General features: G+C 39.5%; 2 protein-coding genes across 5 annotated transcripts; one reads left to right on the top strand and one right to left on the bottom strand.

Annotated features, from left to right (window-relative positions):
* Nucleotides 1-6,650: 6,650 nt before the first annotated feature.
* znf827 (zinc finger protein 827) lies at nucleotides 6,651-79,079 on the bottom strand. 4 transcript variants are annotated; one of them, XM_041983157.1, is made up of 15 exons: nucleotides 78,965-79,079; nucleotides 50,683-51,948; nucleotides 48,582-48,754; nucleotides 47,769-48,264; nucleotides 39,526-39,801; nucleotides 28,600-28,836; nucleotides 25,757-25,811; nucleotides 25,504-25,604; nucleotides 20,915-21,052; nucleotides 19,570-19,741; nucleotides 18,527-18,693; nucleotides 15,993-16,202; nucleotides 14,676-14,853; nucleotides 11,610-11,660; nucleotides 11,171-11,294 (listed from the first exon to the last, which is right to left on the bottom strand). In XM_041983157.1, exons 1-14 carry the CDS (start codon nucleotides 79,005-79,007, stop codon nucleotides 11,612-11,614), a joined length of 3,561 nt encoding a protein of 1,186 aa, XP_041839091.1. In that variant the 5' UTR covers nucleotides 79,008-79,079; the 3' UTR covers nucleotides 11,171-11,294; nucleotides 11,610-11,611. The 4 variants fall into 4 exon arrangements, with proteins under 4 accessions (XP_041839093.1, XP_041839091.1, XP_041839090.1 ...); XM_041983156.1 differs by having other exon boundaries at nucleotides 39,526-39,804; XM_041983159.1 differs by lacking the exon at nucleotides 11,610-11,660 and having other exon boundaries at nucleotides 6,651-11,294; nucleotides 39,526-39,804.
* Nucleotides 79,080-92,083: 13,004 nt separating this feature from the next.
* Nucleotides 92,084-96,564, top strand: lsm6 (LSM6 homolog, U6 small nuclear RNA and mRNA degradation associated). Its single transcript, XM_041984238.1, has 4 exons — nucleotides 92,084-92,164; nucleotides 92,580-92,685; nucleotides 92,791-92,904; nucleotides 96,391-96,564. Exons 2-4 carry the CDS (start codon nucleotides 92,592-92,594, stop codon nucleotides 96,423-96,425), a joined length of 243 nt encoding a protein of 80 aa, XP_041840172.1. The 5' UTR covers nucleotides 92,084-92,164; nucleotides 92,580-92,591; the 3' UTR covers nucleotides 96,426-96,564.
* The last annotated feature ends 47,615 nt before the right edge of the window (nucleotides 96,565-144,179 follow it).

A 144,179-nucleotide genomic window follows, 5' to 3' on the forward strand; every position in this document is an offset into this window, starting at 1 on the left:
TGTATTTGAGGCAGCAGTCAGCAGGGGGGTATGATCTGTCCCCCCTGTAGATTCGGGCTGCCCTAAGTCTAGATATGCCAGGCCCAGAGACTTGTGGGTAATCCCTCCTCCCATTCCACCTCCTGCAGTGCTTCCTGAATCAGATTGCTGCTGACCCCCGCTGAGTGACGTCTCACCCAAGAGAGTGGGGAACAGTCGCAGCGGGGAAGCGGACAGGCAGTGATTCTATGCCCCTGGGCTGGGCACCAAACATGCATGTAAATACATGTCCCACCATGTGTGTCCAGCTTTTAGTAGATGACACGCCTTTGTTTTTTTTGTTTGTTTGTTTTTTTTCCTTGCACAAGCTTGAACATGACATTTTCTTGCCCTTCTCATAAAACTGCATGTGCTCCCAGTGACTTGGGCAAAGTTGTACAACTTCCACAAACTGTTAAAAGACTGAATAAACATGAAAATTCATATTCACCACTTCATCTCCGAGTCTTAATTTCTCCAAAGATGAATAGATGTACGAATCAACAAGCTGTGTCGGCGGGGGCTTAGTTGTGCACTGTTTTAGCCCTGATTTCAACCCAAACCAAATCGATTCCAGAGGTCATTTTCCTCCCCTCATTTTCTCTTTCCTGTGCACCAGTGGTCCTGCTCTGCAGCCTGCTATGAAGGTTATCTATGGCAGGACTTTGTATTTATTTTTTCTGTTGGAGCAAAAAGGGAAAAATATAAATAAATCTGCCTCCACTCAGCAAAACCTTAGTTCTTTCATGGGCCCAAAGCCTCGATGGTGGAGGAATGAGCAAGTGAAGATGAGGTGTGTTGTAGGTACAGATGCTGAGTGAGGCATGCTTTGAGTTTACAGTGAAATGAAACACATAGGAGGTGGCGAAAAAAAAAAAGAACCTATTGAGGTGATAGCTAGATGCACAGTTTATGATGCTGTAAAGGCAAAAAAAAAAAAATAAAATATGAAGAGTGAGATACATGTGAGCAAAATTAAGATAGAGAGCGAGAGAGAGGCCAGGCAGCTGGGAGCTCCCACAGACACACACTTCTGTCTAAGCCTCTTTCCTCTCAGGGCAGGGTTGCAGCAGGTCACGGCGGGATTACACTTTTGGCAAACAAGAGGGAGCTTCTCTCTCACAAAGCAGTGCACGACTCCCCCATGACTCTCAGCAGCTGTAATAAAGCCAAGGCAGCCTGAACCTACAAACAAAAAGCTAACACGCTATTGATCGACAGCGGCCAACTTTGGCGAGGTGGTGTCGAAAGGTCGGCGTTGTGCAGACAGCTCGGCTTGGGGTGAAGGGCTATTATTGGGATGAGGGAAAACTCTGGCGTTCGGTCTCATCTCAGAAATTCCTCACTTACTTAGCAATTTCACCGAACTGTCAGCACAGGAGGAAAGTTATTGTTATTCCACAAATGAATAAAAATAGCCCCAATGTGCAGTACTAATATTCCTATAAAAAATACAAATTAGGTTTTTCTATCCTTTCAATCAATAGCCATCCCCTGCAGTGCCTCCATGTCTCTTTACTTCCTAATCAACACTTCCACTCACAGGGAGGTCAGCTGAGCAGGCGCATGGTGCCCCGAGCGGTGCTTTGAACTTAATTAAGCAGCATTAAACACAGCCAAAAAGATTCATTATTACACAGGCAAGATGAGCAGCTAGATGAGAACATGGCTTCACAACCGAAGAGATTCAGCTCCAGTTGGCTGTTGAACCCACATGGGTCAACATCGAGGGCGCAGTTGTGGAGGTCCCACAAGGACTACAAAATCCTTTAGATTTGATACAGGTTCCTCCCAACACTCTGTCTTCTTTTGCTGTTAAAACATCATACCAACTACAGAACTCTGCAAAAGACAATGGGTTTAAACTGAAAATATTTATTAACTTAATGCAACAATAAAAAGACAAAAGAAAGGTAAAGATGTAGGGATGCATGTGCCTGCAGTGAGCCACTGGGGTGCTGAGAGGCAGGGCCTGTTAAAGGAGAGCTCCAGACCAAGGTGTTCTATAGCTCGAGGCCTAACGGTGATAAATGAGTCCCTTAATGTCGGCAAACACTTTATCTCTGCTTCATCTGTTTTCATTAGGCTGGGCCAACCTTTGGCTGGGCGAGAACGTGCTGTAACTTTCATTACTACAACACAGAAAGCAGAGGCAGAAAGACCTCCCATCGGTCTAATAAAAACTCCAGCTTAGACACCATGACAGATCCCATTTCTTCTTATTATAATTGCATACTGTTGTTATAAATTAGAAAATGCCACATCTCTCAAAGTTGATCAGTGCTTTTCCTTAACTCATGTCGCTCTGTTGTTGCTAGATGAAATCTGCTCTTTCTGCTTTTAGTGGCTTAAAACAACATTGGTCAATGTTGGTCACTTCTTTTATTTTTATTATTTCTCTCTGACAGGATTATTAAACAGGCACTTAAAGGTCTTTGGATTCCTTATTAGATGGTGATGGAGGAATCTGAGTCTGGTTTATTGTTGCTGGCAAAACACCTGCAGCACATGATCTATTTAGCTGCTCGGGAGCTTTTAGTCAAACCTCACAGGTTTCATTAGCATACATAAAAATATGAATGACACCAAACCGTTAAAAAAAAACACTCTACAACACACCGATGGTTGCTTCTCTGGAAGGTTATGTACATGCAAATGTGTGGTACTTGAAATAATACTTAAATAATTGAAAGTGTTTAAAATAGTTTTAACATCATCAGCTAAATGTAAAAGAAAATGTCAAACACAGGTTAGCATGCTAAGTAGTTCAGTTTAGCTTTATTTGAAAAGTGCCAATTGAAAATAAAGTCATCTCAAGGATTCTTTACAGACACAGTCCAATTCAGTCCAGTTCATTACAGTCCATTATTTTCATGGCCCATCTCCTGTTGGTCCCTCATCTCCTGCACCTCTGATTGTCTGCCCTGCCCTCATGTATTTCACCTGTATCTCGCCAGCTTCCCTCGTGTGTGTGTGTGTGTGTGTGTGTGTAAGTTACCGTCTTACCTTTTGTCTTTGCTTGATTGTCTTGTTGCCTTGCCTTCAGCCTTCCAGCATTAATCTAAACCTTCTTCCCCCATGTTTTTTAGACCTCCTTTGGATCAGTATTAAAAAAGTTGAACAACCTGATCTGAGTCTGCATTTTGAGTCCTTTCGAACTGTGTCTATTATAATCCAGTAAAAACTAATTTGTTTCATGACCCATATCCAATTTATAATCACTGTGTTCATACAGTATAAACCAATTTATACAAAAAACAAATCATAGCTAAGAATTGATTTCATGAAGTCTTTTCTTTGATTTGATTCAATTCAATCCCCCGTCTTAAGCTTGCATGTGGCAGCGACAGACAGTGGAGAGGGAAAACTCCCTTTTAACATGAAGGGAAACCTGCAGCACAAGACTCAGGATATGTGTTAGGGTCCTTTCCACCCTCTATAGATCATGTGCCCTGACCCATAGAGGGTGGAAAGTACAGGAAATAATGGTCAACAACACCGTAAGTCTAAGGCACGTATACATGCTGAGAAAGACAAATAGATGCACAAGTTAGTGTTCTATATTGATATATTGAGAATAAAAAAATTCTTTGGTCCCAGTAACACGTTCAAACCTCTGTAACAGAATGTTGAGATGGTATCAAATGCATCTCTGAGATCCAACAAAACAAGTAGAAACACAAGTGATCTGAGGCCATGCAATGCTGTTAGACACAATTAGCTCCAGCAGACAATGTGTCTGCTCTCGTAGCCACAATGAAGCCTTCTTCTAGCCCCTCTAATGTCATCCCTACCAAATTCCTTATTAACATTGTTGACAACAGAAAGGTTGTCTTAACACCTCATTCATTACTGGTGTGTTCCCCAGTTTTTTACAACATGCTGTTGTGGAACCAAAGCTTTAAAAAACCAGTTTGAATCCATGATCATACACAATTTTAGACCAATATATAAACTACCATTTACGGGAAAGCTTCTTAAAAAGACAGTCTCCGTCCAACTAACATCCTACTTTGAAGAAAAACGGCATCCGTGATAAGTCCTAATCTGGTTTTTATAAATTCCACTGAAACAGCATTACTCAACGTTTCTAGTGACATGTCAGCAGACTCTGGCAAATACAGTCCTGGTGTTGTTAGACCTCTCCTCAGCTTTTGACACAGTCTACCACAAGATCCTGGTAAACAGACTAAAGGATCTTTTTGGAATGTCTGGCTTCTAAATGGGTTCCCTTCATATTTATCTGATAGAAGTTGCAGTGTGCTTGCAGTTCCTCAGGGCTCCATTCTGGGGCCTATTTTTATTTTGTTATATATGCTTCCCTTAAGTCAGATAATAAAACAATTCAGTAATGTCTCTTATCTTTATACTTATGATATAAAACTGTCCCACCCATTCATAAAACTGAAACTTGAATTATTGTACGGGACGATGCCATCCCCGACATTAACCAGAAACTGGGGGATTTAGGAGCCTCACGTAAACCCAGTCTAAGAAACCTGTAATTTTTGATGAAGAACTTTCTCTAGAGCAGCACTCAAGACCTTTAATAAGAAATTGCTTTTTCCATTTGAGGAACATCTCAAAACTCAAAACATTGGTGTCAACAAGTGAACTAGAAATAAAACTTCATGCTTTTATCTTATCGTGATTAGACTACTGCAATAGTCTGTTCACCGGTCTTAATAAGAAGGAGGTAGCCTCTCTCCAGGTGGTCCAGAACTCTGCAGCGAGACTTCTGACTCACTCAAACAGAAGTGCTCATATAACCCGTTTTATACTCACTTCACTGGTTACCATTAGAGCTCTTCATGGTCAGGTTCCTTTTCATATTGCTTCAGACGTATACTTCCTGTCATAGTCTGAGGTCATCCAGTCAGGATCTTTTAATGATCCCTCACACTCGCTTTAGGACTTGAGGGGACTGATCTTTCCAAGCAGCCGCACCTGCACTGTAGAATAACTTAGTATCTAAAAAAAGTCCATCAAAGGCGTTTTTTGAAAGTAATAAATAAAAAGACAATTCACACTGATCTGACTGTATTTACTAATAAAATATTGTAATGCAGTTTGCCTTAAACTCTGTGTTTAAATACGAAAATAAAGATAATATCCAGTTCAAATTTGCAGGGATGTGCACACACATTAAGTATGAAAATCTGAGCAGATAAGCAAAGCTGAACATTTGTGTTACATTTTGTTGACACGTGTTAAAGGTTTTTACAGCAGGGATTTTGGATCTCTGTTTATTACTTCATCAAGGAGAAAATAGTCCTCTTGAGGAATAAAACTGATGCAGAAAGCTTAGTTTACAGCATGTTTGTGCCACTGAGGTGAACATTTCTGGCAGAGAGCTTGGAGAAGAAGAAAACAGTTAAGAAAACCAATGTTAAAGATATGGACTGTAAAATTTCATTATCTAGCTGTAAAACTATATTCTCCATGGGTACAAATTTTTAACTACTAGACATCACCAAACTTCACCAGCTAAATTATTTATTTTTTTATAAAGTAAACTTATATTACAAGTTTAGTGAAATTCTGTTTCAATGCAGAAATATTTTTGATATTCTTATCAAATCATTTAATGCTATAGATTTTGAGTTTAAATGATCTTGTATTATGATTCTCAAGGTAAAGTAATTCACTTCGGGGATACTTCTCTACTTTATTGCCTTGCCAACCTGTTTCATCCATTAATTCTATATTCCCTTTCTACCCTGTTCAGGGTCACAAAGCTGGAGTCCAGACAGGTCAGGGCCGACACACATAATTTAGAATTACCAGTTTACCCAACCCGTTTTGGGGAATAAACTCCAAACCGAAAAGCTCTTCCCAGAATTCAAATCGGCAACCTTCTTAGTGCTAGTTCACTTGTAATTTTTATCTTATCATAGAAAACATTGTTGATAATGATTCAGGACTGCAACTCGTAATTTTCATTATGCCCTAATGGCATCTTTAAATAGTTAGAAGCAATGACATGTGGTAATTTTCTATTTTGTTAAAAAGAAAATTTGGTTTATTAACTGTTATACTGAACAGGTCCTTCTTTTGCCAGTAAAACAGAGCTCATCTGTGGAAGGACTCATCGGGACCTCTGATGGTTTGCATTGGGAGCGTAAGCCTCTGTGGATTAAAGCACATCTCACAGAAACTAGATTTGAATAAGATCTGTAAAATCTGGAGACCACATCAACAGTTTTTGGAGAAAGGAATGACTCATTAGTCTGCTGGTAGAGGCTACTGCCATTAGAAATGATGTTTGTCAATGGTTGTACTTGGTTAGCAGGAATGTTTAGGTCACCTGTGCAAGTTGTCATCCACATAAGTGTCAGGACCCAATGTTTACCAGCAACCATGGCTCCCAACCAGCTTCTCCAATCATGAATCCTGGTGCCACGTCATTTTCCTATTTCAACACATTAACTTCAATTACAGAAGTTCAGTGGCTGCATAATACATCCCACCCACTGCCAGGTACTGTAAAGTCAATATATTTCACTTCATCTGTCAGTGGCAATAATCTCATGGCTGATCAGTGTATGTTAGCAGCTAAGGAAATTAGAAATGTTGGTTTAAGTATTAGGAAAATATTACACCACCCAAAAAAAAGACCAGAGAACAGATAATTGACATAATATCTGATGTAAGCTTTACTTTCAAATCCTGTTACATTTAGATCTGGCAAGTTGAACATAAAATAATGCCAAAGAAAACAAATACAAAACCAAAAAAAGTACAAATGGTCTATTTACCAGTTATCATCACAACCCTGTACAGCCTTAACAATGGAGTAATAAAAAAAAAGCTTTTTACAGCACAAACCTATCTTTACCAAGTGCCAAAAGTTAAGATAGTTGAGCCTTTTTCTAATCATAAAATACAGCCAAACATAAAGCTAACTGATTGTAGACAGTGCAGTGTGATGCTTTCTAAATGCTAACCAAAGGAGTTAGTTTAAAACACAAATAAGTGCTAAAGGACCAGAGAGGACAATGTCATGCATACTCTCAAGTGCTGTAAAGGTAGTCAAGCTTAAAGGTCACTGTGCTGCGTACAATAGGGCAAAAAAAAAAAACAAAAAACAAAAAGGATAAGTGCTTGAAAATTCTGGTTTTCTAAAGATTGAGTCCTGTTACCTTTTTAAAACATTACACTCAAACAAAGGGGGGCAAAAAGAAGTGCAGCTATTCATGAATATGCTGTAATAAAAAGGCAGACATTTAAAAAAAGGTGTCGAGAGGACACATTCTTTTGATCTCATTATCTTTTTTTTCTGTTGGACCCTGACAATTAGTTTGACTCATTCTCAGGAGTCTCAGGTGGTTTCCTTCCACCAAGTGGCACTAGAGTATAAAAGATAACGTAGATAGTACAGGAGAAGAGTGTGTGCATGTGTTGGGAGAAATGCTCCTTTCTCTCCAGAGATGCTAGATGACAGAGAGCAAAAAAAAAAAAAAAAAAAAAGATTAAATAAACAGCTGTGTTGAGAAGGGGAAGACAATCCAACGCAGGACGTGACGGATTCAATCCTAACATCACATCCTGTGGCGAGTCACAATTTGGTCTTAACAATTTATGATCTCTGTCCAATCCATGTTTTTCTGACATGACTTGACTACAACATAAGCAACAATAGATAATAATGCATCAATAAAATAGACACTTGGAAAAAAAATAAGGACAATAAAAAAAAAAAATCCCATCACAAATGAGGGATTTTGGCTTGAAGACCACTTAGGAACACAAGCGCAATTACAAGTAAAGCTCTTCTTAAAAGAAAAAGAAAAAAAAACTTGTACTACACCTCCTTATCTTGCAAAACTTCTTTTGGAGACTTTACAGATAAATACATATTCTCATAATTGAAAAGTGCAGCACTGTGCAAAATTGGCTAAAACAATTTAGCCTGGGACCTTTAGTTCCCAGGGGGGAGCTTGACCTCTACTGTCTAATTCATGCAATTTGTGTTCAATTACTTTCTCCGATTTCACAGAGGCAGACCCTTTTGCACCACCAGAAATGACCAGAAACTGTGGGGTGTTGATTGAGTCATTTCCAGCAACATATGCCTACTTCACATTACGGTAACTTATTGGATCTAAGTTTGCACTTAAAAACAAACAAACAAAAAAAAAAAAAATAAAAAAAAAAGAAAACAAAAGATTTAAGTGCTTTTGGCTTGAAGAGTAACTACATAAGTGCAATTAAAACTCAAAAGCTCCAGAACAGAAGTAATTGTGAAGGAGGGGAGCAAAAAAGCAGTACCAAGTCTGCCAGCCTACCAAAAGCCAGAGCCATCGACCACGGTGCTGTACATGGCATGGCTTTGTTTAATCACTGCGCCTACAGGAGCATTTTCTCACAATAGGTTCTCTGTGAATGTTAGTAGAAAATGTTTAATATGATGTAAAAGGCTCAGTAAAAAAAAAAAAAAAAAAAAAGAAAGAAAAAAAAATGACAAATAACAACAAATGAAAGACAAAAACAAAAAGACAGAAAGGCCACCAAACACAAACTTTCCTGTCTTTAACAGCACAGAAGACGTCCCTGTTCACACTTCTGTATCGCATCTTTTTCATGTACATAAACAAAAATACATTCATTCAAGTCATTTTGGAACAGTTTTTTTTTTTTTTTTTGTACACAAAAATTACAAAAAGCTCCAAAAAGCACCATTGAATCGGCCTGTGGTGACCTTGGCTGTGGGTAGCTTTCTTACCCAGAGCAGGTCACCTCCACAAAACAGTTATCTCATATATCTCTTCTAAGTATGAGTGCATGATACATAGTTCTGCATATAATGTTGTGCTGATGTCAACCTGGTCTCATAGATAATGAATAAATGTTTTATTGTAGTCTTGCTCTGGTTTGTTGTAGCAGGGCCCCCCGAACCACTGGGATACTAAGTCTTTTTTTAACAGGCTGTGAGTGGGGAAAGAAAAAAAAAATGAAGCATACAAATCTGAACAAATGCTTGTTGTGCTGTGATGAAGCTGAATGCAGCATCATCTGCTTTGCTGCTGTAGTGATGGTAAGTGGACAAAAGAATTTGTTATTTTGGTGAGTTACATTGTTTTTACACATGCAAAGAAAACATGTGCATGTGTGTGTAAATAAACATTACTTAAATGTCCTAATGATGAAACACAGTTACAGTGAATAAGTTTTCTTATCTGTTGATAAGCTGATCAGCAATGTGTTTTTTTCTTTTATTTGGTAGATGAAAACAACGGAACTGTTGTTGTTCTGTTTTGTGTTTTATTTTTCCCTGGAAAAAAAAATGTTGGGGACCCCTGCTCTACAACACTGAGTACAAATGTATCAGTAACATTTTGCATTTATATTCAAATGATTTCACATCTCACTTGATAGGTCAGATTGAAATATTTACATTGTCACAGCTTATTTTCTGAGTTTGCAAATAAAATCAGAATGATCTACTAATCCATTAAAGTTACACTGATTCTGAGACAGAAGTGAAATCAGTCAGCAGAAATGCAGAACATGTTTTCCCCATTTTACAAATAAAAAATAAAAAAAAAAGGAAACAAAACATAACTCAAAAAGACAGGAGAAGAAGGGGCTACAAAACTATGTACAAGATTGATAAGTAAGTGCGTGGTCTGAGGCGTTGCTTTGGAAACGTGCTTTTTTTTTTCAATGAAAAGCATTCCGTTTCATTGGTTCTGTCCACATTGCACCGCTAACACTTCAGGATATTTCGAATTCAGCTTCCTAATGACGTCAAAGCTAGCTGAAACACAGAAACAGGCATGCTATTTCAATGCATAATAGCAAGGGACAAAAATGCACTAAAATATAGCACTTGCAAGGTTTGTTTTGACTTTTTCAACTTTTTATCTTGTCAAACAAATAAAGAAAATATCTATAAAACTGAGATGCGTTAGTTTTACCAGATAAAGCGACTGGGTCCAGGTCATTCAGATGCTTAAAAACCAAAGAGAAGGTAATAGTGTGTAGTACTTGAAGTAGTAATAATTCAATTGATAGAACTGATAAGAAAAGCAGCTTTTTGATATAAATGCATTTTAGCATGTACAGCGTTTTTTTCTTTTATAAATGTCTTCTTTTTCTTCTTTTTCTTTTTAATATGTTTGTCTGGTCCAGCTTATTTTGCTGGTCTGATTGGAAAAGACGTTGCTCCCACTGCAGTGGTCAAGTGTCATTTACACCACCGTCCGAGGAGTGAGTGGAAAGAGCGGGAGATGGGAAGCTGGAAGAAAAGAGATGGGTGAGGTCAGACAGTTTTGGCCCTCTCCATCAGTCCAAGGTAGGCCAGGAAGGAGTGTTTGTGGGAGGAAGGTGAGGAGGGTGAGGAGGAAGAGAAGGCGGGGGATACAGAGTTGGAGAAAAAGAGCAGAGAAGACGTGGCTGTCCACCATCTGGAGTGGAATGTGAAGCGACTGTTGTGGGTGTACAGGGTGGTGAGGGGGATCAGGTGGGCCCGGTCGCAGTTCCTGTACTGCTCGAACATGTGGCGGGAGGAGGACGGGAAGAGGGAGGGGCTGCCACTGCTGCAGTGTCTGGTAGTGTCTGTGCCGTTGGTGCCAGCAGCGTTGTTCACAGGGCTGGTGGGGTCAAGCTGGCGGGACTTGCCCAGTGTGAGTGACAGAGCGACCGACTGGAGCGCCTGAGATGCTGTTAGACTCATGAGGGGGCTGTTACTCCCACTCCCCCCACTGCTACCGCCTCCGCTGAACAGGAAGCTCTCCTGGCTCTTCTGCAATGAAGAACATCCAGGTGATGCTCCTTTTAGTGGCTGCTCCTCCCCTCCTGCCTCCTCGTCTTCTTCCTCCTCCTCTTCTCCTCCTTCTAAGCCTCCATCCAGGCCCCCCGCTCCTCCACTCTGGTGTTTCTTGAGGTGGCGGCTGAAGACAAAGGGGTGTGTGGTGGTGAAAGGGCACTCTTGGCAACCGAAAGTCTGGCGCGGTGCGTGCTTCAGCTTCTTGTGCAGGTTGAGGTTGTCCTTGCGCTTGCAGCTATAAGAACAGCGGTCACAGTGGAAGGGCCGCTCGCCTGTGTGCACACGCACATGCTCGATCAGCTTGTTGGCCGTTTTGGACAGATAGCCACACTGCTCACACTTGTAGTGGTTGCCCAGGCGGTGCCCCCGCATGTGGGCCTCCAGCGAGGCCTGGTCGGGCCACAGTCCCTGGCAGATGCGGCAGCGGTACTCCATCTTACAGTGCGTCTTCAGGTGGCACTCCATGGCCGCTGGACGATTGGTGGAGTAGATGCAAAAAGGGCACCTGGTTAATGCGACACAAGGGAAAGAAGGAGGGAGGACACAACACACAAAAAACAGAAGACAGTTGAAAGGAAAGTACGTTCACAACCATGTACCACAGCTTGACATTCATTTACACAACATGATGAAGAGGAGGACAGATAAAGGAAAACGGTGTATCAGGTACAGTTGTGTGTGCTCATGGTGGTATGTGTGGCAGTTTAATGGTGGAAAAATTGAGGTGACAAGGTATGTGTGTGTCGGGGAGGGTGGCAGGCTGGAGTAAAGTTTGGAGCAGTAGGACATGAAGGGAAATGAAGGAATGAGTGGCACTTACATTTAAATAGCACCTTTCATCTGCTCTGGGCCCCAAAGCGCTTCACAAACCCTGCAGAACAGAATCACCTCAGAAAAACCTCAAAATGGACAAGGCCCTCTCTCCCTCACTAAACGCTCCTACACAGAGAAACTCTTCACTTGTGTGCAAACACATGTACACATCTGTCTACACCTGTTTATGTTCTACCTGATTTTAACAGTGAAGATAAACAAGGTAAACTAGAGCTGGGCAATATGGGAAACATAGCTCAGTATTTTCAGATAGAATGGCAGGGCATGGTATATATATATATATATATTTTTTTTTTATTTTTTTTTATTTTTATTGTTATAGCTTTTATAATACCTGCTATGGAACTCTAAAGATTTACCATCAACTAGTGCCAGCAGTTTTTCTTCTCCCTTGCTAAACCCTGGTGTCATATTCTATTTAATTATAACGTAATACCTACAAGTTTTTATTCATCATATTGCAATTTCTTCTAGTAGAGAATGTAATGAATATGTTATAGAGGCTGAAATAACACATATAAATAGTATATATGTAACCAGCAAGCACTATTTTTACAAAATGCATCATTTGACTAAATCAGTACCTTTAGATAAAGTCCGTGTTGTGATTCTGGTCACATGTTAAATTACTGTGAGAGTGTTAATTAACATGAGCAGCTCACAGCCAGGCTGCTGACAGACAGAGACGAGGAAAAGTGAGTGTGTGCTTGCAGGACTGCTTGGGTAACACAGAATTTAATCACAGTTTGTCCAACACGTTGCTACATTTAACACTAGTTGCTTTATTTTAAAGGAAAAAAAAAGACAAGAATTGCATAGTTTGCTAAGCGTGTCTGTAGCTCACCTACTTGCTGACAATACAGAGGGAAAGACAGGGCTATGATGTAAGGAAAAATACACACTAATAAGGCTTTACAGAGTACAGACAACGTCAGACAGGGTAATGTCTGATTTTATATTTGTCTGAAAACATAAGTTAAACATTTGGTATAATGCCCAGCCCTAGTGTAAGCCTAGTACAATTTAACATTTGACCTCAAAAGAGCACATTTCCCCTGTATTTCCTCCACAGAATAAAACAAATCTACAACATCCACTACTTGATTCATTCTCTTTTAAAGCTTTGTAAGCTTTACAATATCCATCTACCTTCAAAAACATTAACACCAGACAGAAGAAACATTTTAAAAACTCCTTTACATATATTCTCTCACACTGCAGCTAAATGTGTGAGGATCTGTGAGCTATGGAGGGGCTTCTTGTGTGGACGTGCTACATGATCTGCAGGTTTTTTTTTTTTTTTATGACAAAAGTCAGAGTAACTTTGTTGGCAGCTTCTGACTGTCATTCAGTGAAAATGCTACCACTCCCAGACATTTAGACACGTTGAGAACATGCTAAATCCACTGATGGCTACACAGAAAAAAAAAATATGTGAAACAGATTTTTGTTCATGACATGATGAGGCGATACTAAATGATTTTCAATGGTTCTGCACATGCAACGACTGGAGTTATGCAAACGTGTAAAAACAAAAACGTGACTTGTGTTGCTTACAGTGAAATCTCCACAAAACCTTGACAGTTTTTACTACTGACTTTTCTAAAAATCTCCCACACGGTCCCACGAGGAGACACTTTTAAAAATATTTCTAAAGGTGTGTTTCAGTAAATTTTATGAATAGATTAAAACCAAAGCACCAAATGTAGTGTGTGGTGTGTAGAGGTCAGTAGATGGAGTCTGTGTTGGCTCGAAAAGCCTGAAATGGGACAAAAAAAATGTGTCACAGTACAAAGAAAGCTCCTTTGGGACAGGAGTATGGAGATGGAGAGGGAGGCATGTGAAGAGCTAGGCTGATATTTGCAATATAAGGCTGTCTTATCAGAATATATTCAAATGAAACGTATATCCAGTTTTAATGTATTTGTATTAAAAAAGGTTAGAACATTGTGTGCGTGTATTAACTCTGATAGCAAGCAAAGCAATAGTTTTAGCAAATATGCATTTAAATGGACCCTTCTGCTAGTTTGCCGAAGTGAGTGATCACGTTTGTGTTTACAGAGTGTGTTCACTTGTTTGATTGTCTTCCAGGGGTGTGCCGACAGATTTTATATAATCAACAGAATAGTACACTATTATGCGTGTCTGTATTTAGAAAAGAAAAAAAAAGGAGTTTTTTGGATTGCAGATTCCCTCTGATATTTTTCTTTGGCATGAATGTTAGCTGTGGGCAGAGGAACAACAGACCCCGAGGGGAAGCCCATTTCCATCTCCTTTTCACTCTCCCTTCTGTTCAGAACAGCCACTGCAGACCGAAAGACCACTGCCTAATAAGTTATACTTGCCAAGAGAAGCTGTCGAGCAGCAAAACTACAGCTTGTATCATTTAATTTGCTGGCAGTAGATAATGAAGATAAAATTGAGGTTAACCAATTAAAGCCACATGGCTAAAATAATCTTCAAATTGACCTTGCATCTGTGTATTTCTGTCCAACAAGTCAAAGTTTACAGGTGTCATCTGTGTGTCTGTTACGATCTGTTCTTATTTCTTTGTGATCAGTTCTGTTTATAAATTTTTTTTTTTAATGGTAGAGAGGAGGACTCTAGGGAAGAGAGGAAGACATTAAATGTGGGTGCAGTCTTTCTCTGCAGGGAATGCTGTATTCAAGTTCAGTTCTAGTTAGAAATAATTACAGGAGTGGCAATCAGCAGGCTTAATGTATGTACATTCATACAATATTATTTATGTTTAAGCTATTCCACATCCAACTTTCTTCTTACAAAAAAAAGTGCCTGTCAAATAACTGAAACCTTTGTGAGACGGTTGAATCTGGCCAGCAGTCTCGCAGTCATCATCACTGTTTATTATAACATGCTCTTTAAGCATGTTGTTAGGTGCAAGCTTTACTGAAGTAGCTAAACTGACGTAACGTTAACATAATCCAGCTAGCACACCCCTGATGTGTCTATGAATGTGTGCAGTGAATTGGAAGGGTGAGTGAGGGGAGGACTGGTGTAGTTAGGAACCTCTGTCTGTACTTGCTTTCCTTACTTGAGCCCTCCAGAGGGGACGGTGTGACACTTCTTGTGCTCCAGCAGCTGCTCGGGTGTCTTGAGAAACTTGTGGCATACGTCGCACTCGAACATTCGCGTGATGAGGTGGATCTGGAGGTGCCGTTCGTACATGCTGCGTGTCTTGCATACAAAATTGCAGAAGACACACTCAAAGCCTGGACGGAGTGGAAAGAGGAGAACACGCGTTAAGACTAGACTCATCAGTCTTTGGATGGGGTCTTAAGCGGTTCGAGACTTGTGCTGGACTGGAATCTCAGAAGTAGTAGTCCACCTGCTACCAGTAAGAGAGATTAGGGTCTGAGATGTCCTGATGTGTGTCCATAATAGGAATCAAGCTCTAATGACACAGGATCCTGCAAATCCCACAATAAATCCTGATATTTTAAGGTCCTCCTGATTGATAAATATCTACACTGCCAATAAATCTCCCTCCAGTTTCTAACAAATACTTTTATACATTTGTAATCTTCAAGCTCAACAGATAATCCCAATAATCTCAAACGTCAGTCAATCCCTCCAGACCCTGAAAAAACATGATAGAATTTTACTAACAGGCTGAAAAGTACTCCTGGTGACTGGTAAAGTACTTCTTGTGTAAATGTCAGAGTGCCACTTGAAGTTACTTTATAGGAGACGTATGACTGAGAACAGCCTAGATTAGGCCAAATGCTAACACAAGTAAATCAGTGTAGCTAACACAATGCTGTCGCTACTGAACTTGTCTAAAGACTAATACAGCTGTCCAGGATTTCTGTGCATATGAATTATGAAGGATAAAATAATTTAGGTGGTGATGCCTAATCTTCGTAGCCAGTAAACACCTTCCTGGTTACAGTGTTTGGTCTTTGAAGTGCTCCAAAGGAAACACACTTCTGTCTAAATTATAGTTTAGGGGGAAGTGTATTCTCAATCAGCTGCGAACTGTATGAACACTGTATTTTCTGTCAAAGTTTCCCATCTCAGTGAGACATCTGTGCATTCAGTTTTTTTTGTGCTTTCCCAATTGGCCTTACGATAAAAAGGTTTTATGTACTCTTAAAATCTTAACTGAAAAAGTCTTGACAAATGTTTCCGGGTTAATGCAATTTAAATCCGACCAAAATGTATCCACAAAGTCACTGTTATGTGGATTAGATGGGAATGGGAATATGGAAAAGCGTTAAAATGTTTCTAACTTTGACTGTGGTTTATGTAATCATACATATTTGAGACTGTAAAAATATTTAAGATTTGAAGCCAAAATTTTATGGACTTTAAAATGATTAAATATATCTGGTTGGCAACAGTTCCTTGCCTTTGTCTTGCTTGTCCTCAGTTCCTGATCCTGAGTGACTTCCGGAGCTGGCCTGACTGCCTGCGGAGGAGGGCGGAGCGAGCAGGCTCTTGAGTTCTTCGTTACCGTGGGTATAGTCTCCGCCCTCAGAGCTGTTGAGCGAATCACTGAGGGCTGAGAGGGATGATGAGGTGCTCTTGGTCTCGCTGAGGGGGCTTCTTGAGTTCAGACCTGAACACAAAAAGACAGAAAGTAAGAAATTATAATAAGTACGATCAAAAAGTTGTAATAGACTTTGTGCGAGAATTAATTCTGAAGGAACTCCTGCAGAGGGATACTTCTGCACAAACTGTGAACTGTGCATCATGCATGAAATCAGTTTCAGACACCCCCATCCAATGTATCTACATTCATACACTCTGACAAACACACAAGCAGAATATAAAAAAAAAAAAAGAAAAGAAAAAGCAGCCTTGGCTGAAGCCCTGCTGCCAATCCAATCAAGATGCAGTGTGCTTTTATTGATTCCCTTCTCTAAGTCCACAATTCACTGAGAAGAGAGAGGGAATTAGGAGGGGAGGGGGCATAAGGGAGCACTGAGGAGCACGGGTCATGGCCGAAGGAGCTAAGATGGCGGGAGCATCTCAGGGCACAGCTCAACAAAGAGCATTCGCTCAGGAGGGAGAAACCCTCCATGAGTCCTGAAATGGTTGACCTATCTTTTCAATAGAGGCACACACAAACTATTTTAAACCATACAGAGACGCACACATACACATTCTAAGACAGAGAAACCATCCTGTAAAAGGAAGATGAATAACTACCTTCAATCTAACTGAAATATACCAGGGCTGCTCACAGCATGCTCTTTGCACAAACCTCCCTGCTCCTTTGCTGCAGTGTTTATCATCTTCTTGCCTTTTCTTAGAACTATCCCAAACTCTAACCCCAGAGTTTGGGTTTCACAGTGGGTCAGCTTTAAACTGGGACACCTGCTGAACTCTGCCATCATTTGCCTGGGTGTGTCCTATGGGGCCCTGCAGGTAGTCTTTCATAGTCTGTCAGGCCTCCATCATAAATGGAACTGGAACCATCTCTGTAAGCAGCTTTGCCACCTCACTGAACAGGACTGGAGCCTGACAGACTCTTAAAACCTAAACACCGAAGGCAGGATGTGTGTTAGTGAAGTTTAAGGTGACTTAAACCCACGTTCTTTTGGATTTCTATGTTTGGGGCGGTATCCATCTTGTGTGAGACAGAGATAAATGCCACACCAGGCTGAGAGACGCAAAAGATGGCCACAGTGGCATCGTAAACCCAGCTTGTCTCTAAAGGACCCAAGAGCTATTGATTTTTTTCCCCCCTCAGGCACGATAAGGCCCAACCTTCTCAGATAAACAAGGCCACCGTGGCCTATGAAAGACCCTTTGGCTGTCTAGGCCAAACAAACTCACCCACCCACACATATACACACACATAAGAGGTAACTAACATGCGTGAGGTTTGGTGGGAGAGCGAAACATCAACAATAAACTATACAAAGCTGTTTTAGACAAAATCACTCATATCGACCAGCAGAGTTTCAGACCAGCAGCTCAAAAAGTCCAAAGATGGTCGAAGCTAGTTTGTGAAATCTAGCTCTGCGGCTCGTCTTTCCTCGTGTCCTCTGAACTGATCTCTGGGTGTGTGCTTTTTCTTTAAACAGTCCATGCTGATTTGCTGTGGATTTTATTTCTAATGGCGTCAAAATAACAAAAATCAAACTATAAATATTTAGAAAGTGACATTTCAGATTCTGTTGATGACTTTGAAGCTATTTATCTGATCAACAGCAACTTAACAGGCAATTTTTGTCTTAATGTGGCAGGATCTAAACAATTAGTCAAAAAAGTTCTCTGTGAAAAGCAGATGAAATGTCTGAATTTTTTAAAGTGCTCAAATAGTATTTACAAACCGATTACACAGAGGAGGAAATACAGACCATAATATTTCCTGCTTTAGTGCACAAAAATGGCTATGATCCCTAAAACCCTTAAAGCTGCAAGTCAGCTGTTTAACCTCACCGCTGTTTAATTTAAACCTGGTGTGTTTTAGTGCAAAATGAAAACAACACAAAATGTGTTACTGTCCAAACTCTGCATTTCTATTCTGAGTCAAAGACAAGAACCACAACCTGCACGCTACCACCCACTCTTACATGTGCGAGTAATTTTCAAAACAGCTCCATAAATCATCTTGAAAAGTTGAATCGTACACTTTTCGACCATTCAGCTTCAGGAACAAAGGAAATGAAAATGCTCCACAAGAGCTGAAATTATGAGGCGATTAACTGATTCTGAGAATCAAAGAAAACAATGATTTGAGACATTTTTGCAGTGTTTAAAAATATCTGCTGTCACTTTCTCTGATGCATGCAATAGCATGAGATTTTGTATATTTTCTTTAGGTTTTGCACAACAAACAAATGAACAAACAAAATAAATAAATAAACTAAGGTGGTAATATGAAGTTGTAGGCATGTTGGAGGGTTTTTACCAAAAACAAGCTACCAGTACCTGCATGTCCGGTACTGATGTGGCTCTTCATGTCGGTTTCCTCCATGCAGACATAGTCACAGACGCTGCAGCACAGTGAGAACATCCACTGCTCCTTGTCCACATGAAGCGACATGTGGCTGACAAACTGGGCATTCAGCTCCGTCTGGAAACCGCACACATGGCAGCTGGAGAACAGAGAGGAAAAGGAAGGAGGATGGTGCGTATGAGAGGAGGGAGACAGTCAGCTTTGGTGTTATGCCTGCACAAACTGGCAAAAATATGCTCTTTGTACATCCCTTTAAATATGCCTAAAATCATTCAAAACAGCAGTCTGTCTTGATTCTCAAATGGTGATATTAACTTATTTTTTGTGTAAGACAATTATAATATTTTGGGATAACAGAGAGATAAGAGTGACAACAGTCTGAGTCAAAGATGTGAAACTACAACAAGAACTGGATTCACTGGGCTTTACATAAAAGCTGGAGGTAAGAGGAGGCAGATTTAGTCAAAACTTTAAAAACTTGACTAATGACAGATCTAAAACTCACAAAAGGGTCTTATCATCAAGAGATTTGCTACACAAATTGTGGAGGCTAGAAGTCATGAAATTTAAGATGCATCCTCTCAGTTAAATCACAAACATTTCTACATTTTTGATTTTTAAGCATTAAGCAAATGAGACAAAGTGCCAAACTAATTAGTAATTTTGTTTCCTGAGAAAACTCTGACTTGCCTTTCCCCCTGCTTTCACTTTTTAATCTAACTTCCTGTTTGCTCAAGATCAAAGGACAGATTTGAAAGAGGCATCTATCTTATCTATTATCTGCACTTTTAGCAACAAGGTCACCATCAGTGTTTAGAAAAATGATAAACTATTCCTTTGAGGACATAATAATGACTCACACAATGAAAACAGAAACTCATGAAATGTGTCAGGTTTTAAATATGAAATCAGGCTACAAATATGTATCAATCAAAAAAAAAAAAGAAAGAAGAAAATATTGGCTTGTGACATGTTGAGTTGGTGTAAGTAGCTGTGTCTGGTTTGTAATGACTACCTGTAGTAGTAGGGGCAGTTCTTGCGCTCAGTAGAGTCGGCTGTAACAGCGCTGACGATCTGTTCAGCGTCTGTGTTGACCAGCTTGACAGAGTGGATGGTCAGGTGCTGATTGAGGTTAGCCCTGCACTTGGCTGCGTAAGGACACAAGTGACACTTGTATTTCCTCTCCTCTGCAACACGACACACACAGACACAAGACCCTGGTTACTGTAAACGTTATCTCAGATGATGTTCCGTTAGTTTGTGCTCAGTCTCAGAGCCTTGAAAACAAGTTTAAACCTAATTATATCCTGTCCAACCCCACCTCACCCTCATCTGACCCTCAACTGTAAATCAGATCACCAGAAGAGGGGGGAATAAAAAAAAAAAAAACACCTTGGTTTGTCTCACACAAAATCCACTTTTCTGGGAAGCACATAGATATTTTTGTAGATGCCACTAGATTGCGAAAACATGAACACAGTAACGTAATATCTCTAGTTTTTAAACACTATAGCACATTTCTTTTTCATCCAAAAACAAATTAACATAGCAACACATCTAATCCCTCTAGCCCCCTCCTCAAGCACACACACGCTAACACGCACACCATTTGCCCCAAGGACATGAAGCCAGGCAACCTTTATGTCGCTGGGGAAACCAAAAAGACCATCACACTGACATATGCCCCTGCTTCTGCTCTCTGTGGTGTGGCCAAGCTGTTCACAGCCAACACTCTCAGATGGTGTTTGTGTGTGTGTGTGTGTGTGCGTGTGTGCATGCAAAATGTGAGAGCATGTCCAATTGTGTGGGGGCATTTTGTACACAAGTCTCCATTTGTGTGCTGAGTGATTTGGTCTGCTATCCCAAGAAGGCTGCATTAATTTCTCTCCAAAGTTAAGTTGCTTTAAATAAAATCTTGCAGGCAGTGTAGGTGTCATATTTTTAACTAACAAGGACTGCAAGTAGGATAGTGGAAGATGGTGATGAGGTTGAATGGATCAATGGGGAGTGAAGAGAGGCCAAGTTTGAAAACACAGTGTAATCAGATCACCAGGGAGTGAGGAAGTCTCCCATGTCTTTGAGCTAAGAGAGAAAGTGAGAAAGTGAAAGAGCGAACCAATCGTAGCAGCATCGGAATTACAAGCATGTGTGTGAAGCATCCTTCTAGCGCGGTAATTAGTTGGGTAGTTTTCCCAGTGGGATTAATCATGGTAGTAATCTCTTTAAAGGAAGGGTAATCTAGTCTGGTCAACCTTATTTACTTCCTGTGGGCAGCACAAATGCAAACGTGCAGATGCAACACACACTAAGGGATGCAAGTGGACAATGCTTACTTGCAGCAGTGGTGTGTGGTTATTTACCTGTGTGTAGAGAGAGATGTCTAGAAAGTGTCTGCTGTCTACCGAACACCTTGCCACAGATGGGACAGGGAAAAAGCTGCTCGTGTAATCTCCACTGGGCGATCCCATTCCCTGGGTTGCCATCATCCTTCTCTGAATCTGAAACACGCAAAGACAGAGATAACTGTAGCCATCCGTCACTGCCATCACAACCAGCTACAAAACATCTGAATAAGATCCAAACGCTGTCTAGGATTTACACTGCTGTAAGTCAACCTTAATTCAGTATAGACCGGTGTTGAACTGTAAACAGATATCAAGGTAAGATGTGGTTAAACCACACCCTGGATCAGTTATTTATGAGATTTAACACTAGTTATGTAGCTGAAAAGATTAATCCTGTTTTGTCAATCCAGATGTTCTTAAAATATGTCAGCATTTAAAAATCTAGCTCTGATCTGATTGAGAGATAGATAAGACCCATACCACTCTTTACTTTACTAGCAGTCAGTTATCTAAGCATAAAGATTAGAAACAATAGCAGCTCACTGGTGATATCAGGGAGAAACTGCAACAGAAGAGTTAAAAAAACTAACTCTAGCTCCCCATGAGTGGATAGAGGATGATCAATATATAAATTAGCAAACAGATGTTGAGGAGATATGCTGCAATAAGTCAGATCAGTGTGACAACCAACCTCAAAATGTTTATTTTGTGTTAATAAGGAGACTCCTTAAGTAACAATTTGATCATTTATACCAGTACCAGGAATTCCTTTTATTGATTCCTAAATGAGAATGAGTTTTTATTGAGGACTTAAAATACTGCTTCTATTTTTCGGTGCCTGATAGCACAAATCTTACGGAGTCCATGCAATGGCATTCACAGCCATTAGGCACATGTGACCCTATTGGTTCATTTGAATAGTGCACATAAAACATTTTCTAAACCACTATTATAATTTCATCCATCATAATCTTTCTTTAAAGGTGCCCAGAGAAAATTGAGAATAAAACAATACACAAACTATAAATGGTGAAGCACAAAGTAAAATAAATATTAGAATATGTATATTAGAAAAAGTAGGAACAATTTTATTACTGAAAGGCTGCTTCTTCGAGATGACCAGCATGTGTAAAGTATAGCATAGCATTCACTGAATGTACTGTTGTAAATCATGGTACGCATCAGTTTAAGTATTACACGCTGAGGAAGTAGAAAGTAACACAGCTGGTGAATGAAAAAAGAAAAGCTTAATTCTTTTTGGCTTCAGTGAAGCAGCTTAACAACTGTTCCTCTGGAGGCTCATTTGATTAGCCTGAAACTCGTATGCCACCTTTTGACAGATGCCCCTTATCTAACCTATGGGTCGGACGTAGTATAAATACATTCTTGTCAACAGCAAGCAGCAGTTCTTCCCTGTGAAGCCCACAGCACAAAGAAAACTGCTTGTTTTAACCTGGAAATGCAGAATTTGCAGATGCTTCAATAAACTCTGAAGAATCAAAGTTGTAGCTTTGAGTTAAAGCTCATCCTATGAATAAAGCACAACGGGTATTTTTTCTATTGTGTTGTACAACTTGTTTAGACAAAGACAAGATTTCAATTTAGTTTTCATTTTGTTCAGGCTGTGGACGCTGGCTTTGATCCACACCTGTAAGACATTATAGAAAGGAAGACGTGTTCTTTAAATTACTTCAATTCACATTCTGGCTGACTGATGAGGTGTTTGTTGGGGTCTGAATACATTAATAAGGAAAAGCAAATAATATTTTCTGACATTTGGGGGCAGCTTTTGTGGAAAAGAACAGATGGTGGTGTGTGAAGACATTCAGCTGCTGTTGCACTGACTCACACAACCTTGAGCACTTTTCGTGTATCTGTCTCACATACTGAATCGCCTCTGTGCCCTCTAAAAGCAAATGAACAAATTTGTGTTGTGCATCTTTGTTACATTATTTTAATTTTTGTCACACCATCACTTGCAGTGTTTGCTCTGAAAATATGGGAGATTTTTTTCTTTAAATTGTTAATTTTGGAAAAGGTAGTCTCCTTACATGTAATTTATTCATAGTAAAGTGCAACATATAGTTAGCAGCATGATGCATTCAGGTTACAAAAAACTGAAATTAAATAAAACAGAATTTTTTCTTTTAAATCTGTATTTTTTTTTTTTATTTTTCTTTTTTAGATTTGAACTTTGAACCCTATTTGAATTAAGCAATTTCAACGTATTTTCAGTGCATTGTGACCAATGTAGTAAACTTCATTCTCATGAACAAAGACAAAAAAAAAAACAAACAAAATCTTCAGTAAGCAATTTTTCTAATCGGTTTTACATAGCAACGGTGGGGCCAGAGACGAAGCCTTAAGGGGAGCATGGGCCACCTCTAAAATCTAACTAGTGTCATAAAAATATATTTTATCTGTTTAGACCATTTACAGTTTATGAAGAGCATGTAAAAGTAAAATAAAACCACCAGATGTTGACGAGTGTACAAAGTAAAATGGCCAATAATGCTGAAGAAACAGACAAAATGGCAGATTTGGTTCAAATGAAGCTTTTCTTGTTATTAATAAAGTTTAAGTGTTTGTGCAACAGTGATTAAGGATAAACTTTAGTAAATAACTATTAATTTAAAACACCATTGACTATTTGCTTTTACAAATTTTGATTTACTTCTTACTAAAGATAACCACTTTAGTTATAATAATTAGCTTGTGTCCTATAATTGAAAAAAAACTCATTTACAAGTGGCACCTTTTTCTAGCTTTGACCAACATGTTGATGCCAATACAGCAGTTGGAAACACTTGCTAGCAATCTGCTGTATGCAAGCAATACAAAGTGTGTGTTTGTGGTTCCTCAACCAGAAACAGGTTTAAACATTTGCCACAATAAAAGAACATTTTTACACACTTTAGTTTCTACAACTTGGAACTGGTCTGGCTCAGTGGCACCGATATCAACTACTGCTTTCCTCTAAATTCACTGCACAGGTTATTCTGCAAATCCGTGACTATCTTAGAGGGTTTGTGACTGAGTCTTATTAGAAAAAAAGGAATTAACTGCTCTACTCACAAGTAGGACTTGAAGGTGGCTTAGTCATACGAGGTGATGAGAAGTCAGACAGTTGGGGCCTGAAGTCGTGACCCAGCAAACATACTTATGGTTAAGCCAATTAGGGTGTGTGGCCTTGAAGTGGTTAACGGTTTAATTAGTGCTTTTAGAGCAGAGGAGAACAACACAAACAAGACTGGAAGGACAAGACGGTGAACTCCTGAAGTCACACTGGAATCAAACAAACTCCTACCCAGTTCCTCTTTTCCAGGTTAAAGGGTCATATACTTTTTTTAAGCTTCATTGTGTATAAATACAGGTAGAACTGTAAGGCAATTATGACACAGCAGTAGCTGTAACACATATACAAGCAACCTATTTTTTGCTTCTAGGCGTAGGCAGTTTAGGTAACTATGTGATTCATTTATTAATCCTAACTTGTACCAGCTAATTGGAAATATTTGACCATTGTGTCTTTTGGAGCACAATAAATGTGACAGGTCTGCCTCCCTGCAGCTCTGAACCAATGTTTAGATCCAGACCAATAAAAGACAAAGAGAAGAAGACGGAGATGCTAAAACATGGATCAAAAGCAGAAAAGCACAAGTGAAAGAGAGAAAGAAGTAAAACAGAACACAAGTGAAAAAGAGAAAACAGTAGAGGCTGAATGTGAAGCTTTAACACACAAGGGAAAGGCCTGGGCGAATTAACTTTCAGGACACTCTTGACACCCAGAAGCCAATCAGATTTTCATTAACTGGCAGAGGGACAGGCAAAGCTGGCACAAGATAATTAACCTCTGAATCTCTCACTGTCAAAGAAACATGAAGGGAAGTTCTGCGATGCCAGGGACAAGAGGGAGACAGGGATGCCCGGGGCAGAGCCTTTAGGTCGGGGAAATTCGTGAGATTTCAGAAAGACCAGATGAAACGCTAAACACAAAGCGGGTAGAGCGTTAACCTGAGTATGCATGTTGTTTGTACAAAGAAACTCTGCAGGAACATGAACAGATGCAGTGCAAATATATGGATACTGAACATGATCAGTTATTTCATTACAGAAAAGATTTTTTTTATCCTATTTTTGTTCCAGTAGAAAAAGATAAAGATTTAGACACTGGTCTGTAGAGACAACAATCATGACTTGACAGCTAATTGTATCCATGTTTTCAACCTCTTTTTTTTCTTTATATTTACATTAGTTTAAAAATTTATGTTTCAGTTTTTTAATCCTACTGAAATGTATAACTGATTCATAATTTTTTCTTAGCATCATCCGTGCATTATGTAGCGCACGTTGAGGGACCAGTTTGAGTTCTTCAACTTGCTCCTTCAAAAATATATAAAATATACACAATTTACTGCCTACTGTGATCACAAGAAAAAGAAAAACATTTACACAAAAAACAGGAACTAAAAACAACTGAGAAAACTATTTTATATATACCATTTATCAAAATAAATACAATTTCTCCAACAGCTGCTTGCCTATAATGCTGCCATTTCTCAAGCTATAATTCTTTACTGTACATGTGTGTGAACACATCTCACCATGAAATGCTACCCTGGTAGAGGAGGTGGCCTCTGCGGGGGAAGAGCTCTTGGAGTGCGAGTTAAAGGGTGATTGTCTAAAGCACTCGTCCAGGAATGGACTGAAACAGAGACATGGTGATGTTACCAACACTTAAACGGCCACTAAATCACACACATTTTTAGGCTGTAGCTAAACCATGCAGTCCATTACTGATCGTGATTATAAGATGAAAAATTGTATCATTATATATTTTAAGAGTTCCTAACTTACCTGTTTATTCCAACCATGTTACTGTCTTTGTGGTTGTGGGCTTTGCTGACTTTTTCTGGAAAAAACAACAACATCCTCATCAACTTGGGGATCATTATAGTATTCACACGTTTCACATTGTTTCATTAACTATTTTTAAACTAACACATAATGACAACTTGAACAGCTTTATAGCATGTAAGCACTCAACAGCTGCTAGAGGCTGTGGGAGTCCAAGAGGATAGTCAGTTTCGCTTCAGATTTTCCCTCTCAAACTATTTTTTTTTTCTTTTTTTCCTCCACAGAACTTTCATGCTCATTCTCAGGTCATGCCAACAGATATTTACACCAGTTTGAGTGTCATTTGTTTTCCGAGCCTTCTAATGGTCAACAGATAATGAGAAAATGCGTTGCATGGATAGACCAGCCATAAGCAGTGTGGTGGAGTCCAGCAAGCTTTCCCAATGACACTTATTTGAAAGCATTCAGTCTCCTACTCAAATGGCACATGTGTTCTGGTCTGTTGACACACTCTTGTTAGTTAAAAGGAGGGTGATCAAATGTTTAACATTCTGAATAAACACTTCTTCTAACTATGGGCTCAGCTGTGCAGAAACTGAATTCCTACAACTATTGTGTTAATAATGTTTATAAGCTTGAAAAAGTTCAGTTTCTGAATTCACTTGACTGTATTACATTGTGCACAACTACCAGGTGCTCACTGTGTAAAACTATTTCTAAGTTTTGTGCACCAATGAAGTCAGCTGAAAACCTTTTATCAGGATAAAATTTGTTCATGCGAATGTTTCATGGCATTACCTTCAGTCTATTATGAAGTGTAGCAACAGATCTGCTATAAGAATTATTTTTCTAGTGTACACCAGCGGCTGTGATACGGCTGAAAGACAATTTTTCATCCAGTTGGAAGTTTGTTCTACATCCCCTCCATTTGTCCTTGGTTTGAACACTGTACCCCAAATTGTCTCCTATATGCTCATCAGTCTGTGTATGTCTGTGATACAGAAAACCAGCTGTGTGTGTACAATAAAAACGACTGTTTGAACAGGTGAATGAGAAACACATTGTAAAGTGCTTTATAGAATCTTGCTATTAGCCAAGGTTAAAAGATGCTGTATACAGTCAGTGGGTCATTTACCATTTAATTTTTACATCAGTAAACTGACTGTAACTGCTTACACCGTTTGTCTCCAGACTTCTTAACTTGTAAAACTCTGAAAAGGTCAGTTTTTTTTTTTTTTTTTTTTGGCAGACTCAGCAAGGAGTTGTTAAGATAAATGGCAGCAATGACACTCATGTGACTGATTAATCTATCAACTACTGAGCTAAATCAGACACTTAAGCCTAGTATTATCTTTCACAAAAATCCAATAATTTCTCCACATTAGAGGAAGTGCTCTGTATGAGATTATGAGGAGAGCCTCAACTACACGATGTTGCAGGAAACCAAGTTTCAAGTTTACATGACATAAAAGCAATAATTTACAATCAAACATGTCAATTTGTGCTGTTTTCCAAAAAGTGGTGGTCTTTTTTAGGTAACAGCTAATTTACAGTTTTGGCAAATAATAGTGAAAGATTTCTAAGCATTAGGTTAATAGAAAATGGTCTGATCAGCCACTTCCTGTGCAAACATCATGGGTTCTTAGTGTTCAGTAGTAAAGAGCATAATACAAAGTGACTGAGAATGGAGCCATATGTGTGAATTTCAAGGCGATGTACTGAAGTGAATTTCAAAGCTGCAATCATCTCAGTGTTCAGAGCGACCTTGCAGCTGATGTGTCTCAGAGGTCCTACTGCTCTGGGTAATTCATATTGATTGCTCATTGTGTGACAGCAGCCCACTCTGTTCCAGTTCCCCTCACATTCAAACCAACTTCTCAAAGGGTGGTTTTTGAGGCTGCCAGGCCAGCGATGCCCTGGCCTCCCTGGGTGGGCATGCTATGTACCCTCACTGCCCCCTCTACCCTCCTTACCCTTTGCACCCCCACTACAAGGCAGTGCCACCCTCGTACCCAAAAACACCCTACTCTGTCACACTGCTCGCCAAGGACAGAGGTCTCTTTCCACGTTGCCATGGAGATGCTGCACAGGAGAAATGTAAAGAGAGGGAGGGAGGGGAAGCGAAGGGGGAGAGCATGTGCAGCCAAGTGTGCTTGAGCCGGCATGTCTGAAAACGAGTCAAGGGAGAGAAGAGAGAATGAGAGAAAGGAGGAGAGGGAGGAGGGAAGATGGGGGCATTTGTGCAGACACCACTCCCCATGGGGCCTTGTGTGAGTGTGTAAAGGTGTGTGTGAAAGACAGTGTGGGAAAGAAAAATTGTCAATGTGTGAATTTGTGAATATGTGTGAGAGCAAGAAGATGTAGGGGGAAAAAAAAAACAAAAAACAAAAGAAGAAATTTGACACAAGCTTGTTTGTCTATATGACATTTAAGCAAAGCAAATCAGACGCTGGACAAGAATACATCCTGGCCACACACTTTCAAATACTTATCTACCTTTTTCTCTGGGGACGATGGATACACCTCAAAGCTCTGTCTTAATCTAACAGTACAAACAGAGGCCTGCTGCCTCAGTGTCACTTTCATGGCCATGCAGGTAAAAAACAGGATGTCAATATATAGCATATATCCTTGACTTTAACATAGAGCCACTGGAGGATGGAAATGGAAATATCTTTGTTTTATAGCCAAGTATCAAAAAGTGGCCAAGCTTTACAGTGTAGTGCAGCAGGGAGAATAAAAAACACAATATGTTTTTATGTTGCGTGTGTGTTTGCAGCAGGTTTGCTATAACCCCGTCAACAACGAGCGGAAGCCTTTGCATGCATCTTGAGAGAACATACCTGACAATTTGAACAGTAGTTCAGATGCCATTTTGACCGATATGTCTTGGGAGAAGAGATCTTTCTGGGGGCATGCCAACGTTTCAGAGAGGTTACTCATTGGCTCGCTCTTCTCACTCGCCCCTAAAGTGCTGAAAGCCAGCAGGTGAGAGGCAGGTGGGGTTAGTTCTGCAGGGGGTGGATCCACCTCCATGGGCTCTGCCTTTACCTTCACCTTCTGGGCATCTTTGTTGTTCTCTAGAAAAGAAAGCAATTTCTTTTTAGAGTTAGTCTAAAAATTAAGCATTGTTTAAACACAGCCTCATAAAACCTTCAGGTGTTTCTTAAAAATTTTAGACCATTTTCAGTCCACTAAAAGCGTTTCTCAGTCTCTGAAGAAATGGCAAACCTCAGATAAACATCTGGAAAGTTAATAGAAATCATGTGACTGCATTGTATATTGTATATAGCTACTTTTTGATTGAATTACACATTACATACAGAAATCCCATCATTTCTACTCAATACATTTATTTGATGGGTGAAATTATCAACAACAAATCTGTGGAAATTAAGCCAGTGTTACCTGGATTTTTTGTGGCTTCTTGACCATCAAATAATTAGCGGTGTTGGTTTATGCCCCCCAGCTGTTTATGATTTTCTATTGTAACCCTTCAATCAGAATGATTTTCCCTTTTTATCCTCTCAGGTGGTTTTAATTAATTAACAGTTTGAGGCTCAACAGGCCAATTAACCAGTATTGCGCAAAAAGCAAAGATTAGAGGACAATTCAGAAAAATAATGATAATGTATATATCATATTCTGCTGTTTCTCTTTGTATTACTGCATTAATAATCTCATCCATGTTCATCTATGTTTACTGGTGGCATTTCTTCTGGTCACTGCTGACTGACACTAAAGCAATGTATGTGGACCATAATTTGCTTTTTGCTGGACCAAACTGAGTAAATTTCTTCTAGGCCTTGGTGATCAAAAGGAAGCTTATTATAAGTAACTTTATTCTGAGATAGTGCCAGTCCTTTACATCTGCTGGCTTCGCTACTACTTGTGTGTGTGACATACTGTCACCAACACTGAATTGTAACTTAAATGGTTCATTATGTTTATTATTCTGCGCCTGATATCAGACATTAAAATGAGACTGAAATTGTAACTAATTGGAGATTTTTGAGAAAAATCTCCAAAACACACAAAACACAACTGTGACTTTGGCTACATTAACCTGTGAAAATAATAACATAGACAGAAACTTCATTCAAATGTGCAGCTCACAGTCATAAGAGCAACTGTATGAGTTACTTTGCCAGTTATTAAACAATGCAGATTGAAAGGAGTCAGTGAAAGAAAGTGTGCCTGCTCTGAAGGCCTGTCCTCTGAAGGCCTGTTTTTTTCCCAAAAAGAACATCACCTAATCCCCCTTAGTTAGATTTACTTTAATGCTTACCACAGCCTCAGTCAGACTAAACCAGAGAGCCTGACCGATGTTAAATTTGCCAACAACTGGAGATGAGTATAAAAGATAAGGTCAAAAGCTTCCTAACAAACATCAATGAATTTACAAACATAGCAGTTGTTTCCTAAAGAAAAATGTTATCTTTCATTTAATGTCTAGGTTTTAATGATGTACAAAAATCGATTCTCAAATACTAATTAATACAAAAATTTAGTATCTGGTTAGATATTAATAAGCACGGGTATCAATAATTAAATGCCACTATGGCGTCTGCTGGTTCACGGAAAAGACCAGCCGCTCTACCCATTTTCAACAGGCACTGCAGTGGGCAGCCCCGCCCCTACAGCAGCTGCCCGGTGGACCCATTGTTTACAGTATTGCCAACTTAGCAACTTTGATGCTACATTTAGCGAGTTTTCAGACCTCTCTAGCGACTCTAAAAACTAAAACAAAAGCAACTAGCGACAAATCTACTGACTTTTTCTGGTGTTATTGAAAACATTTGGAGACAGACGTGAGAGCAGAGTACGTATCGTTTACTCTTCTCAGAGCAGCGGTGCTACTGTTGTCCCTCTCCCGTCCAACAGCACTCACAAGAGGCTTGGCTTGGTCCTGCGCAGCAGTCCCAGCTCCCAGCTGCAGTCAGAGCAGGAGATGTTCCCCTCTACTCCATGACCAAACTCAAAAGAAATCGCACGACGTTGCCACTGACTCATCCAGCCCTGGCTTACAGTCAGATATTAATGCCTATTAGACGAAAACATTTAAAGTTAACCTTTTAAATATATATATATATATATATATTAATTAATCTAGTTAAAAAAAAAAAGAGTTCGTTCTACTGTTGACTTGAGCTGTTCTCAAGTATTGTGAGTTGGAAAATACACTTGTTAATAAGTACACTAACTAGAGGTTAAAGTTTTCTGGTTTTGTGTTTTTTGCACTACAATGAGCAAACAGTCTGAAAATAAAACTATCTTTGCGCGAGCTAACAAGAGCTTTAAAATAATTTATTTTACAATGTTTATGCTGTGAAATTTCTTATTAATTTATTGTATTTTGTGCTGTGTTGTTTTTGTGGTGTTCTGACACAGATTTAAAAAATCTTTGGATTTTGAAATTTAATTATTCAAACAATTATTCTTTAGTTTCTGCTGCCTACAATGTGTTTTAGTCAAAAAGAAGAGGCTGCAAAATTTACTTCAGTGTTCAGTAAACCCATGAAGTAGGAAAGTTTGGACTGGGCTGTTATTATATAATTGATCTGATGTATAAAAACGTCTTTCCTAAGATTTGTGATCAATAAACTTGTGATGAAAAACTATTGATATGAATAAAATGTCTATTTTTTAACAATACGTTTTGCTCAAAGAAATCAATATACCCTAGTCATTCACATGCACAAGTCAAATATTACATACACACTTGAAAATGTTGCAATGAAATGCAAAATATAAAGATCCAAATATGCCAAAAACTCGAGCATTGCCTCTAAAGCTGAGCTGAGCCAGTTAGCAACTAACTGTGTGGTTATTAGGGCAAGAGGGCACTGGGAGGTCATGCTGCTGCTCGGAGGAGGCTCCAGCAGCTTATGTGGGTTCACTGAGAGTAACAGGAAAGGCAGTAAAACATTGACTGTTAACTACGGGGGTAATTCAGTGTTTTATTCAAATGAAAAGTGACATTTTTTATTCTGTCTAGCACACAAACAATTATCTAAGAGGTGGGAACAGCCATTAGCTTACTTTTCTAACAAGTTCAAACAGTGTTCAAGCTAAAAATAGTAAACAGGGATACGGCAGCTGTTAGGAATGTCCCAAGCTCATCTGCACAGTCAAACACAGACTCTGCTCTATTTATTGATATTAAACAAAAACTCCAGCTTGCATTGAAAATATCTAAACAATTAAAAGGAAACAGTGAAGCAAGGTTTATTATCTTGATATCAGAAATTGGTTCTGTGATAGTCTTGATGGATAACTTTACCAGATTAAATGCAGATCTACTGTAAGTATTCTCTGTAGAGCTGCATAATATGAAGCCAATAAACTGGATGAAAGGGTACCAAAAAAAAACTGAACAGTACATTTTTAGCTGATCCCTGAACACAGTGATGGCAGGAGGCAGTGTCTCAGTGTGTTGACAAACAGGAGCAAGACAAAGCAGTGGGGTTGATACAGAGTGGCTGACATTGCGACTCAGCACGATTATGGGATATATGAATTTGGCAGGGCATCCGGAGCAGTGGGAGGGGTAGGGGGAGGTTAGAGAAGCAAGAGAAAAAGGAGGGAAGGGAAAGATACAAGACAGAAACCCTGTGTTACCCTCTCCCCTTTAATTCTGTACCAGTCTACTCAACACAGCTAACTAGAGACAAAAAACTGAACCCGTTTGGATGGAGGGGCATCTACCTAATCATTGTGTTTGTGTAAACTACTCTACTTATGTGGATAATTAAAGCACAGCCACCCCATTCGCCTCCTCTCTGAGAGACAGGTGTCCAGTTATTGCTAGTAACCAGCATGGGGGAGGACTGTGACAACCATCAGCCCCTCTAATCCCTAAATCAGGTGGCTTGAGTTGGCCGAGTAACCTAGGAGAGGCTGATGGAGAAGTAGAGTGAGAAGAGGGCGGAGGGGTGAGGGATGGGGGATGGAGGGGGGTGCACTCCACTACAAGGGTCAACCAAGGGACACATGAGCTTCCATCACTGGATCACTGCTCTAACAACGGAGGCGGTGAGGACCGCTGTGCTGCGAAAGCACACACAAACACATCCACGTACCTAAAGGATTTTATATGTACTAGAGCTTCTCCTGCTAGAATAAACATGTTTACACCCTAAAGAGCCATTACAGAGGGATCAAATTACACAGAGAGAAAACATTTGATCGTAAGCACGCCAAAAGCATCACATCACAGTGGACCAGATAAAAACTCTACCTGTCACAAAATAAAAAATGAAAATATGGCCTCACTCCCACGCTGATAATAGCAATGGCTTTTTGGCTGGGGTCATGACCTAATGTTCTGAAGCCATAAAAAGCAGCCCTCACTCTGTTCGTGTTGGTATGAGAAAAAGAGAGTGTATGTGTGTGTCCCGTGTGTCTATGTGTGTTTGTGTCATCCCCTCTAGTGTAGAAGCCTTCTCTGTGATACACTAGCTGCCATTAGGCCACTGAATCAGCTTTTCAAATATACCTCAGCGTAGACGTGCATGCAAAAACTATTTGCCTCAGCTCAAAAATGTCATAGCTTTCTCTTAGTGTCAGTGTTGCTCCAATTTCTCTTTAAATCACTCCAAAATGTCAGTAAAACATAAATCTAAGTCTAATCATTTTCTTTTACATGACAATGATAAGCAGGAGCCATTTCTTTGGTAATATTCAAGTAATTAAACCAGGAAAACTGATTCTCACAGTATTATTGCATTACTATTAACCTAACATGTCTTTCCACAAAATGCAAGATATTCTTCTGTGCAGAGTTTGTCTGAGCATTTGGTTTTCAACAAACAGGTTTGGACAGCTCAATCTAAAGTAATGAGCAGCACTACGGTGTTGTTCAGCATACTTCAACAGTTTCCAATTTCCACGTTAATAATTAAAAAGGAGAACAAAGTTACCAAAAAAAAAAAAAACCTTCACCTGTGGGTTATTTTATTCCATTAAAATGATTATTTTCTAAATGTTACAGCAGATTTCCTGAGGTGTAAGGTGCAAGACTGCATACACTGGTGCTGATTTTTCCCGCTCTGGCAGATGCTTAAAATAAGCAGTGAGCTGATAGTTTTAGTTTGGTTAAGTTCAAGTATGTCTCTGTTTAAACAAATCCATGTGGTCTCCTTTCTGAGGAGCAGGTCTGGACTAATTTGGTTGAAACTTCCTCAAATGTGGCCTTTAGCCACATAAAAGGTTATAAATGAAAGCTCATATCAGTTCTGTTGGGACTCTAATGGCAACCAAGTCACACTTTCCTGATGTGCCTGAATTTGCTTTGATCATAAAGAGGCACTGTCTATCTTTCCCCCTTATACAGCACTACTTACAATTTGAGTTAGGCTGAAAGTGACGGGGTTTATGTGATGTTCTGTTTTTAGTGATCAACTTTGACCTCAGGTGTCGACTTGAATCTTTGTGAACCTGACAGACTGTTTTGCTGAGAATATACACTCAGCAAAGATTTGTAATTACACTTAGATAAAAACAGTCACATACAATTAGGGATTTAATGCAAGTGAAGTCAAGCGTTTGTGCCACTTTGATGCAACGAAAGCATAGGAACAAATTCCTGGACCAACAGGCTGTGAGGAAGATGGAGGGCGAGGCAAAGTGGAAGGGTGAAGGAAAAGGAAAAAAAAAAGAGTGCCAGAAAAAGAACACCCGAGGGTAAGACAGGAAAGAAGACAGCAGAATGAGATGGAAGAGCTGGGGGAGGACAGTAGGATGAGAGTTGGCTAGAGCCTAAATGACAACTCCATCCCCCATTCCCCTCCCACTATCCTCTTCTCCTCTCCCTGCTCTGTTATTCCACATCTCTCTCCATCCCTGCCCCCATCCGTTGCTCTCTCAATCTCTCTATTCTCCTGCTCTCTAGTCGACCTGCTCAGACAGGGGTGAAGAGTTCAGGCGCTTCAAAGGCTGCAGTGTAGAGACTGCATGTCATGTGGGAGCCACAGCAGCCTTGCCTGCAGACTTCACAGACAGCTGCTGCTACAATTGATCCTCGACCAGCTAGCGCTTAGTACTTAAGCCTTCCAATGTTTGCAAACGGTAGCTACATCTGACTCTAGAGCAGTGTGCTTGATAAACAGCCCATAAGGAGCCAGATACTGCCCTTATGAGGCGGCCATAAGCAAGAAAACATTCAACACAAGCCAAAGCTAATCTCAGTCTACTAAAGCTTTATTGTATGAGGTCAAGATAAAAGGTGGGGATTGATTGGCTGAATAATTCTGCCAATCACTCCTGCACATAAAACTAAACGATGGACAAAAAAAAGCATTGCACAAGCCAAAACTGCTTTTTTTGGTAAGAAAATGGACAGAATTTTCTGTAAATAAGAAAATAGGAAGTGACGAAGAGCCAGCGAGACAGAAGGTGCAGTGGGCGGGAGTAAAAGAGGTCAGCGCACGGTCACTCTGAGGGGTCATGGTGAGGACACTGTCAGAGCAGTGCAGAGCTTAATATGAGGTAATGCCACACATTGACACCAATGCTGTGAATCAGAATGGTGAACTGCTTAGACCGTATGATGGGATAAGCCTAAATGTTTTCGTAACCTTTCAATATGACTTTAAATGATGAGAATCAGATTTACTTTCAAACTAAAAGAAAAAGCCCATAAATATTTATTATACATACATATTTCTTATTAAAAATATATTTTAATATAATTTAAAAATATTCATGTTGAGTGCTCTGTTTGCTTTGCGGTTCCCTCTAAATCCTGCTTGTGCTTTTCTCCTTACCATAAAACAAAAAAACCAAAATACTACAACAAAGGTTCCTCTTTTTCTTAAACTATTTGTCATTTTAATTGGAAATATTAAGATATTTTCTTTGGCAATTTGGATTTGTTGACAAAGGACACTAGTATAATGTTTTTTTTCTCATATTTAGATTAGATTTTTTTGTTCTGGGCACAATGGTACACTCTTTACAATCAAAATAGTTTATAGCAAAATGAATGTGCCTTTTTTATTTGAGTAAATATTTTGGTTATTGGATTTGAAAATAGAAAAGATAACCCTTTACAAGATCATTTACTTGTCAGTGTGGTAGAAATACACACTGATTAAAAAAGAAATCATACTAATGGGAAAGAAGCAATATATTTAATAAACAAATATGAACTCTAAAAAGAAATGTTAATGAACTAGCCTACTTAAAGCCAAGGATCCAGTAATGGTATAAAGAACAGCTGCTGGGGGTTATGAAAGCAGGCCCTTTCAGCTGGCTACATCCTGAGGGCAGTAGGACAGATAAAGAGCATATTCTGTATATAATGTCTCTGTTAGACCTTAGGTATTATACATAATGATCCATATTGGCCATCTAGAGGAACTAGTGTACAAAAACACCTTTTCCTCTGTTTCAGTGAAAAAAACTAGAAGCCCTATATTCGATCAAACTCTGTCTTTTGATCAAATATTTTTTGAGTTATGTTGCCAACAGAGAGACAAACCAACACCACCAAAAACATGACTTCCACCTTGGCAAAGGGAATAAGTACTTCCCATTAAGAAAATGTAACAGTTTATTTAGTTTGAAACAATGACTAATGATAGAGATTTGATATGATTGGCATTTTTGTTACTGAAATGAACAGAATAAAACAGAAAAAGAAACATTACTAACTCCTTAAGATCAACAAGTTTTTTTTTTAGGATTTCACTGTGAGGTGTCATCACACTACAAGGCCTTATGAAAAATTCCTAATACCTTTGCGTCTTTGGATTTAAATAAAAATGCTTGAGATAAATCGCTTTGCAGTAAAAGAAGTTACATGGGCTCAAATTAGACTGGTATATATTTTGAGTTCATGAATGAATGTTCACAAATGAATCCAGAGGGTGTAACTGTTAAATAAATATGGGTACCCTTTGGAATAATAACCTGTGTTGGGGTTTTGCATGTAGAAAAGCTTTGAATTATTGGACAAAAAGAGTATGAAGTTACACAAAGACACTAAGAAGACAGTTCTTTTGTGTGTACTTGTTCAGAGATACAAAGCAGAAAACTGTGTAAAACTCAAAAAGTCGGTGTGTGACTGTGAAGATACAAGTGTGAATTTTGAGCTTGTGTTTACTCCTCAAACTGATTGTACTGTGACAACACATTCATGTGTCAAACTGTTCATTAAGAGGGCAGGTACTTTTGTTGCCTTGCACTTCTCTGGAGGTGCTGAAAGTGTGGTATATTTTATAGATAGACAATGTTGCCAGTACATCTGTGGGACACACACAGTGTCATTTTCAATTGAAAAAACAAAACAAAACAAAAAAAAAAACAATTATTTGTTGTCATCACTACAGTTGGAGATCTTTCTGCTTCATAGTGGTCAAAACTGCTCCATGTAACTTGAATTGGCAATGTAACAGGCCCTGTAGAGGGGAGCTAAGTGAGTACAAAGTGTGATTTCACACCTATGGAGAGGGTGGCTGGATGGTGAGTGGGTGGCACGGCTGTTACCCACACGATACCAGTCTGCCAGGGCACCACCTAGGGCCTTGCAACCCCTCCCCCCCCCCCCCTCATCCTCCTTCCTGTGACGCCATGTTCCCCTTGCCCTGCAACACTAGTGCCCATCTGCTAGGACACGTTAGCCGCTGGCGCCAGGGACTATTTAGCCTGGCGTAATTAGCCCCCAGACACCAGCAGCCTGGTTTTAAACAGATGTGGGGGAGGTAGCACTAGCAAGGCGACTAAACACCACCAACAAATGTTTGATAAGGAAGAGAAGGAGGGGGGAGAAAAGAAGAAGCGACCTAGTTAAAGGCATGATGCAACTCATGTTACAGCACAATGGACAGTAATGATGACAACCCCACTTGCTCCGACTGTTCAACGCTCTGGTCGAGGCAGAGTGAGCAAGAGAAATTTAATTAGGCCGTATCCATTCACTGTACTGACAAAAAAGAATGAGGGAATAAACACTTGAACAGACAGATATGAATGTTTTGAAAAAAGGAAGATGCTTAGTCTGAACTCCCACTGTGTTTTCAGTATTCAAGAATCCTAACTGCAGCTGACCTTTAACAAAGGACAGAGAGGTTATGGTGTAGGTGCCCTTGAACCTCATGACTGTAATCACACGACTATAACGGCAGTGACCTTTCCCTGGTTTCTCCTCTCCTCCTCACCATCTTTCCCCCTCCCTTCCCCCCAGGGTCATTTAAGGGTCCAGACTCTTGTCAAGGCTGTCACTCTAGACAGCCCTCTCCATCTACCGCCCCCACTGTTGCCATGGCAATGGATGGCACTGAGCTCCGAGGATTGTGTGAGGGGGCAGAGGGAGCCGGTGGATGTATGAATGCTGCGGCATCTTTCCCTAACCTAGGTCAACCTGGCAAAGCTGGTCTAAGTAGTGGGAGGGGATAAATGCTAGCCACGCTGCTTGAAGACAAAATAAACCATCAGGATAACGTCAGATTGGAAAGACTTTGGAAAGCACTGTTAAGGAATTATACACTGCTACCATAATTTTATCTATATAATTGTTTACACTCATAGGCCAACATCTTACATGCAGGTTGTCCTGTCATTTCTGCTTTCTTTAAGCATGCACACACACAGAGAAACGTGACCTGGGGGCAGTCAGTGCAGCAGCACACATGTAGTACCACAGAGCTACCAGCCAGCATGAGTCACTGTGAACACCAGTCGACCCAGAGAGAACAATGGCAACCGGTGTGCGAGGTGTCTGTCAAGCATGCACACACTGGCACAGGATGAAGAGCCGCGGATGGAGCAACGCCCTACTGCACCACCACCATACTGTCATTTGTTTTGAGTTTTAATAACACTATGCATGCATAATTGCCCACATATATAACAATGTACATATTTAACAAATAGGTCAGCAATTTATCTGTATTTATAAAGCAGAGGTCATTTCAAACGTATTATTGCATAAAGATTACACAGTATACAATACAATAGTGTTGCAATTATCAATAAATCAATTAATTACAGAAAGAACCAATTCTGCTTTTTTAGAGCTAAAATTTACAGCCAAGTAGGTGCATACTGAAATTCAGTGCATTTCAATCTTGACTGCCTGAGATTTGCTCTCTAACAGCCCACAGTGAATAAACACCAGTCCATGATGCACTTGAACCAGACCTGGCATTCAGTTGTGCTTTTTTGATGGAGCACCTTTGTTACAACTTAATTTCCAAAAAACCCAAAGTACAGAGTGAGTTAAAAACTACAACAACATTTGTTCAGTGCCAAGTGCAATGGCCCTGGTATTATCCTACAAAGTAAGGAGCTAAGTTTAATTCCCTGGTTGGTAACATTTTTGATGAGTGGTTGGGATATCACACGCATAGGAATGTCTTTGAAAATGTCTGGCATAGAACAACAAGAAAGTCAGCGTTAAGTGCACCGGTACATTTTGCTCACTTTTGAGAGGCCCACTGTTTTAGCCTGGTGAGGTGTTCAACAACAGAATAATATATTTAACATGACCTTTGCCTTTAAAGCTGGTAAGGAACTAAACACTAATGCAGCAAACGTCAATATCAATTCTCCTCTCAAAATACGTAAAATGGTATTTCTTTAAATATTCAAATATGCTGGCTTGAGTTATTAAACCCAAAATTGGAAAATATAGTGGATGTATCCAATGCATGCTCAATTCTGAGACAAAGATGTGAGGTTTTGCAAAAATTAGGAAAAATTGCTGAAATGTGCTTGTTGTTATACAGGCTAATCTAAAAATAATAAAGTTTTAATGCACACCCTACCTGATAGCTTAATCAGCAGCTCAGAGGCCACCTTAACGTTGATATCTTGGCTAAGCAAGCTGTTCTTAGCCATGGGGCTTCCTTCCCTTGGTTTCAGTGACCCTGGGCGCTCTGTGGCTGCTGCAGCCCCTGCTGGCCCGTCCTGGCAGAAAGTGGCAGGGAAGCTTGGCTGAACCTGGCTCTGGGACTGCGAGGATGGTCTAGGGCTCAGTGCCTCCTCCACCTTGGGCTCTTCCTTCAGGTGGAATGGAGACTTGAGTGTTTCCCTCTGGTTGGCTGCTGCAGGCATAAAAAAAAAAAAGAACAAAGGTATAAGAATGATCAAAAGACACCAGTGATGCCAAAGTGAGGATTGTTGAGTATGTGAGTTGAACTCTGAAATTATATATAAAAATAGTACCCATTCCATTGTCTCAAAGGCATGGAGGTTAATGGTCAGTTTTTACATCCTTGCAGCAACAACAGATACCACAGTTGTTGAAGGGCTAACACCGAGAGCGCAACATTATAATTCCTTTATGTCTAGGCAGTATCTGCAAAAAAAAAAAAAAAGCCCCAAATTTTCCATTCCCTTATTTATCCTTCACACCACCCTTATCCATCCCTGTAACTTCTTTGAACTTTATTTGCTGTTACATTCTGCTCCAAGTCTAGTTTCCTTCTCTCGTATTACTTCAGAACTCATCTGAATCCCCTTCAGATATAGGGACGTGAAATAATTCCAGCAGTTCTGTAGAGTGGGATAGCAATCAGCTGAACCCTGATCTGTCATCCCTACAGTGTGTAGCCTTGGTTTGGTAGTAAACTGTCACATGGATCGCTCTGCTCTAAAGTAATCTTTAAGAGAAACTGGGCCACATCTAATCCGTCTTAGATGAATAATTAATAATTAGACATGGAGCAACTTCTGATAGCCGCCGAGAAAAGAACAGCAGGCTTAGCGCTTCTTTTTGTGTCCCTCAGTTTGTTCAACTATTCTGCATTAAGTGAAGGTTTACATGGATTATAACTCGCAGTGTTGTTTAAAATATGAAATGGCTTTGAAATGATGAAATAAACATGTCAAATTTGTTTGTTAAAGGTGTCTAGGGATCTGTTCGATTCAGTGCTGTGGGAACTATGGGAACCAGAGGGAAGGTTAAAGGAGACTCATTTACACTGATGATTAAGTACAGGTACACCATACCATTTATCAAAATCAAGAGTGCCTGTCAATGCACACTGGTTTGTAAATTTACACTAAACAGCTCTAAGTACAAAATTGATGCTACCAAAGCCATTTTCTGTGGTAAAAATTTTGATTTTTCTTTTGACATATTCATTGACCTTATTTGATGTCTGTACAAGACAAAACCAATTAACTTGTAGTGTTTGTAGAACATCATGTTAGGTTTCTGCAATGGTATCCCAATAATTTTATATTAAATTATTACATAGACTATATAGATGTTTTAGTATTTGCAACTGTGGTGTTGTGATTTGGGACTACAGTGGTCCCTCATTAATCGCGGGAGTTAGGTTCTAAAAATAACCCGCAACAGGCAAAATCCGCGAAGTAGTCAGCTTTATTTTTTACAATTATTATAGATTTTTTTAAGGCTGAAAAACCCCTCACTACACATTTTCACACTTTTCTCTCTTGTTTAAAAACCTTCAAAGTTCAAACCTTCGTAGAAAAATAAGTCAAGTATTATAGAATGAAACCGCAGAACACAATGCGCTGTAAAAAAAAAAAAAAAAAACATGCAAAATTGCACTAAAAAAATCCATGAAACAGCGAGGCCATGAAAGGTGAACCACATTATATTGAGGGACCACAGTAAATCAAATTTTAGCCAGCAAGCAGGACATTGTTTAAAAGAAAGGCCATCACATATGATCAAGGTAACTACATGTTTCACAGACTATTTTCTTTTCTTTTTTGTTTTTGAATAATTGGCTTCTAAAAACATCCACAGCTTAACTATTTTATGTCAGAAAATACATTTGTTATAAGTTAGTGAAAAAGAAATGTCAGTCCAATCTAGAGAAGATAATTACATTGTAGTTGAGCTCATCTAAGGAGTTTTGCAGATATTACAAGTACAGTGGTCCCTCGCCATATCGCGGTTCCTCTTCTGCGGTCTTTTTTTTTTTTGCATGCAGCACTGCATATTTAAGTACATGTAAATCTTATTTCAACCATTCTATGTCCAAATTTTACTGTAGGAATCAGCCGACTGTGTTTTGTTTCTTGATTGGGTTGGTAAACATCAACGTGCTGTGTTTTGTGTCTTGATTGGCAGCAGAAAAGCTGTAATATATTTTACGGGGTGAGTAATTATTAAGATATTCATGTTGTTAAATATATGTAAGTTTTTGAGAGTCTATAAAGTGTGTGACAATGTTGAAAATGTTCATTGTAGTTTGGGAAAGGTCTATAAACCCTCCAAGGAGGCCTAGTTACACCTTAACATGTATTTGAATTGTGAAAAATGAATAAGGTCTTCATTTTGAGGATTTTATTTATCGCGGGTTGTTTTCACAACGTAAGCCCGAGGGATGAGGGACCACCGTAGTTGTAAATGAAAAAAGAAAAAAAAAAAAAAAGTACAATTTTACTTTTACAATATCTATTCTCTTCTAATGTTTGATTGTGCTAATGCTGAGTATGGCACCAAATATTCTGCAAATCTTTTGACACAACCTACACACTATGAAATAACCTAGAAAGTGTGCTCAATCTATCCCAGACACACAAACACCCACATGCCCAGGGCATGGATACAACAGAAGCCATCACTCTTGGGCAGACCGATGTCCAGTCTCCTCTGGCCCCTGCAGAGATCTGCTCTGCTCCTCACCTTACCATCACACCTAACATCTTTAACCGGCACAGGCCTGCCGGCCCCTGCCCGCACCATCAATCTGTGCCGGCTCGGGCCCTTCTGATTAATGATGATCTATACCGAAGGGCTCAGTGACAGGGGATGCAGGGCAGAAAAAGGGGACAGGTGCTGGTGTTCTGACCACTCATGTGATGCCACGATGCCACAGTGCCACACCATGGCAGGCTGGGGCTGTAGTTCAAGAGGGTGAAAAGAAAGGCTGAGTGGGGAGGGAGAGGAGGGGTAGTGACCTTCAAGTTCGGGGGCAGTGGCGCAGGGTCGCACACGGCACCAGCTGGAAATGTCACACTGTCAGATGTCAGCGGGCAGGCTAAGTATAACCTGGTCAGCACCTGAAAGGACGTCCTCTAATTAGAAGCGTGTTGGGCCATGTCGGATCAGACAGGGACAACACACTTGGTTGCTGACTTACAAACACAGAAATGCACATTTTATAAAGCAGAGACCCACATTTCTGTTTATTCATGGGGATCTTTGCTATGTGTTGTTTAATGCAACAGTTTGCATGCTGTGATGTATTCATTGATCAGCACATTAGCCAATGACAAATATATACGCAACATAAACTTTCTCAAATCCTTCTCCTTTGTGGTCTAATGAAAACAAAAGCAACATGCAATCTCAAAGTCACACCACTTTACTGACCTTTTAGATTGTTGCTATAAATAGAATGTATTTCCACTCAGAATCTATGGCAACTAATTATTTAGTATCCAGATTCAACAGGCAAGATTTTCTTGTCTTTTTTTTATTCATTTGTGCTTATAGCTGAAGTGCAAAAATCAAAAATCACAATACCCAAAAGAAGGGCTATTGTGGCAAAATTTAGTCAGTGACACCCAAACATACACTTTGGCCTTTTGTCTGTCACAGTTTCACAATCCCAATAGCACCATGACCATCCAGCCCCTGGCAGAGGATTTTGTGAAGTGAGTACAGATCTGCAGAGGAGATAGGCATCTCTGGGTGACTGAGCTTCTGTTCTGTGGAGCCTTCTGGCAGTATGGTTATGCACTAACCAAGGCCAGTGTTCGCTTTCTGTGCATGATATTGTAAGGCTACTTCTAACTCAGAATGGACAATGCTATCAGTTTTTCTCCATGTTATCACAACTATCTGACACCTGCCACCAACGCCACATCTATAGCTATTCTCTTGCTTGTTTCTCTCCCCCTTGCTGCGTTTTTCTCTTGCGCCTCATCCGTCTCACTGCCAGGCGCTTGTCCACTCCACCTCACCTCTCGCTCCGTGGCCAGGGCTGCCGTCAAATAACTTCATTAGCTTTCCACCTCTGTCACGCCGGCCTGCTCCCCCTCTGACAATTGGTTACCGTTTTCTCCCGGAGCAGAAAAAAAAAAAAAAAAAAAAGAATAACAAAAAAAGAAAAAAAGTAAAGGGCTACGTGGGGCATGTTGAGAACCCAACAATAGTTGACAGTGTGCTAGACACTGGACAGTGATACTGATGGCTGCAGTGGGGATGTATGGACCAGAGGTCATGCACAAAAGGCCTGCATGTTACTGCTCAGACAGAGCTGGAAAGCAAGAGACACATCAGATTAAATCTAGATGTTCGCAAAGAGCAAAAAAAAAAAATAAATAAATAAATATAAAAAAAATCTGAAATATTTTCTGTCTAAAAAGCCTTTTAAAGCATTTTTACTCTAAGAGCTACTGTGGATGACCCCATTTTGTTTTCATTAGTGTGACCACAAAAGTTCTGTCTACAGTTCAGGTAACATCTATAATGAAATACTGAGATAAAAATTTTAACCATAATTTTACTCCAGGTTTTATATTTCCAGAATAAAAATATGCCTTTGAATCACATTATAATGGCAAATCACCACATGCAAGATACTCTCCCTGGAAAAAGAGATAAATAAGAAGTGCAGAAGCATCATGACAGATGCAACACCTCCCACAACCCCCTGCATAGCAATTATTCACACCCAGCCAGGGTCAAGCTCGTTGTGCCTGTGTCACCGCAGCAGGGGTGGGGGTAGTGTTTAGAGGGTGTGCTGTGCCCACTGTCATTATTAACTCAGGGTCCACTGGGCACAGGGTAGGGGCTGTGCATTTCAAAGTGCCTTGGTGGCTTTCATCTCTGAATCAAAATGTGGATCACACTGTATAGCTAACAGTTGTGTCAGCATGCAAGGATAAAAATCAAAGGGTATCAAGTAAAACATTCAATGGAAAGCAGGGTAACCCCCAAAATTTATATGCTTATTATGTCAGAGGTCAGCAAGAGTTCACTGTCTTTTTATGCCTGGGGAACTCAATGCAACTCCCCCTTTGCCTCCTCTGTCTCACTCAGTTGCTGTCACTTTATCTTTTCTTTTTTTTTTTTTAAATTCCCCCTGCAGCCTTTTAAACACCTCACCAGCCCATTCTCATAGGCCTTGCGGGACTGAGGCACTGACACAGCAGTGCAGTGTAAAAGCAGGAGGGATGAGCTGCTCGTGTACACACTCAATCTGGGTTGGCAGGGAGGTCAAAAGAAATAGAGTCCAGAGGTCCCAAGAGGTGCTTCCTCACCTCTGCCTGCCTGGCCGCTGCATGACATGGGTAAGCCTCAAAGATCTAAGCCTGGTACTTTTCTTTTTCATAACCGTCTTTCTGTGACCCCCCCCCCTCCCAAAAAAAACAAAGAAAGAACTTTGTGATCAAAGCAGCAGTATTCATTAAAACCCATCATCATGCATCCAAGTTGAACATCCTCTCATCCTGTCTTTTTACATGCCCCCTCATTCTCCTTGAATGATGTCCTGACTAAAATGTCCGCCACTTGACACTGGACTGACATTCCAAGGAGCCATCTTGGCTCCTTTGGGAGTTGCCTAGGCTTCATTGTGCAGTCTGGGAGTGACGTGCAACTGGCACCCATGGGGCATCCATGTGGAGCCAGGGCATGTGAGATTGTAGGGGAGTTAACTAAACCAAGCCCAGTCCCTGTGCATCCTGGAGCGGGTCACAGGATGGCGCTCAGGGCGCTAATCATTTCAAATTATGAATTCCTTTTTAATTATGAATTATGCATACATTTTTAATTAATCTAATGTTCTCAGGGTTTTTCCCTCCCATCCTTGCACAAGATCTCAATCTAATTACACAGCATTAAGTGGGAGAGTGGCAGTTGTAGCCTCGACCCTGGCGCTCGACCTCAGTTAACCTTTTTCCATCAATCTTGCTAGCATCTCCAGGCTCATCCTTTGATATTTTGCAACATGGTAAAATGCATCTAAACGTAGCACGGACCTTGTATACCTGACAGCAGCATATTTGTGCAGCTTATTTAGCTCATTAAAAGGTAGGTTTTAATAAACATTGCAACTTCGCAAATGGCTAAAAGTACTGCATCACTTTTGCAACTTCCTTTTTAATGAGAAAAGACATAAAAAATTAATATAGAACATGGACATCATGAATATTTCTATCTATTTAGAATACAACCCTTAATTCCATGTGTATTAAGACTGTTTTGTTTATCCCCACAGGGAATTTGAACTAAGTCAGTAAAAGCTCTTTCAAACACAAAAAGGATTGAAAGCAGAAAGATGCCAAGAGATTACACTTTTTTCTTGACTCCTCTGACAAGTGGTAGGATGGGGGTGAGGAAAATTATTACCTCTCCAACTATTGTTCAGGTGCCCTTGAGCAAATCATTTAGTCCCCAACTGCTTTTGTGGAGATAACCAGAGGCCATATTTAAACACTGTGCCAAAGAAGCAAATAAATAAATACAGTATTATGTTAACAATATTATGTAATGTAATATTATTCACCTATTCTAATAACAACTTTTAAGCAAACATATTTAAATTACACTTAAATGTCACTTCTATGCTACTATAAAACTACTAATAGTGCTTGAAATGATGTACACAGTGAGTTGTACTTCACCTGATGAAAACTCTTCACTCCAGCACCTCTACAACATACGCTAACATCATGTGAGAATGAGGCTGCTGTAAGTTGACTTAGATGTGCTAGATCCAACAAAATTCAGCATGAACTGGGCTTCAACCATTAACTTTTGTAGATGGATTCCATTAGCCAGATCTCCCAGTATTACATCAGCTTGGCAGAGCTGGAATACTTCAGGTCCTGTCTAGATTATGTTTTCCAGGTCAATTTAATGTATATATTGTAATTACAACAATTGTTATGTTCAAAGTTTTTACATTTAGATGCCACAAAGCTCAATACAGTGCTGAATGCAAGTGCTCATATTAGTCCTTTTTAAAATTATGTAATATTTATTTGGCTTAGCAACAATCTTGTGGTTATTAAACAGAAGGAAATTAAGGTATTCATTTTCTGTATGTAAAAAATATTTTTTGAAAAGCTACTTGTAGGTGAAACAAATCTATTAAGTGAAGAATGTTTTTTATCTTCTTTCAATCAATTCAAAAGCAGGTGGTCAGGTGGAGTCCTAACTAGCTTGAGGTCATGCAGTGCTTCTTAGAGAAGTATTCAATGAAACTGTGTACAGATTAAGCCATCCAAGATGTCCTCAATATGCACATCAGTTAAGCAGCTCAGTGACAAACATCTAAGTGTATTCATGCATGACACATACAATGTGATTTGGTCTGTAGTGTGTTAGCTACTTCTATTCACTTCCTTTTTAAAAAAAATAATTCATGTATATTCACAACATGACTGAGCTGAGTCCCAGAATTCTAAGTTTCTATTATTCTAAAAACTCCAGTAAAAACAGCTCAAAGCCTTGACCTGAAACGATAAACATGAAAAGTGTTTACACTTCTAATGAATGTTATTTCTGGTGACAGTGAAGTATCAAAACAACACTTGAGGCAAAGGGGAGACAGCATCTTGTTGGAGATCAACACAAATGCCTTCATATTCAGGTCTGGAATAACTGAAATACCTTTGATGAATTAATAGAGTTAGAAAGCCATGTTCAGAAAACGATATAACTTTGTACAGACTACAAAGTTGTTTCTACGCATTTGTCGCATCTATAATACCAGGTTGCAATTTGTCACATATTTAAATCAGAAGTTATTAAATGCAATAAGACACACTAAAGCAGAAGACTGTGATAGTCTGACTGATCTCAAAATGGACCAACTCAACTAGAGCCTAAACTCACTAATCACTGGATTGATCAAAAGTAAACCACAAACAAAGGTTCCTTTTAAATGTCAATTTTCCTCATTTACTTAATATTTGATGCAAGTAAAATATGATGTTCAAAAAAGTAAAGAAATGTTAAAAAGTGGTTATTGCTCTATGAACTTGTGATGGGCATGTGCTTGCTATCACTTGACATTCCTATGAAATTAAAATAGCATTTCTAAATAAAATTTCATAAAGTATATCTAACCTGAAAGCTTCATCAGCAGATCAGTGGCCGTTTTGGTAGTGATATCAGGGCTGAAGATGGAGGCTGTGGTTGGACCGCTCGGACTTGATCTCACCCCAACTCCAACCCCGACACCGGGTAGGTCCAGGGAGTTGGCACTGCTGCTGGCACGGTCCCTGCAGATACTAAACGGGGAGAGCACAGACAAGTCTCTTTCCTGGGGTTCCTCCTTGATGTGGACATGATTGGAGGAAGCCTCGACCGGAGGGGACGTCTGCTGCTGAGTGTCTGAATGCAGTGGAGACGCGTCTGTTGCTCTCAGGTCTGTGGACCCGCTGTCCCCTAACACGGAGCCCTCGCCCTCTGTGTCGGTGGTTAGCTCCTCTTTCACCTTGAAGTCTGTGCGAGGGAAGTGCTGGTGGCACCGCATGTGAAGCTTTAAGCTGAAATGTCGGGAGGAGGTAAAGGGACAAAGTTCGCACTGAAATGTCTCACCCCGGTCCTGGTGTTGATGTACCTGGAAAAAGAGGGCAGGTACAAGTGTCAAAAACCCACCCTTCTCTCTGGCACTACAGAACACAAGCATTTTGTTTTCTTGTTGCTTCTTTTTATTTTTTTATTTCTGTTAAATCTATCATCAAGATTCTGCAACAAATATGCAGCATCATTCAATTAGGGATGAATGTGTAAGAAATGTAACCAAAGCATGCATATCTTTTAATGTTGTCAATTATATTGGAAGCGCTATAATCTGCCCTAATCAAAACTAACTTCTCAGGGTAACAAGGGGTGCAGGGTTACAAGACTAAAAAAAAAAAATCCATATTATCAGACCTTCATGTGGGACTTGAGATTGTCTTTGCGAGCACAGCGGAAGGGACATAGCGGACACTGATGGCTTTTCAAGCCTGTGTGAATGACCATGTGTCTCTTCCAGTAGCTCTTGCGTTTGATGACCAGTCCACACACAGGACACTGGAATGGTTTGCCACCATCCTCAGGAGAGCCTTGAGGAAACCAAAGAACATTAAACTTTACGTTCAGTGAGTTTCAGAATCTATACTTTACTCATTAGTATTCCAGAAATTCACCTTTGTTTCTGTAAAGAAATTGAAAACATCCCTTAAATAAGAAAGTGACTAAGCATGTCCAGATCTCTGAGAGACAATGTCTGCACACCTAATAATGAAAACTATTGAGGGAAATGTCAGCTGGAAGCAATGGAACAATGAAAGTAAAAACTCAGGCATGTGTTAGAATCTCGATGATTGTTGTTGGCTTCATATCCAGCATCCATTACTGTTTAATTGGTCTTATTAGAAAGAGGCATGATTGCATTACAAATTCTACAAGGGCCTGTCAGGATAGCTTCATAAGTATTCCAGTGCTGTTTCTTGAAAAACATCTGGTAATCAGTGTTTGGTGAAATTACTGTGCTCAGCCATTCATTGACCTGAGGTGTAAAACCTCGAGACTGCCTATTTGCAACAATAAACCACCATCTGCGGCCCAAGCTCTCCAAGCTCAGCAGAGATCACGATGCAAAAATGACTCCTGCTTACTTGGAGTTAAAGTGAATGAAGCAGAAATAAAAAGGAGGGATGAAATGTGTGGGGGTTTGGTACTTTGTGTGTTGGTGCTCAACATGCCCTGTCTCCTGTGTAATCACTGGGATGTATCAGGAAAAGGAAGCAAGTTTTCTTTAAATATGCAGAGCGCAAAACTTGCTATGTGACACAGTTTTACATTTTGACTGGGAAGGGATGACAATAAAACAAGACAAGACAGTCAATAATCAAGGTCACATTTTTCAGTCTGGCGACCAAACAGCTACCTGCGTTTTAACAGCCCTGCTCGACCTTGACAGCACGCTGGGTTAGAGCAGACCCCCCTTTTTAGCATGCAGATCACAGAATATTACATCGACTGCCTCATCTGTCTGAAGTCAATTTGATCCAGCCATTTTAGGTTTGGCGGGGTTGCGACACAATCCCTCAAAAGTGCCCATCAATCTCTCTGAAAGCATTCAGTTCTCCCTTAAGACTACTTAAAGTCCAAAACTGTCTTTCCCTTTCCAAGAGCGAGATCTTTGTGTGCTCCACTGTTTGGGTTGCATGTCCACTTCTGAGTACATGCTTTCATATTATACTGCATGGCCATTTTTGAGTAACACAGAGAGAGGGGGAAGGAGAAGAGTGTAAGAGGGAAAAAAATGTGTGTGTGTATGCATCTGTATCCAGTCAGTGGAAAGTATGATGCGTTTGGCCTCAAGTCTACTGTACTGATCAGTGCAGAGGGCTCTGGTTAGCCGGGGCCAAAGCCAGGAGGAAGCTGCCGAGATGGATATGGACTCCAGGGCTCCCCGCTGTGCTGAGCGCACACTGACGGCCCCCTTTTGGCAGCGCGCACATCCGAGCACAAACGAGCTGGTTTGGGAAGGCAGTGAGGTCTCAGTCAGAACCCCCCGTTGAGCCCACAGATCATTTCCCAGACTAGAAGGCCAGCCAGGGCTGTTTTCTCTCGGTTATGCTCTCTGCTCAGTTGACAGTTGAATTGAGGCTACACTACTTGCTACTTCAGCACCCGTGAGGTGAGAACAAAACTATTACAAAACTGGAGAAAACATGTCATGAAAGTTCAGAGTTATGCTTTTCTGGTGGCATTATAGTGACAAGTAAACCTGGTACTGGGCCCACACAATGAAATCAAATACATTTCTATCTGTTTGGATTTATACTTACATTGCTTTTTCAGTTCTATTTTTTTAATACAACAATTCTGTGTATTTGGCACAGAATATAAAGCTTTTGACTGTCTTAAATCTGAATAACTTTTGCTCTTGGACACAGTAAAAGAGGATGAAATTGTTCTATGCATTAAGTAAAGCTGAAATGATCTATGCACATAGATTTACTTCAGTGTACACTGAGATTACCTGCTTGGTTATTTGGTTTCCCTCTGCTCTTTGGAGTAGAGGGCATCAACAACTCTAGGCTCTGGTTGGGCGTGGGTGCTTTCTGGTTTTTGTCCAACAGGGGCTTTACATCCTCTTGGAGGACCCCTGCAGGTGCCAAGGGGGAGCCTTCCTTCTTCTCTGCCAGCATGTTTCCTGCTGCCCTGGCTGCTACCTCTTTTAGCAAGGCAGCAGAGGAGGTCATTGACACAAGAGAAAGAAAGGAACTTGCTGAGCCTTGGTGGTCAGAAGCCGCGCTGGCTGTTGACGATGCTTGGCTCCTCTCGCTGACTTTCTTGGAAAGTGCAGCGAGGGTAGAGCTAGCTGACTGTGGGCTAAATGGAGAGTTGAAGGCATCAAAGCGCACTACATCATCTCCTCGACCACCCCCACTCAGGGTGGGGACTGCGGATGAGGCAGAGGTGGAAGAGGAGGAAGATGTCGTTGAAGAGGAAGCCACAGCGTTCTTGTCTTGAAGTACAGCATTGGCTGCTGCTTTTAACTTTTGGATTGCAGAGTCTGGAGACAGGCTGGAGCCGCAGGGCGTGGAGCAGGTGGCTGGTGGCCACTTATCTGCTACACCTGCCCAAACAAAGCCACTGCCATTGCTAGAGGTGACAGAGTTAAAGGGGTCGAGGGCCTCTTGCTTGATGTTGGAGACTGCGGGTGCCAAGGAGGCGGGTGAAGCAGAGCCACTGTTGTTGTTATTGGCCAGTTTTCGGGCAAGAGCACTTAAGTGCTGGGCATGGTGGGAAGATGGGGAGAGGGTCAAAGGTGGGGCTAGAGCAATTGGAGGGGACTCTCCCCCAGCACTTCCTCTGGATGACCGACCCAGGACCTCCCCAGTGTCAGGTTTAAACGACCCAGCCTCTAGGAGGCGCCGTAGGTTGCTGCTGAGGGGTTTTCCCAAGGCTCGAGATGCTGTCTCACCATACAGTGATGACACCACAGAGGAGAGTGTGTCCTGGGCTGAGAATGCACCTCCGTCCAGGCCAAGAAGTTCCAAAGAGGCACGATGGATGGGTGTAGAGCAGCCCAGTGAACTCTCGTCTCCACAGGTATCATGCTCTCCTGGCCCAATGCTGACTCCAGGTTGTTCATCAGGAGAGGAGCCCCTATGCAGGAGGAGCTCATCCTGGGTGTCTCCATAAGACGACGACTCTGAGCGTGTGTCAGAGGCATTCCCAAACCAGCCTTCCTCCTCCACAGTACCGCCATCAGTCCCTTCTTCCTCATTGCTGTCCACATCTGTAAGAAGAGGGAAAAATATAAAACAATTTAGCTGATGACAACAGGCAAGTTTATAATGCAAGTATTGTGGCACTGATACCATATATATCCATGTTGTTATTGTAAACAATTAATTACTAAAAATCTAAATCTGTCTATACAAGTTATGTGAATGACATTTAAGAGGAATAAACAATCTGTGTAATGTATTCCCTTCCTCTAGGAGTTCATTTTTTTACATATATATATATATATATATATATACACACATATATATATATATATATATATATATATATATATATATATATATATATATATATATATATATATATATATATATATATATATAAAAACACACACATATAAACAGCAGCTAAACTCACATGGCATAGCCAAGATTTTTGTATAATTTAGTTTTTCTGTCCTTTTTTAAAACCATATTTTTCCCACCCTTGGTCTGGAAAAGCCTAGTAAAGGGGTTACCATGACAACGGGTCCTTCTGGGAGGCTAGACAGCAAAGATTAGGGTAATGGAGGTTACAGAACCAGATTAATATTCATGAGCCTGCAGATACCACCAGGGAGCCAATAAGGATAGGGTTAAGGTCACCAAGGGTCATTAATATACACTTCATGTATCAATATTCATAAGCAAAACATTACAGCTTGCCAGACAAGGGCGAACAAAGAAAAGTGAATATTCCTGATACATATTAACAAACCTCCATAAGAATATGTCAAAAGCACCAAGACTGGGTGAAACAAAATGTCAAAACTGACATATTTTCTTTGCGTTACTGTACACAACTTTCCAAACATCTAATACAATGATTCAGGCTGAGATTTATTATAAAACTGGGCTCGCATGCTGGTGGAAAATCATAAAGCAATGAAAGAATTATTTAAAATGTCTATAACACAAACATACATATATTTACACACACCAAAGCTGTCTTCACCCCCAGGACCCTAACAGAGGCCTGGCGGGTTTGCTCTCTGTTTACAGGGAAAGGCAAAAGGGTTGCCAGGCAACCCAACCCAGCAACCTGTTGGGATTACGAGAGTTGGCCGACATCTGGCCAGCATGGCTCACTAAGGTCTGTAAGGGTGTTCAAAAATTACAACCCACAATGACCGCTACTTTCTTGCTGCAACAGATATCAAACAGGCTTTACACACTTAAAGACATCTTCTTATCTTCCTCTTATCTCTAACACATCCATACTTCCCTCTTATATTTTGCAGTAACACACCAAACTAACAACAGCTTGTCTTTCATGCTTCCTAAACTGTTGATAAACCCACTTCTAGTAGACCTTACTGCAATGCACAAAACAACATCTGCATTATGTTTCTCCTTTAAGTTTTCTTATGAAGGTGAATGAAAACATCAAAAAGCACTGATTTTGACCCCCATTTCCCATGTTCTTTGAAGCCATTTTACCACCTGAGTGAGGTTAACAAAAATAAAAAGGAGAAAGAGGCAGTGGCTCATGCATGGCAGGGCTTGACCCATTTCCATGTGACATGCGAAAAGCAGCACGAGTCACTAATGGCTATAATGTGGTTAGAGGGAGATCACTAGATTGTTGACCTCAAGGTCTTAGCTTTGAGGCTGAACTCTCTTGCTTCCTATGTTCACTCTTAAAACATCAGGGTTAGGTGCAGCTGAGTACAATGCTAGGTTTCCGGTAGAGTGCTACAGCGCACTGATGAACTCCACTTCCATGGCTTTGTGTGTCGCAGGCAAGCCACCCTCATGGGCAAGTGACATTTTCCAAGGTCATGGTCTCTGGCCCAACCTCTAAGGGGGCTTCATCTGAGCCCTGCACTTAATACTGCTGTAAGTCTTCAATATGCATGGGGACAAACATATGCATACATTTAATTAAGCTACAACCACATAGCCAACAATGCGATCCAATATTTTAATCCTCCCTCCACTCGATTGTTTCTGACACAGTCATCTATTTTGCCTCTGGAACGGTGGCTGGCTTGGTGACAGTAACTAACACACACACACACAATGTGATGGAGACATGGAGATACAGGCTGAGGCGGCAAGCGTCTGCCACTGAAAGGGGACCATTTAGCGGTGTAATGGCGGGGATGACTTGCATGTTGAGACAAACAGCTGCAGGGTGCTCAGCAGTCTGGATCTGTTATCACTCACACACAAATGATTCACTGGTGCAGCAGTTGAAGATTTTCTTTCTGGGACACAGAGATGTACAACGCCACCGTATTATGAGAGACATCTAAGAAGTCATAGTGCAGGCTACGTAAATGAAAGGCCAAAGGGATTCAAGACTGACCAGCATAAACAGTTTTGAGCTTAACCAGACACACACATAAAGCAGACAAGACATGTTGATGTAATTTACACTGTTTTGAAAATTACTGCAACAACCAGTAACAAGGAACTTACAGCCAGTAGCTACAGAAAAAAAGCAGTTGGTCTTTTCAGGTTGTTTCACTACGCAATACTTTCAACAATCTCTGTTTGTGAACTTGGCAAGATAATACTGGTGGCTACTTTTCTAGGTCAGAGGGACTGCATTTATGTGTGTATGTGTGTGTAAAGAGAAGTGTGTGAATTAGAGAAGGGAGAGAACAGCAAAAGACAGGAGTAAAGGTAGGTCAAGAGGTCACGCACCACATGACTTGTGAGGATGCTGACTAACTTATTCCCTCTCTTTCAGACCCACACATATTTTTTATATACACATCCTCACACAAAGCTACTCTGTTGTTTAGCCAGGCATGAAAATTGCCGTCACTGACCTCAGGCCTAAACAGGGTAGGGCAGAGGAGACAAAAAGGCGCAGGAAGGCAGAGACAGATAGAGGAATGGTAAAGGGAGGGGCTGATTTGCCTGGGCAGGCAAGAAGAAGAGGCCATTAGCCGATTAAGGTTGGAAGGGGGTGCATCAATACTGCGCCGATGTCAAAAGGAGAGTCGTGCCCATGAGCTAATATAAGAATGAGAGAGAGAACGCCCAAGAGATATAAGGAGAGGTAGTGTAGGTCAGAGAGTCACTAAAATCTCAAAGATTGCTGACCGCAAAGACCTACAAAGTGAGGCAACATAAAAGACTGCCACAACATACTCAGACCAAAGTTATCACATTTACATCACCAAAATGATTAGCCTCTTTCCTGCTGCAAGGCTGCGGGTTGTCTGTGTGTGTGTTTTTATGAGTGGGTTAAGGGGGCTAAGCAGAGGGTGAGGATGTAGAATTGAGGTAGTGGAGAAGGAGCTGTGGTGGTAATTAAGTGTCCGGGTGAGCCCTGGCGGGGCTTGCCATGGCTGCAGGCTATGCTAATGAGCACGCCCAGCGGTCAGGGCTGCCTTATTAAGCGCTCACTGGACAATATGGTAGGAGAGATGCACCACTGGCAGGCTCAAATCTCAGCAAATGACTAGCAGTCTTCCCAAGAAGGAAGGTAATTCCATTAATTGGGACACACTGGATCAGGATCACCTCCCTTTCCTTTCTGAATAATCTGTCACTTGGATGATCTCTTTTACATCCACTTACACCCTATTTTCTAAATACATTTCTCTACTTAAATGTCCATCCTCTTAATAATTGGAAAATGCAAATGTCAGAAATAGATAAATAAATGGATGATGAGTAAGAAATCTGTTAAATGTTCCTTTTCAGAAGCAACTCCAATATTGCTAAATTCTAAATGAGATACTTCTATGTTATTTTTTATTTGTAATTGATGAAACATGGCAACAATGGAATGGCCAAGAGAAGTGATCACTGAGGCAAAATGTCATCCAGCACACTGGTCAACTTATTTACTTTTGACAACCTTAATGATGGTGTGATGACTTGTCCCTTTTGTTGGAAAGTAGCAACATTCCTTTCATTAACCCACTTAATCATTATAGGTTGCCAGTCACATGCTAATTATTTCCTTTTACTTAAATCTGACTTGGGAAAAAAATAAGAAAAATCTACATTTTTTTCCGCCATTTAACAATAAGGAGGAGGATTCATGTTAAACATTCAGTTATAATATTTTGGGAACTTGGAATCAACGCATCCAATTTTTATTGGTGACAAAGACACTTTGAGCCCATCTTTTAGTTGGAATGTGAGGTGAGACGATACTCTCTGTGAGGATCAGGGTTCAGGCAGCAGGTCTATATATACTGATGGTTGAGTCGTATTGAAATGTAGTGCAAATTACCATGTGTGTATTTTCAGCCTTGGCCTCCGTGGTTTGTGGGTACTTTGGGCGGCATGCCAGAGGTGAAACAGGAAGGAGAAGTGTTCTTGGAAGAGAATGAGACGACTGAGAGCCTGAGACCTCTGAAATTCCTCATTGCAGATGAAGTGCACTTTACCCCTGGTTTGTTTTTCCCTTCCATTTTTAGCATCTTGTGTAAAAAAAAAAATTAAATTAAATAAATAAATCTTGCTCATAACATCAGATGTGTCATCAAATCAATAGGCCTGAATTGCTTGAGGGAGAGGTAATATATCTACTGCATCTGTGCAGCATAAATTGTAACATCACAAGGCTCATCATTAAATATCATTGTTTGTTGTTTTATAGTGTCACACAAAACGTAGCCCTAAGTGAGTGTGTTTCTAATCATGATTGAGACAGAGCATCTCATGATAAACATGTGTTTGTATGGTATCGTGACATTATTAATTATATTAAAAAATATAGTATACTGAAGTGCTGGATGACAAATCTATCTCAAAATTGGATCAAAATAAAATATATAGTAATCTCAACTATGAGCACTACACATTCATTAACAGACAAAACAATCTCTCCCAGAGCACAAACAGATAGGATGTGTCCGCCCATGACACCAAAATACCTATGACAAGTATGACGTCATCATTCATTTAGTATGTTTTAAATGCCCAAAGTAGCACCATTTCTTTTTACTGTAGAGCTTTTTACAATTACTTTATTTTAGCTCTCTGTGTCTTTAGCAAAGGAGGTGTCTTTAGCAAAGGGCTAATGCACATATACACAGATGTCAACATGTTGATATATAAGTGCTTCTGTTGCAACACTTAGGCTTTTTTAGATTCTTTAGGTAACTTTTTCTCAAAGCACCTTTTGAAAATTTAGGCTATTAACTCAGTCTGCTGTTCTCACTGCAGGCAGAGAAGGAAGAGTTTGCACTCTTTGGAGCATTTATGCTCCAAATATCGCAGCAGTAAACTTAACTGCAAACTCTAGAGTGGGTGCATAACCTGGCAGCTGACAAGCACATGGATATAAGACAGGAAATATCAAAGTATTAGGTTTCTTATGTAATGATGTGTATTTTAAATATAACTGTCAATATAGGCCTACATATGAATCTAACTAAAAAAGTACATTGTTACACATGCATTCACAATGATAACATAATCTTATTCTATATTGCGAGATTAAATTGATCAATAAAGGAAATAATATTAATAAGTTTTAGGCCTGTCACGATAAGCAATAAGTCAATTAATTGAACGGTAGAAAAATATGAGCGCGATAAGTTCGCCGGCCGCGATAATTTTTATTTGTCCCCCCCTTACTTTACCATACACTGTGTATGACAATAAGTTTCACTATGGAGTATTTCGACTGAACGCTCTGGTTTCTTGCATAGTGATCTCTCTAGTGTCATACTTGACGGCAGCATGTTGCAGCACGAGACCGTGGTGAAGCACCTGTGCGAGCCGGTAAGCCACATTTGTTTTGCAGGGCTGCCAACACGCATTGGCCGTGAGACTCGCGTATTTAAGTGTCTTCTCACGCTCTTGCGCTAATCCTCTTATGCTGAATTATGTAAATAAGTCGAATGGAGAAATAATAGCTGCAAGCACCTCCTCATTTATTGTTTCACTGCTCCCCACATGTAAGCAGAACACACAAGTAGCCTACAACATCAGTACAAAGCCCCCACTTCCTGGTCTACCGTAATAACCCCTGTAATGCGCAGGCACATATACATAGGCCTATATACTACCGTAGGTATTATTATGGCATTGTCATTATATTATTATGTTAGTTGAAATGGTCTCAAAATGACAACATTATAACTTTGCACAATATTATCATTTATCGCGATAATATCTGAGAAAATTTATCGTACAGCAAAATTTGTTATCGTGACAGGCCTAATAAGTTTTTGCTATATTGCCTAGCCCTTGAATACTATGCAGATGCGTGTGTTTGACACTACATAACAACTGCTCATGAGCCCCATAGGGCCATTCTTAAGTACTAAAAGGAGTATAAATGACAAAACATACACATTACATTTAAATTTGTCTGGTACCAAATAGTACAGCTCATGAATTTAGTTCAACTGTTCTGAGCTGAGGGGTTTATGTGGTCCCATCAGTAATAATTAATTTGGCTGAATGAATAAATCACCCCAAAATAGGCAAACATTACAATTCACTGCACTCAAGAAACACCTTGTGTTGCTTAACACAAAAAGTGATTGCGATGATCATTCTAGGAAAAAGAAAAAAAAAAAAAAAACACTGTACATGCCAGGCTCAAAATCAACCAGCCTCGGCCAGCTAATGACACTAATTGGTGAGTGAAAACAGGCCAACATTGGCCATCTATCACTGCCCCCAAAACAGCATCAGACTATTTGAAACATCAATTGAACATAACACTGTCAAATCCAATCTCTGTTTAAACTGAGTGGACAAACAGCTGACACGTTCTAATCACTGTGCTATACTATCAGCATCTTTCAAGGATACATTGGTGCATTTAACAGGTCTTTTCTCTTAAAAGGTTTACAGAGAAAAGGACTGTGAAAATTTAAAGCTCTGCCAGATTGGTGCATTGTGCTATGTTCCAGTTTTTAAGTGTATGTTGGTCAAATTACTTGAATTTTCAACAAGCACTAGAGAGTAAAACACTGGTGTTTGTACCATAAATCCTGAGGATGCAAAAACGGCTCATTATGTGAACGTAGCATCTGCCATGAAACTCTAAAACCTTGCTTTATTTCAACAGAAAAGGGGAACAGGAGGAGGTCCAAACAAACCAACGATGCCATTGCATTTATAGACTGAACATGATTAAACAATATGGACAACACAAGGAAACCTATCCTGTTATCAATTGACATTTAGGACAATTAATCCATTACATTTATTCTTTCAATATTGTATAAAATTTGCTTCATTTAGAGACTTAAGTGCATGAAGTGATGCAGTTATTGTTTTAAATTGCTGTGTTTTCTTTGGCCATTGAAATCTCAACCTTCTGATGCATATTTGCTTGTAAGTAAGATTAATAACATACTGAAAGTAACAAGTTTAGTACAGAATAGGCCACCACATCCTTTGTAACGATTATAGCATTAAAGCACATACATGGCAGCCAAACATGATAGAAATGTATTTCTTTCTACAAAAGATGTACAAATTAAGAGATTATTTTATTTATTGTATTAGGAAACTCACTTTATTCAGTCAGGTTGGCTGATTTGATGACACTGGCACTGTTTAACAAGTTTAACATCCAACAGTTTGTTATAATGCATCTGAACTCTGTCATGTTGTATTTCAGCTGATCACTGATGTGATTAAATTGCCAAATTATTATTGAGATGCTTTGCTTTTGGAGTGTCAAATCTCTAATCTGACATTGCTTGCACCAACACTAGGACAGTGATGTGATCACATGACAGGCTTACAACTTCTAATTTGGGGCCCTACGAGACAAAGATGAGAAAGACAATCCTAGCAGTCTTTTGCCAAAGGTGCAAAAGTGAGTGGCAGAATTGAAACATATGTTATTCATCAACGTATATATATATATATATATATATATATACACACACACACGTGTATGAGGCCTTTATGCCCCAGTGGGGCAATACTACACCTTGTTCTGTATAACTTCCATAAGCAAAGACAGAATGTGTGCTTGACTGGACCGCCTACTGGCTGGTATTATGGTTTTATGAAAACGAGAATAAGAAAACAACCATTAATTGTTGAGCAACTGAAATATTTTCTTCAGCCAGAAAAGGCTTAAAATCCTCTTGCAAAATTCCAGAAATTACTATCCTCAGCTTCCTGGTGATTTGAAAAGTGTGATTTGAAGAAAGGGGGAGGTACTAGAGTGAAGGTAAACATCTCCCGCTCCCTCAAGATAAACTTTAGATCTGTTTATCTTTTCAATAGACAATGATTTAGGTCAGTGATGACAAAGCATGTTTTTCCTGTTGTGTTTATGTTTATAAGATAAAGGTTGAAATAAAGTACAGATTTGGGTTCTTGTTGGAACTTCTCTGGAAATGGAGTTTGGAAAACATAGCAAAAAGAGGCATTTATGGGCAACTGCATCTGCATCTGTAGCCATATTGCTGATGTACTCGTAGAAGAATCATTTCTGACCATCATTGATATTGTGTTTATTATGGAGAATACTTGCTTTTTAGAAATACAAAAAATAAAATATAAATGTTATTTTATGCTTAATAGGTACATTTGGTTCAAGCGTTGTAATGCATCACTGCCCTTCATACTCCCATGCATATTTTACAGTATAGTGTTTATAAAGTCAATTTATCCACAAGTGGGCAGTGCTGAGTTAAGAGTTCATTCATGTTCTGATGTCAGTTTTGGAAACCGCTTGGTGGCGTTAATGCACCACTATAAGGTTGTCTGCGACCCCCCAACACACTCACACAGTCTTTCTTCAAAAGCTTTTGCCATCTCTACAGTTGTCGTCGTTATCATCATCATCTTCTTCTCTTCCTCCTTTGGTTCCTCTTCTTCCTCTCTGGTTTGTTCCTTTCACTGGTTGCATGTTAGCTATACTGCTCAACACTGACCCCATGGTTTTCAGTGGTACTGCTCAGTTAGCTGTGTCAACAAAAACGTAAGGCCCCTCAAAACACACCAATTACGCACGTAAAACGACGCTGGAGGGGGACAAAAGTGCATCCACAAAAGTTTTCGTCCGTCTGCGTATCCATCTTCTGTGTCGGGCCTTTAGGGTTTAATGGGTATGGGTTCTTCTGCAACATGATCAACTAAATGGGTGTGGTAGCACAAATACCCACAGGTAGCAGCAAAGGCTACGCCTTTGTCTACATGTAAATGCAGATGTAGGCCAGTGATAGAATATCTTTTCAAAACTCTTTTTTAAAAGGAAAAAAATGCAGATGCAGCATTTATGTGTTGAGAAGACAAACCAGAAAACTGCATCTAATCCTGACAGTAGACAGAAGTCAGAGCACTCTCAGTCTCGAGAATCACATTGTTTCCTGACAGGTGAACTGAAGCTAACAGCTATTCACAAAGGGGATGCCAGAAGTGCAAATTTCACCATTTAAAAACAACCCAAGCCTCAGATGTTTTACAGTGGTTCAACTGAACATTATAGTGTATATTTTTAAACCATGTTACTTCTGAGTTAGACAGTTACAGTTAGTGGATTAGTATAATATGGTACATGTTGAAATATGACAACCAAAACAAATAAAAATTTGATCTTCTGATCTAGTTCGGTTTTTTCAAAACTAGAAGATCTGTGCTGTACCCTGCAGGGTGTCATGATTACTTGATTCCACAATTAATTGCAGTCATAAACAATGCCATTAGTTAATAGCAACATCCTTCAATACACTCACTTTCCAGAAAAGATTATGTCCAAACCATATTTTGACAGATCAGTGCATCTTGCACACGGAACAAAATCCAAGTTACACAACATCTGCGTGTTACAGCTTGTGTTGCTTTAGTTCAGTGCGAGTGGTAGAACAGGCATGCTAGAGTGGGAAAGTATGGCAAAGGAAAAGCTATTTCCTCCAAACAAATTAAGTCATCCCTGTCAGATTCTTTCTTAAAAAAAGGGTAAAATGAAGGTTAATTTAGACATCAGCGTAACAACAAGCGTTACAGCGCACCGTACCTTCCAGCACCATACCACTCACGTCATGTGCTCTACTTCAACAGCTGGAAGTGCACACATGAAGCTAGTGGAAGCTACATCGAGTCCATTTGATTCGCCATTGACAAGCAGACCATGAATGCACAGCAGCGTTTGGAACGTCACTTCCTTAAAATATGCAAATAGGGACTACTATTTAATGCAGTTAAGGCAGTTGTTGCAATATGTATATCGTACAGTCTAATATTGCAATAAAGGTCAACTTTTGATTAAGGCTGCAACGATTAGTCGACTAATTTACCCGTCGACTACTGTCGGCAAAAAAAACAAACAAAAAAAAAAAAAAAAACACTACAGAGTGAGACATCGTCTTCTTCCCTATCTTTGCTGAGAGTTGCACAATGCATATGGGCCCAAAAAAAAAAAAAAAAACTACAGAGTGAGACATCCTCTTTTTTTCTTATTTCTGCTGAGAGTTACACATGCACAATCAAGTCCACCAGGGAAAAATCTGGCGACCGACCGGGGAATAGAACGGCGGCAGAGGACATCAAAAGTCTGACATAACTTCACGTTAAACTTACTAAATAAATTAATACATGTGAGATTTGTAAAGCTGACCTTGCGTACCATGGAAGTACATCTGCATTGCTCGAACATTTAAAGACGAGGCACATCAGACTTACACAACAAACTTACGCAAGAATTCAAAGCTGAAAGTGAAGTATGAGCCATCTGATAATTATGAGATACAAAATCCGATTGGTCGACTAGTCGTTTTAATAGTCGGTGATTAATCGACCATCAGAATAGTCATTGGCTGCAGCCCTACTTTTGACGTATTGTGCAGCCCTAGTTGGTACCATTTGTTAGTATCACAATTGGACCCGCCTTGCTTGTTGTGGTCTGTTGGCCTCTTTAGTCTTGTTTCAGTGTATTTACCTTTTCCTAAAATTATTTCTTTGTGTGTCCTACATTCAGCTCTGCTAGCTTGTCTGCTTTACTTCCGTACATTGTTTCTAGTTTCCGACTCTAAATTGCGATAAATGTCATCCTTAGCAAATATGCCCATCAATCAGAGTTCTTTAGCACGCAGCGCTGCCCCTAAAGAACCAGGAAATGTGAAATGTCCTACTCCTCTGCTAGATGCTTTTTTCAGGATAATGTGCCAAAGGTTTTTTAAAAAAATCTGAGGTAAATCAAAAAAAGTTCCTGAAATGGAAAAGCGGCTACAGGCAATGGAAAGTTTTCCATTATTTTCAGAAAAACTATTTAATTTCAGTAAGTTCATAGATGGGATTTTCAGAGTTATATATTCCTGACTGGTGTCGCACTCTGGTATCTGTAGTCTTCTAACATATCCAACACAAATAAAAAAAAAAAAAGAAAAAAGCAAGAAAGAAAGTACAGTGTGGGTTCTTGAAACTTTAAGAGGAAAAGCCCCTTAAGCTCTTAAGTCCTTTAACAACTCGGAAACTATGCTATTGTGACAGGAAAAATAAAACAAACAAAAAACACCACTAAGGAGGATGGGCTAGTGCCAGAGTAGAGACACAGGATTAACTTACTAATTAAAAAGTGAAATATGGAACCACCAAACTGATTTCTCCATTGTTCCAGACTTCAGTCAGCTTCTAAGTGACACTTGTCAATGGAAGTTTTCCACTGAGCCACAATCTTAAATTGCAATAAGTCACATAATAATAACTGCTTGCAGCGTTGATAATAATGAGTCATGCTTTGTTTTAAACTTAATATTCTTTACAAGAGCCAGAAAGTAAATCATTGCAGCCATTTTTTAAATAATTGTTCAATGTCTAATGAAACCGTACGCATCACATTTTATCATTTAAACCTTTTCTATCAGAACTTCTTTATGAAATAAATGACAACAATTGCTAAAACCTAATATAACCAACTGAATCACCATGCTTCACACTAGATGGGGGTCAAAAACTGCTAACATAACATTTTCCAAAAAATAATTAATACTGAGTGACAGTCAAATTTATTATGCAGATCCCTCTCAAACGTATGCTATGTTAATAATTGTTTTATTGCTGAGTGTGTTTACTTCTGATGAAACAAAACTGCGTCCATATATTCCAAACATTTGGCACCAGGTTTCTTTCATGAGATTTCAACCAAATACTCAAAAAATAAATGATCACATTGTCATCGTTAAGAGCAAGATGTTGGGAAGAGGTTTAGTACAGGTTCAGGTCCCCATTTTATATTGGTTGTTGGTTCCACATTAGTCTCATTCTGTTACCACATTCTCATTAACATGACATGTAAAAAGTGAGCAGAGAAGATGCTTTGCCAATACATCGATTATAATTGTAATCCCATGTTGTTGATGTCCTCCTTCATTTTTTTAAAAACAAAAGCAAACCCCACGGAGCATCCACAAAGTAGTACCAAATCATCTTAGTGAGCATGTGCTCTTTCTCAGAAGGGGGACGTTCAAAGACCATATGTCAGACTCATGTTAGCCATATATGACAGCAAATTGGAAATACTAGTGTAAGGAAATAAGGCAATGGGCTATTCTGAACCATTATTAAAGTTTAAACATGCAGTCAGTTATCTTTATTATGCATAATGCTACAAAGCAGATGCCTCTAAATAACTCTGAGTTTGGGGTCTGTCACTGTGTACTATTTGGGTCTGTAACTGCCTTTCCTGGTATTTCTCAATTCAACAGGACCCACACTTCAAGTGTCAGAGGAGTTCGGTTCAACAGTAAACATTCAGGTATTTTAGGTCCATTTTAATGAACACTTCAACTAACAAGCCAAAAAGAAGAGTTATTTGGTCAAGTGGTATTTATGTTTTAATCTACCCTAAGCTCTCCTTAGTGCTGGTTTGGGTACTTTATAACATTATTCTAAGCTCCACAGTCTAGTACAGATTTGCAACACAATCATAAATCATGACGTGAACCTCTTTTTGAGTAAATGCTACATAAAAAAAAAGTGTGTCTGTAGCCAGACAAGGCACAAATAAAATCCTTTCTTTAAAAAAAAAAAAAAAAGCAAGAGGCTGTTCAGAGTGAACTAAACTGGCAAATCTAGAGGCATGTCTACTGTAAGTCAATTACTAATCGCCAACCCTAAAGCATAATTACTGAAAATCAATACTTGATACCCGAGGATTTGTCATAAATTTTTAAACCTTGTTGTTTTTGGTCCATCAACATAACTGCTCATATAATTAAAGTATTCTCAAAGTTAACAATGAAAAATGAATTCTCTCATGAGGCCACTCATTTATTTCTCTGAGGAAGAGCTGCTCATCTTCATAAATATTTGTCATTTTAACCCATTAACACAGATCTATGCAAACATACACAGAACACTTTTAAAGCCCATTTATGGTAGGATACAACTTAAAAGTGTTTATTTCAAAAGCATTTTTGACAATTTTTGTCCCCATTCGTTTTCTGTGTATTTATACTTAATATTTCCCTTTGCTTCAACATTTCAATTCTGCAAGTGAAGGAACTTTCAAGGTTTTAATGCATGTCACTCAGATTCAGAATTATAAATTTCATGTGGTTTAAAACTGGGAAACTATTAGCTGCAAGCAATTTGACAAAGTATTCCGCTTGTCATCCTTTTTTTCCCCCCCAGTTCAAAGTCACTTCCCTCAACTAAGACATAGATGTTGCGCCAACTTCCTCAAGAAGACACAGTACATTCTTTTGAACAAGTGTGAAAAGAACAGGCCATCACCCTGCTGCGTATTCTCTGGTATACTGAAGCTCCTCATAGAGGTGATTGTGTGTGTGTAGGGGAGACGTGATAGAGAGTAGGAGGGTGGAAGGTGGGTGTGTACAGTGTCCATGTATTGTTTGTAAATCACCATACTGGCAAAAGGGACACTTTGCTCCACAGCGGCCACACAAGCCAGCGATACAAAGGGGGGTCCAGTGGGAGGTGGGGGCAGAGAGAGAGGTAATTGTATACATATGCATGTATGTATGTATGTATGTATGTATGTATATGTATATAAGAAGACAGTGTGTTAGCGTGAAAGAGGCAGCATCTATTTGAGACACTCAAAGAACAGCGGGGGAGAAAGAAGGGAGTACTGATGAAGACGAGGGAGGAACGGGAATCTTGAAAACGCTGGTCTTTTCTCATGGAGGTATTGGTTTGACGTCTGTTTGGCACAAGTGCCCAAGGCAATGCCGGCTTGCATTTTAGTCTGTCACTTAGGACAGGGACACTAATCAGGATTGGTCCTAGTCCCTATCCCAGGAAAAGGGAAGCACTTTAAGGCCATTATTAAAAAAAAAAAAAAGAAAGAAAGAAAAGGAGCGTGCAAGAAGGGGAGAAAAATTGCTGTGGCACAGCAGGAAATGCTCACCGCTAACCTCATTTACATGCAGGTCCAGGGAGAATGGGGGGAGAGCTTATTCCATTTCCAATCTCCATGTTAAATGCTAGCCAGGGCAGCTGATGGGAATGAGAGGCATTGTTCACCTCATGCTGTTTTCCCCTCTCCATTACACCAATACCTGCCTTTCTGTCTTCGTTGTATTATAGAAGTACTGTCTTAATAATTTAAATCTCAATATGTAATCTACAAACCTAATAAGCTATATATGCAGCTGTTTACTTTGTGCAGACTGTACTGCAACCGACCCTCATAGGTCTATCTGTTCTGTCATAACCAGGTTGTGACCTGAGGCTGCCGCATTCAAAGCCATCCTTCACCCACTGAGTCTGTTCTATGGCATAATGATTGCTATGACAACCATCACTTAAAGCCACGGGTAGGTGGAGGAGAGATGTCAGCTTCTCGTCTACTCTTCTGATGATCTCATTTCTGGCTGGCAGGTACAACAAGGTCAAACCACTGAAACTGGAAAAGTGGCTGCTTGCTACATGCAAATGACAGAACCAAATTTCCAAACAATTACGCTCCCCAGTCCAAATCAGCATGGGACTTCTCTCCTAAAACCACAAGGTGGGGGATTTAAAAAAAAAACAGTAGTCAGAAAGAAAGAGATGCAGAGGGAGGGATAGCTGTCGTTGGCCAGCTATGAACACAAAGTCTGGCTGTTCGTGCCAAATGAGGTTTTTAAACGGTTTTTCTGGGAGGATTTGTGCTAATCTAGAAAACCTTCTGGAGGAAGTGCAAATACATCTGTCGCTGACCACTCCCCTGTAGAGTACAGAGATTAATGTTTAATCTGAACCAATGTGGTCTCCATTCAAAACACTTGTGGAGTGTGGGAAAAATAGGCAATTCCAAGCTAAGCCTGATTCATTATTTTTAGAATAGCTTCCCATGTACATTCAGTCATTAACTTTCCTGCTCATTTGACCATCTTCATTTGTTTCTATTCATGGTTTTGGTTCTTAGAGTAGAATAAGCCACAGGGTCCTTCACTCACAAATATCCAGCGATTAGCTAATCTCATTAGCATCACAAGGGCAAAATCAAGTGATCAAACGCCCTTGGTAAACAAAGAAAGGATGAGACCAGAGACTCATCTTTCTTCAAGTGCATCAGGAGATGCTACTACCATAGCGTGCAAATTGGGGCGGTGTCTCCACAACACTGAATTAAGTCAAGATGCTCACCTGCATTTTAAGCATCATAAATAATTTCACATTGCACTGACAGTTGCTTCCTTAGAGATGACATCATGTCAATGAGTTTAACTTCTCAGGATATTTGTCCCAGAGCCAAACACTTCCACTCTCCTTTTAGAGGTGATATATTGTTTCCCTAGAGAGCTGTCACTGCCTTTTGGCCCTACTTCTGCTTACTTATGCTTTGTCTGTAAGACCCTCCCCCCAATGCCCCGATTCTCTACAATTTTAATCTCTCAAGTGAACTGATCCTATGTCCTAAAAAGCTGCAGACACACAGCTGTTAGCCTGGCTAGTTAAATACATTAGCCTGTGTTTTGTGTGTTTGCTCTGGACTGTGCAAAGTGGAAACACTTCCACACCAAGAGGAGAATGGGGTTAGCCTGGCTCCAGTATTAAAGACTAACTGAAGCCAGGCGGTGCTTCAGGAGGGAAAAGTGCATGCATATGTGTGTAAGAGGCCTCCTGCCCTCCTCTACCCACACAGGAAGTGAGGTCATCTCATAGCACTGCACTATGCAGACTGTGTTTAGCGAGGGCGACAAAAATCAACGTGACGGTCAGCCTTCTAGCAGATATACTGGCAACAATGACCTACATTGAATTAAAATGTTTAAAAGGCAGCTTTGTGGACAGTTTTGTGGAATCTGGTAAAATAGCTAGTAAGTATATACATAAAAAAACACTAACCACAGATCAACCTATGTAAAACAAATAGTGCAAATTAAATGCCATCTTGTGCCAAAAACCATCCAGTTTCAAACACTGCTTAATGATGTACCACATGCTCAAGAATTTCTTCGCAGCCCACAGGGAATGCTGTTTCTTTTAAGACAATTGAGAAAGTTCTTTATCTCTCAATGTAATACAGTGTCTCTCTAGGAGTGAAACGTGATACAGAGGCAAACAATAAATCACATCCCTGTTTAGAGCAGGCGTCTGGCACGACTGGCCGGCTTCAGCTCCCCAGACCACCACCTCCTCCGCTGCCGCCTCCTCCACTCCTCTCATGCTCTCCATCCCTCATGCCTGTTAAAGGCTTGTCCTGCAGGGCCTGGATGCACTTGTGTGGTACAACAACAGAGAAACCGCCCAAAGCTCTTAACAGCTCTTCCTCTCCACTTCCTCCCTCCCTCCATCTCCACTGCTACCAGCTCCTCTCTCCCTCTCCGTTCTGTCCTTCCCAGCTGCACCGGCGAGCTGTTCCGTATGAACTGCTGCCAGCTGAAAGCCTGCTACTCCTGTGAGATTGCTATTACTCAGTGCAAGCAGGGCTCTGCGTAGCCAAAGGGCTGCTCTCCGAGCTGTAGATCTCCATGTTGTGACTTGTCAACACGGGCAAAAATCGTTACCAAGACTGAGGCACTTCCATTCCACACAGAGGGGGTTCTGATTGCGACCAGGCAGACCGGCAGGTACTGAACTGGAGGTTTTAGGATGGCTTCTGCTGCCTGCCTTTGTGTGGCAAAGGATTCTCTGCTTAATCAAGGCAATTCTTAGATAACAAACATCTAAGGAACTAAACTTTGGTGAAGAGTAGTACAATTTAGCTATAATATCAAATACTGAGATGTCTTTCCACTGGCCTTAAACAAAGAAACTGTATTTTAAAGAATATGGAAAAAATCTGCTTTATGTCAAATATTTCTTTAAATCTCTCCCAGTTAATAATTTCAAGGTTATAAGTGATTTTAAAAAAAAAGAATAAGAACACAATAAGAATAAAAAAGACTAGATTTGTTCAATAAGTTTATGAACGTTTTTCCTAATCAGACAAAGTTCTAAATTTTTTTTCCTTTTAAATAAATCTTTTGCTAACTTTTTTATTAATTCTATAGTAAAATAAATACATTTTCCCTTATTCTGACTAATTTTTTGTCAATAAATATTATTCATGTGGTTAATTTAGGCCATTAGTAGGTTAAAGTTGCATTTCTTAATAGCCAAATTTTACACCACAAAGAAGGCAAGGTTAGTTTATTTGTACAGCACATTTCAAGTACAAGACAATTGAAAGTGCTTTACATAAAACATTAAAAGCATGACAGCAGGGTGTTGTAAAATGATGAACAGTTGTTTTGACAGAAAAGTTTTTAACCCTGATTTAAAACTGCTGAGAGTTTCAGCAGACCTACAGTTTGTGGGACATATGCCCTAGTTTTATTTTTCCCTTCATTTAGGGACCAGAGTTGTCCCGTCACTAACACCCAAGCATGTTTCATGCATTTACTTGTATGTACATAACTTATACTGGTCTTTTACATATCTGTTTCTCGACTTTAAGCTTCTGTACAATCCACAGTTGATATACCTGGGAAACTAAAATTAACAGGGCTGCCCCAATTGGAACAATTTTCTTGGCAAAGTTTCATATCAGACATGCCAATTCTGATTCTTTTCATCTTTATGTTAAATGCCAACTGTTGCAGGAGGTAGCAGGACTTTCTCTCTTTATCAAAATATGTATTTTTATTTAATTACAAAATGGATTACACTTTGCACATGGTCCCTATACAGTAGTGTAAACATAAAAACAATTGTCATTTGTGTTACTTGGATGAAATCAATGAAGCATCACATCAATGCTTGAAATGAAAATGCTGTTGTGTGTCCTTTCATAAAATTTTACTGATGATTAGATCTGTCAAATCTGAATCTGAAATCTTGAAACGTGTTTTTATTTTTCAGGAAGAAAGACTGTTTTTCTTCATTGGGTCTTGGTATATAACACACTTATCTCTTGCACAAAAATTCACCAAAATGTCTTGACATGTTTTAAGTTTGGTCTCTAACTCATGGAGAAGAAGATTGATAATTAATTAACAGTTAATATCCATGTCCTTGTGCACTACAAAGCCATAATGGCCCCAAACAGAAGAGCTACATTTAGCTCCATATCCAGAGTTACCTTGACCAGCATACCTCAGTTTACATTAGAGTCAGAAGTTACCTTGTAAGTCCAGTGTTCCAATACACAGACCACCATTATTCAGTTCAGACCTCACCATTAAAACAAGTTACGCAATTTAAAAAGGTACCAAAATAACACAGCTCCAAATTAAGTTCATCCACTAGAAGCACTATAGAGTGCTTTATGAACTCAGCACTAAAGTTAGCAGACTCACTTAAATCAGTTTGTGCAAATTCTGAATATGTTGCATTATTGTCAATTACAATGGCTGACATAGCAGTATCATCACCCATTAACTTTTTTTTTCTAAATCCAATTAATCTGACTCTTGAATTTAGTGAATGGTAGTTTTTCTTCCACAGTCCGGTATGCTATGTAGAATTTACTTGTAATTTCAGTCACTTCTGCACGAACCTCGTAGCAGATTCCTGCTTTCCAAATGCTGCTGGCAGACATGCTGCAATCCCATCAGTGCATCTGTCCCTGCATAGTTTTATACTTCATGCTGTTACTGTGCTTTACAATGGTTTCATGCTCAAAACTTGTGGCCCAGTCAGCAAACTAGATTTCCCTGCAAATGTTAAAATAAACTGCAAGCAATACATGGTGTTCCCTTTTTTTTTGCAACATGTCAACCACATAAGCTGAGCCATTTCTATCAGGAAGACGGTGGCTCTAGCTCTTTCAGACAGGGATCACCTGCTGATTCCTGAGCAAGAGTAGACTATTAACTGACTGGGCACAGGTAGATAACAGCCTGTACAGAACTGTCTCTACTCCCTGTGCTATGATGACAACCTAATACTTACTCTCCAGTCTCACTTGGACACAACATGCACACACACACAAGCACATGCACACAAACAAACAGACCAATTCCCAGTCCACTTTCAATGTTTTACATGAAACAAGATTTCAATCCAAATTGAATAACTATAAAATGAAGGGCATAATTAGAAGTTATCCTGGTATTTCAGGTTAGGAAATTCAATCTAGTCACCTCTTTAAAAAAAAAAAAAAAGGGATACACTTCTCTACAAGAATTTCATTTTACTCAGGCTGTCATTGTAGAAAAAAAATAGTGATAACTTTTAAACACAGAGACAAAGTGAGACACATGGATGGAAAAATAACATTTCCAAAATGGGAATAAGTTAATATGATATAATAGTTAAAGGCCTGTAAAATGATTGTTTTATTTTCCAAAATTTTGTTAAAAAAATGTAGATAGGGTTCAAAGTTTAACTTATTTTTGTATGCTTTTGTATTTTATTTAACTACTCTTTTGTTAATTAATTATTGCCACACTTCTATTCATCAGGTGTAACCAAAAATTTCCCCAGTCTAATATAGTCTGTCATTTTTTCCTCAACCTCCTTATTTTACTTATTAGTTGGTCAGTTTTGTTGGTTTGCCACTGGACAAGAACGTCCTGATTAGTACACAAACTATGTGTGACGTCATGTCTTATTCTGCACATAAGGATCACTTCAGGGCCGTGTACAGTTCATGCTGAAGTGTTATGAAGGTCACATTTAAATGTGAACAACCATGCAAACAAAATTTATTTCTCAAAAACAAAATCTGATTTAAGCATTAAGACCTGTGTGAACATAGTCCAAGAAGAAATTTGGGTTTCCTCGATCCTTGTCCTCAAGGCCCACTATCCTGCAGGTCTTAGATGTCTTCCTGCTTCAACGCACATGATTCAAATTAAATGGTTCTTTGACAAGTGCTGCACAAATCTGCTAATGAGCTATTAATTTGAGTCAGGTGTGTTGAGGCAGGGAAACATCCAATGCCTGCAGGACAGTGGGCTTTGAGGACTGGAGTTGGCAATCCCTGCTCTAGAGGCGATGAATCGTTTTAAAATTGAAATCACGATTTAAGACATTGCAAGTAGCAAATCGCAAAGAGTGCGATTAATTTAAGTTACATGATGACTGATCCAGATTTCAAACCTGCAGCATCCACGGTTTTACAAATCCACTTGCTTTAGACATATTTTCTGTCTTTCTTGTGCAACAGTAAGGTTCTCTTTTTGAGATTAAAAAAAAAATGTGTCTGGTCATGATTCTGTTCTATCTGAGCAAATATGTTTACATCGGATTTGTGTTGCGCTGTATTCTCCACACTCGCTCCTCTCTCGCAGCCGGTGAGAGGGAGTTTCTGCAAAACCGCATATAAAATGTGAGTTACTCTCACTCCACATATTCTTGGATGGGCTTTGCACTAGGACTGTGCATCTTCACTGGTCTCGTGATTTAATTCAATTACAATTAGCTCGTCAACGATGCGATTCAATTCAGCGATGCATCATGATGCATCACGATGTGTTGCATCCTCAGTTTTCTTTATCACTGCACATTGCTACTTTCTTCTTCAATGAATACATGCAGTCAGATAATTATGAACTTTGTTTATAATTATTTCATAAATCAATCTGAATGTCCTGATATTGAAAAAAAAAAAACATCATACACATGTAAACAATGATGTTATTTTCAACTTCATTATTGAACTTTATTTTTCAGTCCATTTGCACATGCTAACCACTAGCTTGCCAATGGTATCTTCCATTGATGTTAGCCTTAAGCTAACTTGTAGGTTTGTATACATTTTCATGTGTAATCTTATGTGATTTCCCTGAGCCAACACATGTATTTCCAGTGAGATACTGATGTATTTTCTGTATGTTTGCTTAGTTTTACAGTTTTCCTACGTGAAGGTTTCAAAATGGATTCAGCCTCCGATCTGCCGAGCTGTTGCAGCAGTCTAGATCATACCACACGCGCAAGCAATGGCAGAATATATACATTACAGTATTATAATCGATTATGTTCTGTTGTGGAACTGATGCAGACTCATCCATGTCCACATCTCGATGCATCATACAAATGATTACATTCAAAACCCCTACTTCGCACCGTGAAGGATGCAAAGCCCATCAAACTTTTCCTGGTAAGAATGTTTAACACCTTAATAAGACGAGGCAAAGATGATGTAGGCTACATGTTTAAACATCATTTGACAGCTACACTCAGCTGTGAAGTCATGTATTCAAACCTCACTAATTTTCCATAAATGGCAGAAAAGCTAAGATAGAAAACAGTCCAGCTTGTGAAAAGGTTTGATGAAGTGAATAAGGATGGTTTAACTGAGAGAAGTCGCTCTAAATATTCATAAACTTCAGATCTCAGATAACGTGTTGACATTAATAAAACTTACAAAGATTACTAGATCCATCTTAAGCCGATTCCTACAATGACGATCGATTCAGCTTGTTTAGCTGCGTCTCCGTGATGGACATCGGGTTCTCAGTAACACGATCTTTATCTCCATGGGAGAGTTTAAAAAACAAATAAATAAATAAAAAGATGTCTGTCTAATTTTAAGCAGGATGAAGCTACATATTGTCCAAAATGTGTTGTCTGCTGGTTGGAGTGTGTGCACCTGTGCATGCATGCATGTGTCTCTGTGTGTGTGGCATTGGGGTGAACCTCCACTGTGTGCATACAAAAATCACGTAAAGATGCTGTGGTGGAAATCAGATTGATAACATCAGGTTGTTTAGTTTTTACTACAAAGACAAAGTAGAACCCCGTTCTAGAGGAAACTTCAAACACAGGCTGGTCTTGTAGTTAGTAAGTGAAGCTGTTCATATCTTAACTTTTTTTTCCTTTTTAGAATATAAAGCAATTCATACTTTAATGTCATGTGATAATCGTCCATCTCATATAGAAAATATATTTCTGCATGAACACTGTACAGAAGCTGGGATTTAAAGATTAAACCGCAAATCAAATCGCAATATTTGTTAGAAAAATCAGAATTAAAATTTTTCCCCATGTTGTTCAGGCCTGCTGCTGCTTTTATTTTGATTCTAACACATTTTGTTGCCTTTGCATCAACACCGTAGATGAGCCACTGAATGCCAACAACGACCAGTCATGCTCATGTTCTCCTTTGGTTTCAGTCTGCAAAACACGCACATGCCAGGTGGTAAGTAGTATTTCACTTTTATGAGTTAATTTCAATCAAACCTGCATGGACATTACTGATACTGCAACAACAGCAGGACCTTGTAGCTCTGAACATAAAGGAACAGTGGCCTCACAAAGTGCATTCAGTGGGATGGAAATTGTCATACAGTGTTTGTGTGCATTTCTTCTGCATTCTGCACATGAAATTTTGAAATGCATAAAAAGAAAGTAAACTGTCTTCTCCTTCAACAACTGTTGAGATGTTGAACAAACCTGCCCTACTGTAAAACTAAATACTTTTACTACTGAAACAATTGCAAATTCAGCAGGTCTAAACAGTTTAATTTAGTTGAGTTTTTTATGACACTAAAATTTGACATCTTACAAGAATCTCTACAAATTAAAGTGCATTTTCCAATAGTAATATGAAACTGATCATTTTAAGAAAACTCTTGTTTTACATTCTGACAAACACACACACAAAAGTTTTGACTGTCGAGAATCCTTTATTTCTAAGTGCTATAAAACCCCCTGTCTGTGCGCCCTGCCAATTGTCTGAAGTAGCAAATAAGGTTAACATTTGTGTATAAATATTGATCTCAGCCCTAAGGCTTAGCAACTTCTGTGAAAGCAGGCCAATTAAACCCTGCCCAACAAACTGTTTATTTACATCAGTCTGTGTTTTCTGTTAGCAAGTAAAACACAAATGGCGAAGTCTAGTTTGTCTGCTGAATATGACTGCTTATTGAAAACAGATTTCTGTGTTCTCCAAGACAATAGTCAGGGGGATCCAGCATCTTTCGCCTGACCTGTAAATCATTTCCAAGTTCAAGGCTGTGTATCATTATTCGCTTGAGCTCTACTCACCCAACGCCGCCAGTGTACCCCAGCCCCATCAAGTTGAGAAGGAGAGAGGAGGGGCGGGGGGACAGGGCAATGGTGGTGAGTGGGGAGATTCTTGGCAGAAAGTGCCCAAAGATTTTATGCCAAGAGGGAAATGGAAACCTCCTCTCATTTTCCTTTCCCCGTAATCCAATGTTTTCAAGCCCCAGCCCCACCAAGGTCATTATAATCATAGCAAGTGGAAGGTAGCCAGCAACCCGCCATTACAGTAAGGTAGAGAGCCACCCAGTCAGTCATATTGGCTGTCAAAAAGGTGCAGAATTCTGTCAAGACATGTTCAACATCTCTCTGTTTTAAATGGAGATAATCAGAGAAAGAGAGAGGGGAAGACGAGCGCTCTTCCATTGTTGTGCTCTGCATGATATGGATCGCCTTGACAGTCTAAGAAGTGTTAAGGAGAATCCTTTGATCCAATGAAACCATAGCCTGTGTTTGTACATTTTGGCACAGAAAATGACAAAACACTGCTGAATACTTAACCCTATTGTGACTGACTGAACATGATACTTTTTTACACTGAAAAGTCACACATAAAATAACTTCTAAGTACTTTAACCATTCCTAACTTTTAAAGAGTGAGAAATAAGGCAGCAAAATTAAACAATAACACAGTGCAAGGTCAGAAAGAATGGCAGTTTTCATTGTGGCACCAAAGGTCATGTTTGCTTGTCAGAGTGAAGGCGCCATACTGTACTGTGACCTCCATAGCCAGCTCATGTACCCTCCGACACACAAACACCGACACACACACAAAAAGGGGTTGTGTGTTCACTTTCACATGTGCGTGCAATGCTTGAACACTTAAAGAACAGTCTCTTCTCACTAGCTGTGCCACAGACAATAACACAGCACAAACACACAACACATCCCATATATCTGGGTCTTTGCTAAGATAAAGCACCCCCAGCATTAAAGCCGGTGTATTAGCTTGCCCTTTTTCACCACAGATGAAGAGATTTGAAGCTTGATATTGTGCTTGTTGGCTGGCACACCACCAGGGTGTTGCTGGCTGCATAATGAAAACACACAGACTGACAGCGGCTGGCAAGAGGTGACACTTCCATTCTAGAGTGGGAAGATCCAAAACAAAGCGCAAAAAGCTTCTGACAAATTCATACTTTTCTGTGACAGTTTGTTGACTGGGGAGGGACAAGTCCTAAATCAGAAAATACTTTTATTTAAACCCATGAACACAGACGCAGCAGTGCTCCAGTTCAGTGCTTACACAGAAGCACATATTTTCAAAAATGTGGTTGAAGAGTATGTGTCTTCAAACCAATTACAAAAAAAAGACTAACTGAAATATCATCATGAATTTATTTTGACTTTGATGCCTAAAAGAAAATATTACTCCTCGTGTTTGACTAATCTAGGCTTTTCCTGAGCTCTTAAAACACCAGTTGTCTAAAACGAAAAAGAAAAGTCATCTCGGCATTGGGTCTTACATTTATCATCAATTCTATCAATTCTCTGCTATGTGATCTTAAATCAAAATTAAACAGATTTTACCAAATATTTGTTGTAGATTCCACACTAACAGTATTCAATCATAGACAGACTTGTTTAACACCACTGCTCGTTTTCATTACAGGATTTTAATAAAGAGAATTTAAAAAGTACAACTGAATGATGTAATTAATAATAAATGCCAGTATCCTTCTAGGTGGACAACTAGGTCATTAAACGTGCACAACATTCATATATTCAGGATATGGCATTGACTTGTACCACAAAAATATTTCATGTTTGTACACCTGTTCTTTATTGCATGTACCGTTTCTAATGTCTAATCCTAAACTTAGCCTAACTTCAACATCCCCATCCTTTCTAACCAGGAACACAGAAAAATCCCTTGGCTTCATCAGGACCACAATTTGATCCCCATTAACACTGTTGTTGCCAACAAGATGTTGGTGATTAAATTTAAAAAAAAAAAAGTCCAAAAGATCTTAGAGTAACATGCTATAAAATCTCACATGAGTTACTATAGTTGAAAGAAAAAAAAAACTAAAACAAAGCATATTTCTGAGGACTAGAAGGAAAATCATATACAAACTCATTAAAGTATAAGTGGTTAATACAATTCAAACTGGAAACATTTAGGGAAATAAAAAAATCAAGTTGATAAAAGAAGAAAATTTACCTCCTCTCATGTATTTCAATGTACACTAAACATAATCGGACACAGGAAAATAAATGAAGGAAAACACACTGAGCACCCTTCTACAAGTCTTAATGGTAGTGATAGTAAAAAAGAAAAAACAAACAACAACAAAAAAACCCAAACAAACACTGTAATGGGTCATTTTCATTATACATTAAAACCCTGCTCTGTGCAGTCCATCCATGTGACTTCCACTCTTCTCATGCAGCACATCAGTGAGGACTCACTGTCAGTCGCTCACACTTGCTCACAGAGAGCCATCACTGCATCCACTGTCACCCAGTGTCCACCTCTATGCCTCTCTAACTAACCACTGCAATTTCCCCAAGTTCAACCTTCGGTCAAACACCAGAGTAGTATATATAGTATGAAAAAAATAGTGGCAATGCTGAACCACTGGGGCGATGTGACATTTAAGAAAATAAAGATAACAAATGCATCAAGCCTAGATTGATTTAGACATAAATCAGTCTTTCATGCATCACATTTACATATCACTATGACTAACTGAGTCATTTGCATACACATGTATTCAACAGAAACGACTAAGAGCAAAAGAGGAAAATAATAATAATACATGTCACTCTAATAATCGTTGTCATTGCCCAATAACATCTAAGGAATCCTCCAGTGGCCGGAGTCTGTTATTGCAGCTTTTCCATTATCTGGACTGATAAAGGGACAATATCGAAGATACGGAGGGTCAAATGCACAAAAGTAACCCGACCTCCTACCTAAATAAACTACTTGGGGAGTAGAATAGGTTCGTGCTGCGGCACGACGTTTTTGCAGGCAACGTACTTGAGCACAACTGTCGTTTCCTTTTTCTAAGCGCGTTATTGATCGTAGTCTGTCTGCAATGAATGGCTGCAAAGGGAAGGGGGAAAAACCCTGAACTTCAGGTGACCGACCATGGCTCTGACATAGCTAACATGTAGACTGGGAGGGGTAGAAAAAAACACATCGTTCCAAAAGAAAAGAATCTCTCCACACTTTTTAAAGTCGACGACAAACAAGCGCGAGCGAATTCGGTTCCGCTATTTGTAGTGGCAAAACTGAGGCGAAAGTTAGACGTTTATCACCGAGGAAATGAAGTTTACCGAGCGTTGCTAGATAGCGCTATTGCTAACTAGGAACGCTGGGGTATGGGTAGCCAGACTCAGGCTTGTCTGATCCGACTGACCCTTCATTTTATTACGGCCAGACTCCCAGATCCTCCCCTTTCTACCCGAAAAGCGACCAAGCAGAAGCGAAGGCATTACCGAAAACACTCGGCCGTTATACCACACACACACACACACAACCGACACATATGCCAACTGACCGCAACCTTTAGCGGAACCGGACCTTATCGATTATACTCTTAATAAAGCCACGTATCATTTATCCACTCACTGCCTCGCTAACGTTACCCATCGCCAACAACATGGCTGCCTTGCTCGGACCTAAAAAGGGAGAAATAACCTACGCCGAGTCTTTTGTCTGTTTCACCTCTATAACCCTAAACTACTGCGCAAAACACACGGAGAGCCGATAAAATAGCACAAATCGAGTGAACGACTTACGTGAAGGCAGGCGCTTGGGCTGCTCCTGCTTCCTCCTTGGCATTTTCCCCCGTTTTTAATCACATTCTCGTCCTTGTTTAGGGATAAGAAGAAAAAAGGTTTTTCCCATTGAGACTGGAGGCGCCAGTGATGGCAGGGACTTGGTCGTGCACCTGGCTTTGCTCGGTTTAAAGTGTATTGTTGGGTAATGGGAACACAGGCGGAGGAGGTGCCGCTGTTGTTGTTGCCGTGTCTTGACTATGGCTGCTCTCGGTGCAAGTGTGTCTCCGAGCCCCTAACTAACACTAATGCAGGGATCAAAGGGCAGCAACAGCAGAGCAGACACACGCGCTTATGCACGCACGCACACACACACACACACACATACATACAGTCTCGCACACAGTCGCACGCTCTCACACACTCAAACATACTCTCGCGCGCACGCACACATTAGAGGAGCTCGCCCCCGAGAGCGGCGTACGGACAAGGTGCCCCCAAGCTTTCAGGGTGTATTGCTGAAAAGAAGATATATTTGAAAACGCAAAGACACATGATTCAGCGGAGAGGCCATATTGATGGAGTCGGATTACATTAACGGAGTCTATGTAATTAAAAAAAAAAAAGAAAGAAAGAAAAAGCGAGCGAGAGAGAAACAACACAGCGGTGTCATTTATGCAAATGATGTCCAACATATCACAGCTCTGACTCGTGAAATATATAAAGGAATAAGATGTTCAACATTAATTTAACGTTCAGTAGGGAAAAAACGTAGACGTAGACAATTAACCAACATAACCAAATCTTTATTGTAAAAAAAGCATTTGCAACACAAAGTTTACAACCCCAAAAAAGAATAATAACACACTTTTTACAAAGTGAAAAACTAAGAAATGAACATTTTAATTCATATACTAAAGTCCTGCTACTATGTAAACAATTCTGTCAATAGTTAGACACATATTTATACTAAAAGTATTGTTATTCAGTATTTACAAAAATTATGGAGGAAGATGCTTTTTTTTTCTTGTTAAACTACAATTAATGATTTTTTTAATTTGTAAAATAACGAAATTACTGAACTATGGCTTCACGTTCTTTACAGGCTTTGATTTACTTCTGTCTTCTTACTAGATCAATTTTTCATGTACGGGTTTCATGCATCTTAAACTGTTTGTTTAAAATCTGCCAGCTGAGTTATTCAGAGAATTTGGTTATAATAAGAGCATTTTAAAAGAGACAGGGAAAAGGACATTGTGTGAGAACCTGTTTTAAATCAAGTGGAGGGGGGCAGGGGGGGCAATAACAGGTGTCAATGTCAGAAAAATGTTCAACAATTATCCAGCCTAAATGGAGTCATCTCCTCATCAAAGTTACAAGAGAGCAAAACTGGCCAGAGCTGAATCCTCCTCCCTCTCAGCTGGGTGTTGGGGCTTTTCACAGCGCAGGCTGTCCCCCACTCCCTGCTGTTGGACTCCTCCAGGCTGCGTTCTGTTGGCCTGCCGCGTTCTTTCACACCTCGGCCGTGTGTGAGGAGAGCTGTGTCTTCATCCCTCCATCCTTCCATCCTCCAATCTTCCTCCTGCCATGCCTTCCACCCACCCCCAGTGGAGGCGCAGGAGGCTCGTTACCGTGGCAATTAGTGAAAAGCCCAAATTAGCCCTCTTGGCTGTCCACAGGTGACAAAGACACTTTGCATTTCTGCTAATTAGGAAACAGAACAACATGATTAAATGGGGCCTATCAGGAGGAGAGTGGACAAACATGTTCCACAAATAGCAAAGAGTGATTTATTATTGCAGCTCCTGCACGAAATAACGAAGACATCCCTGTAAGGGTTTTCATTTGTGGAGAGGATAATGTTGGGCTGTGATGTTGCAGATTTAATCGACTTTTGTTTGTGTTATTGTGCAAACAGCTGTGTTTCTCACCTGGACTTGCCACTGAACATTTTGTGAACAGGTACTTTTACCAGAGAGTTCACAAGCTGTTACAACTGGTTATGGTTGTTAGCTGGTTATGTTTTTGTACAGCACATAAAATGCATATTAAAAGATTAAAAGATGTTCCTTAACATACCTCAAGAAAAACAGCTCTCAGATCAAGCACTTACATATAGTTTTTTTTTTTTTTTTTAATCTCTCTGTCTCTTCTAAAGCTCAGCTTCTTGAGCTGTGATTACATTTAAATGGGCTATAAACTGAAAAAAAAAGAGTACAAGCTCCATATCCGGATTTTTGTGGTTGTTCAAACACTGGCTTAAAATAATTACAAGACAGAAAATGTGATTTATAAAACATGCAACGACGTGTTTCAGTGCCTTTAACATTTTCTTAAGAGCAAATAGATTTTATCATTCCACACAATCAGTACTGTTTCACCTAAAATTTGTATTCCCAGATTAAAATTCCAGATGAATATGTTCCTAGATCTATATGAGAAATGTTTACACATTTGGGATTAAAAGGCCAGAATGCCACTGAAATTCATCTCTTAAGTGTTGCATGCTGGGCTTAATCAGTACTGAGTCTTACTCTGCATGTCCACTCTTCACTTATTACACCACATTAGAGATCATTAATGAACTCGCTGTATAGCTGAACGCAGTGTACTGAGTTGACTTATCCTGACAAAAATCATTGCAGAAATTTAAAACTTCTGCATTTGTTGCCATCACTTCCACTAAACATTTACAGTAACAGCAAATAAACCGTCTTGATGGTGCTTTTGTTCCCCCCAGCGAGTTTAGTCACCATGGGGAGGTCACAGCCTGTTCTCTGACCCTGACAATGCCAGGCAGCTGAGGTAATGCTACAGCAACAGGGCAGTCTACTGATAGTAACCATGGCAACAATGACATGACCTCACTCAGGGTTGAACCTAAAGGTCATTCCTCACTGCTCCAGGGATAAGTGTTCCAGCTATGTTGCCAGCAACAGGTCTCAGGTTTCGCTGCTAGAGCCCACACGTAATTTATGTATTTGAATACAAATGATAAGTGCTGGTGATTTCTGTTTGCTGAGCTAAATAAGTGCAGAGTAGATTCAGGATCAGATAGAAGTGTTTTGTTATATGGCCCAGGAGTTACTGGGGCTAAATGAGTTACAGGTGCTTCAGTTGCGAAAGGATCAGACTGGAGTGAAATGAGTAAACTTGCTCATGTGCCTTGAGGACAAACAGTGCATCCTCTAGTTTCTTCTTTTTGCTGCCTCGTTTTCTCCCTCTCCTCAGGATTTTTCCTGTGTGGGCTACAGGCTGGTTGGGCTACCGTTAGGCTCGGCCAGTCAGATGTTGCCCTGGGGTAAACAGAAACATCTGTCCCCTGCCCAGCCGTGACTATCGCTGAGTGATAAATCCTGGGGTGGCCTGTGCCAACACTGTCCAGCTTGCCACCTGTCCCCCTCCAACACAATATCCAAAATCCAGCACTTACACATAACACACACACACTTCACCTTATTTGCACTCATCCGCCTTCATCCTGACAGTGTGACAGAAGCAGGTGGTTCACTCCCTTTATGCCCTCTGGCCTTCTATGCTCCCTCGTCCTCAGTTGGCACATTTATGCAGGGTGCGAGCAGGGTTGTCGCCTCTAGCAAATACCAATGGAGATATCCCTGCACAAGGTACTTCTGTAGCAGTTTTAGGGTACTCAAAAGCTTATCATAGTTGTTTTGTTTAATCAAGCAATCTGCAGATTTACACAGAGGAAAATAAAAAAGTTGATTGACAGAACAAGGCCAGAATGAACAGGGAATTTCAGAGGATGTGACATAAACAAAAATGATTTCTTGTGATGCTGTTAATGCTGCAACTCATCTGAAACTGTAAATCAAGTTGTCTGGCAAAAATGTACACACAAACAGTAGAGTGGTTTCTCAGTTTCTGTCATGCTCCTGCTACCACTTCCTCTCTTTGCTCAACTACTTTTTCAAGTGTGACAGAAGCAGGTGGCCAACTTCCTGCCCTTTGACCTTCAACAGTTTCCCTGCAGTAAGGAGACAGTTAAAACACATACACATGCATGCACACACTCCCACACACATGCACAAAGGAGGAGTCTAAGTTGCCCTGGGTGAACTGGGGCACAGGTCTTGTGAAAAGGCCCCAGAGGGAAGTGAAGGTCCTTAAACTCAGGGACAAAAGTTATTTTCGGGCCAAACTCGATGGACTAAATGATCGTCCTTGTGCCAAAACCTCACTAAATGTAAAAGGCAGGTGCGTGTGTAAATATGAAATGCAGCCCTGCACTCAAATGTAGCCAGTACCATAGGGAATCATTAGGTAATCAGTAACACATCGCTTTTCAACACAGTTCTAGTAACAATGTCCTTCTTTATTATTTCAAGCAGTTTGCATACTGGGTAATTATACTCCATAGTTTTCAGGGAAAGTCACAATATCTGCCACCTTCCACAATATCCCTTTTTATTCCCAGTGCTGGATGAGCAAAAATAATTACACAAGAACTTTTCTTTTCATTTGTCCAACTATCTGCTACTGGCGGCTGGACCGTTCTTTTTCTTAACAGTATTTAGATTTTTCTGCAAGAAAGTGGTGACATTTGTCATTTTTTGAAGCTAAAATTCTGTTCCAATAAGTCATTTTTATAGCTGTACTTTCAGCTTTTGTACGTCCATGTCTACAAGTTGCATGTTTGTTTTGTGTCTGTATGTATGTGTAAGAAGACCCCTGCTGATTACTTCATGTTGTAATGGAGTGAGTTGAACATATTCTGATATTTGTAGTGTGTTACCAGTCTCAGCTTGATTTTATTACCATGGTCTAATAGGATATTGCCACAATCACATTTTGGATTAACTTCCATATCACTGTTGCTAAACCAAGTGAGGTTTGCATGCATGCAGGCACACAAACGATAGAGAAGGGGGGAATGTCTATCACGATGGGCTGCTCTGGTCGATTAATTTCACATTTGGCACTTCCTTCATAATGTGTAGCTTCTGTTTGTCACAACACTTTCCATTATGATCAGTTATAGCTGCTGTTTTTCTTCTTGTGGAGGGAGAAACATGTTTTTACCCTTTTAAATACCAGGTACTGAGGTTTAAATTTGCTGCAAGTAGATGCTTATACTTTTTTTTTTTAAATCAGTCTTATATGATGATTTGGTTGTCTCTGATGCACACTATCACATATAGGATATACTGATCCCTGGTGAAGAAGTCTGGTCTCCTTTACACACATTTTTTCCACAGCACGGAGCAGGCAGCTATATGCAGAGGAGGCTGCCCTTGCTCTGTGAGTTCTTTGTTTCCCTGCATCCCCAAGCTCCACCTCTCCCTCAGCCAGCCCTCCAATGAGAGAGCCTTCAGGTGTTGACCTTATCGGGTGTGGGTCAAAGCCAGGTCAGGGATCTGTTGCTAGGCTACCATCAGATAACTGGCTGGGGCAGGCAACAGTGGGTAGCTCTGTCATTCAGGGCTTGTCATGTAATCTTGTTCATTTGCAGACAATTGTCTGGACCCCAGTAAGGCTATCTGGACCATAATGTTGTAATGAAGCACATTAAAATATTAAAACCGGCCATGCTGAGCATTGGCAGCTCTACTTGGCACATGCCTTTTTTTTACACTCATGCCAACTGTCATGCAGTAACACGAACCCCTTAAATACGCTTGTATGGTTGACTGTATTAAAATTTCAGAGTTGTTCAGGAGGAGGTTGTATTCACTTGTTTCATTTTGGTTTTTGTTTTTCCTATTTTGTCTTCTACCATTTGATGCTTACCGTTTCGCATAATGTTTATACACCCATACTGCTACAATTAGATGAAATGGGCATTATTTAGTTGTACAAAATACTGAAAAATATAAACTGCATGGTTAAAAGATGTAAACATCACATCATGGAGACAGTACTAAATTAATAATGAAACTGCTGGATTAAACTTAACAAACTACAAGCTTTCCTAACCTAATGTATGAGGAAAAAAGCCCCAGTTTGCACAATCTGTACAATCCTACAAATTTATATCAATCTGTATGTGCACGAATGTGTTTTCTAAAGCTGCATATAAATAAATAAATGGATGAATACATACATGAGTCATGGCTCATTTAGGGGTACAGGTGTGGAGTCATCTTGTTGTTTGCTAACCTACAACCTTTAAATAGAGCACAAAGAGTGCTACAGCCGTCTGTTTGAACATAGAGAGGGAGAGAGGAAAAGATGGGAGGGAGGGAATGAGAGGGATAAAAAGCGAAAAAAAAAAAAAAAAAAAGAGCGAGAGTTGTTGCATCTTCACACCAACATGGTCTGTTCTCCCACTCTGCCATTCCGCCACCTGGACTAAGCTATGTGGGAGACTGCGCCACACAGTGATGAACGACACCAAACTGAGCAATTTCTGTTCACACTGCAGGTCATGTGGAGTGAGACGAGTTGACACAGCATCTGTGTCATATCACAGGTTCCTCTTTGGCGACACCTGCATTTTGTCATTGTCACCCGCTCAGGCGTTTAGGTTAACTGTCGAATCGGCGAGGAAGTGGCCTTCAGAGGAGCAAGACCTCAGATAGTTAGACATAAAGAGACATAGATAAGACACGTGGCAATTTATCCATGCCAGTCCTTGTACTGTAGCTCCAACATGGGATCTCGTCTGTTAGATTGGCGCATTGTGAAAAGAGGTTCTCAGTCTGGGCACTTGCCAGCTGACATTCCACGGAGACAAATTGTGAGAGGCTCCGGCAGATTTATCGGGCCATTGGCTCGCCTCAGGAATTCTCTTGTAACATGGCACTCCTGTGAAAGGGATAAAGAAATTAGTGTAAAACAGCCCTGCCACCCCACTTCTCCCCCACAGCACCCTAGTACTAGTACTAGTCTGTAAAACCCCTAACACACATACACCTCCTTTGTTTTAATCTCTCTCTCTCTCTCTCTCTCTCTCTCTCTCTCTCTCTCTCTCTATATATATATATATATATATATATATATATATATATATATATATATATATATATATATATTATGGATAGATACAAGATGGATGGGTTTGAGCTTCAGTCCTCTTATTGCTATGAATATTCAAGAGGGTGAGCAAAAGAACATTGCTGTATTCCGGCTGTTGAGTCACAGGTCCTCGGTGGCAGGAAGCACTGCTGGTCAAATGACAGAGGGATAGTGTGAGAGAGAAACACGGAAGGGATAGAGAGAGAGAGCAAGAGAGAGAGAGAGATGTGTGTGTGTGTGGGATTTGAAAGGAACTGCTTCTGGCTGTCTTGGATATTTATTCCCCTGTAAAGCAATGAAGTGTTTAGAGAAACAGGCCAGATATATTCTTAATGCAACAGCGAGAAGACTGAGGAGTGTTTCTACATGTTTTATGAGAATGTGTACTCACCTCAAACCTGTTGTTGTTGAATCTAGGAATTTGATTGACTTTTCCCCCCACACTATCAGGAAAACAAAACGCATGAACACATGGAGCGTGACCTTATTTTTGAAGTATTCATATCACAGTACATCATATTCATCATGAAATAACAAGCATTAATCATTAATTACTTGTGTAAGCATCACTGCTGGAAAACCACTTCCTGGCTTTGCATACAATAGAGCCCTAATGCCATCCCCCATATCATTTGTCAGCATCTAGAGGTTATCTGCCAAGTTGATGAACAGAGAGATTGGCTATGAAACACAAGGTGTGACAGTATGGCAATATGTTATAGTATGCAGGCAGAGCTCATCAGGAAAGAGAGGACGAGCGGCTTTGTTCCAAATGTCACAATGCATATTTATGGGCGCGCTGGAGTGGCTCCTTGTATAAGCACCATTCACCATCTATCAAGCAAAACCACTACAGTGTCTCTTTGACAACTTGGTAGGTTGTCGTTGTGTGACAAAGTGATCAAACTGGGCAATCTGCTCATGGCTCGAGTCAAGTTTTCTAGTGAAATTGAGTGTCATTTAGACTATAAAGTAAACTGACAAAAGTATGAAAGATGTGCAAGCTTTGTTAAATAGCTACCAATAAGAAAAATGAAGAAAATCATTGTCCCCTGCTTTATTTGTGGCTTCAAACTGAATTCCTTGCCTCAGATTGAGATATTAAAGTGAAGTGGGAGAGGATGAGGCAGTGTGACATAGTGTCAGACAGAAAGACGGGCAGACAGACTGTTAGAAGCAGAGTCCGCAACATAAGCTCCACTGAGCTCTCTTTCCACTGAGGACGATCTCAGGAGAGTTGATGTGCTGGCTGGCTACGCCTGGACTGTACAGCACAGGATGGGCAGTCTGACTGTCTGGCTGCTGTGGCCCTCCTTGGGGAAAGAACATGGCTCCAGGGCTGTAGCTGATTTGAGATGGTCTCAGGACTAACCCTCTGGGGATACCAACCAGGCAGAATTGGTTTTCTCAACCTCTCTTTTCAGAAGCGGTGGAGCTTGGTGTCTGTAAAGCGACGGAACAAGAGGAAGGCTTTCATCACAGCTCTGTGAATTTCCTCCAAATTACAGGGAGTGATTACATTCAACTAGTCTGCCTGGTGCCCACCCTCTTTACCCAGCATGGAACCCCTAGGTTGGCCAACCACTGTCAACTGTCAGTGCTCACGGCTGAGTCATTAAGTGGAAGTTGAGTGATGGAAAAAATAGGAGCAAAACCCAAACCACAGGGATACTTATTGTCCTGTGGGCAATTTACCAATGCATTATAAATGTTTGCTCTTTAACAGTTGCCTGCTATGATGAGGGGATTCAGGAATGTTATCGTGGGTGTTTCTGTTTTCTAGTTAAATGAACTTTGGGGGCAGGAATGGAAAGAGTCACAAGAGTTTGAACAAGTTAGCCATTTAAAACAACCCTCAGTGAACAAAAACAACACATACAAGCATCAAACAATGAAACTGAGGTTTCCTGGTCCCCTTTGATAGCAGAAAGGTTTCCCATTACTTCCAAGCTATTACCTCCATACAGTAAGGGATTGCACAGACACAAGAACAGGGGTACTCTGTCTACCTATCTGTATTTTTTTCTTTTCTTTTCCCTTAAAAAAAAAAAAAAAAAAAAAAAAAAACTCCCCCAAGCTTTTCCATTATCTTCTCCATATCAAGCTCGACCTCAAGAGAAAACCTGGCCTCAGAAGGGTCAATGAAGTCTAGAATTTCTTCTCATCCTGCACCGCCAACCCCCACATCTAGCTCACCCCCCATCCTGAATATTGCTTTAGGAAACAAAAGGGATGTGCTCCCTCCTCTTTATTCCCTCTCACCTAAAGCCCTTGCCTGCTTCGGTCCAGTCCCCCATTTCCCACCTACAATAGCATCTGCCTTCACCATAATCTTTCTATTTCACTAGTCTGACTCTCAGGGTTAAGGGGTCTGGAGATGGAGACAGGATTTGTCTGTCAAATGACAACACTGCTGTCATGATTTCTGGCTGACCACACTTTACTGAATGGTCAGGGCATTTTCAACAGTCACTTACTGTTTATACAGATACTTATGTTAAATTTCTTTAATGGCATTTTGGAAATGTGTCATTGTGTCTTTATCAGGCGATGTTTTACTATTTGTACTATTTTAGTCACAGGAAGTGTATGATGGATTACACCATACAGTGTAGTATTTTTTTCCCATATAACACGTGTCTACTTCTCCAGCAAACACTGATAATTAGAGCAGTTAGTTGTGGACAATAAAACCCAAATAATGAGCTGAAATACAACTGATACAAATGCTCCATGAGGTTGATTAGAGCTGCAGGCCCACATACAAATTCTAGATAGTATTTGTCATTTCAGTTGATATAGTTCATATTTAACATAGCAATTTAATTCCATGTTGAATTAAGTTCTTTTAAGCATCAGCTTTAAATTAATATTTAAACTAATAAAAGAACAAACTGAGAAAGAATACAATTACTAACTTGTCACACATTTAAATGGAAAAACTTGCCCAGAACAACTTCATGCAAAAACTAATCTGCAGCCTTAAAACATCTGTGAATGTGTGATCTTGTCTGAGAATACCAATAGTTAGATTAGTGCAAACTAGCAAAATACTATACAAGTTAACAAAACAAATTACCAGTGATGACAGTGGTGTTAAATTTTTAAATGTCCATAAACAATAATAAATTTAAAACCTGAAAAAAAAAATGTATGCAGGCTGCATGGTGGTGTGGCGGGTAGAACTGTCGCCTCACAACAGAAAAGGTTTTGGAGCCTTTCTGTGTGGATTTTGCATGTTTTCCTCATGCATGTGCAGGTTTTCTCCAGGTACCCCAGCTTCTTCCCACAGTCCAAAGACATGCTGGTTAGGTTAATTGATGTTTTTCCTAGGAGTGATTGTGAGCATGCATGGTTGTTTGTTTCTCTGTGTTGGCCCTGTGATGGACTAGCAACCTATCCAGGCTGTACTCTGCCTCTTGTTTAGAAGCTGCTGGCTCCAGACCCCTGCAATACCTGCAGTGGAATATACAAGTATAGATAATAGATAAATAGATAAATACTCTTCACCATTACAAAAAGCTGGAACCTCAAGAGGAGAAACTAATTCTTTCTATAGAATAACACACTCTGCATTTAGTTGATCAAACCTCACATTTTCTCTCTCTCTCTCTCTCTCTCTCTCTCTCTCTCTCTCTCTCTCTCTCTCTCTCTCTCTCTCTCTCTCACACACACACACACACACACACACACACACACATATATATGTAAATATATATATATATATATAAAATCTACATAATTACATCCATTGCTAACCATAACTAAAAGCTATTCAATTTCAGTCGGCAAAACCCAGGTGATAACTTTAATTTGAGCTCAGAATAAAAACCAAAGTCTACTAATGCTTTTACAATTATCTGTTACAGGGTAGGTATAAAAAAAAAAAGAACAAAGCTTGGGATTTTTGGTGTGTACTCCCACACACTTTAATATTGAATGTATATAGAACAGAATGTGTGGCCATCATTGATATGCAATCTGTGGTAAATGGGATGTGATGTTAACCACGATTTCACACCACAGTGTCAGTGATTACAATTAACCCTTATTTCACCTGACTAATATAGAGGATTTTTCTGCTGGTTACAGTGAAAGCACACTTATCTCAGGGCCCCTGGGTGCCATGATTTGTCTTTGAGAGCTCACTTCAGGCATATTTTCTTGTTGGCTCCCTAGTTGCAAAGCAGCACATTAAAAGATTTGTGTTTTATGCCACTGAGGACAAAGCCTTGGTTTTGGTTTAAGGTTTATTTCAATAGCTAATTCCTAACGTGCAAAAACATATCTCATTGTTGCAGCACAAGTTTTATTAAGTAGTCAAATTATGTTTAGTTAAATTTGATTCTTTCAAGGACAGAACAGTGTGACAAGGATGCCACATTTCAAATAGCAAAAACATACTTCTATTACAACTGCAGCTGTGTTATGATAACAAAGGACAATTGAATATTTCTAAAAAGTGCACAGAGGTCATTTTTAAAAAGCCAAAAGGGATAAATTGTGTTTATTATTTTTCTTCTTTTCAAAAAATTTTCTTCAAAGCAAGCAACAACAAAGGGAACAGGAGACAAGGGAAAAAATCTTCATTGAATATTCATTAACTGGTGCCTAGGTGTATACATGGCTCTTAACCACTCTTGTTTATGACTTAAGGACTTGTAGTACTGACCTTAGTTTAACACAGCAGCAGATACCAAATTAACCTCTAGCCTCCTCAGGGCTAGCCATGCCCTGCTAACAAGCAACCTGTCTAGACACACAAGAAGTACTTTATGAATCCACCTTTCTCAATCTCCCCTCTTTCTCTCTCTCTCTTTCTGTCTCTTTCTTTCTCTGTCATCCCCTTTGTCTCCACTAACACGTCCTGGCACATCCTGCCTCCCCTTTATCCTCCTCTATCTTTCACCTCACCATTTCATCCCTGTTTACCCCCCTACACCATTTTCCATGTAGCTCCCAAGCTGTGCAGTGTTTGGGTCATGCTCCCAACAACCAGAGCTTATCAGAGAATAGACCTTCTCTTATCCTTCACAACACAACTTACGCAGTAGCATAATAAGCACCATTAAAAGATCTGAACCCTCTATTAGAAAATAATAATAATAATAATAATAACAATATACTTATATGTACCAATAAAATTGATATTTTTTTCTTTTCCCTGACAAACAATATTGAAACACTGTACTCATCTATCATGTAATTTATTAGTTATGTTAACAAATGCTTGTTATAATTTCTAACTAATGGTATGTTTTAACATTATTTCACAAAACCAACAATACAAAACTTAATAATAATTCATTTTTGCTCATTGTTATTTGATATTTGGACATTACCATTTACCTTTTTTGTCCTTGCTTGTTGACAACTCAGACATTGATGTGTGCTTTAAATCTATCCAGTAGTGCTTAAGGTTTAAATAGCTTGTTGGTATGGAAGATATACTATAAAAATCTGTATATAAAAACAAACAAACAAACAAACAACAAAAAACAAACAAATAAAAAAACAACAACAACACAAAATCCCATCTCTAATTAGGTAGGAGACAGTCACTAAAGTGCTTGCTCAAAGGTAATGAGCCACTCTATATTAGAAGGTATTGACCTGATAAAGTGCCCTGATATCAATCATGTGCTTGTTTGGTGCAACATGAATTGATTTTTCTTGAAATTATTTAATTGTACACAAAAAGTATTTCTTCACATACATTTTTTTCTTTTTGTAAAAATTAAGGTATTAAATTGAATTTTTTTAATAAGCTTGTTTTTTCCAGTTAATCTTACCAAGACACTTTACTGATAATGATCAGTTCTCCAATATCATGGTCAAAATGTAATTTAGAAGTTTAGAAGTAATTTAGAAGAAACCTGAAGTTGCTGTGATCTTAACACATGATTCTAAGTATGATTTGATCTTAAAATGATCATTATTAAATTACTGTGGTCCTATTCTCGCCCTCTCAAATGTTTTAGTACAGTTTTTCCTTAAAAATATTTGATTAATAAATATAAGTTATTTATTATCAGTTAAATGAAAAAAAAATGTAATATGATTAACAAACGGACAAAAACAACTCTACCTATGGGAAAAAGAAGATGAAAAAAGTCCGCGCAGCTTGGATCATTGCGCTTTTAAGATTTTTGTGCTCAAGCGGGTTCCGTAGAATACTCGTCTGGGATTGGACAAGTTACCATCACGCTAAACAAAATCGTTTGCAGAACGTCCAGCAAGCAGGTGAGTGACACACTAGCAAGCACGTAGCTCCTGTTAATAGATTTTTAATTTTTTTTAGATGTGTCATAAATGCCGTTTCAATACCGATACACTTATACAATTTATTTTAAGTATAAATACTTTCGCACATCTTTAGTTGTTTGCGGAATGACTGAGAAGTTGGCAGTTAGCTGTTAGCTGCACTAGCAGTAGCAACTAATGTCACCAATTTTCGGTGTTTTATACCTATTACCTTTTCCATTTGCGTTTCGACAAATGTAAAACACGTGATTGTTCACTTTGTTATATTAATTTTTAATTAAATAGTTCAGTTTGATTTAAGGAGTGACTCAAACATCGGTGAATTAGCTGGTTAGATGCTAATGTAGCTCATTCAAATGAACTGCTACCATAACACTGTTTCCACTCTTCTTAGATCACTGTCAAAATGAGTCTGAGGAAGCAGACCCCGAGTGACTTTCTGAAGCAGATAATTGGAAGACCTGTGGTGGTCAAATTGAATTCTGGTGTCGACTACAGAGGTAATGTCACTGACATCTCCCAGTTTTTATTTTGTTTTATTTTTTTCCAATGAAGCCAAAGTGAGAATATAATTAAAACCCCTTTTCGTGTTGGTCAATGTGCAGGTGTTCTGGCCTGTCTGGACGGCTATATGAACATTGCCATAGAGCAGACAGAGGAGTATGTCAATGGACAGCTGAAGAACAAGTATGGAGATGCCTTTTTGAGAGGAAACAATGGTAAGATAGTACAATTTGGCACTCAAAAACTTTAATGCACTGTTAACCGTAATAATTAACAATGTAGTGTTGGATGTCCAGCATGGAAATAATTAAATTTAATTAAATTGTCCAGCATGGAGATAATTAAATAAGACAGCATGGTTACATGGATTTTAAGCTAATGTACAGGTGTACGTTTACATACTAAAAAAGACCCAAGCGAATAACCTAACACCATATTTGTGTATAGGGGTACAAATACCATACTGGCCCCAATATTGATGCCCAACTAATAATGCAACTCACCCCAATGCACCATTTCATTGCAAAGGTTACTTTCATTCTAAGTAGCATGGATAGATTACAGGCAAAACCATAATTAATCATTATGACATAATCTGACTGAAGAATTCTTTAACTGCATGCACCCAGTGGGCAAGGTATTAAAATGGCAGCACTGAGTCTCAGTAAAATGATCTGTTCTCTAATAGCATTTTAACCACTTTTATTACTGATATATACACAAAACCTACTCTATTTCTCTTCTGAAGTAGTTATTCAGGGCAAAACACACAGTAATGTGACATAGCTGTTATGATTAGTTACTGTATATGAAAAGTGTTAAGACAAGAAACCATGGTAGATAAGCCCTACCTTTAGCAGAACATAATTTGTTTACTTCATGCAGACAAAGCTGCTAATTAAATCCCCTAAGTCCGTTCTCTCAACTAGCACAGATTCAGGTGCCAGAAGGGACAATACACAACAGATTGTGGGAAAACTCCCCCTTTCCCCTTTTTATTATTACTTTCTTTTTACTTACTTCAATTATTTACCTTTGCTTAAGATGAGAGAAGGCTCTCAAGTTTTTAACAAGGTGGTAAAAGGCAGGTTAGAACTAGACATGCTTAGAAAAGTACAAGAGAAGCAGAGACCCAGATATTCTTTCCATAGAATATCTAGTATATTGGTAGGGTCCTTGATCTTTTTTTAAAAATTTTTTTTTGTCTTACTGCTTGACACTGGGAAGTTATCCAATATAATGGATTAGCTGCAAAGCATTATTATGGATTCTAATTTGGGTAGAGGTACACTTGCAAATCTCAAAGTATATTTCTATATTATTTAAGATTGTTTTTAAATTGTTGGCATATCTTGTAATAAATTAATAAATAAAAATTATTAGAAGTAGTTACCAGCTAATGAGAGCAATATAAAAATTTTATATGAATTGGGTGTTCAACTCAGGAGGCGTTATGATTTTCAGATAGTGCTAATCTGTGCTTTTATTTATTTTATTTATTTACTTTTTGTTTGTTTTTTTCCCCAAATTTATCTTTAGTAGGGGTATACATGGTATGATGGTAAGACTTCTTAATGTAGCTTCACTGACATGCATCCAGATTGTCATTATTGTTATTACACATCTGGCTCTTCATATCGCATAAATATTATAGCATTTCTTTGTAAAACATAAAATTGGTTGAACTAATCGTGTGACAGTGACACAAAAGACTTTATCAGGGCTATAATACATTATATCTTGTTTTTGTTTAGTTATTTACTGACTACCAAATTAGGCCTATGCTACATTGAGTAAATTAACATTGACAGATTTTTTGACAGTGTTCTTTGCCAATTAAGTTAGAAGGTTTCAAAATTTAAAAGAATTTTAAAAGGCTTAAAAATGGAATTTTAATGAATTAGTGTTTTTAATTGATGGAAAATTTTAGTTTTATTTATGTTTAGCGTTTAGATCTATTTTTCTTTTTTAAATGAGGACAAACAGAACACAGAATGATCGAATAAAATCAGAGCAAGTGTTGCAGGTTTTAGAGGTTGAAATGTCTCCACCAGCTTATCCATTTCTGCTCAGTGACTCATCCATTTGAATCAAGTGTGTTGAAAAAGGGAAACATCTAAAACTTGCAGGACTACGTCTCTCGATGACTGAACTTGCCTACCTTTACCTAAGCAGTTTTCATTGCAGTTAAAATGGGGTTTAACACATATTCTGTCATTTTTTTGGTGTGAATTATTTTATGCTGATAGAAACATTGGTTTTGTATATCAGCTGCTGTTCTGTTGATAATCACAAGCTCTTTCAATAACAAAAACTCACAGCAGCATTTTGAATATTTTGAAGACTCTTAACAGAAGACTTGTCAAAACCTACATAGAAACTACATTAATCAATATGTGATAAATGGATGGATCACTGTCTCTAGCTGAGGTCGAAGGCGGTAGGGGTTGACCGTAGCCAAGAGTCTCAGGTGAAAAAGGTGTATTTTGACCTCCGAGCTAATTTGATAAAGCCCAGGTTTCTCACAGAAGAAGTACAACAAGAACTGAGGTCACCAATGGCACGGTCACGATTGTTTGGTAAATTCTGGTTTCACAAAAATGCTAATCCCAGTTTTCGTTGTTCGGGCTGAGGAAGTTAGCTGCCATCAAGGACTGAATGTCATGGAGGCAGACTTCTTCTAATCTTGGTGTCTACATTTTTACTATTATGTTATTTGATTATTTATGCCAGACGGAGATGGAAAAAAACTCCAGAATTTATAGTTATGTTATATATAATGTATTCTAAAATAATTCTACAGTTGTTACTTCATTTAACAAACCATTTTTAAAAAGTTACTTTAAACATAAGCTCTTGACATCTGCTCAGTGTGATGATGATGTGAGTAGAGATGGTTTAGTAGTTCTGTATTCCTAAAGAAATGAAAACTTGTATTTTTTCGGGCTGTGGTCTTCACTTCCTTTGCTCTGTCTACATTTGTAGCCACTAGCCAGGTACTGTATCTACTGTATGATTCAGTTGTGAATGTGAATCATGCAGGCTGGTGGAGTTTAGTGCCTAGATGGGGTTATTTTAGTCACAATGCAGCAGGTGGATGAATGTAGATTTAGGTATGTGCGGCAATCAGAAATGACAGCTTACCTGTCTGCGTTTCAGTTCAGCCTGCAGCTTTACACGTCTGCCCAGCTTGACCAGGCCAAATCAATGCAACAATTTAGCTTTAAATACAAACTGTGACTAAGGTGGGGGAAGTGTGCCACTGTGGGTCAGTGCTTCCCACAGACAATTTGTTAGTGGTCAGCCATAGAAAATGGAGTCTGAGGTGACTTCAAAGATTACAGACCATCAAGATGAGTATTTGTATGAAATATTGCAATCCAGGTGTCAGTTCCATAGAAATGCATTTCTCTTTTTTTTTTTTTTTTTTTTTTTTTTTCTTTGCTTTGCTCAGTTTTGGAGACCAAAGTGAAAACAGTCATTTATTTAGGGTTAGACACAACAAATCTGGGGGAAAATTACTTTTTGACCTCATTTTACCAATCACTTTGTTGTTTAACATATTCAATCTACATAGTATTTTTTTTTTTTTTTTTAAGATTATCTTGTGAAAATTTTCATTTTGATGTGTGATCACTTCATATATTCACAAAAGATACAGTGTACAAACTTACATGTTTTTTTTCTTCTCTCCCTCACAGTTCTGTACATCAGTACCCAGAAGAGGAAGGTGTAGAGGGCGTCATTTTGAGTTTTCGTTTTTATTTTTCAGTGATGTTTCAATTGTTTGAAGTATTTTGTTCTGTAAAGTCTGAAGCTCTAAAGCATGTTTGTTTTTGTAAAAGTGGAATAAGGTAATACATTCAGAATTTTGATTGTTGTCTTCATTGATCACTTGCTCACACAAATAATAATTCAAACTACAGTCACTGGTCGCTATATTAGGTACACCAGTTAAATTTTTTGTTAACGCAAATAGCCCAGTTTAGACATAGTCAACACAATGTAAGTGGCTGAACACAGCACGATTGTTGGTGCCAGATGGGCTAGTCTGAGTATTTCACAAGCTGATGATGTATTGGGATTTTCAAGCATAACCAGCTCTAGGGTTTACAGAGAATGGTCTGAAAAAAAAATAAAAACATTGACTGAATTCTTGGGCCATAATTTAATGTCTGTCAGGACTTCCTGGGGTTTCCTTGGTAGGAGTAAAGATGAGATTAAGACTATTATATTATACATATACACCCCCCATAGTTTCTGTAACTAAATCACTCAGTTTTTACCTGGAGCAACCTGGAACTTTAAATCCTATTTATTTTTTTGCAGGGCTTCAAATGGATTAGAACAGAAATTGTAATTCTTAATGTGCTAATTTCACAATTAATCATGATACAGCTGGCCTGCAGAAACCAAAAATAAATGACTCATTTTCAAGGGATCTTATCACACACTCTTCTATGTAAGAGTAAAAAACAGATTTTAAGAAAAATTATTTGATTCTTTAACTTTATATAGCTATTTGATCTTCAAACAGAGCATTAACGATGTTATTAAAAACAGTCATACTGCTTTACTTGGTTGCTCCATACTAAGGGAATGTTTTAGTCACGTTATCTAGAGTTTGCTCATATCCACCAGAATAAATCATGGTGCATATCACATAATGGAGCACTCTGTCACAGATGCAAGTTGTTGCTCATTTCAGTGCATCGTTATAGACTGGTTCAATATCTTCCTGTGAAAGGAAATTTTTTCTTTTGCAGGCAGTGTAAATGCATATTAATGAATAACAAAGAATGTGACTGTAGGACTTCTATAAATGGTGCCACCTGCAGGCTGTGTCAGGCTGCATTAACATGTAAACGGATCTGTCAGATCGACTCCCACTGGCCTTTGCTGCAGCCTTCCTTGTTTTAGCTCCTTTAACATGACTCCAAACACACAGCTCGGCTTTTGTCCTCTGTAATCGAACATTGGTTTTTGTTCAGACTGGTTTGGATTTACACGGTGGCTTTGACCTGTAAAATTCAATGCTGCAGCATATCTAAGAAATTGGAAGTTTATTCCATTTCACTGTGGCTGGTGGTAAATTAGCAAAGGGGTTCAAATGTGTCATCACCTCATTTAGCTGAGATGAGAATGCTGCAAATATATGATTCATTAGAGTCTTAATGAGAGGGCTGTATTGTGGAGGCAGCGAGGGTAATTCTTTTCCTTCCAAGGGTGGATTTTTTTTAGAGCCTTGTTTTCCAACCTGTACATGCGCACTCTTGCCCCTGGAAGGAGACAAAAGGCTGCCAAGGTCAGGCCTGACTTGAGAATGAAGGACGCGTTATTGATCAAACTCTGCCGAGCTGCAGCTGTAGAGAAAATGTTGGGGTGGGGTGGTGGGGTGCTGATTGAGCTGCTACACAGACACACAAACACAGGCAGACATAGGCACTGAGTGATCAGTACACAGAAACGCATTGTACACAGTGCAACACACAAAGAATCATTACAGCACCAAGTGAGGGTTAGTACAGACAAATATTTACCCACTGGAATCATAACTGAGCTGCAGGCTGTGTGGCCTTGCCAGGAACCCAATTAATATCATTCACACAAATGACCTCATGGCAGATATGTGATTGAACCGTGTGCTTTCTTTGAATTAAAACTTGATTTGATGCAACCATGTCTTTATCCAGCTTGTCCATGGGTGTATCAGTACTGATTTTAACCTTATAAACCCATTCCAAACCTCATTTTATCTTTTCTAGATCACTGACTTAAGGCTTGATTAAAAACAAAAATGAACTTCTTCTAATTTGCATAGTTATATATTATATGCCATTACGCCCTTATCCAGTCTGGATTGAATAGGGCACTGGTCTCCACTCAACTGATCATTGGAAGCTGAAGGAGGATGCTGCAGTGGCTCACTCTTGACGTATGGAGGTGAGTGATGGAGGGGAGAGGACAAAGGAGGGTAGAATCGGTGACAGCCTTGTTATGTTTGGAGGAAAAAGCAAAGGAAAAGACTTAAGTCTCACAGCACCACCATCTGCCAGAGGAACAAAACTACAACTGAGACTTAAAGTGGAAGAAGGGAGGGAAGGTGGAGAGGGATCTGACCCTGACTGATCACTGCAGCATAACTGTCTAGCTTTTTCACAGGGGATCAGAGGATGACCAGGACAACTTTGTGGGTTAATTTATGTTTGGCTGTGCCATGTTCTCATTTGGACAGAGACACATTTCTCTTTTTCTCCAGTGTAAATTCATTCAGAGCTCATCTTTTCATAAAAATACCTTGGCCCTTTTCATATTGGAGGTATTCAAACTATTAACAATTTCTATAACACCATCCAATTGTCCAAGGAATGTTTGTGGAAAAAAAAGTAGTAAATATTTAGTTAAAATTTATATAATGCATTGACCTGTCTGAATTAAAGCCTAGACAGATAGAAAATGAAAAATATGCATGACATTTTAACAAAGGTGGTGCTTTTGGCATACTTTAATGTACTGCGTCGATATGAGGAACTGTTTGTCTTTGCATGTGCAGAGACCTCTCGTTTCACTTTGTATAAGGATGTGAACTTGACCAGCAGTGACCTCCACTTGACAGCCTGTCATGTGTTTAGGATGTAAACGATGGCGATGACCTCCCGCTCTCTGGCTCTGCTCTCACATTCCGCAGGCTGGGTCGAAGGTCCTACTTGGTCTGAGCAGAATAAACAAATATCTTAGTAACAATCGTAGTAGCAGTGAAATAGTTAGAATGAAATGAGCACTTCTTGTTTCTTCCATTAATCTGTTTTGGGTATTTCCCTTTGTATTTCAGGATGGAGTGTGTGTTAGATGCATTACTGGCATTTTGATCCAAAGTTGCCTGCTCCCCCTCCTAGATTTTAAGAGCCTCAATCCAAGTTCAAGTTGGATGGTTGTTTGATCCTAATGGAGTGTGAGGGCCTGTGGTAGCCTGTGTTGCTCTGCAGCTCCTAAGCTCTTTATTTAGCCCCTGAGGACAGTCAACCTTGGCCAGAAATGTGACCCTTGACCCCCTTATCTGGAAAAGTTCTATTCCCAGCATGGACAGAGGCTTCTGTGATTTATCTTGGCTCCAAATGGCAGCTTGATGCAGATGGTAAGGTTAGGGGAGGGTAACTAGGTGCTCCTCCAGAGGCTAGAGACCAGCATGATTTCACTCTCATGCAGTAGCGATCTATGTGTACTGTGTGTGTGTTGCTGTGAACAGTAACAGACTTACTGAGAATTAAAGCAGGAAGAGTCTTGAATGATATGCTCCACGTGAGTCCTTGAACCTTGACTACAAAAGACTCTGCAGCTGTCCCACAACAGTAGGGTCTATTTTGGAAACACACTCACTTGCTTACTAATGTTAACCATATTGTATTATTGACCGTGACCTGACCCACTTAACCAACAATAAGTTGGATGAATGTGAATACAAAGCACGTCATAACTATTCTTCTTGACAGGACTTTTTTTTGTATTTTCTAAAATACTAAGTGAAACCTTTGTCACCAAAAAGAATTGAGACTCCCCAGAGGGTAGAAAGTGGCACTTTAGTTGAACATCAAAATCTTTTTCAGACTTCTAGAGAGTTGGTGGAAAGACAAAAATTGGTTATTTAGTATAGCTAAAGACCTGAAAATGAGGTTCAAGTCAGACCATAAGCTGACATGCGACTTGACTCAGACAGTGAAAGTAATTAGACCAAAATCTCTAAAGGATCCACTAAATGAATCCTGTGATGCCAGTTTTTTGTGATTTTGTTAACTTTCTTTTGTACATTTGTCCACAGTGCTCAGAAAAAAATCTCACTATCTTTACCAAATTCTTTTTTATGACTAAAGGTTGTGATAGAATTAAATAGAGAATTGCATGAGAATCATAAAATACTGTAATAAAACAAAAAACAAACAGGTGTTTGGTCAGTGGGACCAAATTTTCCTGGCCAACGGGCCATTAATGTGCAGCATCCACAGAGTAGGAGCCACCTGAGATGTACCAGTTTGGATGATAATGTATACATATAATGCTGAGGCTGTATTAAAAAACATAAAATGTCAATATGAGAAATATGCAGAGACCCAAAAGACTCATAATTTGCTTTACAAGCTTTGAGACTTGACTTGGATGCGCCTTGAAATGCTTAAAGGTGCTACTGTGTTATCCCTGATGCTTATTAAATTTCTTGAAGGTTAGTTGAAAAACTTTCATAAGCTAACGTTTTTTTTCAGGGCTATTCAAGTGAAATTATGATAATAAAAGAAATATTCTTATTGGCATGCTTATTTTAAAGCTGTATGAAAACAGTTGCGTCTGTGGTTGCCTTGGGTTCTTACTTTACAGCGAGTGTATTTGGAGATGAGCTCATCAGTGCTTGTGAACAGTAGTGAGCGGATATGAGGTACACAGCTCTTGTAAAACAGCCTTTTCCCATTACAGCTTGCTGTTGCCTGTCCTGTTTGTCCGCCAAGTCTCTCTACTATGCATAGAAGATTTGCATGAAATACCTAGTAACCCTGCACTCAGGCAATTAGCCTTCATTATACTGGTGCTCCGATTGCCAATTTGTCTGCCATGCAAGGTAATATGGAGTGTTGCTGGCACGCATCCAAAATGGTAATAATGGTAATGTAAGAGTCTTTGTTGTTGTTTCCTCTCAGACTGACATGCACAGACGGCTGGTTTGTCACTGGATGAAATGTTGAGGAAGTGGAAATGTTTACAAGGCATTGAGGAATATCAAACACTATGGTCCGAGTGCTTTTAGGGTGCTGTTGTATTATATTTATTCTATCTTGCTGGTTTACTTAATGTTTGTCTTATGTCTGGTTGTTCTTTATATTCCGATTTTTTTTTTCTTCAAAATGGGTCCATAAAGTAATAATATGCCAGTGTTGGGCTGACAGGTTTTCTAGCTGCCCTCAGTGGAGATAAAAGCATAATGCAGAATTTTGTGGAGATTCTTCTTATTTCCTCTCACGCAGTATAATTACATATTCAAAGACATGGTATGGCTGTTCTCACAATTTAAAAATAGTTTTGATTCTTTAAAAATAAATGAAGACATAACAAGCATTCTTGTTTGCTTCTAAATGAGAAGAAACGGAATCAACAAGTTTTTTTAAATTAAATAATATGAAATAAATGGGGAGCATTTCAACATTGGATAAAATCACATCAACCAAAATCAATAGCAGGACTCGTAATATTTAAAAGTAGGAGTATCATCACATACACAACTTAAATAAAACTTGAATAAATAAATAAAGGGAAGATATTGAATAAAAAACATTGAGTATAAACAGTGTTGTGGCCTTAAGAAATCCACTTGCCAATTATGCTAATTTGCTATGGTATATAAACATTGGACTCTAGGGTAAAGGAAACATATAACTTTGTCTGATGAGTATGGATTTATTTTGTTTAAGAGGAGTGGGTACATCAGGATAAGAAGAGCAGTGTATGAGGCTCTGCAAACATCATGCCAAGTGAACACTGTACAAGCCTGTGGGGGATGACGTATTCTGGGGCTACTTCAGTTGACCAGGTTTAAGTTTAGCTCAAAAAATAAAATCCGCTGACTACCTGAACGGAATGACCAGGTTTTATTTATGAATTTTTGAAATGATTCCCTTGATGACACAGACATATTCTAAGATGTCAGTGTCAAAATTTACTGAGCTCAAGTTGTGAAAGAGCAGTTCAGGTAGCATCAGACATAATTTTCAGACCCTGGAGGAAATATTCAGCTATAATAAAGAAGTAAACTGTATTAAACATTTACTACCATACTGGACCATTCTGGTATAATATAGTTGCTTCTAGTTATTTATTAATTGGGGATTATAGTAGCTATTTATTGGGTGATTGATATCTAAATGAACTTTAAATAAGTAGCCTTTTGTGCTTTTTTTTTTATTATTCCTAATCTTTCATTAATGCCTATTCTGACAGTCTGGCTTTTCTTACTCTACCTCTGTGTAAGCATTGAGAATGGGTCAGATAGGCACTTCTTCTCTCATACCTCCTTCTTATCTCTCTCAATTTAGTTTAAATAGGGAATAAGAGATGATATATAATTAAAAAATGTGCTCGTGTGGAATGCTGGGAAATAGTAATAATGATCATGCACATACCTGCAGACCCACACACAAGATTGAAGAGAAAAACAAGTATTGTGATGCATTACGATGGGCTGTGCCATGCACTGAGGCTTGGTCCTGACTCACTAGGCCAACAGTCATGTCAGTATTTGTAGGAGTGATATTGCACCATGCCCTAGTGCGACTGAATCATAACAGTTGGACATACCAGTCAAAACCGCAAAATCAAGTCAGAATCACACCAGTTTTTCATAAGCAACAGTTACTTCTTTTCCCGCCTTAGTTCTTATAGCTTTGACTTTATCTTGGAAATGCCTATGTGTGTGTGGATCTGTGTGTGGTCTTTCCACTTTGTGCGTCCAGAGTTATGGAGGGAAGCTCTGCGGTTTGACTTGCTGCACTCAGACTGCCTGTGATATTGCTCAAGGGTAAAGCCCGACAGAAGAGTTATGACTTCAGCCCATCTCTGGCCATCAGGGAGGTCAAAAGGAGGCTGCCATCACACAGTCAGTCGCACACGCACACATTTACCTAACATAAGAACATTTCTTAAACATAAGCACACACTCTGGACCACAGCCAGCATCAGAGTCAGGGCGCTGTCATAAACACAATTACAGCCTCTCAGTCTTGGGCCTGGGTTAGGTCTATTGTCTGCATGTGTGTGAGCGAGACAGATTAAAGGCAAAAGGTACAGCATGTGAATATTTGCGTCACAACATATTAAGAGGCAGAAGAGGGAGAGCACCTTTCACATCAAGATATGATTTCTATGCTGCACGGTCCAGGAACAAGAGGCCATTAAAATCAAAGTGACTCTCCTCAGGTTAGACATGGATGCTTTTAAGTGGGCGTGTCACTTTGAGAGTTTTTAATGACCATCATGGAAAGTGAAGAGGGCTTGCTGTTGGGCTTTTACACATGCGCACGCACACACACACACACACACAGGAAAAAAAGAATAGAGATAGAAGGAGAGCAGGAGCAGCTTTTATAGGTAACACACATATGAAGGTTAGACCTGGAAGAGGAGGCATCTGATAGGATTTTATGAAGAGTCAAAAGTAATGGTGTGGTGCTTTTATCTATGTGTGTAAAAAGAAAAAAAAAAGCAACTTGAAACATATTCTTACATCATTTTTTTCTTGTGTTTATTGTGACAACTGATGTCATATTCTGCTTCGGAAAAGCTCATATAACCTTCAAATTAACGGTGTAAAGTGAGGCTGTGGCTGTCTGCGTATTATCTAGGCCGCCATCGGTCCCCTGGCTGGGGTACTGCATTACCCTAAGGGGAGTTTTTTTTTTATGTTTTCAAGACATATCTAAGCCCCTTGTGCCCCCTTGTGGCTGGTATTGGGGCTGACTTCACACTGAGCCAGCCATTCAGCCTCTTGCTCCTTACTTTAATTGACCTGGATTTGTTCCTTTGCTTAGCTGTAATGAAAAAATGCGAGGTGCCTCGAGAATGAAAATCCTGTCAGCTTCGCCCTGAAGCAATTCCCACACCCCAAAAGTGGGTCCCTTTTACAAGATCTCCTGTTTGAAGCTGAACAGAAATAAAAAATTTAAAAGACCTGGGTGCTTCAATGCCTTGCAATGAATAATTAAGAAATATGCATTTTCAGATAATAGAGAAGGAAATTTTAATACGTTTGGATGTAAATCCATTGAAGAAACATTTTGGAATATATTTGCGTGGGGAGTTGTGCATGAGCTTGTCTTGAATCCTTATTTCTCTGAGTAAAGATGCAGACAAAAATTCATCTGCTTTCCATCTATGTTTAACATTGAGAATGAGCAGGATCCTTCAAAAAAATCCCTCCCAAAACAGAAATCTGTTAAGGCAAAGGTACATGAGTTGATTTGGGTTCTGCATTAAAAGAGCAAACAGCAATATTGCAAACAGTCTGGCACATAGCTATTGATGCTGATGCCCTCTAAATGTGCTGCTCAAGGGTTCATGTTATCACTACAAGGTAATCAATATTCCCCTTAATGACCAAGATCTTTCTATGAAAAATGCTGGATTAGAAATGAAAAAAAAAAAAAAAAAAAACTTTCTGGCTAATGTGTGATGTAATCATTTAGTAGATATTTCCATCTATACAGATGATTAAATCCAAGCAGTCCTGTGGTAAAATGGTAAAGATTTGCTTTTAAAATAACATCTCATTAAAACAAAGCTAGTCTCTCTAGATATGTCATAATAGTTTAGTCATTTGTCCAACTCTGACAGCAGTAACTGTGACAGCGGTATACCAGGCTGAATAACAAGCATTTTTGTGTATCAATTCTCCCTTGCTGCTCTTTAGCTTTTTAATCTTATCATTACAGAAACATCTCCCCAAACGCTCATGAATCACACACCATGGGCCTGTTTGATTTTACACTTGATGACTCATCAGAGATTTAATTCTTTGCATTAAAGGTTGGTGACAATTTTATGGTTTCCATATTGGATGAAGAATGAATATGTTTTACTGGGCTACAAAAGGTAACCTGTCCTGTCTTCATAGCTCATCTCCTGTGACAGCAGAGCTGAACTGAATCATTCTTTGCTTCGGGCTGGTTGCGGAGAAAAGCCTGGCAAGGCTGCGTCTGAGGTGTGCGTGTGCATGCATGCCATTTGCTGTGTGTCTTTGAATGAATGTTCGTCCTAATTAAGCATCAGCAGCTCCTTGGACCAGGGGGAGGCAAGATTTCACAGCCAGTAAATCAGGACAATGCTTTTTGTGTCACTGGTGCTGGCGTGAGTTTCCCTGCTTCCCCTCCCCTTTCCCTGCATCTCGTCCTCCCTCCTTACCCTCCTCACCCTCTGCCAGTCTCACAGCAGCTACGCAGCCTAGGGCTCCAAAAATAAATGATGGCTTCCCAAGTGCACGGTCAAGGCCAGGCAAGTTGGCAGGGCTGTCCACTCCTTTGATGGCTGCAGCAGTGACTTTTCACACATACACCCACTAGTGGTGGAGTTCATTAACTACAATTATTTTTCAAGAGGTACAAAAACTGCAGCTAAATGATATTACCTACTTTATGGTCTCCTCTGTGCAGGACAAAATATTAGTTAACCCTCTGGAAACAAACAAACAACCAATTTTATCTGCATCTTTCAACATAGTTGAATATATCTAATAGCCTTTCTTTTTTTCTGGAGATAGATTTAACTGTCTAAGCACTTTGAGCTCTTGTTTGCCCACTGTATCACTGATTGCACTGCATAAAAAACATAAAAAACTCCTGTAGAAGCAGAAACTTGATCTGACTCATATAATGTTTGGAAGCCTGTATTTTGCACCTGTACAGGACCAGTTTGTATTTTAATGAGAGCAAATTTCATTGAGCAAGCTCTAAGCTGCAGTCGTTGAATGTTCACTTCCAATGGAAAGTCTCACTGGATCAAGTTTCAAGTTTCAGGTTGTTGTCACATGTAGATGCAAGATGGCAGTTAAATGCTGTCATACATGCATTACATGCACCCGGATGAGCACACAAAAACAAACACAACAACACAGATATAAACTAAAAATATGCTAACTAGAGATTATCAAATGTAAGGATTTCTTACTTTTGTTTACTATTCTAAAATGTATTTATTATCGGTTTTGTACCATTGGCCTTACATAAGAACACAAGTTTTTTTTTTTACAAAAAAAAAATAAAAAAAAATCAAATTCAGTTCCTCAACACCTGGTCGGGTGATTAGGTGGGGCTTGTAGACAGCATAGACTTTGATTGCAGGCTTAGCTAACATAAAAGAATGTGGAGATCATTGCAAACATGATAATAAAAATGATAAATTACATTTTTGCTTTGGGCTGCATGGTGGTGTGGTGGTTAGCACCGCTGCTTTGCAGTAAGAAGGTCGCTGGTTCGAATCTCGGCTGGGGGGAGGTTCGAACCTTGAGGGCAGTGGAGCTTCTGTGTGGCGTTTGGATGTTCTCCCCGTGTATGCATGGATTCTCTCTGGGTACTCTGGCTTGTCCAAAGACATGCATGTTAGGTTAACTGATTACTCTAAATTCTCCCTAGGAGTGAGTGTGAATGGTTGTTTGTCCCCTATGTGTTGGCCCTGCGACGGACTGGTGACCAGTCCAGGGTGTACCCTGCCTCGCACCTGTTAATTCTGGGATATGCTCCAGCTTACCCGTGACCCGTAATGGACGAAGCGGTTCAGAGAATGATGGAAATTTTGCTTTAATTCCTGCTACATGCATTTACAAGACCAGACCAGGTTTATACATACATATCTATCTATCTATCTAGATATAGATAGATATACACACACATACAAGCAGCTTCTTCTGCCCCCCAATACTGAGTACACTGTGGCAGTGCAGTGAAGTACTGGGGAGTGAATTAAGTAGCTTAGAGGCAAGATCCTTGGTCTTTTATTAATTTTACATTCTCTAAGGAGGCCATATGTATCTTTTATCCATTTAATTAGTTCTGCTGTCTCTATGTTGGTAAGATATATTTTACTCTCGATGATATGGTCTGGACCAGTCGATCATGGAATTTATCAAATATATGCCTGGCATATGTGAAGACTGTTCAGATGTGGATATATATTTAGTGTCTGAATTATTGTTGTCAAAACCAGAAACAGTGACTGCAGTTCAAAGAGATTAAGTCAGTTTAGCACACATTTATGTATAGCCCTTTACTGACTTTGGCATCAAATACTATGAATAATAGCGTAGTTTACTTAAATACAAATGAGTGTTTACAGACATAGACCAGTACTGAGGGCCTAAGGCATTTTAGCTTGAATAGTTTTTGCAAAACAATTAAGGACACATGTTTTGAAATCAAATCAAAACATCTCAATAGATGATTTATTCATGTTTAACAAAACTTATACAAGTTTTATAGATGTTTTCCTTTTATTGTTGTATGTGTGTTACTTCAGTAAGCAGCAGCCGAGCACCATCAGTGAGTGGACTAGATGCCCACTAGGGGTCAGGCTGACACAAAACATTTGGTATACCCTGCATGGTCCTGCTAAGATACATCTGCACACGCTGAGATGTTTGAGCTTTATGAACTATAGGTTGAGGATATAAAAGAAAAATGTGCAGACTAATTATAAAAGAAGTATTGATCTTTTTAAAATGAAAAAAAGAACAAACAATAGCAAACCTAAATTCATCGAAAAAAGAAAAGAGCCATTCAGTTCACAATGCAAATATCATGTATGACTTTTAAAACTGTTAGAATTTAAAAGAGAAACACAATATAGAGAAAACAGCAGACAAATTGAATGTTTTATTTTGACTTTAACAGTTGTTTTTATGCTTCAGTGAAAATCCAGATTAACCCCTTATGGACTGGTGACCAGACCCAGCTGTTTTCAAACTCTGATGGCAAACTTACATCACATCTAAGTCGCATTCTGCTCTCATGATAGCACCCTGAAACGCTATGAATCCATATTAAATAAAGTAGACAACAAATGAATGCAAAAATAGGTTGGAAAGTTTAACTGAAAAAAATTCTGGATGTGACAGATGATGGTGTAAAAAGCAAAAACTGAAGCAGAATATCAGTAATAATCAAACACACTGTGGAATTTCCTTTTTTTTTTTAAAAAAAAAACCAGTCTTCTGATTTAAACTACAGACAAATTCAAACTTAACTTCCAGCTGCACTTTTATCTTACATTTTCCAATATTTATCATATAAATTGAGCTTTTCTATCATTGTCAATTTTTAATATGAACCGACAGTGCTCAGTTCTTATTTATACTTTGTTAGACCTTCATCTCTCAAAAACTAAAATAAAAGATCTCATTGTGGAAAAAAGTGCACTTTATTCTGGTCAATGAATGAAGTTGAAAAACTCTTGTGTCTTGACTACATTCTGCATTTATGTATTCACATATTACAAATAACATTAAATAATATACATGATTACTTAATCCGTTATATTAAATATATTACATATAATACACAAACTTTGAACCGGAATATGCAAATTGATATTTTGATTTTGCTGTTGTAATAATTTCAAATGACAGCTTTCACTCAGTATCTGCAGCAGTATCCTGATGATGATTAATTTATTAAGTCATTTTAAAAGAGAAGAATTATAGAAATGTTGCTTTAGCTAGTATTTAATAGAAATTATGATAAAATTTTGTATTCTAGATATTTTTGATATTTGGTTTTGGTTTGTATGTAATTTTTTTGTATCTTTTAAGTGCTCAATGGGGTTATTATTCTATCACTCAGATACTTAAATAAGAAATAAATTAAATTAGAAGCTATACTTTTTTGTGTGTCATATTCCTTCAGTTTCTTTCAGTATGATTTTTCCCCCTTTTCCACTCACTTTTCCCACTCTGACATCCACAGTGACAATCATTGTGTGTGTGTGTGTGTGAGTTCAAATACATGTAGTATGGTGCTAATAAACAAGCCAGCAGACAACACAGTGAAGTCTTTAACAAGCCGTCAGGGGCCACATTGTTATCCTGCAACTTGTAACACAGCTTACCATACAGCTCCAGGTAGTAACACCCTGAGAACACTGCAGAGCACCTCTGTGGTCCAACATGCAAAGACAAACACACACAAACTGTGTCTTTACTCGCATTCTCACTTCTAGCTTCATATAGTCCTAAGCAGCTAATAGGCATCAGTGTTGTAGCTTAATGGAAGTGCAGAGAGAGTTCTGCTGTTGAGGTAGATAGGGCCCTCTGGGCAAAAACACATTAACCTATTTGGAGGGCGTGAATTCTAGATGGTGTTATTAGCAGAGAGGCTGAGCACCTTGAGCTGAGCTGCTCCAATACTCAGTGTGAGTTTGTGTTGGTGTGTTAGGAAGAAAGAAAATTCTTGTTTTACCTGCCTACTGCAAATCAGAGGGAAGGTCTAAGCGCTATCCATCTCCGCAGTGTAAATCAGGAGTTCGGAGGAAAGCTAAACCTCTCTCAGTCGGGGTTTTATTAGCTGTTTGGCTGCAGCACAACTAAGTCAAAGCAGTGCAGCATAATAAATGTGAAACAAAACTGACCAAAAGAGACGGTGATTGAAAGATGACAGAACATATTTAGTCAAAAACTAAGCTACGAGTCGTCTTGACAAGAAGTTATGTCATCTTCAATCAATTTGAGAAAAAGATAAATCAAATAAAGTCTTGGTTGTCATTGTCACAGCTACATACTAAATTTTGCACTAAATGCTTAGAGAAAGAGGAGACAATTACGCTTATGCCATCCACTAATTCCAACCAATTAGCCAATTAAGGCTAATTACAGTTTTAGCTTTGGCACAAGGATTTTCATAATTAACCATTTATCAAATCTCCACCCTATTTCTCGCCAGAAGACACCCAGGCAGCAGAGCAGAGAAGGCACTCACTCTGGCTCCTGTAGTCTCCCAAGGCCACATTTCCCAGAGGGAGCGAGGCTGTAACTGAAGCCACTGATTATCTATTACAGCTGTAAAAAGCAGTTTCATTTAACCCCCTCCTTTTCTATTTTTTTTCTTCATTTTTTTCTTTTTCTAAAACAGGACAAGTTAATTAATTGCTTCATGATAATTTCATCTACACTAGAGCCAGACAATGTAATATTCAGAATGAATTTGACCACATGGCGTATCGCCACCTGCACAGGATGGCCTCATTGAGGTGAACACAGGGTCACAGGGCCTCTAACCTGTCCTGTTTCCCACTGCCACACACACAACACTCTAAACCCTATTGTGCCACTGCATTATCTACTTTTAGTCAAATTCTCCAGTTTCACAGTATAAGTGAATTTCATCAAGTTGTACATTATTAAAGGGCAGAAATTATTTAGTGAATATTCATTATTTATATTTATACAAGGAGCTTGTCTGCAGGGAGCAGGTCTCATTTTCAGCCTCATATTTTGTAAACAGGCAGTCACAGAAGTGACAGTTCCTCTGATTTAAAGAGACAGGCCTGCTTATGGAGAGTGATGCCTACCTTGAATTCAAATGGAAAGGTGATCAATTTTTAATATTTTTTTTCATGCAGCATTTGCTTTGACTCACTCTCAGATTCTGCTGCCGTTGCTGCTCTTTCTTTCAAATGGACAATTGCAGGCAAGCAGGTGAGTAAAGAAATGGGAAGGAAAAAAAATCAGAGTTCAAGCTGAAAACGAACACTTATTTGTTTTAGAAAACAAATTAAGAGTGGACTAAAAGAAAACTATGACTTTTTGCTCCATGCTGACTTCTTTGCAACTTGAAAAGAATGATTGATTATATATTAATGTAATTCCTCCTGATGGTTTTTATTAAAAAAAGGTGAATCAGATAGATTAGAGAGCTGCTTTTGCATCTGCAAATACAACAAAACCCACATTACCATTGAAAAACTTATTTAGTTAAGAGGGAAGGTTTGTATTGAGGGCACACTGGTGTTTGTGCATTTTATAAAGGATTGTTTGTTGTTCATGACTGCAGCTTTCAATTTTCCTTTTCTTATGTTAACAACAGAGTAGGCAGACAGACGGGCTGGTAAAGCTAAACAAATGTGTCCATGTCTGTTAGTGTGTGCCCGCACCTTCATGGCTGCCCTGCATTACTAGATGGCAAGTATGAACAAGGGTAATAATGTAGAACAACATCATGCGAACTTTAGGATATATTTATATATTTCTTTGGGCTGACATTAATTTTGAAGCAGAGTTTTAAAGTTGAAGAAAAGAGAATGCTGTGCTCAAACTGTGTTATATGGTTATGCAAATGAATGAAATGAATGTCAAAACTGCAGTGAAGAATTGATGAGGACAGAGAGCGCTTGTCTTGGTTGCGAGGCCTTTGGATGACTGAGAGGACAAGTGACGTTCATTTTCAAAGGAAAGTTTCACGCCTCTATCATGGCAGCCATTGTGACTTGTAGATAAATTTTAATGCCCCACTCTGACGATTCTGTGTCACTCTCCCTCTTCCTTTTTTTTCTTTCCTTTTTTGTAAGCACCCATTGCTATCTCCTCTCCCTATCTGCGATGACATCCGAACAGACACATGTGCATGTGGCGCGCCAGGACCCAGAAAGCCTCTGCACACGGAAAAGAAAGATGGGGAAAAAGTCTTTATAAAAGATTCATCACAAATGTCTCTAATCCACTACTGCATTGTCAAGGAGATGTTATAAAGCACACATTGTAAATGGATTCTTCTCTCACTGACTAAAGTCATTTCTGCAGAGGGATGGGGGAGTGGAGTCTGGGTGACAAGGGGCATCCTTGTGTGGCACCAGACAAGTACATAGTGTGAGCAGATGAGCGGCACTCTCTGGGACTGCATTACTACCTGTCCCCAGTGCTGTGCTGCCTGTGAGCCCGACTCTAATGTACAAGCTGGCCACATTCCCCTTGTCAAGGCCTTGACGTGCACATCAAAAATTACCCAACCTAAAGTGACAGTCTGTTTTCCTCCCTGCTCCCCCCTCACTGCAGCTTGGCCTGCTTGAAGACTGCTTTGAAAGCCAGGACTGCCAGTGCCACTAAAGCGGCAGGGACTTTATTTATTCCTCACCGCAGGCATTGGAAGGTAAAACAATATGGATGGCACGGTGGAAGTTCATAATATTAGCTTTGGCTCTGGGCTCTTGGCCATAAATATAATTCTGCCTTGTGGAGAATATGATTGGAGCCACTTGAAGAATCAAGATTTTGAGTAAAGGTCTGGAAAAAATGGTGGACGGGGTGTCACTACTTTCCTTTCATCTTTTATCAAATCACTGTTAAACTCCTTCATCCTCCCAGCGCAAAGTGACACAAGTCTCTCATGCTTTTAGTGGCACTTTGAAAAATAAGATCTCAGTGAAGCAAAAATAATCACTCTTTTCAACACTTCACTTCATCTGGCAATGCTCTTCACTCCTCCATTTTAGAACCTCTTCAATCACATAAGATGATATTGGGTATTACTTATTTATTTTCTGCCTGTTGGAGGGGTACAGAGGTTGAAATAAGGAGGAAGTGACAAGATGGTGAAAAGGGAACCTCATCCTGCCACAAACATGCATGCAAACATACCCACAAAATTTGACACATTTTGTGTAGCTTTGATCTCTTTTGCTGCCTAACTTTCACTTTACTAAAACTATGACATTTTATGATCTTTTTAGCCCTGTCATAATAATTTACGCCTGTGTGTGTGTGTTTTTAGGAATGTGAGGGAAAAGCAAAGAGATATTTTGGTGTCTCTTGTCTTTTGTTGCACATTTCTCTTGAGGATATAAGTTTTTGATGTCTAAAATGGCTGCTGAGACATGTATGCTGAACTTGCTCACTGACATGAACTTCAACATACAGTACAGAAAAGACTAGATCAAGAACAGAGATACAGACACCTTTCCCTGATCTGGAGCAAAAACAACTTGCCGTTTCTCCCGATCAATAATCTTTTGTTGCCTCTGTTCTGTTCTACATGTCCCCAGACTGATGCTGTTCAGTCAGTGCTATAGCTCTATTAAACTCAAAGAGAAGAGGAAAAAAAATAGTTAATTTTTGGGCTAAGGGGAAGAAATAAACAACTGCAGAATAAAAAAGAAGATGCTTCAAAGATTGACAAGATCAACACAGTACCACAATTACAAAAAACTCATTATTATATATCTATTTCACTTGATAGGGATTAAAGTCCATCCATCCATCCATCCATCCATCTATTTTCTTCCGCTTATCTGCAGTCGTGTCACAGGGGCAGCTGCCTAAGCTGGGGAAACCCAGACTTTCCTCTTTCCGCCCACACTCACCAGCTCTTCCAGGGGGATCTCACGGTGTTCCCAGGCCATCTGAGAGATGTAGTCCCTCCAGCGTGTCCTAGGTCTTCCCCAGGACCTCCTCCTGGTGGGACATACCTGGAATACCACACCAGGGAGGCGTTCAGGAGGCATCCTGACCAGATGCCCGAGTCACCTCATCTGGCTCATCTAGATGCAGAGGACCAGAAATTCTACTCTGAGCCCCTCCTAGATCACTGAGCTTCTCACCCTGCAGAGAAAACTCATTAGGCTACAGTCTCATTCTTTTGGTCACTCCCCACAGCTTGTGACCATAGGTTAAGGTAGGAGCGTAGATCGACCGGTAAATCAAGAACTTTGTGTTTTAGCTCAGCTCCTTCTTCACCACGAAAGATTGATGCAGAGTCTGCATCACTACAGACCCCTCACCAATCCACATGTCAATCGTCTGCTCCATCCTTCCCTCACTCGTGAACAAGACCCGAGATACTTGAACTCCTCCACTTGAGGCAAGACCTCATTCCCGACCCGGAGAAAGCACACCACCCTTTTCTGGCTGAGGACCATGGTCTTGGATTTGTAGGTGCTGCTTCTCATCCTGCCACTTCACAGTCGGCTGTGAATCACTCAAGTGAGAGCTGAACATCACAGCCTGATGAAGCCAACAGAACCACATCATCCTCAAAGAGCAGAGACCAAATCCTGAGGCCACCAAACCGGATCCCCTCAACACCTCGTTTGTGCCTAGAAATTCTGTCCATAAAGTTATGAACAGAATCGGAGACAAAGGGCAGCCCCGGTGGAGTCCAACCCTCACTGGAAATGAATTTGATTTACTGCAATGCGGTCCAAGCTCTGACACCAGTAGTACAGGTACTGGACAGTTCGTACAAGGGGGTCCAGGAATTCATACTTGCGGAGCACCCCCAACAGAAGTCCCCAGGGGACATAGCTGAACACCTTCTCCAAGTCCACAAAGCACATGTAGACTGGTTGAGCAAACTCCCATGCCCCCTCCAACACCCTGAAGAGGGTGTAAAGCTGGTCCACTGTTCCACAACTGGGACAAAAACCACACTGCTCCTCCCCAATCTGAGGTTTGTCTACCTGATGGACCCTCCTCTCCAGGACCCCTGAATAGACCTTACCAGGGAGGCTAAGGAGTGTAATCCCCCTGTAGTTGGAGCACACCCTCTGCTCCCCCTTTTTGAAGAGCAGGGCCACCACCCCAGTCTGCCAGTCCAGGGGAACTGTACCTGATGTCCACACAATGCTGCAGAGGCGTGTCAACCAAGACAGCCCTACAGTATCCAGAGCCTTAAGAAACTCCAGGCAGACCTCATCCACCCCCAAGGCCCAATCACCTTGGAGCTTTTCAACCACCTCAGTGACCTTAGCAGGGTCCCCTGACTCTGCTTCATGTCAGACGATGTGTCGGTGGGATTGAGGAGGTCTTCTTAGTATTCCCTCCACTGACCCACAACGTCCTGAGTCGAGGTCAGAAGCCCCCCATCCCCGCTGTACACAGTGTTGATGAAGCACTGCTTCCCCCTTCTGAGCTACCTGATGGTGGAACAGAATCTTCTCGAAGCTGTCTGGAAGTCATATGCCATGGCCTCTCCAAACTCCTCCCATACCCAAGTTTTTTTCTTAGTGGCTACCGAAGACATGTTCTGCTTAGCTTGCTGATATCCATCAGCTGCCTCCTGAGTCCCACAGGCCAAAAAGGCCCAATAGGACTCCTTCTTCAGCTTGATGGCATCCCTCACTGCTGGTGTCCACCAACTAGTTCGGGGATTTCCGCCACAACAGGCACCACTGATGTTACTACCAGAGATTCAGTTGGCCGCCTCAACAATAGAGGCATGGAACACAGCTGTCTCTCCCTGCCTCACCCAGAACATGGTTGAAGCTCTGCCAGAGATGGGAGTTGAAAGTCTTTCTGCCAGATGTTCCCAGCAAACCCTCACAACACGTTTGGGTCTGCCAGGCCTGATCGGCATCCTCCCCCACCATCTGAGCCAACTCACCACCAGGTGGTGATTAGTTAGTTGACAGCCCCTCTCTTCACTGAGTGTCCAAGACATGCGGCCACAATTCCGATGATACAACTACAAAGTCATTTATCTAACTGCAGCCTAGAGTGTCCTGGTGCCAAGTGAACATGGACGTGGACACTCTTATGCCTGAAAATGGTGTTTGTTATGGACAATCCTTAACAACCACAGAAGTCCAATAACAAAGCACCACTCGGAATGAGATCAGGGAGGCCAGTCCTCCCAATCATGCCGCTCCAGGTCTCACTGTCATTGCCGACATGAGCATTGAAGTCTCCCAGGACTGAGGAGTGCTCCTCAACACCCCATCCAAGGACTCCAAAAAGGATGGGTACTCTGAACTGTTGTTCAGTGCATAAGCACAAACAGCAATCAGGGCCCGTCCCCCCACCCGAAGGCAGAGGGAGGCTCTTGTCCACCGGGGTAAACCCCAACATACAGGTGCCAAGTTGGGGGCCAGTGAGTATGCCCACACCTGCTCCGTGCCTCTCACAACTCCAGAATGGAAGAGGATCAAGGACAGTGGTTCCAGAGCCCAAGCTGCGTGTTGAGGTGAGTCCAACTATATCTAGCCGGGACTGTTTTACTTTGTGCACCAGCTCAGGCTCTTTCCCTGCTTGGGAGGTGATGTTCCACATCCCTAGAGCTAGCTTCTGCAGCTGAGGATACACCCGCCCAGCCAATGTAAGTAAGATATTTCTAGTTTGTATGAATAGCCCCTAAGACATTAAAGTGAAACTGAAATTTGTTAATGACAAATTTAGAAACTGAAATTGAATCAATTTGCAGATTATATATTTATTACCTCAGTGACAGCTCTTCATACTGCCAGTGACTCTCAAAAGCAATGAAGAGACTGTAGGTGTCGTTTCCTATTCCTGCTCTTATCCCTTCTTCCTGCCCAGCCTCTCATGTTGTTCACATTCAGCTGTTCTGAACCCAAGATGATGCGGCTTCTGCATTGTTTGCTGTATCCTGATTCAAAGGGGGATTAATGGCACCTTTCTTCAGTTTCCTTGTAGATCTATGTTTGTCTAATTCCAAATGCTCAGTCATGAATGGTAGATGCCATGCTCCCATCAGTCTAGGTCTAGTAAGTTGCCAGTAAATACTTTCTCAGATCTTGTACCACTGTTGACCAAAGCTACCTCATCTGTTGCACCCGAAGACTATTGTCTAATAGTTTGTGGTTTTCCTGCACTGGTGTTGGCTAAAATTATGACAGTTTCAGTTGAGCTGATGAATGTCCATTTTCAGAGGCTGTTCCTGGATCAGAGTCATCTGACGAACGCTCTGCTCTTGTAATTCTTTTAATAAGCTGACAACTTACTGACAAGTGGAAAGTCTTGGCCAGCTTCAGTGTCAGCTTGTCTAGCCAATCTCCTGTTAGTCATTAGAGACCAAGTCAGTGCATGTTGAGGTTTCTCCTACAGTCGTCCCTTCTGGTTGACCCTTATGTCATGGTTCCTGCTCTACCATGACTGCGCTCACCAGTGTGATTCAGCCCACCTGGGTTTTTCCTACATTGTTTCACGTGTTCACAGCATTACTTAAACACTCTCCAGTCTCTTCTCCTCTGCCAGATTATCAACAGCCCCTTTGCCAGGTTTATGTCCAGTATTCGTTCTACACTTTTCTACAGTTGCCTACTATTACATGTCCCTGGATTATTGTCTTGCTCATTAAGCATCTGTCTTGCCACTTTTGATATCTGGACGCTGGCCCATGCTTTGTTTTTGGACCACCAAGCCTCACCTATTGATTATGTTAAGTACCTTAGATCTGCCTGCCTGTGTTTTGACCATTTGCTTGTTTTATGACCTTGTCACTGGATTCTAGACTCTTTTTCAGCTCTCCTCTTCCCCCAGGATCAGGCCGCTACTCTTGTGACTATAATTAACAGAAAAAGCCAGAGCTGAAAAAATAAAACTAAATAAATAAATAAATAAATAACAGACTGCAGACAGTATAAACACAGACTTTTTATTCTTCCTGGCACTCCAGTCAGCTCGTTCTCTGATTGGCTACATTCCGTTCCATGTCACAATCCACAAAGTCACAACTAAGGAGTCGTCGGCTTTCCTCACACACGAAGATTTTTGGTTGTAAATATTGAACATGTTCAATACTTCCGATTGTCGGCCATGACCTATTTCGGAGCTGATTGTCGGGACGAATTCGGTCTTAACACACCTCAGACCGCCCTTGGTCCGTAAAGGGCAAAATTGGGACAAAAACAGTCTGATAATCTTCATGTGTGTACCCAGCTTTAGAAAGTTTTTGATTTAAGGACAGAGCACTGTTTGGAAAAAGTGATTTATGTTTTTTAATGTGATATTATGTGACTTGAGCACCTCTTTAACAGCTAAGGATTGTTATTTCAGTACAATGTGCATAATCTTAATTTCATGTGCAACTTTAAAACAAGTGCATATGTCATATTGAGATTCAGCATTACTTTGAGCTGTATTTAAAAATGGAAGTTAACCAGAGAATGACTATCAGCCCTTCCTCTCCCTCTTTTTCTTTTATCTACATCAGTGCACAAACAGTGGTCACATTCTGAGCTGGGTCACTTAGGGCCTTTGCCTCATCACTTTAACTGAGTTACACAATCGTCTGCTCTGTTGTCTTTCAATCCCCACTTTCCCTCCTCTCATCTCATCCTTCTGTACTTGCATCTGTGTGGATCTGGATCCCCAACTGCTAAGCAATTAAAGAGTGATGAGCAGTGCTGTTAGTTTATAAAAAAAGGAGTGAAAAAACATAATGTAGTTTGTGTGTCACCATCAATTTACTGCATGCTAAAACTTTAAAAGAGATGATGAATAATTCGAGAAGAGTGCAAAGGGGAAGAACGGTAGCTGTTGTGGCAGTGGAGTGATAAAAGAAATAGATGGAACGGAGAAATGAATGCAAAAAGAAAATGTGCTGGGAGAAGGTAAAGAAAATAACATTGTTATTCATCTTGTCCTTTGTCACAAGTTGAGAGCCAAATTTGCAAAACTTCAAGCACTCAGTATCCCACGGGTGAGATACTGCAGTTCAAACAAAGTAAACAACTGCTTTACTCTGATGCACACTTTAGTCTTGCTGGAGGCTAAGATGCCTTCCTGCCGCAGCTGGTATTGTGGCACACTTTGCCGGCAGGGGAAAGCGTGAAAATTGTTGCAAAGATCTCAGAGTATTCTAAGCAAGTGTGGCACACAGGAGACTCAGCCTTGTTGTTATTTACATAAAAAGAGCAGGTTGACTTTCATGAACAAGGAGATTCTTGTGAAGAAAAGGGACATAAACACAGTATAACACTGTACAAACGCAATTCAAAGAGAACTTTAACTGCCAGGGATGAAAATATAAGGTATATTTGAAATAAACAGAAAAGAAAAAGAAATGACATTTTTTTGTTGACTGAAGGCCAATTACAAGTGCAACTTCTGGAGCAACATGTCGTTATGGTTTAAGATATGATGAAGATGGACAACTGCCAAATGATTAGTTATGATGTTGAAATTGCACTCCACAATTAATTTCTGGTCCAAAGACTGTTTTTATTATTTAACATAACCATAAAATTTATCATTGAAAAAAATAAAAAAATAGAACAAAAACATAGTATCAAAAATACACAAAAAGTATATAATGAAGACAATAAGTGCCAAAGGAAAAAAAAAAATGAAAGCAACATTATCTAAGGTGATCAACTGCTGCTCAGTGACTTTAATGTTATACTTGAGAGAATTCCTCACAAAAAAACATAAAAGAAAGCAAATGTAAAAAAAGAATTACACAAAAAACATACAAGAGTTTGTGCATCACGCTGGTTGTTAATCTGAATATCATCAAGTCTTAACTCTTGAGGCCTCAGCACCATTTACTCCTTCCTCAAATATAAAATTTGAGGTTTAATTAAAAAATATAAAAGAAGGGAAAATGTACCCTAAACCCATGGTAATTTAAATTCTAGCAAAAAGAAAAACAGGTTGGGATCCATGCAGAGCAACACGGTGAACAAGAATTAAAGTTTGGTACAACAAAACAACATTCAAATCACTGTCACATGAAGAGCTTAGTCAGGTTGCCATGGTGAAATGTTTTACCCCAGACACATAGTTTAATGTTTTCAGATTCAGATCAAGAACACTTTATTTATCCCCGTGGGACAATTCAGTTAGCAGACATCAGACATTCAGAGTCGCAGCAAGGAGAGGACATAATGTACACAGTTCATGTTACACACAGATCAGTCAGTATTCAGGATAGAACATCAACAGCTAAAGATCAGGCCATTAAGTGCAGCAGTTTCACCATCAGTTACAAAATGCAACAGTAAAAATAAGTAGATAAAAAATATAACTAAAACCAACACTTGTAACACCTCACGCTAAGCACTTACTAGCATTTAAAAGCCTGATGGCAAGAGGAATAAAAGAATTGGCTATTTGTTGTCCTGCTGGTGGTGAGATAGCTGCTCCGAGAGGGCATCAAGGCAGACCTCTCCTTAGGAATATGATGTGAGTGACCAATAATGCTCTTTGCTTTCTGGAGCACCTGCCTGCTCATTTTTTTTTTTTTTTTTTTCAATTTTGCATATGCTGGACAAGCTGTTTTTGTTCTTAACTGACCACCCATAAAACCAAAACATTAGAGAAAAAGTAAAAAAACAAACAAACAAAAAAAAAAAAAACTTTAAATAAAAGAACATAAAATACACATAAAATGGATTCAGATGCATTAAAAGAATTTAATTTCTGCAGCAGATAAATATGCTGTTGGCTTTTTTTTGCAATAGCCTGAGTGGTTTTATCAAATCAGAATCCAAAAATGTTCTCAAGTATCGTTAGGTGTCCACAGTCTCGACCTTTTCTCTGTTGATGATACTGACATCATGGTGTGAAGGTTTTTCATGAAGTCAGTTATCATTTCTTTAAATTTTGTCACGTTGAGCTCAAAGTAACTGTCTTCACACATAAAATCAATCAGAGCTCTGCCATGCCCTGATACCAGGCCCTGAAGAAGAGACAATAGAACACTGTCACCTGAGAATTTGACCAGATATCTGCCCTCCTGGATAGCTCTGCAGGTGTCTGTATACATAATGTACAGCAGAGGTGAGAGAACACAGCCCTGGGGAGAACAAGTGCTAGAGATGACACAGTCAGACGTATGGCCAATCACTAAAATCTGTTGAATTCTGTCAGTTAAAAAATTTAAAGCGACAATAAAATCTGCTCTGAGAGGTTAAAATAAGATGCTAGACGTTCAATTAAAGTATGTGGTTGCGTCTTATTAACAGCAGAAGAGTGATCAGCAAACAGAATTCTGACATGGGAACGAGGTTTTTCCTAGATGTTCATAAATTTTGTCTAAGATGAAAATCTTGGCATCATCCACTTCCTTTCCTGCTTGGTATGCAAACTGCAATGGATCAAGCTTGCCGTCAATAAGGCCAAGTCCAATTTCTTTAAGTTTTTTATTACGAGGCGATGTGAAGAATGTAATGACAATGGCTTCAATCAAAGTCATATGTGGGGCCACAATGTCTAAAGCAGGGGTAGCCAACGTTGGTCCTCGAGGGCACCAATCCGGCAGGTTTTCCAGATTTCCGTGCCCCAACACACCTGACTTAAACTAACGAGTCATTGTGGAGATCCTTATAGGCTGTTAGATCCATTTAAATTGAGTCAGGTGTGCTGGAGCAGGGAAATCTCGAAAACCTGCCGGATTGGTGCCCTCGAGGACCAACGTTGGCTACCCCTGGTCTAAAGCGACTGCATAGTACAAACTCTGGTCTTGAAGGTCCAGTGATTTATTCCACCTTAGTTCCATCCAACACCAATTGTTGCCTTGTTAGCTGTTTAATAAGGTAAACAATTGTGAACAAATGTCAATGTGGAGCTTGGAAACCTTGACTTCTGGCATTAACGATGACTGTGAATTTGTTAATTTTATTACTTTGAATGTATACATGTGCCACCCCCCCCCCCCCCCCCCCAAAAAAAAACAAACAAAACAACAACAAACAAACAAACAAACAAACAAAAAAAACATAAAATGTTACACGTGTGTTGAATTGAATAATTTCTACATAGTAGACGTGGACGATTCTGCATCGATGCAGCAAGAAAACAGCCGATTGTAAGTAAGTAATATATATTCTGCAGCTGCCGGCTGTAACAGCTTGGCAAATAGACAAGTCTCCCTAGACAAATTCGAGGTTCAGTACGTTTAAAAACCTTCACTCAAACCGTACAAATAAGCAAACATACAGAAAATACATCAGTATCTCCCTGGATATACATTACACACCCTTCCGTTCATAAATAGGGACGTCTGTTTCAAATGTCATGCGTCACCACACTCATACTTCCATGCATTTTTTACATTGCCATGGTTGTTAATCAATTCCTCCATGAGTGGGCAGTGCTGAGTTCATAGTTCACTCCCGCGATCCAACATCAGTTTTATACACTGGCTGGCGGTGGTAAAGTTGTTTCTGACAGCCTAACACATCCTAAACACTTGCATAGCCTTTTTTTTTTCAAAAGCTTGCAGAATTTCTATGGTTTTCTAACATGTCTGATAAAAGGACAGGCGCCTAAAACGTCGCAACATAAAGTTTTCAATAGTAGCTTCTGGTGTGCAGACTTTATCTATTTGTCTGATATTACCTTTTAAGTCCAGCATCCAGCATTACTCTTCTGGGATGTATGCGCCATCTTTATCTATTTTAGTTCATACTTATGTGACTGCTTGTATTGATGAAGAAAGTAGCAATGTGTAGTAATAAAGAAAATTGATGATGCGACACAGTCATGCTTCATGACTTCATCCTGAAGTTGAATGAAATTGAATCATTGACAAGATAATCGGAATTGAATCAAAGTGAATCGTGACACCAGTGAAGATGCACAGCCCTACTCTGTCAGTACAGTAACAGCTCGTCTGTCACTTTTTGAACAAATAGAGAAAAAAATGGTTCATGTCGTTGCTATGGCAACAGCAATAGCAGCAGTGTCAAGTTCAATCTTGAAAACACTGTTTTAGAATTGTAATGAGAGTAAAAGTCCATTTCAGAGGATAAAAAGAACCTGGACTGACAACCTGTCCAGGGTGCACCCTGTCTCTGGCCTATAGCAGCTATGGGAAAGCAACCCCTCAACCCTGCACTGGACTGCATACGTTGGACTAGAAAACGAATGTATGGATGGATGTATGGATTGAAATGAACATGGTCTTCTTAATCACAGCTCATTTTCCTCTTTTGAGGTCTCTACTTCTGAATATTCTTTAAGTCTAAACCATCACAAACATTTTTCTACATCAGAAACAGTTTCATTTGGCGCTACACCACAATGCTGAGACAAAATAAGGCAGGCATGAAACACCCTGATATTAGCTTGAAAAAAGCACAGCAAGTAAATAGAGGAAAAGTAATAACGTTTTTGAACAAATTCCTCATGGTAATATGACTTTCTTGAAAATAAGTTTTATTTAATTTTGAACCTGAATTTTACACACTCTTCCTTATCAGAGGAGCAGGACCAATCTTTTAAGGTGGAGGCTGTGTTTCTGTATCATTAATAAAAACAAAACAAAACAGAGAAAGAGAAGGCTCAGGAGGAAGAGCAGTCATCTTCCAACCAGAAGGTTGGTAGATCAATTCCAGGCTTTCCCTGACTACATGTCGAAGTGTCCTTGGGCAAGACACTTAACACCACGTTGCCCCCTGATGTGCCTATCAGGGTGTGAGTGTGTGTGTGAATGGGTGAATGTGATATGTAGTGTAAAGCGCTTTGAGTGTTCAAGCTGACTGGAAACGTGCTACAAGTACACGTCCATTTACCAAAATATAAAAAACAAAACAAAACACACACACACACACACACACACACACACACACACACACACACACACACACACACACACACACACACACACACACACACACACACACAAAACAACAGGATTTTTTAAAGCAGAGAGTCATCTTTTTGGTCTGAAACTGGACAAAGACCACAAAAAAATAAAACCAGAATCATAAAGAAACATCTTCAGTGACAAGAAGAATTGTGTGGGGTCCTGATGCAGGTTGCTAAGATATGTATATAAACAGAAAGCGCTTTACAAATTTCTGGAATTAGTTTTTTTTAAAGGCAGCATCAACATACAATCACATCATATATTGGAACTGATTAGACTTTTTCTGTTGATTTCACTGATAAATGTAAAATATAATAACTATTCATGGTATTCTTTTTGACCAAACCCTCATATTGATATTGGTGTATAAAACTATTGCATCTAACCATCAGCAATAACAACCAGCTGATAACTCTGTAGATTTTATTCAGTAAAAAAGGAGTAGCTGCAAGGTTTGAAAAATAAAAGGTCCAAATTTGTTTCGACACATGCAGAACTTTCACAAAAGCAAAATTCTTATTGGTCAAAGTTTTTATTTTAGCTCCATATTTTCATAGAGTCAGTCATGGAAATATCTTTTGTTGATAAAAACATGCTGTTTATGCAAACATGCAATGTTCAATTTTTTTAAATCAAAGTCAAACTAAAGACAATTTATAATTGAAAAAGTATATAACTTGAATAGCCATTGTAAGACTAGTTTTAAAAACTACTTGTATCAAAAAGACACACAGAGACCACATGCATCAGTTAATAGTTTTTAGACTTGCAGTAACAGCATGTATACAGTACCCAATTAAAATAAAAGTCCTAATAAACAGACGTTATCACGCATAACAAACCTGTGCGTTGCTTTCTATTCAAACACACATACTAAATAAGATATGGGGGAAAATGAACCCATTTCCCCTCATGTTACTTTTAAATGCAAATTGGGTCCTTCATTAAAATGTGTGGCTAAACTTCATTAGCAGCAGATATTGATTTTGAGGCTGCAACTATCTGATAGACCCTATAGGCAAGATAAGGTACAAAGGTTTGTCTAAATGCTAACTGGTAGTGTGTGGCTCGGGGCGAGCTGGAAGTTCTAGCTCTGAGAGATACAGAACATCTGGAGAGGTAACATTTACATAAGCTTCTCTTTGTACATGGGAACCTTCATTAACATTACGTTGCTTTGAACTTGAGATGAAATGGTAATATACACAAAACTGAAGTCAGGAATTGTTATAGCCTTTTGCTGTTTTCTCCAACAATGTTTGTTATTTTTTCCTTACATTTCTTGTAAAGTGATCTCAAATTCAGGAGCTCAGAAACAGTAGAAAGTAGAAATAGAGGTTTTATTGTAATAATAATATTATTGGATTTAATTTAAAAAGCACTTTTCAAGGCACTCAAAGGATTTTACATTGTATTCACCATCATTCACTCCTCATTTATACCTGGTGATGATATGAGCTTTTCCTCATTTCAGCACATATAATGAATGGAATAACATATAGCCATGAGAATATAAAAAGCCAGGGGAGTAAACAAATCTGTACAACGAGAGGGGGAATAACATACACATTAATAACTTTACATAACCAAACTACTATCAAGGGCAAAGTGATTGGTGATTACATTTAACATTTATATCACACTATCATTTTTTGTCCAAAACTACAACAATTAAACACAAAAACACAAGGTGTAAGGAAAAAAAAATCTAACACAAAGCAGCATCTTCCATTTGAGTCTTTTTATAAAAGACTAAATTAAAATGATCAGGTTTTGCCACAAAATGCATAAACTGTAGAAGGGAAAAACTAAAGAAACTTTCTGTTGTATGTGCACACAAAGCTAAGTTAAATGTGTTCATGTTTGTTGCCTTTATGTTCAGTGGTTAGCTTAAGAGAGTCGGCTACTTACTCATAATTCACTCGGTGGACTTTGTGGATCTTGGCAGTGATTTTGGTGACTGTCTTGTTAATATATGGTACCTTAAATAAATTATAAAAGAAAAAAACAAGACCACATCTTGATAAAGCAGACCATGTTCCTACTATTTGTACTAGAGTGTGTACAAGTTCACACACATATGTGGCTTGGGTATGTTCACAAGAGGGAAAACAGACAGTACCTATCACCTCTAACCGCCTGTTGGGAAGCAGATGAATAAATGATAAATAAATTACACACAGACATACTGTGCTTGAGCTTGCTTTGCAGAGAACTATGTTGTTTACACATGTGTTGGGGGATCTGGCAGATAGAGCCACACGCGTATCATGTTGTGTTGTCTTAGACCTCTGACACTGGGGATAAATTTAATTATTTATACCTCATGTGATTGTAGGAGATGCCTCATGTGTTGCTTTTTAAAAATGTAAAACAGGCTACATAATTCCCTGCCTACTGACCACAAAATCATCTACACATACTGGCACTCACACACACATACACACTCAAACATAACATGGCTTTGGACCAGAGCAGCACCCAGATGATTAAGAGCAGATGTTTTCCCAACCAGGGGTATGCTCCTAATGCTTCTATACCTCTTCAATCCTATAAATTCCCCCCCCCTCCTCTTCTCCTCCTTTGCGTCCTTCTACTTTTCCTCTGGTCTCTATCCAAGCCATCCATTTTTCTTCAAAGTAAAGACAGATTAGGGCCTAAATCCCCCGCAATTTGGGTCATGGCCTTTTGTGTGCTCTGAACGGTGAGAGAAGTAGCACACAACTCGGCTCAATTTGCTAGAGATCAGGGGGTTAGGCCGGCCGGCTGATTGAAGGGGAGCCACACAGTTTGACCATGTTTGGAAAAATAATGACATTGAATTAACACAGAGTCTATGGTGGAGACCTGAGTGTCAGAGGAAGGAGGAAAAGTGGAAAAATTAAGGGGAGGGTAAGAGGCAGAGATAGGATAGTGAGAGGATTAGTTGTAAGAGCTGTGGGAAAACAGTTTGGGAGAATCTGTGATTGTTTGAACTTCTCATACATTATGCCTTTTACTTATTCATATTATTCAAAGAAAGAACTGTTTATAAATGCATGCAAGGAAGGTTATAGGAATCTGGAGACTGTTGGGAGAAGTCGGGTTTAGAGGTTATTCCTTATTATATTGTTTTAAAAATATTATTTGCATTCTTTTGCAAATAGTCTTATATATGATTATACATAATGTGATTAATGATTTTGTAGCTATATGTTATTTTCACACATAAACACTAGACAATGTCAACTGATGACTTTTATTTGAAGAGAGCTGGAAATACATTTTGTGAGACTTATTTGTACCACTGAAAATAGTTTAGAGGGATAAAACAGAGCACAGGATGTGGTGAAAGAAGGAAATTGGAGTATTTTTTAAAACACACACAAAGGGATAAGCAGATGAGGCTACCAACTTATATTATCTTAATACAAGAGAGCAGGGAGGTAAAATCTAAACACTGTCTGGTCAGTTTGATTTGGCCATGTGTGCTCACATGTCGTCCATCTGGAACTTGTCTGTCATGTTTCAGGGCTGTACTAAGTATCTTGAGGAAGCATGAACTTTTCCTCACTTCAGCACATATGATGAGTGGACTAATATATAATCACGAGAAGATAAAAAGCCAGAAGGAGTCAACAAATCTGTACAATGAGAGGGGGAGTAAACTCTGAGAACTGTAAGCTGTATGCTAATGTGCGTTAACATACACATTAACAACCTTACATAACCAAGCATCCATCAAGGGCAAAGTGATTGATGATCACATTTAACATCTGTGCAACACTATCATTATGTGTCCAAAACGTCAACAATTAAACTCAAGGTGTAAGGAAAAACCTCAAACAACCCCCCACACCCACCCCCCACCCAAAGGGGGGGGGGAAACAGACACTTTTATTTACAGCAACTTACAAAGAAGATATTATGGTTTTCTTTAAAACCTTGCATGTCCATTACATTGTCTATGTAAAGAGTTGGTGTGAAGGACAATGTGTTGTTTGTCGGTGAAATATTGAGATTTTATGTGTCTGTAGTTGAGACACATTGAAGTGACACATATTTAGTTTCTAGTAATAGAGACATTAATCATTTCTTTTTTTAAAAACCTGTCCTATCCAGCATCACAGCAAGCCGAATGATTATCTGGTTGCTGTGTTGTGCCGAAAACATTTGCTCTGCTAAGGGCAGGTTTATGAGTATAAGGCTCCTATTATTAATCTGATTCATTTATTTATTCATTTACTGGTATTTATTTACTTTGAATTATGGAATCTATGGAATCTTGCTGGACCTCGCTGGAGGGGACAGAAAAAGGAGGAAGACAGCAAAAAGGAAAGAAGAAAGAGGAGACAAAAATACAACAGATAGAAGGCAATGAACCTTCAGTCTAAACTATCACCAGACAACCGCTACACTTGTATGGAAACACACCAGAGAATTTTCTACAGCTTTTACAAAAAGAGGAGTGATTAGTGATGAGGAGTGGTGAGTGTGATTGTGCAAATGCATCCATGCCTCTACAGAGGCTAGAGGCAGACTGGAGTGGCCCAGAGATCCCGGTCATCAGCATCAATCTGATGGGTGATGGCTTCACAGGCCCCGGCGGGCCAAGATAACTGCACACACAAACCTCTCAGTCTCATCTCCTAAATACACCCCAGCACCCTTCCTACAATCCCCTAAACCCCCCTCAGCCCCCCTTCAAACCCCTACACCCCTCCTGTCCCTGGGCCATACCCTGGGTCCTGGGGCGATATGCACCAATCCACCCCATGGCAGCACATCTGCTATTCTCTATTAATTTCCTATGGAAATTTCGGAATGAGGCAAAAATCCTCAAGCCAAATGAAAGGCGACATTCGTGCATATACGGGGGCTCGCGACTCAACACAAGGAAATAGAAAAATATAAAATTTTTGTCACTGTTGCATGGCACTACAACCAACCAGTGAGGGTTTCATTGACTGACCAATGAGCTTAGAGCAGGCTAAACAGTGCAGTCTGCAAACACTTTCAACATGGAGGAACAGATCATTTTAGCTGTGTCTGACTTTCCCATGCTTTACAATGCTTCACACAAAGATAATAAAGATATAAATGAAAAGGCAGCCAGGCGCCAGGGTGAATTTGTATGAATGTGTGTACTGGATTTATCTGGATCAGCCTTGAGGTCCGCCATCAAATGATGCTATTCACCATGCTGTATCCTTGTTTGTAATATAGGATGAACCCAGGGTTGTCTTTCTGTTTTATAAAGTAGAGTCAACAGCAAGATTTCTTTTAATTTTGAACAAAATTTTCTGACTCTTAGTCCTTCATGCTTTTTCTGTCTTCTTTGAAAATATCATAACCAATCAAATTTCTTAGAGAAAAGTGATCCGAGAGCACAATGGGTGATGCTGCTGCTGTTTGTCGCATCCCATGTGTTGGGTTTCACTTGGGTTAGCAATGAGTTTTGCTTGTTGCTGTCATTAGTTTGTCCCCTGTGTGTCAATCCCATAAATGTAGCACCAGGGTTTCCCACACATAGACCAATCTGTGGCACAGCGCCACAGATTCAACTCCAAGCACCGCAGATTCAGAACAGTCAAAAATAACGTGATAACGGTGCTAACTAATTTAATTGCGATAACATGTTTAACTCATTTAACCCATGTGCGGCATGACAAGCCCAATATATCGGTCATTTTTCTGTTATGATGGCGGGACATGGAAATGGAACAGGATAAGCTGACTGGCTATGGCTACTTAATTATGACATCCCATCTTGTTTGAATTCTTGTTTGTGTTGTTCTTACTCTCAAATGTAAGTCGCTTTGGATAAAAGTGTCTGCTAAATGACTGTAGAATAAAATAGAATAGAATAGAATAGAATAGAATGGATGAATTTGAGTATAAAAAGAACATTGATGGAATAACCCATGGACGTCACTCCCGTGAAGGATGATTTTAACACCAACACTTTTCACGGTAAGAGGGTTCAACACCTGCACTTTTTTTTTTTTTTTTTTTTTTTAGCATATTTTAAACTATTTTTCTCAGAGTTTTTGCATAAAACGTGCAGCATTCTGCCTCCTCCTCTCCCCCTCCCTGTCCTATTGTTTTGTGACCGACTGTCCGTGATCAGCTGATCGGCTTTTCTGTTGCTAGTAGCATCTCTCTTGTTGCATTTATTGTTCAGCCGATAAGGAGGAAACTAGAGGTTCACGGTTCACCTGACACATATTTACATCAAAGTATTGTTATTGTCAGAATTCTTCCGTAACAAAGTAGCTGACAGGTGGTAGAAAAGATTTATACTTACTTCAGATATGCAGGGGCGGGTCTAAAAAACTTTTAATGGGGGGCCATGCTGGGGAACTGACCAGGAAAGGGGGGCATGAATAATATCTTTTTTTTAAGTTCTAGATTTTTACAAAATATTGAATAGGTCATTACAACTAAAGTGATCATCTAATGTAAAAAAAAGTGAAGAAAAACTGGTAAAAACAAAACAAATAGCCAATAATATGTATTTTTTTTTTTTTTATCAACAGTAGATTACTTTCAATGATGCTGCTGTAGGATTTTTATCACTGTTGACTTACACTTTGATGTTAAAAAAGAAAAATGTGATTTTAGGCTTTTTATCCAGATCATCAGTTTTATCAGAGTTTCTTCGTCAGTATTGACTGTTTAACTTCAGTCGTCATGTCTGGAAGTTTTACGACCAATACTATCACCATGGAGATGGTTGGTGAGATGCAAATGGATTAGTTCTCTTAGTTATTTCTTCTCTTAAAAAACTTACTTTGAAGAATTAAGATTGAGCTGAATAATTTCAAGTGCTTCTTGTAGCTTCAAAACTGTCTCAGCAGGTGACTGAAGAGCAACAGATAACCACACAGGCGTATATTTAATATAGCAGCTCTGAAAGGGTGTGTTTAAATACCCCCTTCTGCACACACTTTACATACACCCCCAATGACCGACTCTACCAGCCACCACAACTCAGCAACACTTGATTCCTTCACTAGCGCCATGGGAGCACCACATATTGCTACCTGGTCTGTGGGAAACATGGAACACACTTATTCATTTGCTTTATTTGTAGTTGGCTTACATATTACTGCTGTCACTCTGGCTCTGGATTTTAATTTTACTGGGGTTGCAAATTCAGAAAAAATGTTCTAGTATTAATTTGCACCTTTTAGTATTTAGAGCGATGCATGAGTGTGACATACTGAGCTTATATTTGAAAATATCTGAAAACATTAGCCAACAAGACACATTTAGTAATAAAGTTTACCAGTTTAATTACTGTTCTTCTTACAGTTTGGAACAGATGTACAAAATAACTTATAACTGTAGCCTGTCACGAAATACTCACAACCAGACAGATGAAATTTCACATGATTAAAATAGTGTAATAGTGTAGTTTTGTCTGTATTACCATTTTTATTTAATGTATTCAATTAAATATTTGTGTGTTATTTAAATTATTCATTTTAAATCAAAATATCTTGACATTTCAAGATCATTTGCGGACGCTTAGTTTGCTTATGCCTTGGGCCGGCTCTGCCATGAGAGAGCTTAATTTTGGGGTATTTCTACTGATCTGTGACCTTTACAGATGCTTTGAAAGTGATCTCTTAAAACAAAGTTCAGGCATAAACACCCGAAAGCAAAATTTAAAGCCAATACAATATCAGGTTTGAACCACTGACATGATTGACAGCAAACACTGCAGTTATTATTCTTTAATATGAGATGTAGTCTTTGTCTTTACCAATACTGAGATAGTCATTTGCTCAAATCAAGCTTGTAATTGTGTTATTCTCAGGGGGGAATAATGTTTAAATATAAAATATTATCTAAAAATAATGGAAATCATTTAGTTAAAACGAAGTAGAGATACTGTTCATATGCTGGTGTGTGTTTTCCTACAAATCCATTCACTTTAGACTACAATGCCCTGCCCACGTAGAATGCTCATGTTTAAGCAGCCCCAGGGAGGTGGATTATGAAGAAAAACCATCTGATTTCTTCTTCCTCCCCCTGACCCCCTTCTTTCCCTTAAAACCTCCCATCTCATCACCACCTCTCACTCACCCCAGCTTCCAATGATTAAGGGTCAAGCGTGCCACCTCGTCTCCAGGCCATCATTAAAACAGCGACAGGCAGGAGAACAAGAGTGAGGGAGAAAGACACCCTGGCACACAGGGCTAATGAAAGCCATGAATCACAGTGTGGTCTTTAAAGAACATATTAGTGACATCATTAACTCTCCACAAAGGCCAGGGCCGGGGTGTTCAAGCAGGTTACTCCACCAGCCTGCTGCCCCACTCCCTGCGATCCACACCTACCGCTCTGCCTTTCATATCTGCAAGTGCTGTCTCTCATTAGACAGACAACATGTAACAGTAAAACATGTAACATGACAAAAAATAAAAAAATAATAATATTAAGAATGAAACAGGTAAAGCCAGGCATTAGCAGTTAGCCCAGTGAGCCAAATTATAGCTAAATCCTACTAAAAGAGCAATCGTGCAGTGACTAATTCTGCTTTTCGAATATTTCAGACAAACTACAAAAACAAGAACTCCTATTTCTGCTTCTATGAGCAAACAGTAGACATATTTTTAATGGACGTGCTCCTCTTAACCTGCCACTTCCTGTTTGAACAAAAACAACTCTCCCTCCGGACGCCCTGCAGCAGGGGCCTGTGGGTACGCCTCACGGGCAGTGACCTTTTCACACAGCCTCGGGACAAAGTGGCTCTCCCAACTCACCCTGGAGCATCACCCACCACCGCTAACTCCCCCTCCACCGCCACAACTTTCCTCGTTTTCAATACTCAGAACCTGACAGGGTTTGCTGGCAGAAGCTGGAGCCCTTCAGTAGACTCAATCAGAGCGAAACCCCTCTGCTCAGGGAGGCAGCTCAGGCCTCATTAGGAGCTTCATGATGAAATGGGCTGAAAGGCCCCAGCCTCAGCCAGCACCAGCTAGCAATCACAGCAGCCTGAACTGGTAAGGCTCATCTCACGGCCCCATAGGCTTTAAATCATGGATAACCTTCTTGTTTCTCTCGCTATCTAACTATCTGCACCCTCTAACTCGCTGTGTCTCACTCAAACTATGCATGGCTCGCTCTTTCCCTCTACAATGCTCCCCTCCACTCACACCCCCATCATCTCTTCCCCTCTGTCTGCCTCAATAGGTCCTCACTCTATTACTGCTACTCACGGACCACACTGTACTGTACTTTACCGCTTCACACACTGGAGGCATCAAAGTTTAACACCTACAACATGCAGCTCTCAGTCACATCTCATCTTTCACTTTCCATGTTTCTCTCTTCTGGATTGTTTCTCCAAGCTTTTCATCATTCACTGTAATTGCAGTTTTTTTTCTTTTTTACTCTTCACTACAACTTCTGTCCCTCTTTGACTACTGTCTTTGACTAACTCTGATTTCTCTTCCATTTTTTTTACACCACTAAATCGCAGGAAGACACATTTGAATCTTCCATTAGAGTAAAGTGAAAGTAAGGTTAATCTTTTCAAAATGTTAGATTGGTCTCTATTTCAGCAGTCCAATCTCACAAGGAAAAAGATAAAATTTAGAAGTTTTACAATGAAGGGGCAGAAATTGTGAGGTGGTAACCTTTTTAACTACCTTCTGTTAATATTTAGATAACCTAATATGAACCTATAACCATGTGTTTATTAATTTTATAAACCTATCCATGCATTTTTCATACCTAACCCTAACCAGCTACAACTGACAGTAAAGTCAAAAAGGGAAAGTTGTCGGACAGTTTTGGGCTTATTGAAATGCGAACATTTTACACTTGTGGGCTATCATCTTAGTAATACATCAGTTTTACATAATGCAAATTGTTAGCATGTCACAGTTTGCACAGAAAAATGTTTACAGGTAACAATTTTAAAGCTTGGAAATGTAATTTTACCATCACTAAGCATTCATGACAGCTTTATCTAATGCAAATAATGTTGCAGTTTTAAAACACAGATGTAGACCTATGTGATTTTTATTGCCTAAGCGTAGTCATTAAAAAACAAACAAAAAAACAAACAAACAAACAAAAAAAAAACTGTGTTGTGGCTCAACATAGCACACATTAGTTTGATTGCTTGAGTTGATATTGATGTTTTTATTTAAATTTATAATGTTGCATCATACAAATGCTGGCATTTAAACTTGTCCCTAACAGTTAAAGACCAGTTAGTTTCCACCCAGCTTTAGCCAAAGACCTGGAAGAGAATCAGTGTACAAATGAACACTGTGAATGAAGCGGTCAGCCATTCTAAGTGGCTGAATTTGTATTTGATTTGAGATTTACATGTACAATCTCGAGTCACTTAAAATGTTTACAGTGTTAGCATAAACATCTGTGAAGAAATAAATGTTCAAATTAAAAATTGCTTTAGCCATTTAATAAACGATATAATTTAAAAATCTGTTTTAGATGAGATAAAATAAACTACTACTACATTACCTTATATTCTATCTATCTTTCTGGCCTTGACACTGACAATACGACCTGTTCTCACTTTGAAATTATAATGATAATTCCCTCAGATGAGCTGCAGTAGTGTCATCCAGCTGCCTGCAGGTATGCAGGTTTGAAGCAGAGTCTGCTCTGCATGCATCACTGATAGAATCAAAGTACCGGCTTTCTGGGAACCAGGGACTTTGAGTACCTATCAGAACAAAGGGGAAAGAATTTTGAAGGACCACACTGGACAGAAAAGATATATTATTGCCATTTTCTTTGTCCACAATGGTAAAATATAGACTATTCAAAAAGCTTTGGCTGTGTTGTGGGCATTGAGGGATCACTTGCCGTCTAAAACAGAGGAATGAAACACTGAGAGTAGATGATAGTGAGCATTATGCAGCCTCTCCTGAATATATGTTTAAATTATAGAAAGCCACTTAGTCTGCTTTGAATAGTTGAGTGTTGTGGATCAACTACACCTATTGAGGCATGGGGTCAGCATGGTTGGCAGGGACAGGCATTCATGCTATAGCTCCTAAGATATTCATGAAATGTGAGTGTAAGAAATTTCTGAAGTTCTTACGTATGTCTCAACACACAAAGCCATGGATAATTAAGGATTGTCGCAATGCTTTATTACTGCAGGCAAAACATATCTCCCCTGCCCTCGACTCCACACCTTGTATTAAAAGCATAATTCTATGATAAAGCTAGTTTAGGGAAACCTAATGTTATATTAAAGCAGAGTTAATCTATGCAAGGGGAGCCTTCTTACCATACATTATTATGCGCTACAAAATGCTTTAATGTGCAAAAAAGACCTTTTTTCTGGCCAAGAGTAGACATTATATTACTACAGGTTAATAAAACTTTGGGTTTCTTAATTTTTCATAGTGGTTAGTGCATATGTAAATATTTAATGAGGTCTTTATGCTCCAGATATTCCAACAAAAAGGTTAATAAGCTCTAAGATGGAAGATAGGGTATATAATCGCTTGGCTGTCCTACAGAGAAAGAGAGGGGAGGTAATAAAAGACCCAAAAGAAGGAAATGCAAAGGAAGCAAAATGACACTTTGACTGCTTTATGAAGTGAAGAAATATAAGGGAATAATATAGAAATCATAACCACATTCTTTTATTAAAGCATGATTGTCTGCATAGAGTAGCTGCGAATACTTTATAGTGTTGAAACTGTTGACAAAAAGCATTTCACACCTTTGAACTTAACATAATTTTCTTTTTGACCAAACAACATCCCATCCCTCCATTTTTTTTACACTTGCTTCAACCTACTGATATTTGCAGAGCCAACATGGAGACAAACAACAACGCATGCAAACAACTTACCAATTTATCTGCATACTTTTGGACTGTGGGAGAAAACTCACACATGCATGAAGAGAACATACAAACTCGACACAGAAAAGGCCCCAGTCAAGATTTGAACTGGGGAATTCTTGTTGCAATGTAACAGTTTTAATTCATATGGAGCCCCAATAACAGACCCCAAAATAAAATTATAGTAAAAAATGAACCGGTTCTTAAAACAGCTGGGCTATTTAAAAAAAAAAAAAAGATAATTATTAAGACTTCTTTAAAAAGAGACACTTTGTGTATGTAGTAAATATTATAAATGCAAGCCTTTTTATTTTCATAGTCAAGTTTATCAGTAAAGTATAATTCCTATAAAATATCTTGGCTTGTTCTATTCAGGCACCCACACCAGCATGTCTTCTCTTAGGCTAACTCTGGCTCTGCAACAGTTTAACCAATCAGATGAAAATAATATAAAGCTAACAATAGAATATGATACTACCTAGTCAATTTTTTTTATCAAATATTAATTAACTACATCACACTGACACAAAATTCATGCTCAGCTCTTAGATGCTCTTCATGCAAGATTGGCTTTTAATTTCTGCTAAAGTAAAAGTACCTTAAAAAATTCTTCATATACACAAGGGAAGCCCAGATGCCACATTCATTTAACTCATCTTCCACCATTATGGTTCATTGAAAGCCCTGTCCCATCTAAAGCATATAGCTCTTTCCTTAATTAACACACACAGTGGTGTGTTGCAATATCAAATTAATATTTCAGTGCCTGTTTCGTTTTATGGCTACTACCATTTGAACGGGCCTTAATAGAGTGACAAGACATTCCCACCGACCACTGTCCCATGAAAAATGCACAAGCCACTTAAAACCAATGGCCAGTCACAAGGAGACACTCGGCCCCTCAAGACAAACCACGACTTCTTTCTTGATGAGTGGAAAGCAGGCATATTTTCAGCGCCTACTGTGGAAAGTAATGCCCTCCTTTGCGCACACATTTGTTATGATGATTGGATGAAATGGTTTGATAGTGAAACATTAGTTTCTTTAAAATCTCACGCCTGGTGAGCATTCCTTATATGTAACGCAGAGTTAATAATTAAAATGCCCCCTTCGCCCTATTATTAATCATCAGGGCCATCTGATAGTCTTCTTTCCCAAAAAATAAAAGAAAGCCTTTGACTCCAGAGGCTGAATTGAGCATGTGGCTACTGATGAACTCTTAATGAATGAATTTACAAAGAAGAACAGACAAGGCTGAGTGGGCCTGTGTATAGTCTTCATATGGATGTTAGCAGCTTAAACTAATCAAAAGATCTGAAAAATACAGGGTTAGAAGGCCAAAAGACTTCCATTGTGGCAGCTTAGTCACTTACTGAAAGCTGCTGAAAGCTGTGGACTTTATTTGACTCAAAGTCCCTGATTATATAATTTAAAAACTGTAACACAATCATGCAGGCAGCATTTAACATTTAGAGGCCATGCTTCAGAATTCGCACACTTACCTCTCTATGACCTTTTGTGATCTTTGAATGTCAGGCAGAATATCTGAGGATATTCTCTCATCTCAGTCTGTGACTATTCAAAACTACCCCAGTAAGATTATGAGATGTCAGCTGATACAACTGTGTTTACAGGAATGTAGGCATGCAGGGATATCAGCCCTTTTAACTGTACATACTGGCAAAATATTTAAGGCAATAAAAGTCAAATAACATCTGTGGAGAAAGACAGAAACAGAGCTGTTACTGACTCTATTGTACTGATCAGAAAACAAAGCAACATTAAGCACAGGGCCATACTGTATCAGTGTCTTCAAACACTTTGTCATTAGTTAACAATATATAATAAAAATTCTACGGATCAAAATCAATATCAAATAATTAATATAGTGTTTGTAATATTGGAATGAATCGTTCCATACAACTGTTGCAGAGGCCTTTAATTCCTGCTTTTAATGATCAATTGTATTTAAGTATGCACCAATGTTAAACAGAAGCTTATGAAAGGATAGGGAATTTATCATTTTATCCTCACAATCAAGCTTTCCATCCACACCATTAATCTCTAAATATTTATTCTGGAATTCTTTTTATCAAACCAAAATACCTTGTAGTTGTGCAGCAGATGTTAGATAAGAAGGAGAACTGAAGTGAGAAAGTTCTTTTTGCGAGCATGGATGATGATGATTGAAAGGTTTACGAGAGGAACAGAGGAAGAGATGAAAGGAATGTGGGATGACAGGATGAGACAGGCGAAGAACAGGACCCCACACTACGGGGGGCTTGAGAGGCCGTCTGCAGCGCTGCCTGATTGACGCGCAGTTCCAGCGCTGCTGCCAGGACCCCTCCCAGAGTTTGGAGAAACAGAGCACTCTGCGAGCAGACAAATACACTTGTTCATGAGCCCTAAAAATGACACGTAGGAATACCCTGGAAGACATAAACACACAGGCAAACGGTGAAGAAGAAAGAACAGTGCTCTGTGGATGTCATGTAAGAGATATTTCTCTATCAAAGGCTGGTGATCTATGTATGTTATGACCTGTAATAGGAAAGAAAAGCAAAAACAATAAATAACCTTTTGGATAGAAGAATAAAGCACATGCTGGTTTATAATTAGTCGACTGGCCCACAGCTAGGAATCACCAGTACATCTTTGCCACTGGTGACAGAGTGTGTGTCACTGGGTTGACTGGGAAATGGAATGAGCAAACTGTCAGCCATATTTCACACAAACTGCAGGATGATGCTCTGCATAAGCTGGCTGCAAATATGCACACATGCTCTGTCTTCTCTTCATATTGATTTAGATATAATGCAACATGCACACAAATCCTATATAAAGATTTGGGATCCAAATCTTCTTTAACCCAAACAGTCCCCTCATTTAGCAATTCTTTCCTTTTGAAAATTTAACTTCTGAAAGTAATTGTATTTAATTAATATAAATGAGCTCATCAATATTATCAACAGGTACTGTCTTTTCAAGTGTTTTTAATGCACAAATACACACACACAAAGAAAATTCTATGTAAACAACTCTTTATACATCTGTGCCAGAGACTTCCAATGAAGCTTCACAACCACATAAACATGTAAATGAGACACCATTGCACTGGATGACCCAGTTGTTCCTTCATGATAACAAACGTAGGGCACGTAGCTGATTATGAGTCAATCTCACTTACACTATTCAGGCTTAACAACATGTATTAAAGTTACATCCACACGAACACCAGAACCTAAAGTTTTCCAGGAGAACGTCAATGCCCTAAGATGTTCTTCTCTTCTCCCTTCATTGTTTTAATGTTGCTTCTAATCGGGGTCTGTTACACCTGTTAAATTCAACGCTGCAGAAAATATTCATTCATAAGTTTTCATCTTCAAGTTTCAACGAATGCATTGTATTTTTTTGTTTTAACATATTCACTTAAATGGGATGCCAGCTTCTCCCAAGTAGCATTACTATGACATTTCCATACAAAAAGCAAGAACACTGAATGTAGTGAAGTATGAAGTTAATTCAGTCAGACAACTCAAAAGTTGATGAATAAATGCTTTATTGAGCATTGTAATTTGGTGGTTACTTGTTTTCACTTGTGCACATGTGCATTTTTTAATCAATTAAATATTGGAGTGAATGCTAAACGAAAGTTTAGCTTTTACCTATTGGTGGATGCTATGGTGGCGGAGGGGCTCTAAACAAGTTAGGTACTTACTTTGGTTTTAAGGTCATGGTCCAGTTATTTTTTTTTACAGCAAGGAAACAAATACAAAACATTAAACTGCTTAACTTGTGTAAACAGGAACATGCTTAATGACATTTAAAATTAAACCCAATTAAAAAAAAACTGTTTGCAGTAAATTCCTTAATAAAAGATTCTTAAATAAATAAAAATATGGCATAAATAGAGATATGCTACCTCTGTTTTAATGGACAGCATCTGCACATACATATTACAAAGGAGGGAGGGATGTTTTAAGAGAAAAATAAGATAATTCATGCTAACTTGAACAAATATTAATTTAATCCACCACTCAATGTTTTCTTTTAAAAGTAAAACTTTAATTGTATGTATACTATACAAGATACTTAAATTGGGAAGCCCAAGTGCTCCTAAACAGGAGATTGTAAAGAGGAAGAGCTTTAAGCTCTGGTTTCGTTCTAAACAAATTGCCCAAGCTTGTCTGCTTCACCTCATTATTATATTAGGGCCCCAAAATGCCCCAATATATTAAAAAACCCTTTATCTTGTCCTGGTGCTGCTGGGTGAGTGAGTGGGTAAGGGTTGGGGTAAAGAGGGGTTTTTGGGGGCAGTAAAGGGGGTCGAGGGCCCCCTCTGCTCTGGTCTGAGTGGGCTGCTGCTCTCTCTGCTTTGGCTGTCCTTGGCTCGGTGCTCTGGGGACCTGATGGGCCTTTGGGGCCTTGGGCTCCCTCCATTCCCCATTGATGCTTCGGGGTGAGGCGTGGTCCCCTTGCAAGCCCACATTTCCTCCTTATTGTATGGCCACACACGAACATTCACACTTGCATGCTCACAAATCTCTCAATAGGCTTCAGACTAGATGTTGCTGATGTCTGTGTGTTGGTACGTTTCTCTACAGGTCATTATCTTATTTTCTTTATGTATCATGTAGTACTGTGGTAGTTTATATTGTTTTTGTGATGTGTTTTAGGCAGCCTAGACAATTGTTATTTCCACATTTTAATCCTGTCCTTTTCTCCCTTTTTTTTCTCTCTTCCTCTATCTCCCTGTCAGGTTCGGCACTGACATACAAAAACTAAATAAAATAAGATTACAATGAAATAATAAAAATATCAAGGGCAGCCATGTATATAACATGTCTCCCCTGGTAGAGCAAATCTGTCAAGCAAAATATAACACACAGACCACCGTTCTGTATGTTAGGATGCTGGACAGGATAGGGTAAAAAACAACAACAATAACAACAACAACAACAACAACAACAACAACAACAAAACTTTATCCTCCTTATTTATGAAGATTCCAACAGTATTCAAGCCTTACATTTAAAATTTTTGTCATTGGGTGTCCAGAAACAGAGTTAGTTTTGACACTCTTTAAAAATATGTACTTGGCTCTATCTCAGGGAGAAAAGTTGATTTTGGTCATGTGGGTGCGTTGTCACAGTGGTGAACCTGAGATGTGCCACACCAGCAGGTTCTGGCCAGGTCAATCAAACAATGACAAAAAAATTAGGGGAGGGGCACCTTGTCCTTTTTTGTTTCCTATTATTTTTTTTTTTGTTTTTTATTCTTGTCATCACACAGCAGCGCCCTCCTTCAGTGTGTGGTGCCCTAAGCCGCTGCCTTTACGGTCTGGACCTGTGCTCATTCACACAATTCCCATCTTATCAATTTTTTTCTTATATTCCCTGTTGTTAACTTTGTACATACACCATATAAATTTACATTGATGTTCTCTGATGTCAGAATTTTTATACTGCATTTAATGTTAAATTATTTATAAGTCTGTTTTGTGGTTCGATTTTTCGATATATTCATATGCATTTGCAAGTAGTTTTCTAATTGTAATTGCGTATTTTTTGTCCTTATTTTACCTCTATATGATCTTTTGTGTGCTGCTGTGTTCCTGACTTGCACACTGATGATGTTTTGTTAGAGTAACTTAGGCAAAATTCAAACAGTTTTATCAAAATAAACAATATAACATTATTTTATATCAGAAAAAATAAGTCACATGTATAACGTATTGTAGTTCATTTTTTAATTTGTGTAACTTACATCAGGATTTGTATGAGGCGTTCTTTTAGAAAACAAAAGGTTATCTGTTAGTTTTGTGATTGGCACTCTTGTGCAAACAGAGTTGCACACAGCCCACATCAACAGGTTGCATCTTTTCCTTTTCCACCACCAAAAGTGGAAAACAGGCCTCAGTGTGGCAACAAGAAGTGAAAGTCACACCCAACCCACTACCCTTTGCTTTAATACTGTCTGGGGAAAGCCAATTGCAATAATCTCCTAAGGCAGATCTCCTCATGAGCATAACTTCTTTTGATTCATATCAGGTCAGCTTGGTTTTAACTTGTGCACGCTACCACCCATTAAGTCTCCCAAAGGTCCACGATGACTCCTTTGTCTCTGATGGAGGAGTCGACAAACAATCTGCGAGCACAGAAGATCAGAAAACGCTGATGGAAATGCAAAAAAGCGGCGAGAGTGATAAGAGGGAGAGGGAGGAAGACAGAAAGACAACAACTGACATCTCAGGGAATTTCACAGGGATGGCTAATCCAATGTGATCAGCGGAAGATTTTAATATTTAAATAGCCAGCAACGCACCAGAAGTTTCTAATTAAATTATAACTCATGCTTGAAAAGCAAAAGTGCATGTGTTGTGGGAGCTTAAATAATTCAGCCCGCCCTATATCTCGTCTTTCTGTTAACCCGGAGACAAATGGCACTTGCTGGGGCTTTTAGACAGGGGGCTGGCACTGTCAGAAGCATGAACAACATCAGCTTGTAAAGGGCCTCACCCATCAGGGCCCAAATCCAAACTGACTGGCCTCACTACAGAACAACGTCTCTAACCTACGAATTAATTTGGTTAATTAATTCATTATTAATTACCTTAAAGGCCACACAACACTGGCACATTGTAAAAAGATGACAGGAAAAAAGCTTCTTCCTAATGAACCAGGGATGTTAATGAGGCATCAGACAACTGTGTTCTGGCTCCTCTCACTATATCATCATACCTGCTTGCTCCTATTAGAAGTTTCCAGCAAAAAAGTATCAGAAAAGAGTTTATTAATTAATACACTGTTGAAGGATATATGAGAAGCTCACAATATCCATGAGAAGTGTAAAATATTTAGGCTGGTAACATTCATATTAATGGCAAAATTACACATACATCTCAGAAATTAAATTAAAATTCGACCCAACATTGATGGCTGATTCATGTCAAGCATATAAATGTACTTATTGCTCGAGGTCAGAATATCTCTTTTCATTCATTATATTTTTTTCACCACCAGGTATCTTCGCTTTTGGCTACTCTGGCCTTGCGGCGTAATTCCAAAAGAGAATTACATTTTTGATGGGAACTAATTAGACAGGCTTTTACCTGAAATTCTTCCAGACTCTTGCGTGTTCCTGAGTTGGGATGATGGTGGTATAACTTATTGAGGGGAACCAACTGTTCTAACTTCTGCTCAGGAACAGAGGGATCTCAGAAGTCTGTTTCACAGAAGCTGCACTTTGCAGAGCAGAACAAGCAGGACCTTGAAAAACAAATTCCAAAACCAGATAAAGTCAATCAGTCCATGAAGGCCTCTTTCTCTTTTGGTAAAAATTAAACCCTGGTGTCAAGCTCTTGTACAAAATATAGCAGAAAATACTGGAGAAGATCCCTGTTAATCCATGTTGTGGTTATTGCATACAATGGTGAGAACACCTCAAACATTTAGCTGAGTACCCTTTTATTTTCTTCCTTTAATTCATTCTCTCCCCATTTCCATGCGCACAAGCATAACTGGCAGATTGTGGTGAAGCAGACTGTGGAGGAAGAAGGCAGTATCATGATCAGCCTGACTACTTCTTTCTCGTCTCTTGCTGGCAATTGTTGAAAAGCCGCAGAGGATTACAGGTAGGAGGCAGATGCAGACGTGAGATGGATGTCATCTCCAATACGGTGCAGCACAAAAGAGACCAAACTCTGTGAACTACAACATGTCTTGTCCTAAAACAACAAGAACAGCAAAGAAGGGCTAAAAGCTTGGCTGTATAAAGGAGGGGCAAGCTAAACTTGGGGATGTTTATTTTACAACTCGGCGAGCGCTTTGAGCTGCTGGAACAAAGAAGTGTTATTCTCTTCTTTTGTGCCCGCAGTTCACAAAGCCTTTGGCCTTTGTCTTTTCAAGTTCCCAGTCATGGCTGATGTGAGCCAGTCATGACATATAACTCAGATAGCAACTACAAGAAAGAAGTCCACCCCAGGGTTTCTCTCTCTGCGTCTCTCACATATACTGTATATACATATGAATCCATGACTTTGTGAGCAGCCCTTTTATGAGTGCCGCTAAGTTTCTAATTGTTCTGATCATAAAGAAATACCTTTCAAGACATTTTTGTTTCAGACTCCAAGCCTGATTAAAGAATGCATGATACTTCAGTGACAAGACTGTATTATTAATTCATTGCAAACAGTGGAATTTGGGTGTGTTTCTTTGAAAAATGTTCAAAACTGGCGGCCTATAATAAAAGCACTGAGAGAAATTCCAACTCATTAAGATTTAATCACAAAATTCTCTTTTGTATGAAATACCCAATATAGGCTGTCAGAATCAATCAGGTGTCCAGAAAAAGGAAGATGACATGCCAAAAGGATGGGGAATATGTCAATTGTGGCACTTGCTGTTTCTTCTGGCTGTCACACTGCCAGTGTTGCCTTTAAGCCGACACTGTTAGGAAGTGTGGCTTCATAGTGCTGCTTTTAAATGCTTAGGGAGAGGGGGGGAAAAAAACGGCTTCTGTTGCAGAAACCTTTGCCTGACAGGAGTCAGCAACGGAGGCTGTGTCATCTTTAGGTCTGGGAGATGTGTTCAAAGCCAAGGCTGCTGGGTAATGGGGTTCTTTGTGGCAATAAGGGATGTAGAGGAGCTCTTCACTCATAATTTTATCATAACCTTGCTGTCCCATGCAAGCGCATCCCAGTCCTCTTGTCTACAACTTCAGCTCAACTCTTTGGAGGTCTGAGCTTTGCCCTCATGTAATGAATGCAGAACTGGCATTGGTGATGAGGAGGAACTCCTATGATGCTGGAATAAAACACACAGATCAA

This window comes from Melanotaenia boesemani, chromosome 4, assembly GCF_017639745.1.
Source record: "Melanotaenia boesemani isolate fMelBoe1 chromosome 4, fMelBoe1.pri, whole genome shotgun sequence".
Classification (NCBI taxonomy): domain Eukaryota; kingdom Metazoa; phylum Chordata; class Actinopteri; order Atheriniformes; family Melanotaeniidae; genus Melanotaenia; species Melanotaenia boesemani.

Bases quoted from the DNA above. Each gene is read 5' to 3' on its own strand.
- znf827 (XM_041983159.1), bottom strand. From the start codon at position 79,007: ATGCCAAGGAGGAAGCAGGAGCAGCCCAAGCGCCTGCCTTCAC. The intron at 19,742-20,914 runs GTAAATAACCAC...GTCGTGTTGCAG, and splicing joins ACATCTCTCTCTACACACAG to AGGAGAGGAAATACAAGTGT. The intron at 14,854-15,992 runs GCAAGGAACTGT...CACTCCGTCCAG, and splicing joins TGAGGACAAGCAAGACAAAG to GCTTTGAGTGTGTCTTCTGC.
- lsm6 (XM_041984238.1), top strand. From the start codon at position 92,592: ATGAGTCTGAGGAAGCAGACCCCGAGTGACTTTCTGAAGCAGATAATT. The intron at 92,686-92,790 runs GTAATGTCACTG...GTCAATGTGCAG, and splicing joins TTCTGGTGTCGACTACAGAG to GTGTTCTGGCCTGTCTGGAC. The intron at 92,905-96,390 runs GTAAGATAGTAC...TCTCCCTCACAG, and splicing joins CTTTTTGAGAGGAAACAATG to TTCTGTACATCAGTACCCAG.